General features: G+C 40.9%; 5 protein-coding genes across 10 annotated transcripts; 3 read left to right on the top strand and 2 right to left on the bottom strand.

Moving 5' to 3' along the window:
• The first annotated feature begins 23,689 nt into the window (after nucleotides 1-23,689).
• Nucleotides 23,690-35,962, top strand: f11r.1 (F11 receptor, tandem duplicate 1). Its single transcript, XM_083908886.1, has 10 exons — nucleotides 23,690-23,789; nucleotides 26,500-26,559; nucleotides 27,557-27,673; nucleotides 28,845-28,985; nucleotides 29,102-29,304; nucleotides 29,404-29,506; nucleotides 33,723-33,830; nucleotides 34,154-34,166; nucleotides 34,256-34,316; nucleotides 34,432-35,962. Exons 1-10 carry the CDS (start codon nucleotides 23,735-23,737, stop codon nucleotides 34,465-34,467), a joined length of 897 nt encoding a protein of 298 aa, XP_083765012.1. The 5' UTR covers nucleotides 23,690-23,734; the 3' UTR covers nucleotides 34,468-35,962.
• Nucleotides 35,963-83,889: 47,927 nt separating this feature from the next.
• LOC310943024 (carotenoid-cleaving dioxygenase, mitochondrial-like) lies at nucleotides 83,890-97,885 on the bottom strand. 4 transcript variants are annotated; one of them, XM_083908508.1, is made up of 13 exons: nucleotides 97,773-97,885; nucleotides 96,714-96,918; nucleotides 96,412-96,623; nucleotides 95,845-95,960; nucleotides 94,277-94,379; nucleotides 92,814-92,960; nucleotides 92,564-92,724; nucleotides 92,154-92,321; nucleotides 91,346-91,483; nucleotides 90,216-90,398; nucleotides 89,373-89,447; nucleotides 86,535-86,645; nucleotides 83,890-86,224 (listed from the first exon to the last, which is right to left on the bottom strand). In XM_083908508.1, the coding sequence occupies exons 1-13, from the start codon at nucleotides 97,789-97,791 to the stop codon at nucleotides 86,108-86,110; spliced, it is 1,755 nt and encodes a 584-aa protein (XP_083764634.1). In that variant the 5' UTR covers nucleotides 97,792-97,885; the 3' UTR covers nucleotides 83,890-86,107. The 4 variants fall into 4 exon arrangements, with proteins under 4 accessions (XP_083764634.1, XP_083764635.1, XP_083764636.1 ...); XM_083908509.1 differs by having other exon boundaries at nucleotides 92,814-92,942; XM_083908510.1 differs by lacking the exon at nucleotides 89,373-89,447.
• A 6,914-nt stretch (nucleotides 97,886-104,799) lies between these two features.
• Nucleotides 104,800-114,512, top strand: snx19a (sorting nexin 19a; the record flags this gene model as incomplete). Its single annotated transcript, XM_083908654.1, has 10 exons — nucleotides 104,800-106,275; nucleotides 106,983-107,121; nucleotides 107,196-107,296; nucleotides 107,388-107,507; nucleotides 108,869-108,987; nucleotides 110,737-110,827; nucleotides 110,930-111,074; nucleotides 113,668-113,791; nucleotides 114,126-114,310; nucleotides 114,421-114,512. 10 exons carry the CDS (start codon nucleotides 104,800-104,802, stop codon nucleotides 114,510-114,512), a joined length of 2,592 nt encoding a protein of 863 aa, XP_083764780.1.
• Nucleotides 114,513-119,172: 4,660 nt separating this feature from the next.
• On the top strand, nucleotides 119,173-137,495 carry stk36 (serine/threonine kinase 36 (fused homolog, Drosophila)). Of its 3 annotated transcripts, none has more exons than XM_083908582.1 (19): nucleotides 119,173-119,338; nucleotides 124,838-124,978; nucleotides 128,421-128,498; nucleotides 128,590-128,720; nucleotides 128,809-129,058; nucleotides 129,717-129,810; nucleotides 129,926-130,113; nucleotides 131,170-131,333; nucleotides 131,418-131,526; nucleotides 131,665-131,796; nucleotides 131,880-132,056; nucleotides 132,173-132,264; nucleotides 132,726-132,792; nucleotides 132,893-133,003; nucleotides 133,104-133,178; nucleotides 133,282-133,399; nucleotides 135,526-135,652; nucleotides 135,750-135,930; nucleotides 136,015-137,495. In XM_083908582.1, the coding sequence occupies exons 1-19, from the start codon at nucleotides 119,255-119,257 to the stop codon at nucleotides 136,912-136,914; spliced, it is 3,219 nt and encodes a 1,072-aa protein (XP_083764708.1). In that variant the 5' UTR covers nucleotides 119,173-119,254; the 3' UTR covers nucleotides 136,915-137,495. The 3 variants fall into 3 exon arrangements, with proteins under 3 accessions (XP_083764708.1, XP_083764709.1, XP_083764707.1); XM_083908583.1 differs by having other exon boundaries at nucleotides 131,415-131,526; nucleotides 131,665-131,790; XM_083908581.1 differs by having other exon boundaries at nucleotides 131,415-131,526.
• A 682-nt stretch (nucleotides 137,496-138,177) lies between these two features.
• On the bottom strand, nucleotides 138,178-142,308 carry LOC310943364 (uncharacterized protein). The gene is made up of 4 exons (XM_083908913.1): nucleotides 142,185-142,308; nucleotides 141,262-141,510; nucleotides 139,757-140,948; nucleotides 138,178-139,669 (listed from the first exon to the last, which is right to left on the bottom strand). The coding sequence occupies exons 2-4, from the start codon at nucleotides 141,401-141,403 to the stop codon at nucleotides 139,477-139,479; spliced, it is 1,527 nt and encodes a 508-aa protein (XP_083765039.1). The 5' UTR covers nucleotides 141,404-141,510; nucleotides 142,185-142,308; the 3' UTR covers nucleotides 138,178-139,476.
• Nucleotides 142,309-144,179: the final 1,871 nt, after the last annotated feature.

Here is a 144,179-nt window from a genome sequence, read left to right as displayed (position 1 = left end):
ACCAGAGAGTTGTCCAGTTGTCCAGTCAAACTGGGGGTTATGGAGAGCCAACCACGGAAGACCAAGAACGACAGGCGCTGAAGAGGACGGGATGAGAAACAGTTGAATGAGCTCCAGGTGATTGCTGGAGAGGATGAGGGTGATGGGTTGAATGTGATGAGTCACTGTCGCCAAGCATTTCCAGTCCAGGTCGAGGATCTCCTTGGGCTCCTGAAGTGGGATGGTGGGAATCCCGGCCTGGTCAGCAACTTATAGGTCAATGAAGCAATCATCGGCACCAGAATCGACCAAGCAGGATTGGGAGATTGACTGCTGAGACCACCGGATCTTGCCAGCGAGAGAGACTCGTCGTCGAGTTGGGCAGGAACTTGCTCCGCCCGCCAACACTCCTGCGTGTGTTGACGGACTCACTCCACTCTTCAGTCTCCGTGTCCTCTCGGAGGAAGTGAGCCGAGCCCGACCCAGCTGCATAGGTTCGATTTAATCAGAGAGAGGTGAGGGTTACCCTGGGTTGTATTAATTATTCGAGTGGCTAACTAAAGAGCATTGAAACAAAAATCCAGTGCTAACAACAACCAAAGAAAAAACACTCCCTCACCTCATCGTAGAGATCAAGGTTCGATTTAATGACATTATCCACAGTTATGCCATTATGCTCAGTACTTACAGTACAAATAAACATGACTGTAGTAGAGATGAAACCTACTGAAAATGATTGTATGAATATGCCAAATTTAGGAGTTGCTGTATTCCATTCTATATTGCAATCTAATGTTTACCTATCTATCTCCCCGGTGAATCGTTCCGGAATGGGGATGAACGGTTCCCGTGGCAGAGACGGAGGAGCGACGAAGCTGGAAAACCCCGGATTAGCTTCTCTCCTCGTGCTGGAGGAAGAGGCTGTAGCTGCCGCCGCAGGTTGATTAACAACCGCGGAGACGCTCGCGGAAAGTTCGCGGATGACGTTCATCATCTCTGAAAGCTGAGAGTTGTGACGCCCAATTAAGGTGCCCTGGGTAGCGAGGGCTTGGCGGAGAGAATCTATGTCTGCCGGGTCCATGTTTGGTCAGATCGTTATGTTATGATTTTAGCAAAGGTGGACCCGGAAGCAGACAGGAGACGGTAAGTATGGTTGTAAAAATAATAATATTTAGTTACAAGAAAACTAAACCAAAAGCGACTTCACAGCCCATTTGAAATCCCCGTCTCTCCTGGCCTCCAGACTCCTGAGTCTCCTTTGTCCCCATTTCCACCAGAGGAGCCTGTGAATGAGTATGTGTCAAAGTAGCTTGTTGGGTGTACATTAGACATTTCTGTGGATGTGGATGATGACTATTTGGAGTATCAACAGCTGCTGATAGATGTTATGGCATTCGGTCTTATCCTTCGATCAAAACTAAAATAAAAACAACCGTTACATGAACTATAAATTGAACTCATACCTAATTGAAAATGTGCTGCTCTTAAAATAAGTTAAAACTATAATTTTTTCGCTATTTCCAGAGTTAATCTACAGACCATTTTGGTCAATGGGGTGGACTTCAACTTGTGTCCTACCAGCAACCAAATAAATGTTTGCACAAGCAACATTTTAAAATGCAGCCTGCAAGCATATCAGCGTCGACGCTTCAACCCAGAAGCAAAACTTGACGTAGTCTTTGTTGATGAAGACATGACTGCAGAGGGGTCAGTGGATGAAGGTGGGCCCACGTGAGAGTTCCTGAGATTGCTAATGAAAGCTATCCATGGCTGTTATATCTTTGAGGGCCATTATAATGACCGCCGACTGGTATTGAGCATGGAAGGTTAGAAAATGATTAATTAACAATCAATGATTGTTTGTCTTGTCATTTTGTATGTCAGGTTTTCTACAGATTTTTAGTGGATGTGGAATTAAGTTTAATCTGCATTCCAGCTACAAATATCTTTTTTGGTAAGTTTGTTGAGCTTGAAACTAATAGTTTACTGTGTCTCTTCACTTACTGCAGCCATGGACACAAAGATGTATATGTGGGTGGCCAAAATGATTTCTGTTTGTGTAGTCCACGGAGGAGTGGGCCCACATTTCTTCTCAGACAAGCTATACCAACAGATTTGTGGGCTACCAACAGCCCCTGTCAGAATTGAAGATGTTAGCGATCACACACTTAACATTAATAAAGAATTAATTTTGTTATTCATATTAAAACTTGGTTAAACTTGTATATGTTGAATATATACATTTTTGTAATTCACTCAGATACAAGAAGCAGCAACTGTTGAGGATGCAAATATCGCCATTGGAGAAGCAGCAGATAGCCTGAGCATGATAGGTTCCCTCAGACATGTGACAAAAATGGAAGATAAAGACTCCCTTGTTCGCTCTGCTGTAGAGTTCCTCATGAATGGAAGAATGAGGGACGCTATTGACCAGTAAGCAATTCCTGGCCTTGTATTATTAATGTAAATAAAGCATGCAGCCAGTTAAACTTAACGTTTACCTGCACAATCTAATCTGTAACAGAACTTGAACAAATGTTTTCTTTTCAATTATGTGATGTTCATGTGTTGATAATGTCAGAGGGTCTTATTCAACTCTGTTGTCTTTTGAAGCCATAGTTTCTTTTGATGTTAAGTACATAGGGGTGAATAATATATAATAATGTTACTAATAAGTACCTAAAATGAAATGTGTTCTGCTGAGTGGGGTTATGTAAGTGTTTCTGGTGTACCTGATGGGCCCATATCCATGTGAGCAAACTCTCAATCTAAACCATTACAAAACATTAATATTACTAGGAAATTCACTCACTTTCAGTTTCTAAATTCATTTGTGGCTCCTAATAGGGATATTTATATCTTGCAGGTTTGCGGAAGGGCAGCAATAGAAGATCTCGAGAAAACCAGACAATATGCTTCTGGAGAGACTGTTTGATTGATATTAAAGGTTTGCATTTTTGTCAATAAAAAAAGAGAATCCTTAAGTACTAAGTAATCGAATCGAGTTATTATTCAACATGTCTGATAATAACTCTACCTGGTGTCCAACAGAAGAGGAAGCTGGCCCTATCACACTTGAGACTGTCTTGGAGTTTGCCTCTGGAGCATCAGCAGTGCCTCCACTTGGGTTTCCCAACCAGCCACAAATCCAATTTCTTGACTGGCAGCAAAATCTTCCCAGAAGCAAATACTTGTCTTCTTGTACTCTACCTACCGATGCACTCTTCCTATCAAGCCTTCAAAAATACATGACAGAGGGAATATTGCAAGCTCAAACCTTTGGAATTGCATAATTTGTCATATATGACTTGAACATTAACATTAAATAAATTAAATTAAATTAAATTAAATTAAATTAAATTAAATTAAATTAAATTAAATGTTAGTGGTATTTCTCAGTGTTTAACAGTGTTGGTTCAGAATGAAATTTTATAGTCAACTTATACCTATAGTTAGTCTAGGATGTTATGCAGTAATGTGTTTTTTACCTAGTATGGAAAATTACATCTTGTGTCCTCAATTGGAGATATGCAGTAGTTTGTAGTTCAATTTTCATAATTCAAGGCTGCACCAAGTAAATTCAGTTGACTCAGGGAAGGTCAATGTTGAGTGAGTGACTTACGTTCATTTTTGCTGTTAGAACTCCAGTTAGCTCCTCTTAGAACTGCCACCTTATCGTGGTGGAGGGGTTTGAGTATCCGTATGATCCTAGGAGCTGTGTTGTCTGGGGCTTAATGCCCATGGTAGGGTCTCCCATGGCAAACAGGTCCTAGGTGACGGATCAGACTAAGAGCAGTTCACATACCCCTTATGAAGAGAAAGAAGAAGAAAAAGACGCTTACGTCGCCCGGGTTGGCGTTACCGGGGCCCCACCCTGGAGCCAGGCCCGGGAGTGGGGCTCGCAGGCGAGCGCCTGGTGGCCGGGTCTTTGCTCATGGGACCCGGCCGGGCTCAGCCCGAAGGAGCAACGTGGGCGCCCCTTCAAGTGGGCCCACCACCCACATGAAGGGCCATATGGGGCTGGTGCGATGTGATTTGGGTGGCAGTCGTGGGCGGGGGCCCCGACGGCCCGATCGCGGGACAACAACCCTAGCCATGGGGACATGGAATGTCACCTCGCTGGGGGGGAAAGAGCCTGAACTGGTGCGGGAGGTGGAGCGGTACCGACTAGAAATAGTCGGGCTCAACTCCACGCACAGTCTGGGCTCCGGAACCCAACTTCTTGAGAGAGGCTGGACTCTCTATTACTCTGGAGTTGCCCAAGGTGAGAGGCGGCGAGCTGGAGTGGGCTTGCTCATAGCTCCCCAGCTCAGCCGCCATGTGTTGGAGTTCTCCCCGCAGAACGTAAGGGTCGCGTCCCTCCGCCTTCGGGTGGGAAGTAGGTCTCTCACTGTTGTTTCGGCTTACGGGCCAAACAGCACAGAAGAGTACCCGGCCTTTTTGGAGTCTCTGGAAGGAGTACTGGAGAGTGCTCCAACCGGGGACGCCATGGTTCTGTTGGGAGACTTCAACGCCCACGTGGACAATGACAGTGTGACCTGGAGAGGCGTGATTGGGAGGAATGGCCTCCCCGATCTGAACCCGAGTGGTGTTTTGTTATTGGACTTCTGTGCTAGTCACAGTTTGTCCATAACGAACACCATGTTCAAGCATAAGGGTGTCCATCAGTGCACGTGGCACCAGGACACCCTAGGCCGGAGGTCAATGATCGACTTTGTGGTCGTGTGTCATCTGGCCTCCGACCGTATGTCTTGGACACTCGGGTGAAGAGAGGGGCTGAGCTGTCAACCGATCACCACCTGGTGGTGAGTTGGATCCGCTGGCGGGGGTGGAAGTTGGACAGACTTGGCAGACCCAAGCGTGTTGTGAGGGTCTGCTGGGAACGCCTGGCGGAATCACCTGTCAGGGGGGTCTTCAACTCCCACCTCCGGGAGAGCTTTGACCAGATCCCGAGGGAAGCTGGAGATATTGAGTCAGAGTGGACCATGTTCTCCACTTCCATTGTGAACGCGGTGGTTCGAAGCTGCGGCTGTAAGGTCTCCGGTGCCTGCCGCGGCCGCACTCCCCGAACCCGGTTGTGGACGCCGGAAGTAAGGGATGCTGTCAAGCTGAAGAAGGAGTCCAATCGAGCCTGGTTGGTTCGAGGGACTCCTGAGACAGCTGACAGGTACCGACAGGCCAAGCGGACGGCGGCTCGAGCAGTCGCAGAAGCAAAAACTCTGGTCTGGGAAAAGTTTGGGGAGGCCATGGAGGAGGACTACCGGTCGGCCTCGAAGAAATTCTGGTAAACCGTCCGGCGCCTCAGGAGGGGGAAGCAGTACTCCACCAACACTGTTTACAGTGGAGGTGGGGAGCTGTTGACCTCGACTGGGGATATCGTCGGGCGGTGGAAGGAATACTTCGAGGATCTCCTCAATCCCACTGACACGCCTTCCCTCGAGGAAGCAGAGGCTGGGGACTCAGAGGTCGACTCATTCATTACCCAAACCGAAGTCACTGAGGTAGTTAGGAAGCTGCCCAGTGGCAAGGGACCGGGAGTGGATGAGATTCGGCCTGAGTACCTTAAGTCTCTGGATGCTGTAGAGCTGTCCTGGTTGACACGTCTCTGCAGCATTGCGTGGCAGTTGGGGACAGTGCCCCTGAACTGGCAGACCGGGGTGGTGGTCCCTCTTTTTAAAAAGGTGGACCGGAGGGTGTGTTCCAACTATCGGGGGATCACACTCCTCAGCCTCCCGGGGAAAGTCTATTCCAGGGTACTGGAGAGGAGAGTTCGCCCGATAGTCGATCCTCGGATTCAAGAGGAACAATGCGGTTTTCGAAGAAAATGGATGGATGGATGGATGGATGGAACTCCAGTTAGGTAAATCAACAGCAAATAAGATACAGCATAACAGGGAAAATGCTTTCTTGTTATATTCATGCATATCTTGAGTTCATGGGGTTTTATCAGCCTTGCAGACTATTCATTCATGTATTCAAAGCCGGCAAGAAACTGAGAACAAGAAATAAAAAAACAACTAGCCTACGCTGTCGGGGGCCGACAGCAAGGGGTATATCCGCGAACTTGTCCAATCCTCAACTTTCCAATATACCCAAAGTATACGCACTTGCACCTGCCACTAACTGTTTTAATTAATGATTAATAAATTCAACAAAATAACTGTTAAATATTATGATATAATGCTGACTACACTTTATACATGTTCAAAGTATCCATATAAACCGAAAGTTACGTATGTAACTACGGTTCTATGAATCCTGGATGACCGCCAGAGGCTGTGCTTTCGCACTGAATATCTCCTTCTTGCGCATGCGCAGGTCGAGTGTTTATACCAACAAAGTCACCCTTGACCCCTGATGATACCGGCCAGTCTATATCTTCCGGTGACATCAGAGGATCTGTTCCTGCAGAATCTTCTCGCGAAACCACGAGGATTCTGAGTGACAGAGCGCTCTGGCGGTCATCCAGGATTCATAGAACCGTAGTTACATACGTGACTTTCGTTCTATTTCATCCTTACTGACCGCCAGAGGCGTTGCTTTAGCACTGGATGACCCATAACAACAAAGTCACGAGGAATGCCAGTACGTACCTCAGTGAGAGTAAAGGGTAGAGGCGCCAACAGGGCCACACCCTGTGGGTGGGGGTGGCCACATTCACCCTATAGAATCTGGAGAGGGTAGCTGGTGATGCCCACCAGGGGCACGCCGTGCAGAGCCACCCATGATGTAGCGACAGCCCTAGTAGAGGCAGGGGATAACCACCGTGTTTGTACATCTGAGTGATGACGTCCATAATTTTGTGTGAGAGTCGCTGTTTGGAGGGAGCACAGCCTTTATTAGGATGCCGTAGTAGAGAAACAGCTGTTCTGACCGTTTCAAGCTCACAGTCGAAGTTATATAGACTCTTGAGGCCTGGACAGGACGCGGCAGTCCTGACCTTTCCTCCCCTGCTGGGAGGATAAACTGTGCCAGGATTAAGGTTTGACGATGACAACCCTAACCCTCTGTGGGGCCAGAGCAGGCCGAGGTGGCAGGAGGCCAAGGAGGCAGCGTTGTGATGCCTTAAGCTTCCTGTGCTGGTGCCACTTGGCATACAAGTGGAAAACTGTTCGGCCACCTCTGAAGGGGCGTAGTGACAGCGGACTTGGAGTGGCAGCAGCTGTTAGCTTGCCTAAGAGGCGCATATACTGGGCGTAGCGCAAGCAGCGGCCCTTCTGAAGAGGAGAAGGAGGCTGAGGATGTCGTCCACACGTCGAGGTGATGGACAAGCCCTCATGGCAACGGCATCCAGAGTCACCCCCCTAGAAAAGTGTACGCTGAGAGGGAACCAGGCAGCTCATTGTGAAATCACTCTGGGAATCTTCATGCCCCGCAACTGCAGAGGTGAGAGGGCTGCTGCCACACACCTGGTAAACACCAGTGGTGAAGGGAGAGGCCGAACGGGAGCAGTGAGCACCCCGGACTGATAATGGCGGCCCTGAGAGCAAGCTGCAGAAAATGCCTGGTGCTATTGGGACGTGAGAGTACGCGTCCTTCAGGTCTATTGAGGTAAACCATTCCCCTGTAAAAAAACAGTACGCAGAACCACTGCAGTACTGAGCACCACCATGTGGAACTTCGTGACCTTCAGGAACCTGTTGAGTCCCCTCAAGTTGAGTGATAGGGCATCGTCTTTCTTTGCCACGAAAAGGTAAGTTGAGTAGAACCCCCTGGTGACAGGGGTTTTTTCTGCCGGGTCGCGTATAATGGTCATCTTGACCAGGCTGTAGGTTGGGGGCGTCGGAACTGAAATTTGTACCAATGGGGTTAAGGTGGAATCACCTAAGGGCCTGTGGTGAAAGCAGCCCAGTAGCTGAGCTGCTGCTGGAAAAAAGAAGCCGATAATCAGCCCCGGACTCTCACCTGATCTAGCCACTGGCGGCGAGTCTAAACAGTGGGGGAGCTGGGCTAGTTCAAGCCTAAGAGGCACTGGTGGGAGCCGGCTGAGCCTGCGGGGCCATGCGAATGGTGGCACCCATGGAGTTATACCCGCCACTGCTGGCTGAGGAGCGGGAGCTCACCCCAGAGGTGTGCAAGGCAGCATCTTGGGGAACCACATTGGCCCCATAGTTGGTGAACTCGGTGGCTGAAGTCGCCACGGAGAGCACATCTTCCTCCGGTTCGAACGTGGTAGTGGGGAAGCGGAAACACCCGCGTCCACTGCACCGGTCCCACAACTGGACGGCTATGAAGAGGGTCTTCATCTAGTTTAACTCCTCAGTCAGCTGGTCCACCCTGGAGGCCAGTTTAGACTCTTCGACCCTCTTTCCGGAGGGGGCGCCCACAGCCTCTGCAGCCCGACGCTTAGGTTGGTTAGGCTGTGCTGGAGGCAGTCGCTGGCCTGGGGTCAGCTGGTCCGTTCCGGAACATGACCCAGCAGGTGTTCAACCTCAGCCAGTCCGGCAACCCGTACTGCCCGGGGCATGAAGTTGCAGTTCATGCACGGAAACCTCCGAAAACCCCTCCCTCAGGTGTTCGAGGCCAAGGCACGGAGGACACCTATCATGACGATCCTCCGGCTGCAGAGAGGCCATACAGGTCGCGCAGGAGTGGTCACCAAGCATGGTGACAGTCGGCGCCTGTAGAGTGGAAAAACAACAGATGCTGGGAGAGGGAGCGAGAGCACTGCCTTCACCAACAGGTTTCGCACAGCCGAATACCGTTAGGATTAGTGGTTCTTCACACTAACTATGAGGGCAACAGCATCCGCCTATGCTGGGAGCAGGAGCGAGAGCACTGCCTTCACCGGCAAAGGTCAGCTTGCTGCGCCAAATACAGACTGTCACCACCGAGCAGACGCAGCTCGAGATGTGGCTGTTACTAGAGGTAGTAGTATACCCCTGCAATGGGAGAGGGAGCGAACACACTGCCTTCACAAACAGGTATCTAATACAGTTAGCCTTAGCTCTTGGAACGCGTCTGCTAACTACAGGGGACTAGAATGAAGAGTACAGCAAACGGTGTACTGATTTGGGTAGTAACAAACAAGTATCGAGAGCAGTAGCACATACACTACCATCATCAACACAGTAAAACCCAAAGCAAAAGCAGTACTCACTGTACAGTTACTCACAGATAACTGTAGTACAGATGTCAGGAGAGGGAGCGAGTACGCTGGCTTCACCGACATATGAAACTACAAGTGAAGGTGGGTACAAATGGCGGTGTAGCGATTACGCAGCCACTAGGTCAAGCAAGCAATGTTGACTGCCAGCGCAACAACACAAATGTCGGGAGAGAGAGCGCACACGCTGTCTTCACCAACACATGAAAAAAACAAAGCGTGAAACGGTACTCACTGTACAGTTACTCACAGATAACAGTAGTACAGATGTCAGGAGAAGGAGCGAGTACACTGGCTTCACCGACATATGTATAATGTACATACTGTATTACGCAGACGCTAGGTTAAGCAGCAGTGCTGACACTAGTGCCTGTAACTAATAACACAAATGTCGAAAGAGAGAGAGCACACGCTGTCTGCACCAACACATGATAGTAAAAACGAGAGGCAGTACACGTTGTACAGTTACTCATAGATACAGCAGAAGTACGGATGTCGGGAAAGGGAGCGAGTACACTGGCTTCACCAACATACAACTACAACGAAAGGCGGGTACAACCAATTGTGTAGCGATTACACAGACTCTGTGTCAAGCCTCTACAGATATAGCAGAAGTACAGATGTCGGGAGATGGAGCGAGTACACTGGCTTCACCGACATATGAAACTACAACTGATGGTGGGTACAACTGGCGGTGTAGCGATTAAGGCAATGCTGACCGCTAGCTAGAGAAGCAAATGTCGAGAGAGAGCGCACACGCTGTCTTCATAACATGGGAAAGCTACAGATAAAAAATTTTACACGTACAATTACTCACAGATATAGCAGAAGTACAGATGTGTGGAGAGGGAGCGAGTACACTTTCTTCACCGACATAAGATTACAACTGTAGGTGGGTACAACCGGCAAGTGTAGCGATTACACAGACGCTTGGTCAAGCAGGCAACGCTGACCACTAACGCCCTTAACAAGAAACGCAAATGTCGAGAGAGCGCACACGCTGTCTTCATAACATGGGAAAGTACAGATAAAAAGCGGTACAAGTTGTACAATTACTTACAGATATAGCAGAAGTACAGATGTGGGGAGAGTGAGCGAGTACACTTTCTTCACCAACATATGACCGCACAAAAGCGGGTACGATCAGCTCTGTACCGATTACACAGACGCTTGGTCGAGCAGGCAATGCTAACCAATAGCGCCTGTAACTAAGTACAGAAAAGTCGGGAGAGAGAGCGAGTACAACGCCTTCACCGACCTAGTTTAACACAAGACATACTCTCAAAAGAGGCGAAAGACGCCTGGTATACTCAGCTAGTTATAGCGTTGGCTGGTCCAACTTCTATTTCGGAGTGTCCACGGCGAACCGCAACGAACCTCCAGTCTCCACTCGTCGCAGCCCTTGGAGGGCGAGCAGCTCGCAGCTCCGACAGATTGTCAAAAGGCTACCAGCGACGGAGCGGCAATGAACGCTTTTAGTTCAGCTAGAATTTCGCTGACGTGCGTCTACCTGCGAAAGCGAGAAGAAAAAGGGACAGATCCCCTGATGTCACCGGAAGATATAGACTGGCCGGTATCATCAGGGGTCAAGGGTGACTTTGTTGGTATAAACAATCGACCTGTGCATGCGCGAGGGTTATAGGGATAGCGAGGGATGGAGATATTCAGTGCTAAAGCACCGCCTCTGGCGGTCAGTAAGGATGAAATAGAATCGATATTGAACACAGAATACCTGAACTCATAAATTTCTCTCTAGTTTTTAATAAAACTAGTTAACCTATTATACCTTGTTAAATATTATGAATATTAAAATGCTAACCACACCTGCCATATCTTCAAAGTGTCCAAATGTCATGAAAAAGCATACACTATGTTTATTAAATTTCATGAAAAAGCATACAATATGTTCAAACTTTCCATTCAATGCATTAATAAAGAAATGGAGGCTTAAATATTTTTATATGATAATTAATAAATGTATATTATAATGTAATAAATATTATGAATAAGTGCTAAATAAACCCATAAATGAGCTCAATAATAAAGAAAAAATGCCTTAACTATTTTTTATGTGTTCACTAAAAAGTTAACCAGTTAACTTATAATGTAACTAGTACCAATCATAGCCAAAGTAATAATGATTGTACTTGTAGATAGTTGTTACATGAATCATTGTACAGCATTTGAAGGCAATATCTCCATCAGTCTGGAAGATAATTAATAATAAAGCTACAAAAATAGGGATAATTCTCAGGTGGTATGTGATGCCCATGCAAAATTTGAAGCCAATACCTGCAATACTTTGGAAGATACAGGCGAAAATATGGTTTTTATATCATTAATTAATTAATTAACTAATTAATAATAATGGTAGACAGCTCAAAATCAATAGGGATCATCTACAGGGGGTATGTGTCCCATAAAAAAAATAAGAAAATTTAATCTCAAACGTCTTTCCAGTTATCGCGTTAACGGCTAAAATCTGCGGACGCGCGAGACTGATTCCATAATTATGCAGTACTTTGTGTCTTTTAATTTCTTCCAGCATGTCATTGTTAATGTATGGAACATTCAAAGTGCCAAATAAAAGAATAAATAAATGTGGAAATAAGACACATTTAATAAAAATAAAAATACAAGCATTTATATTGACCGTTACAGTTATTTGTAATGATATCTTGCTCAAGAAGAAGAATGTCTTGTTTTCATTCATGTAGAATCAAGTCCAGCGCAAAGTAATAATCCAACATTATACCAAATGATAAACATAAACTATAACAGTCACATTGAGCTGGTTTTAGGAGAAAAAATAGAGGCATTTCAAATTATTTCAAATGACAATGCAAGCAACTCACATATATACATATAGCCTCAAAATGTCTAATTATTATTACAGACTTAATGCAGTGACATTTAATGAAGGATTTGAGGTGTCTTTGTCTGTCATGGATAACATACAGTGGATCAGATTTAGTCCCTTGACTTTGAATTGGACTAGCTCATACCAGAGTTTGTAAAACACTGACAATTGCAGTACAGCAAGCCTGATATTTTATCTTTAGATCGAAAATGTGTTGGATTGCATTTTGCACAGATGCCTGTTGTTGCTGAGTGAGGATGAGTTGAGGTGGTTCTACAATTACAGCCAGGAACTCTTCGTCGTCAAGTGTGGGCAGTGCCTGAATTCCATGCTGAGCGAGGATGACATCAATATTTTGGCCGCTGTAGGGATTTTCCCCAAAGACATTGTTGACAGCTGTGTTGTCTGCTGAAATGTTTGTGAGCATGCCCTCTGTCCAGAGTTGAGTTGTTGTGCGATTATTTTCTGTTCGCAGCGCATGGTGGTTTCAGGCCTGTCTAAAGTGCTCCAGCCTGGTTTGAATCTCAGGAAGATAAACAATATGCAGCACAAGTCTGTGGACATCATTATCTGGGTTTAGAACCTCTGAATCCTCTAATGAGTAGAACATAAGATAAAAGTACTTCAACACATGCAAAAATACATCACGCCAAAGGCGTTCAATTCGCTGATTGTGTACTGATTCTCCTGTTATGAAGCTTCTGTGTTCAATTCCTTGAACTAGATGCATGAACAAAGCCACAAGGAGGTTTTCACCACCATGGTCAGATCTGACCCTCGAGGGTAGTCCATAGAGGCACGTTGCTTTCAGAAAGCACTGTTATGGCACGGGCACTTTTCTTCAAATAGTGAATTCATTCTCCTTAATCATGTTTTTGGCTTAAGTTGTGCTATAAGTTGTGCTACGTGGTGTTGTCCACAGTGTCCAGAAACATGAACGTTTGATTAGATTGCGGCGAATTTAGCTAACATTCACATTGATCTTATTGTGATCAAGGTAAAGAGGTATCTATTAATGGGCATTACAGTGATATCTATCTATCTATCTATCTATCTATCTATCTATCTATCTATCTATCTATCTATCTATCTATCTATCTATCTATCTCGGGTGTGTCCGATAAAGTGACTATGACACAATATGGTCTCCAGAAAAAGTTAATTCAATCCAGTTGTGGTTGCCATCTATTTGATTTTTGTTGATCAAGATAAGGGTCAGCAAAATTTGTTTCAAGTTTGCTTTTGAACACTACAGAACAGTACCTTGACCGGTGGTCGACTGGGGGATGCAGCCTTTTACCAGTATCTACTGATTGTGATAGTCCTTTTCAAAAATCAGCTGCACTCCATTTGTGAAAGCATAACTTTGTTGATTTCTCTCCAGACTGTCGATGTCTGATTTCCGTTGATACCACATGTCTGGCTGACAAAGAGCTTCTGAAGGCTCTCTTCTTGGTCGTATTCCCCATCTGAATCAAACTCAAGAGAGGAGGTCTTCAGTTATGTCTTTCAACAGCAGCTGAAATACTCTGAAATACGCTCCCATTGGGATCAGTTGACATACACACATTTAATGAATCCCGAAAGCTGTGGAAGCAAACTTGTTTCCACAGCTTTTGGGATTCCAACATTGCCATCATTCCAATGGCTGCCGTTTGCACGCCCCTTTGAGTCTGCCAAAGATTCTGATAGCATTTGATCTTGGATGGGTCTAGTACAATTTGACACGTTTTTCATCTTCCTAGGATAAACACACTCAGACCAGCAAGCTCAGTTACGAAACTTGCAAAATGCCAAGAAATACGCCAAATCCAAGATGCCGGACTTCTGGTTGAGTTGAGGTCATGGTGTCAAGAGGATTTTTTGTTCGTATCAGGCCGGACAATATACCGCAACTAAATTTTGTCCAGCTCCATAGGCACTTGACCTGTGGGGGCGCTAACGAGCCATTTTAGGTTTATCGCAAGTCCATTGTTTTATCAAATTTTTTCGGCAGTTCTGATGTGCGTGGAAATTTTCACGCACATTTAGGGGGTCAAATTCAAGTTTCACCAGGGCTAAAAATAATAATAATTCCTTGAAGAACAATAGTGTTTTCGTTAGGGTTAGGGTTAAGTAGGATTCAGATATCCACAAAGACCAAGCCAGGATGATCAGACACGGATTCATCAAGCCAGGTGAAACCAATCCTGGATAAGTGCGTGTGCACAGCTTCCTCAAATAGACCTCGCTGTCGATCGCAGATTCTCCATGACAACTGTGGCATTCTTTTCATCCTCGGAGGCTGAAATCCTCATGGAGGCGTTTGAGGAAGCGAAACACCAAATCAAAAAGAAATGAAACCACGATAATAAACCAATGAAAAAAAAGCGATTGCCTGAATGCGTAAGTAGTGCGGAAATACACGTTAATTCCCGAAACCATCACATTTACAATGTCACTTCCTTTAGATTGTAAAATACACTTTGTGTGTGTGTGTGTGAGCGTGAGTGTGCGAACGTGCGTGCGTGTGTGTGCGAACGTGCGTGCGTGTGTGCGAGCGAACGTGCGAGCGTGCGCGTGTGTGTGCTTTCGTGCGTGCATGTGTGCGAGCAAGTGTGTGTGTGGTGTGCGCATGTAGATTAAAGATGACTGGGCCAAAGCAGACATGGTAGTATAAGTCAAAATTAAATACAAGCCCGGCTTAATCGATTATCCTACTTTTGTGAAATGGGCCCCAGGTCAAAGTCCTAAAAGGGACTGTGGCGGGAGTGGTGACAAAGCTATTTTTAAACATTGTTAAACAATGTTTTGATAATAGGTAGCAGTGCATCCACCGTTCCAGAGGGGGGAGCTGCACCTCTGAGAGCTGGTGTGCTAATTATGTCGCTTCTAAATATCCTTGACTGACATATCACTGTTTCAACAAATCATCAACTCTGGTTTGAACAAATAAACACTTCCATCCATCCATTTCCTACCCCTTCCACAGGAGGGTAGCAGGGGGCACTGCGCCAATCTCAGCTGACACCCTGGCCAGTTCGCCAGTCCATCGCAGGACCACCTATAGGCCCCGTTTACACAAGGATGCTTGTGGGTAAAAATGAAAAGTATTTTATCGGAAGTGACGCCGTTTTTGGGGCTTAAACACGCACAAATCTGAAACACTTGAATACGCTCCGCCGTAGCGTTTCTGTCTCCACTGCCAAGACGCAAAACTCTGTTCAGATCTGCTGACGGAGCGTACGTGTTTACCTCACATACATGCACCAGTACTAGGTCTGTCCCAAATGATTATTTTTCAAACGATTAATCTAGCAATTATTTTTTCGATGTGTGACTCTCTATTGAACGGAATCAATAACTAGAAAACAACTGTCTAACGGAGCGTTTATCTTTGGTTTACTGCTGCGACTGCTTGATAAACAAACATTTCAGGGCGGGGAATGGGGAAAATCAACAGCGCATACAGAGTTTTGCTGCCATCCTGGAACAGCACTCCAGGGTTTTTTCATTTCAAATGCTCGTGCATTGCTGTTGTACTGCTGTGGTCGGCCAAATTTGCATAGTCTGCAAACAACAGCATTGTTAGAGGAGTTAAGGGTAAAAGAAATCCCATACTTTTGAAGACCGTAGACGTGTATTTTTGATGTTTATTCCTCGGTGCTCCCGCTACAGCTTGCCGCTGCCAGCTCTAATTAACTGTGTAACCTGAAGCAATAATTCCACTTCTTCGTCTGACCAGACAAGATTCTTCTTATTACCGGCGGTAGTCACAGTGCAGATAATTAACACAGAAGTAACTAACATAGAAGATTCAATGAATGCGCTCAGACATGGCAGTATTGCGTAATAGTGTATCACAGCACCACAACCTGGCATGCATACCCAATCAAATTCCACACACTTCTGCCTCTTCTGGTTAGATCGTCATCATGTAAACGTAGCCATAGAGACAAACAAACATTCACATTCATACCTTTGGTCAATTTAGAGTGGCCAATTTACCTAATCCCCATCTTGCATGTGTGTCATGGTTGTTTTTTGAATCAAAATTATGGAATTTATTTATTGTCCATAAATGTTCCTTTCACATTACTCAGGGGTTTTATATATTATTGTCCAAGCAAACGATAACAAGAAAGTACTTTTATGATAATTTTACAAAAACAATTCCAGAGCATACTAATCATGAAGTTTACAAACAAAGCTAGCTATTATTTTATTATTATTATTATTATCTTTTTTATCATTGTTATTATCATAATTCTTACATTGATATTATATTAGTATTAATAATTTATTATTATTATTAATAGTAATAATAATAATAATAATAATAATAATAATAATAATACAGTTTTTCTCAATTGTTTACACACAAATTCTGGTACTTGAGACACAATGACCGCATCAGGTAACTCATGCACCAACCCCCTGAACCAACTCTGCTAAACTACAAGCACAATTCCTGCTTTACACTCAAATTGCAGTTGTAAAACACACTTTTTTCAAAACACTACACACAATTCTCTGCATTTGGCACACTTTTCATGAAGAAAATCTCTGATTTTTCACAAAGAACACACTGTCATTCAAAACTCTAAAGTTAATTTCCCTACTATGCAAACTGACTCATCACATGGGAAAACACCTGTCACACAGTTTTACAATTTGTAATCAGAGTGTTAGAATAAAAGGGTTCTGTTTTGTATGTAGACCACTGTATGTGCAACTTTGTGTTGGTTGGGATGTTCAGTGTACATTGTTTTTGTGGGAAATATATAGGAATACAATATATTTGTTACTGTGTATTTGTGTGTTTTGAGTATAAAAATAATCCATCCATTATCTACCACTTCATCCTCCAGCGGAGGGTCGCGGGGTCACATAGGGTGATCGGCTGGGTCACACTCTGGACAGTTAGCCAGTCCATCACAGTGTCTATTAAAACAATATTCTAAAATATTTTACACACTTATGTATGTACTGTATAGTAAGTTTAACACTAAACACTAAAAAAGGCCTAAGTCATTATGATTGATGAAGAAGAAGTGTTTTCCATTCATCATAGTGTTTTACATTGATCACATCAGTGTTCAACTGGTTCTTATAAATGTCTATTGATATGATGGTTTGTGTGTGTCATTTGAAAACAAAATACCATTTTGAGAAGAAATAACATTGTTTTGAATGTAAAGTTTCATTTTGCAGGAGAATTGAGGGGTTTTGCCCATTGTGTGTGTGTTTTTGAATTTTGTGTGTGGAGTTCTGAGAGCATGAGGCAGGCTTTCAGAAAATGTGTGTGAACAATCGAGAAAAACTGTAATAAAATTTAGTTGCAGAAGAGTGGCCACTGAAAAAAAGAGGGGGCGGTGCTCTATCCATTCCTATAATACATCCCAGGGGTAAGCACATGCAAAGTGATATTTTAAGGTGAATCTTTTTTCCACAATAGCCACTAGGAGGCAGCAAAGCTTGGTGAAAAAAAAGCTGGAGTTACAGTTTTCACTGCTGAAGGCATGCACTTATTCTGCTGTCAGATTCTGTCATACATGTTTCCCTCATTCCTTTATGGGCCCTAAGCTGAATTTTATTTGAGGGGCCCCCTCCCACCACCAATAAACTGCATTAATTATAGTGAACCACTAAGTGAAGTGGTAATGTGCTTCAATTAAACAATGTTAAGAGAAAATGTTGCCAATGAACAGGGGTCCGTTTCACAAAGCAGGTTCAACAAACTCTCAGTCTCACCCTGAACTCTGAGTTGATCTACTCTGAGATAGGAAACTCTGGGTTTTCGGTTTCAGAACAGCCGATTTGAGTTAGTTTGATCAAATCCGAGTTCCCCTCGAATTAAGCGCGTGGGCGTCGTTCTTCACCCACTGGAGTTGGAAATATTAATGCGCTCATACGGTGAGTTTGAGCATCTCATTGAGCTTTATTGCTGCTCGGGTCAATGCGTAAGTTTAAATGTCGTCCTTTGCACAATCACAATAATATTACAGGGGAAAACTGCTTGAGTAGTAGCCTATTCATTTATTTCATTTAGGTCCAATCCCTCGGGGGAGAAGCGCACTTGGCAGAAGTTTAATATGAAACATAAAAACATTGTTCAAACAGGTAAGACCTCGGCATAATCTCATGGGGGTACGTCATTTTGATCATTGTGATTACATTGTGTTAATAAGTAAATATGAAGTGGCTGTTTGACTGTACAGTTGTTTTATCACCAACATAATGATGTTTTCACACACATAAATAACTTCCCATCTATATCATGTTCATGTTCAAGTGCTCTTTATCTCCGACGGTTGGTAATGTTGGTAATGTAAGGATGGATTAGGTTGTGTATGTAAATGATGGACTGTGACGTGAAAACCGCTCAAAAAGATAAGTGTCTGGAAATCTATGTGCGGTCTGATAATCGTCTCCCGAGGAATATTTAATTCACTGCACAGTAATGCTGCACCTTCATCCACGGGATCACTTTTAAAATGACATGGTAGTGAAAATAATCGCCTCTTAATATAACTTCTAATGTAGACGGCAGAACTATACTACGCCAAAACTCGCCTGCTGGCTGAATGAATGAGGAAATCAAATACCGTGTGTGGCAAACCTTGAGAAACAAGGAAAACAACAACTTTTTGGGCATATGCGCTGGGTGAGCAGCTTCATAGGAATGAACGGAAGCGAAGGGGCGATGCTCTATCCAGTTCATATAATACATCCATGGTCGGGACACAGAGAGAGTGAGACATACACGGATGGAGACACTCACAGGGAGTGGCACGAAGAGAGAGAGGGCGGAGAGAGCGCAGCAGACACAGCAGTCTTCATTTGTTTGCCTTATTGATGACAATAAACAAACAATTTACTCAAACAACACCGGGGGCCTGCTTTAGAAAGCAGGTTCAACAAACTTTGAGTTAAAACCTTAACTCTAGGTTGACCAACTCTGAGCTGTGAAACTCTGATTTTTAGGTTTCAGAACAGGTGATAACACTTAGTTCAATCAACTCTGAGTCAAAGTAACCCTGACTGAAGCCTGTGGATGAGGATATGAAAAGCCCCCATCGATGTAACACAGATAACATGATTCACGTTTGCAAAATGTATGAAATATAAAAATGTAGTTAGGCATAATTAGGTAAGGCATAATTTAATACTTTTTTGGACTAAATTGGAACATTTTTAGTTTAGTCAAGTTTATACTTAATACTACTAAGTTTACATTAATAGGTCATAGTATACAAAAGTATACACGTACAATCATCTATTTATCTAGCCATGTAAAATTGTAAAGGAAAAGTGCGGATTTGCTTGTAAAAATGTAAGCAAAATAATCTCCCACTGAGAACTAAAGTGTAAGTAAAGTAATGGGCCCATTTAGAGCTCACAGCAGGAATAAAATCACAAGCGTTAAGTTAATAAACGTATTATTATGAGTGAATTGTTTCTCTATAGCCCCTATTCCACTTATGGTCCCAGCTTGACTTGCCTCGACTCCCATTGCCTCAGCACGGTTAAGGTTGTATTTCCATTAAAATATAGTACCTCCTCAACATGGACGGAGTCATCACTGCACGGCAGCATAAAACACAACGACAGGGTTTGTGATGTGGCTTGCCGTCCAATGAGTGGCCAGCAATCTGGCGTTACGCATCGTATCGCCTCAGCTTGCTTGGAGCCACAGCAGGTACTAAAAACAGTACCAAGCACAGGCGTCAGATAGCCGGGGATGTACCCAGGACAATTTATGGTCAACAATTTTGTTCATAATTAATTAGCATATAATTTCAATAATCAAAGTACAAAGTGAAAATAAATAGATATATAATCTGAATACATGTGATAGTAAATATGAGGAAGCAAAATGTGTATTCTAACAAGTGAGAAAATGTGTTAATTGACGAACAGAAATTTAATCCCCTCTTGAAATTACAGATAAAATAACCTATTTTTTTCATTAATTGTTTCTTTAACCTTAAAACTGTTTAATTCATGCATAAACATATGTCTATCAAAGCATTTCACTGCTTTCTCTTCCCCATCTCTTGTCGCTCGTGCACCATGACGTGTTGGGCTTTTGCGCTCCTGTGGTCAGAACACAGTTCAGTAATGAGGCGCATGATGAAGTTTCTCCGTGTCATCAACATATTTTTATAAAAAACTGAGGCATTTATTGCAGCCCGGTCGAGCATTATTATAAAACACTGCCACTGGTCATTTGCACGTGGGTGGGAAAGGCATCATTGAAATCAGTTTCAATTGTAAAGTGTGTCTGGTTTAGCCTTTTCTCCACTCGTGATGGTCACAGCTATGTAGAGTGATACAAAATGCAGACAATTCTTTGTTTTGTTTAGATAATGAGTGATGCGCTATCACTTTTCAACACCTGTGTGTTGAACAGCGGCATTTGCGTTTTTATGCAAGGGGAAGCTCTCTTCTGATTTTATTGACTGTGCGAACCAGGCTCAAGTAAAGTAAAGATTCCGAGCCTCTGAACTGCCCAGGTATGGCTCACCATCATCATATTTAGTATCCACATCAGCAGTAAGCCAGAACTTGATGCCAAATTGATCTGGTTTGTTGACCATGTTTTGGATGAAGCTGCATCTTGTCTTTGTTGGAAAGAGCTGTTCATCCACAGTAATGTTGACACGATAATGACACAGTAATATTGTAATCAAATGTCAAACAGATGAATATTTGTACCCAGCAATTTTCAAACCACACTCATCCATTGCTAATGGAAACACCAAATAATGAAGTGGTCTGGTGGTGTGAAGTGGAATTTGTTTGTGGAAACAGGAAGTTTCCTTTTAATAACAGCCCATATAGATTGAATACAGGACAAGTCTGCAAATTCGGGCCTTTATTATGAAATGCCACATCAGTATGGCTCGATATTTAGTGGAATTTGTTGGTGGAAACAGGTTGTTTTCGTTTTATAATCTTCTGAATGTAAAATAGGTCAATAGGTCATGGTATTTTTACAATGCTATATATATGTTCATCCATTTCAGCTGGTCAATATGTTTATTTGACTTCATCAAACTTATATGTAATAACAGTTAAAACAGAATATACAGCTAGTATTATTATTATTATTATTACTATTATCTTAATATCATCTTACATTGAGATGATGTTAATATAATGATCAGAAAATATTACAATAAAGTCAGGCCAAAAAAACTGCAGACTCATGATCATATTATTAGGAACAATAACCATGCATTAAAAGTAGTTTTATAACTCCAGATTCTTTAACTCAACATGTTTATCTTCAACTCTAATTCATGTGTTCAACACATTTATGAGCAACTTTATGAAATGGTAGTAATGATAAGACAATCTCCCCAGGAATCACTGGTGAAGTGACCGCAGGTCTCAACGCATCACACTCTCTCTCGAGGTGTCCTGTGAACAGTTTTACAGGCGTCTCTTTTACTATTGTAGACACGGGAAAAAAGCTTTTGGGCCGCATGAGTATTTTTGTTGCAGTACCACAAGTAGCCACTAAAAAAAAATCTTCAAGGCAGAGGGGGCAGTGCTATATTCAGTTCTTATAATACACCGTAATAAAATTCTGGCTATGAAGTGCACCTTCTCAGCTTTCACAAACTGTTGGAATATTCCTGATAGCACCACGTTTTTAATAATTACGGTAATGCAAAGTGCGCTTGCCCAATGCCCAAACATGTCGCCGATGTTAGTGAAAGAACTATTCCAACTAAAAAGATTCTCCATAAACTTGTGAATACCTTTGATTAAATAATTGTTCAAATATTACTGGAGCATTATGGTCACAACCAAATCAATTACTCCGAAATCTGCATACATTTGACGACATTGTGTAATTTCATACTGACTGTAGAGGTAAACAATTAGGAGGGAAAATATGTTGGCATTTTGAGCAGTGAGGTGGAATACTATCAGCTGAGCTGCTGATTCGCGAGGACGTTTATAATGAATAAATTACATTTTTGTTTATAGCTCGCTTCTACTAACCAGGATATTACAAAAGGCTAATCATGTCAAGTGAACTTTTAAAAGTAAATGTATTTACCTCGGCATGACCCACCCTTCTCTGATTAGCTTATTCGTTGTCATGCATAAAGGTAACCAATCTAATCAGTAAAGGCAGCGATTATAGCCAATTAAAGGCAAAGTTGCGTGGGTCATGGCTTCACCATCCTAGGGAAAAAATTTGCAATTTGGCTCGCAGATACTACATTCAGTAGAAAGCATACAGCAGTAGAAAATAAGTTTAGCTTTGGATTTTGGGTGTTTTTTATGTGGTTTCCACTGTTGCTCAGGAGGTAGAGCAACCGTCCAACCGCAAGGTTGGTGGTTCTAATCCCAACTCCTCCAGTCTGTAGTGTCCATAGGCAAGACACTGAACCCATTGCCGACTGTCTCATTGGGGGTATGAATATAGTCTCACTAAAAAGTCATACATCCATCCATCCATCCATTATCTACCGCTTCATCCTCCACCAGAGGGTCGCGGGGTGTGCTGTGCCTATCTCAGCAGACATTGGGCGATAGGCGGGATACACCCTGGACAGTTCGCCAGTAAAAGTCATACAATTTACTGAAACTATACTTTTATGAATTTTCATTAATATAATAAAGGTTTCAATGTTTCACAAATCAGAGACTGCTTTTTTTTATGAATCCTCGGGGTCTGTGGATAATCCAGTCCAAATTTGAGAAGTTTAGGTACAGTGGTTTAGGATCAGAACCTTGTCCAAAGTGGTCTATATTTTGAAAAAATAGTGAAATGTGCCTTTATTGCATTTTCACAAATAGAATAATGGTTTCACAAATCATAGACTGTATTTTTATGAATCTTCAGGGTCTATATGATAATCTAATCCAGATTTGAGAAGTCTATATACAGTGGTTTTGGATCAGGACCTGTTCTAATGAGGTCTATAGGCTGAAAAAATTGTGAAATGTGCCTTTATTGCATTTTCACAAATAGAATAATGGTTTCATAAATCTGAGACTGTGTTTAAGAATCGTCAGGGTCTGTAGGATAATCTAGTCCACAAGTCTAGGTGCAGTGGTTTTAGATCCAGACCTGGTCTAATGAGGTCTACAAAACAAAAACGGTGAACTCCCCCTCTTTAGCATTTTCACAAATAAAATAAGACTTTCACAAATACAACAGTGTTTGTCATGCAAGGTTAATGTCTTACCTAAAATGTCTAAAATATTTTCACATCAAGAAGTGTCACAAAAAAAACGACAAACAGTGTACAAACAGTCGCATTGCGCAATAAGTTAATTTCCCCTTAACTTTTCCCATAAGTGAGCTGGCGATTCAGAGGCTCACTTCAGCGTCGTCGCATACGGATTATACTTTAGTACCCGGACCCTACACCACCTGTTACAGCGCATACATTTGAGGATGAAAAACTAAACCAGATTAATCAATCGAACAAGAAATCACAATGTTTATCCGTCAGCAATAATTCAAATGAAAGACGAATATTTTCCTGTAAAGCGATCATGTTGTTTGAAAGTTCTGTTCCGGTTTGACCAGTTTGCCAACTCTGACGTTACCGGGCAGCTGGCTTAAAGAGAGGATCATATATCCGGAAGTTGAGGAGGGCGGTGTTACTCCGACGGACTCTTGTCGTCTAGGTATTCACAGGTGGCAACATCGATACTGTTGCTCAGAAGTGGGGGGATATACGTTGTTTTTATTCGACGTAAGGAGAAACTGTGTGTGTTTTTCTTCTTGTTACAGGAGTGTTACTTTAAGAGGAGCCACGTCGCGCAACACAAACATGTTGGTGCACAGTGGGTTGGTTTCGGTTACTTTGTTCCTCTGGGCAGCGACAGGTGAGCTAATATTTCAATACGCTTGTATTTCTTTGTAAACAAAAACAAAAAAATTGTGTTATCGTCTACTTTTTAACTCATCTACAGCAACGGTGGTTTAATGTAGTGGTTGTGGAGACTATCTGTGGATACTATCTGTAAATACGAATGTGGAGCCGCTGTAGCCTGGTGATTATTTGGCCTTCTCTTCACGTTCTGCTATATGCGAGTCTGTGTGACTTTGCGAGGTATATAAGTTCATTTTAATATAATTCTATTTTACAGATTAGTTTGTATTTATAAACTACTAGTGTCCGCATATTTTCAGCATTTGCTCAGGTCTTTAAAATCAAGAAATAGACTAATAGTTGGTATGATGTCCTTTTAATAAATACTGAGCACACTGAATATCCAAATAGTTTCTCCATTGCCATTGTTTATACTATGCAAACTGAACACTGTAAAGAAAGACATTTTTGGTGAATGTATTTTAATTTATTTTAAACTATAACTACATTTATATGTTGTAGTAAGTTGGGGTTACACATAGAGTGAATGAATGCACACAGTTGATTGTGGCTCCCACCATTGTTCTTTGTGCGTGAAACCCTCTCTGACTCATCAAGGTATTAGTTGAATCACATAATTTCAAACACTCAATTGTTTAAGTGATTTAATGTAATGTTAATATAGTAAATGCTTTAAGATCAGTAGTAGGGCATGTCAGTTTCAGTCAGCTGTTGGTGGTTTCACTGCATGTTTCCTGTCGTTGTAAACTGGGACAAGCCACATTTTTTTTCTTTCCACGCCCTCAAACTTAATGAGCATGCTCTCAGTCATCCAGAAGTGTTTATCGAGTGTGGAGCAACTTCCGGTTTTCAAAATAAAACCTGGGTAATTGTAAGGCAGTAAAAAACAGTGATATGTCAATATGATCCAAAATGAGATAAATCCAATTTTCCTTGAAATAAAAATATTAACATGGAATAAAATGTACCATAGCCAGCCACTGTATTAATATTATCCTGCCCTGATTTTCAGTCATTAGGTCAGATGACCTAGAAGCTATTGAGCTAAAATACTAACATTTGCATTAAAATATTAATTAAAAATGTCTGGAATATTAAAATGCAATACAAAATGCTGTATCTCAACCAGCTAATTTCTAGATAAGAGAAAAATGAAAAGATGCCACTAGATACATTGATATATTTGCAGGTGTTTCCATTCTTTTTAATTTAAGATATAAAGCCTATATTGATTTGATAATGTTTTTATGTAAATATTAGTATTTTAGCTCAATAGCTTCCAGGTTATGTGATATAGCCTAATGACTGAAAATCACTCCTCATATTTTACATTAATGTTCAATGAAAAAATGTAATTTTAGCTCAAAATCTACCAGGTCATGTGACATAGGCTAATGACTCAAAACCAGTGTTGGATCACACTGACGCGTCTCTTTTTACAACCTTCTTATAACCTGTGTGTTATGTAGAAAACCGGAACTTGGTCCCCTCTGTAGTATCCTTGCGCTAACTGTCTCATTCGTTTCTGTGTATTTACTATTTACCATAAAGTGTGCAAAAGGAAAGGTTCACACATCTAGTTGCTTCATGTCTGGTGCAGCTTCTTGTGTTAAGATGTACACTTATGTCAATATACATTACTAAAATATCACAGTTATTTTTTTTTATTCTGCTCTAAACTGATTTGAGTGAGGGTTAGGATTGAGATAAAATGGCAGATATATTGGAGTCAGCGTACCCGTCTGCTCTTATGAACACTTGACTCTTTACAGAACATAATTCGAAAAAAGAAGCCCCAGAGTCATTTAGTCATTGTACAGTTTGACCAGCTGAGCATGCTCTGTTGGTTGCTGAACGCAGCAGATGGTCTGCACTGTATTTTTTTTGTATACATACATAGTGCTTTTCAAATTCAAGTTACAATGCATTATACAAGAATGAGCAGCAAGGATAAAACAACATTTAAGTACTTAAGTTACAATGAAATAAATATATAAATATTAAAATGAGTATAAAATATAATAATACAGCAATCAATAAAAAACACACAAATTAAAACTTTTAGAAAAAAAACTTTTGTAATTCACTCCCTACCTACTTCCACTACCTCTCTGCTCTGGATATCTTGTAGTGATAGCTGTCAATCAAATACAAGAAGTTTGTTGTGGGTGTGAGCGCAAGTAAATTTCAACTTCGAGAGTAGACTTCACATGCAAGCATGCATGTGACCACAGCACACGTAAAGCACAAGCAGCGAAACAACTGAGCTGTGCGTGCTAAGTGCAGCCACCAACCGTGCACAGCTAAGTTGTTCCTCACTCGCAGCGGTCTGAACTGCGTGCGGTTGTTTAATATGTTCTCAATGACCTATATTGTGTTGGTGTACGTTAATATCTGCACATGTGCAGTAACATTATTTGCTTGTGACTAAAAAAGTGCAGGATCGACTCTAGAACTCAAAAATGTATAAAAGGTTCTATCAACTCAGGGGCCAGGGAGGTGGGAGTATAAGGCAGACATACATTCTGTGAGTGAGTGTTCCCAAATTCTGAAGATGTGGCAGTAATAATTCTGCTGTGGTGGTAATAATTCTGCCGTGGTGAGGAATGCAGAGGAAACCATGAGTATCCTTTGCCTGTCACTTGTGCTTGCAGCATGTGGGTGTCATCCTAATTAGCTGCATGATTCTATTGTCTTTCCAGGTGTTCATGGCTTTACAGTCACGACCAAAGCTGCTGATGTGCGGGTGAAGGAGAATGAAGGTAAGCCATGACACTATAGTTTTGGATGGAGAGGTTAATTCAGGATACAAGTAAACAGTTGAGGCTGTTTTCATTGTAAATCACAATCATTTTATTGAGAATTTAAGAAATTTAGTTTTGCTGTATATATCACTTGTGTGATGGTATGTGGAGGTCCTGCCGTAAGAGACTCATAGCTGTCGCAGGATTTGTCGCAGGATTTGTCGCAGGATTTGTCGCAGGATTTGTGGTAGGATTTCCTCATTAGGTCAAATGTGGTCACATTGCTTTGTTTGACAGAAGTAACTTTAGTGTTTTTTTTTTAATTATTATTATTGCTCATTAAATTTTTATGTTTAACATATTTTATAAAGTTGTATTTATGATATGTAAATTAGTGCTGTGCAATAGGTTAACGCATGACACGTTTCCATGACAACTGACCGGAAAAAGACAAGCATCACGCCATGTTTACGTGCCACGACACCGGAGTCCAGGCACCGTTTACCAGTTAGCTCCGTTAGCTGCATTAGCTCCTTTAGTGTTGTTTTTTACATGACATTCTATCTTTGTTCACCATTTCAAGTTTGTGCGTTTATATTTTTGTTAAGTATAGATTATTCTTAACTTTCAATAAAATTAGCAGTTAACAATCACACGTGCACTTTTCTGAAATATGACTAATTTAAGCACATTGAATAAGTGGAAGGCGACTTGTTAGCCCCCACAAGGAAGTTATGTTAATGTCTCTATGACTAACAGGGCACTTTTTAATACAAGGCAAAAGGACAGGGGCTCAAGCACCTCTTGAGCCTTGTGTGCACGTGCCTGGAGGACAGTGAGAAAGTGGGGAGTTGTGTTGGAGTAATTGATAAGTTTAAAGTGGAGGTGGCTATGTCAAAGTAGTTGTAATAGCAGTTGTTTAAAAAGGGTTGCACCTGCAATTGAGGCAGTATAATGTCATCACAGGAAAGTGGTGTGTTCTTAATTGTGAATTCTGTTATTTCTGATATTTCAGGGACTGACCTGACATGTACTTACTCGGCAGACTTTGGTTCAAGCGCCAGAGTTGAGTGGAAATTTAAAGACCTAGGAGGCTCACAAACATATGTGGTTTTTAATGGTCAACCAACAAGTAAGTAGATAAACATTTCTGTATCATGTATACATTGTTTTTCCTCTCCTTTCTTTGTTTTCACCTTCACCAAGGACGTTTTAGTTTTGATCTTTTTGTCTGTCTATTGATCTTTTAGCTAGTTGTATATCTCAAAAACCACTTAAAAGATTAAAAGAGAAATTTAGATATTTGGGTCAGCTCATCCATTATCTATTAATTAAGGTGTTCCCTTTGCTTAGATGTAGTGTTTGGTATTGATTTAAAATAAATATTCAATACAATATTGATATTGATACGTGGACTTCAATGCTGAATCCTGAACAATGCTTTTTTTTCCGATACAACTTAATCCATTTTCCAAAATTATGTCATAGCACATTATGGTAAAAATGTGTATTATTTTATTATTATTAAAGCTCACATAGTGGTCCTGTTGCACATATATGTTAGTTATGGAGGTCTACTTGCATACATTAACTTGTTTTTATGGTCAAAAACCTCCTAGTTGCTGTAAATGAGCCGATCGAAATCTCTCCTTTCTGACGCTCTCCTCAGCTGGGATGTTTCAGACTGAAATCTTACACCCAGAAGACAGACTGTGTTGTGATTGACCAGCCAGCGTAGAGCCTTCCCATTGGCCAATACCCAGAAGGGACATAATTAGCACACCAGCTCTCAGAAGTGTAGCTCCCCGCTCTGGAACCGTGGATGCACTGCTACTCATTATCAAAACAGCGAATGACAATGTAGCTGTTCTACCAGACGATCTTATGGATTTTGCTAACTATATGTAGGCGCAAGTTGATAAGGTACTGTTGATACCCCAGTTTATCTCGTTGGCACCATAAGATCCCATTCAAACAGCATGCTGCATACGTACTGGCTCACTGACACACAGGACGTTAAGTCGGTACCTCGAAGGCATAGAAGTTTGATACCCAACCCTACTTACGAGTTCTTTGATTACTTTGACAGAACCTCAGTCTCAGCCAAAGAAGTTTGTGTTTATGACCATATATTTTATTAATTAAACCAAATTTATAAATAATTTGTGCCTGTGCCGATGTGTTTTATGATGTAGATGCAATTAAACAGTTCCAAATATTTTGTAATGATGAAGAACATTTTTAGATACAACACAGCTTTGATATAAAATTGTATTTTGTCACACGTTCAACTTTTTCCACAGAAACATATTCCGACCGTGTGACGATTTATGAAAGCAATCTTAGGTTCTCGAAAATGACCCGTAAAGATACCGGAGTGTATGACTGCGAGGTGTCGGGCAATGGCCAGTTTGGGGAAACCAGGGTGAAGCTGACTGTTTTGGGTAAGAGATCACAGCAAACCTAATTTTGTACGTTGTGATGAAAATTTTGTCCTGGATTTATGTGACATTATACACGTGAACAGATCAGCTCAAAACTGTAACAATATTTCCTGCAGTGCCTCCATCTATGCCTGTGTGTAGGGTCCCTCCCTCTGTGACAACAGGGAAGACTGCTCTCTTGTCCTGCCATGACAACGTTGGCTCACCTCCTCCCAAATACAGGTGGTACAAAGATGGGACACTTCTGCCGTCGGATCCGAGCAAGATTTCTGGTTTCAAAAATGCCACCTACCATCTAAACACAGAAAACGGCAACCTGGTCAGCTACGTATCATCACATCGTTGATATTTTGGATTTCAAATATAGTTTTAAAAAAGTCTTAATCAAAGTCAAAATGTGCCCTATTTGTCTGCTCAGGAGTTTCCCAGAGTGACCAAGATGGACTCAGGTCAGTACATCTGTGAGGCGTACAATGATGCTGGTCCTCCGCAGCGCAGTAAAGAACTAAAGATGCAAGTCCGTAAGTGTTTTTCACATTAATTTCAATAGTGTGTCTGAGTTGATGAACGTTTGCTGAACAGAATTAAGTGAAAGAGGAATTATTTAGACCACAAATACTTTTAATTAACTGATTTTAATGATTCAGTATACTGTGTGTATATACATACACGCATATATACACATACACATGTATGTATATATGTATATATATATGTATATATATATATATATATATATACATATACATATACATATATATACATATACATATACATATACATAAATATATAAATATACACACACACATATGTATGTGTACATGGTAGAGGTGGGTTGTTAACGTGAGACTCTTATCGCGCGTTAAATAAAATTATCGCCGTTAATCTATTCTCAAAGTTGGGTTAGGAGCTGGGTCTATGAATACCAAATTGCTTGCACAGAACTTTGATCAGCACTCAACATTTGTATGTTGTTCATTCAAACCATTGTGCGCAGACCGCGTGAAGCCGTGTTTTCGGCACGGAATGGGGCGGGGGAGAGAGAGCGCGAGCGAGTGAGATCTGCGCTCTTGGTCATTAGTTAATTTACTTATTTTTGTGTAGGTAATATGTTGTGAAATATGTCTAAACTTAAATAAACTACATAAGGTAGTTATGTCTTGTGTTATGTATTAGTTTGTTCTGTTATTGACGTCATGCTGTCATCACCTGACAGTCTGGCTGATTGAAAGCCCCCAGATGCAGCAGATGCAACACACCTCAGATGCGAGATGCAAATACTATGAGAATATATTTGAATATGTGTTTTTTAGAGGAATAAGCGAAAATCATTTTTTTGTCATTTTGACAGCCCTAGTAAGCATGTCTTAGAATATCAAGAATGCTTGAAGTTAAGGTCAGCAGCCTCCACATCAACAAGTAACACAGGGAATTTTTATAAAAGATGTTGATTTGCACAGTAAAAGTTCTGTATTTTGACTGCAATTGTCTTTGCATTCTGATTCCTCACTTCGTTAGAATCATGAGTAGCTCATCATTATCTGGGGCTATGTGAACCTGTACTAGTGTGAAGTTATTCTACAGTATTCATGACAGTAAAATAGACCATCCGAAGTTAATCGACTGCAGTAATTCTGTTTTCAACCAGTAGAAAATGCTGTGAACACCTGATTATGCATGAAAAAAAAAATACCGTCATATACCGTGAAACCTAGCCATTTTAATCTAGATTAATCTAGATTAATTTCCAGATTACAGTGATATTAATCTAGATTAAAAAAAATAATCTATGCCCACCACTAGTATATATATCTATATATATAGATATATATATATTAGGGATGCAACAGTACAGTTTCCCCACAGTTCGGTATGTATCGCGATTTTTGGGCCACGGTATCGGTACGGTTTCGATATCTTAATATAAAACTACTCAGACTAGCAAAGACAATATTACATTGTAAAAATAATTCAAAGCACAGATATAATCACTAGATAGTGCACTCATCAGATCAAATGAATCAGCAAACATAAAACCACACAAATTAAAAATAAATAAAGTTTAGTGCTATCCAACAAAAATAAACACAATTTTAACCCACTCACAGAAACTACAATTACACCATGCTGCTCCAAGTCAAAGAGACGTGATGACGCTTGCTCTGGGTGGCGCTGTAGAGCGAGTGTCTGTCCAATATACAACTTCAAACCAACTTCACTGCGCTGCATAACAGATGCTTGCACACAGTGGCTTGTTTGTTGACATTCATTTTCTCATTCTCATAGTAGTCTATGCTGAATCCTAAATGATCTCACACAGCGGATTTATACGAAGCGATGCCGCGTCAAACTTCCTTTTTTCGGAGTCTCGTTCACTCGTGCTGATTGACGCTGAAGGCTGCATGAGCAGAGCAGCGCTGAGTGTGCTCATGTCTCTGCTCCTGAGTGGATCTAATCACGCAGCATTGTGTATTTTAATACATTTTGACGAACTGAAACATACTGAAATACTGTTGTTTGCCGTTGCGTATTGAACCGAACAGGGTGTACAGAACAGTTCGGTAAAATACCGGATACCGTTGCATCCCTTAAATATATATATATATATATATATGCAGTGGCGTGCACAGACATTTTGGGGGGCAGGTGCTCAGTGAAAAATAAGGGCACTTTATGCGGCATGCAGAACTGACGGCTGCCTTATTATAGCAGTGTGAGATTTAAAAAATAAATAAACATTACAGGCACATGTTGAACATAATTACATATTTATTATTATTTATTATATCTTTACTATATTATATATTTATTATATTATATATATTATATCCAGAAAGCCATTGTTTCTGGAATGACCGTACCTCTGCATTTTTTTGCAGCATTGGCCCATGTCTGGCCAATGCTGCAACACATTGAAATGTAGCTGTCATCACACTTAATATTAAATGTTTCAACATGTGAAGTATCTGTTGGATATTGCATAGCTGCTATCATTTTAATTGTGTCATCTCTTTCACATACAGCTACCAAATCATGCCTTTCTTGTTCTCCCTCATTTTGGTCATCAGACAGCACTTCTGATTCTGTAACTGTGCATAGACTTGGTGCTGCTATGGACTCTGCTTCATCTGTAGCTGAATCAGGAGATTCATCTATCTCAACTTCTTTGCTGGTAGATGGCCTACTGCTTCCCTGCTGTAGCTGCCTAGAATAGAATAATAATAGTTTTAGTAATAGCCTATTTTTTAAGGTTGAATATAGCCTATTAAGGCAAATACAAGATTACTGCAAGTCTTGTAACATAGAAATAACTTGTTGGTACAAAATAATATAATAAGCTAAAAAAAATAGCTTAATGCCTAATTTAGTACAACCACTTTTTGTAGTTAAAATAAAATGTGGACAGCTTTTAAGGTCTAAGGACAGAGGATGTTACCAACCCTGTGAAGTCCCGTGAGACAAACTATGTTCTGTAAACTGTGGGCTATATAAATAAAGATTGATTGATTGATTGATTGATTGATTGATTGATTGATTGATTGATTGATTGATTAAGATATTTCAGTAAAATTAGAGGAACAGTTCAACTTTAAAATCTGAGCTTTAAAATGCCCTAAACAGTGAACATGACTCTTGACTCTGATCTTTCATCTTCATCTTCCTCCTTGCTGCTGGTGGATGTTTTTACCCAGGAGAACAGAGAGCTGCTCCCCTGGGCTGCCTGCTGTAACTCCCTTTGTTTTTCCTTTCTTACCCTCTCCTTTCTAGGCATTATGCTGCAATTGAAAATAGACCAACAATATGAATAAGACTCTTTGGTTATATTTCAACAAAGCACAGGGCTACTGTTTCTGTTTGTCATTTAGCAAATACATTTATAATAATAATAATTCTAAGTGTTAATTATGTAGCCTAATGTAAACCTATACAATAGCCTACTAAATATTCATCTTAAGTAAGTATACTGATAGATTCACATGCTGTAGCATACCAATGACAAACTCATATCTATTATTGATTTTGGGTAGCGTCTAGCTTGTTAAGCAGGTGAGCAGTCGACTAATTTATGCCCAGCTGTGTGGCGTTGAGAGAGGCTACTTCACAGCAGAGACAAATAAATGCAAGTTATAGCTTGGGAACTGAGGCTTAGGGGGCAAACAACACACTCGACTCGATTCATTCATGTGTTACCTGGCTGGTGGGCAGGAGAGGAGGTGTGTGCGGGCTGCAGGCTGTGCACTGTCGCCGCCTCCGTTTGTGTCCGCTCTGCGCGTTCACGTTGACAGAAGTGTGTGTGGGTGTGGTGGGGGGTGGAGGGAATATTAATTGGGGCATTATTATCACACGCTTTTAATCGACGAGCACTTATAGATGATCATGTTAGCATGGACCACAAAAAAAAAAAAAAAAAACTTTCAAAAGGGCACTTGCTTGGTCCTGAGGGCAAAGGGCAGGTGCTTTAGCACCACCTAGTGTCTACCTGTGCACGCCACTGTATATATGTATATGTACGTATATGTATGTATGTGTGTATATATACACTAATGCTGTGCAAAAGTTCACATCCTCCCCGATGATCGGGAGGGAGGGAGAGTCGGCACACAATAATCACTCACTCTTTTAGCCGATGTCAGAGCTAAAAGAGTGCTTATTTGAAAGACAGAACCTTGAGAGATTTGAGAAATGGGTTAAAATGGGGGCTCAACAGTAACATTGATTTCATCCTTTGTCTTTAAGGTGATCTAAACACAGGAGGAATTGTTGCCGGCGTTATTGTGGCTTTGCTGCTATTGGCCCTCCTGGGATTTGGACTTTGGTATGCACACAAGAAAGGATACCTGCCCAGTGAGTTTTCAACATCCTATTTAAGTCATAGCATTTATCAAACCTGTGTCAACTTCCGATGTTATATCAGTGTTGTTTGAAAATATTGACACAAATCGAATTCCATAAAACTGTAGTGTAAAGCAGCTTTGAGGGATCGTCCAGGCTAGAAAAACACAATATTTATACAAACCATTTCAATAGAAAATGTAGTCTCATTTGTTCATCTTTGTCCCATTATCATGAAGCATATCTTCCATGTCCTGACTCAAAGAAGTGACAGTATATGTACATGTACTTGATCCGACTGATGTTATTTTCCTTTACCCTTTTTCCTTTTACAGAGAAGGGTGAAAGGTAAGAGAATGTTTCCTCCTATTTATTATTTATAAATTCTTACGCTTTCCCTTATCACTGTCTCAATGTCTATTGTTTTTGTCCTACAGCAAACCAAAACCTAATGTGGTGTACCAGCCTCCATCATTGTATGGCGGTGAAGATGATGATGTAAGGATTAACCTGCCTGTTTGTGATTTTAGTTGTTCTATAAATTTAATATTGTTGTCGAGCTTCATTGTTCTGATTTGCTGATGTTAATTTGATATAATTTGTTTGCTTTCAGGGAGAATTTAAACAGAAGTCGTCATTTGTGGTGTAGTCTACAAGAAGAGGTCAATACAGGAAAACACCTTGGGTTTTAAATGGCTTTGAGCTTGTAATCATCCAGATTTTCGATTTGTGTGGATTTCTTATTTACTCCAGCTAGATAATGAAATAAGATGTTATTAAATGAGCTGTGACTCATTTTAGACTCGGACCCCTCATGGAGGTTTATATAGGTTGTGATTTTGTTCTGTCTCCTAGAGAGCAATGCTGTGTTGAAATTGTGCATCTGGTGTAAATACAGGATGTCAAATCTAGTACACTACCACTACTCATGGGGGGAAAGGGTACTTGGAGGAGTTTTTTTTTCTGTGCGACGGCAGTCAAAGCACAATCGACAGCATTTTCTCAGCCGCTGTTGTCTTGATAGAACTTTTTAGACATTCAAATTTATATTGCATTTATTGACTCATTGTCTTTCTTTTTTCTGTCTATATGTGCATTATGTTTTTATGTTTTTTTTTTTTTTTTACACAAAGCAGGAGTTGTTAAGTAATGCTATGAACTAATTTACATTTGTAATGTAGAATTTACAAACCAGAAGTAGTTTTCACTGAACTTCTCAACATCATCTGTCAAATCTTTATTTGATGTTCTTGTGAATGTTGGAACGGAGCTACATTTAAGATATGGAAATCGTTGTCCACTGGTGTTTAAAAAGGGTACCATAATTGAAATTTAAAAATATTGCTGAGGTTTGTCACCTTTCCAAGAAACATTTTGCCACATTGTACTCATGTTCCTCTCTGCTTCTAGCATCTACATTTTTAACTGTATAGTTAATTTTACATTTATTTATAACTGATTTACTTTTTCTTTTGATTGAGACATTTTATAGGTTCAGCAATACCTTTTAGATTCACTAAGCTCATGCATTTTGATTCCATAGAAAAAAATGCCAGCGAACCCATAGCTGGCCACCCAATGTTAAAATCGGTGTTGAAGCTGTATTGTTGGTAAATTGGCACTGGGTGGTGCATCAGGCCAAAATGCAAACTGGAACATCATTTGTGGGCTGTAAAATATACTGGTTGTAGTAATAATATGTTAAACATTTTAAATGCCCATTTTGTTAATTTCTAGTTGGAACAAATATTGTCTGTTGTCTGCCGTGTGTGTTAAATAAATGTACAAATTTAATCATTAGATTTAGGACATCAGTAAACTTTGACATCATATTATCTCTGGTTACCCATATGTTTGTAAGCATCACATGCAGCCTTCCCTTATGTTGTCACTTTGGTATACATATTGGTTAATAAAAAAAATGTTTTTACTTTGTGTGTCAAAGTTGTTATTGGATATGCTAGTTAAGCCTCCTAAGAATTAGCTTGTTATATACCGTATTTGACATGGTCAGCTGCATGATGGAAAATTAAAGCTGAAGATTGACACTTCGGGAATTTATATGAGGTATATTACTGACTTCAGAAAGTTAAAGTAACTCAGTCCTTCTCAAATGGTGGGGCGGGCCCCCCTCGGGGGGAACATGCTGTTTTTGCCGAACTAGAATAAAGTGTAATTGCACATCCACAAGTTGATGCACTTTCAATCTTTTCTGTTACAGACTAAAAAAACAATGTTAATAAAGTTATTCTTTGTTGTAAGTTGATCTATATTTTGTTTTCTTTAATGTTAATAAGCATACAATGTTATGCAGAGGTGTACACCTTGTAATAATGCACCGAACAGAATAGACCCATTCTTATTCAGTGCAAGGACTGTGGGGCTACTCCAGACACTGGGATTCTTCTATAACTCCCATCATCAGTAAGGTTGCCTCTCTTTTTCAGCATAGATAGCATCCAAATGCTGCCCGCTGGCAGCTGTCTGTTTCCTGTGTGTCATGTAGTAGGCATGTGTCATTTTAGATCATTTTTGATTTATTTTGAACTCAATTTCCCCCCATATGATGGTCGGGGAAACACTGAAAAGGGCACCCGTGTGGTAGTACTAATGGTGATAACAATAGTAAAACATATTAAGTAAATAATTAAGACTATATATACATCTAGACATAGGGTAAGCGGTTGTGCCGCATTCGGTCCGTCCCAGTTTGTGGGGATGCAGGTTGGGAGGGATCCCAGGTAGTCCATGAATTTAGAGACTTCCACTCCACCCATATTATTGGAGTGGAATTATATTATTGGATTATTGTTACTCATTTTTTTAGTAATATTGAATATGGTTGTTATTTTCTATTATTGATATTATTCGTATTATTATAATTGCAAAATTATATTAACAAAAAAAGTTTGCATTGTTGTATTTCCTTTTTGCTCTTTTGCTTCTGCTTTTTTTAATTAATTTATTTATTTTTTGTTTGTTTGCTCACTTCTGTTATTATGATTCCCACTTACCTGTCTGACAATTATAATATTTATTATCATTATTATTAATATTATTAGATGTTTCTTACTCTCATATCACACACACACACTCACACAAAGTCACAAATGCTGTTGTTTGTTGTTTTTGTTGGTCTGTCTGTCTTGTATTGTTATTGTATTGTCGAATTGCAAAATAAGAAGAAAAAAAAAGAAAAGGGCACCCGTGTTGGTCCTTTAGATAAACACACTTTCCTGAGAAAACACAGACACGGTCACACTTGAACTTGTAGACTGCAGCTACATCCTAATGGACAATTCAGGCTAGACTGGGCTGGAGTTCAGACATTCAGCAAGAATCATGCGCAGCACGTAAAACCACGTTGGCCTGTTAAACAATGGAGCCTTTGACAGTCTTACCTCCCCCAGTCCACTGCACAGTTGGAGCACTGTCTCTTAAGGGCTGGAGTGTCACTCCTCATCTCTGTTGTTCTCCCCTAGTGCTGGCCAGCTGGTTTCTAGGCTCAGGGATGTGAAAGCAGCAGCACAGACAGCTAAATTTCAGCCCAGAGTACCCCAGTAGAGAGGTCAGCAGCATCTCAGTCGAGCTAAATCCAAGTTATTCCTGCAATAACCTGATAGGATGGTAAAGTTTGAAAGAGGGCTGGACTGGTCCTTTTTTAGTCTGACCCACCTCGGATAATCTCAGGTAAGCAATAGAAATTGTTGATGGTGCACTGCAGGTACTCTCTGCTATATTGAGTTCGTAATACAGGTGTTTTGTCTGTATCTCTTTGCATGCATAACTGTTATCGGCAATTGTGTAAACAGACAGCACTCAGGAATGCTGGACTCTATGACCTCCCACCCTGAGTGTTGTTTGAGTGTTAGAGTACTGTTAGAGTGCGCAGTTCAACTGAAACAGCCCCATGCTGCGCCTCCCTGAAGCTCTGCCTCGCCCTATCCCGATCTGAGGCCCCTCAGGGTGGAAAACACACCTCTTTCAACCAACACCACAGCTTCTTCACACACTCATGCATTGGAGTGGATTGGAGTGCTGTCAAAGCAGCAAAATCTTGTATTTCAGTTCGTCTTTGTCAATTTATTTTACTTATCCCCTCCTTATTAATTTTATATTTTTAACAAAAAAGAATGATGCACTGTAAATATTCTATTACGTTCCAGCCGATGCCCCTAAACATTACTATAGTAATTCCTATATTAGCCGATATGTAGCCAACATTCTGTATTGTTCAACCTCCCTGCTTGATGATGTTGATTGTGAGTGAACCTTAAACATTCATAGCTTTGAACAGTTTTTCTCTTTTCAAGTGTAAAATGACAGCTTTATGTTTTGTGAAAAATACAGCTCTTACTGCTTAAAATCTGTAGATTGGAAGGCATTGTCAGTGTCAAGCAGACACTGCCCTCTGCTGGAGTCTAAAGAAGATAAAAGGCAGAACAATTAGGAAAGATGCAGTACGATGTCTCAGTTTGATAAGTCATCCAGATCTGCTTTTTTGTATAGAAAGAAAGAAAAACAAGCACCCAATGAAAAAGAGGAGTGATAGAAATTCACTCAGACCATATGAATAAATCATATCACCAATTATGACTCTTAATGTTCTATTTTTCCAATGTGACTGTATAAGTTACTGACACATATTAACAATGACAGCCACCCATATACTGTCAAACTGAAGTTTGCTCTATAATAGGCTGCAATCATATGCCAGAGGATCGGTCAAAAATCCCAACGCCAGAAATCACGCAATACCACAGTCACTTGAAATCCATCGCCCACATCATTCCTTGATTGGACCCTGATGCCCACATACTGATACTTCTTGGACGTGATGTCCTTCAGGTCCACAAAGTAAGTCAGGGAGCAACACAATGGTCCTCACAGCTCCCCCTATGCCCAACAACTGGAGCTTGGATGGGTCATCGTAGGGTATGTGTGCCTTGGGTCAGCCCACAAGCCAGCAACTGTGACTTCCTACCGCACCAGCGTGCTTGAAAATGGAAGACTATCTCTCCGTGTCCCAACCAACTTCCGGTCAGGGAAATGTTCAGCTCCAAAGTTCAGGATGCAACTTCTCTTCACAGTGTCAGACACAACAGCCCTGTCTTCAATGACTGCAACCTGGGCAGCACAATCTTCCAGGACACAAAGGACGACGACCAAGTGGGCTTTCCATCAAGGATCGAATGTTCCTGGAGTTCCTGGACAGAGAGATAGCAATAGATGACACCAATAGCTGGGTGGCACCGCTTCCTTTCAGATCCCCTCATCAACCTGGGCAGCACAACTCCCAGGTTGATGGGAGTTGTGCTGCCATCAACAACTCCCAAACAATCGGGAACAGGTACCCAGACTTCAACAGGGAGATACGTTCCTATGCCTTACATGGATTCTTTGCTCTGAGAGGATCTGCGAAGAAGATTCGCGTGGGACGAAACTTCACAGGCGCCTGCAAGGAACTCCACATGCTGATCACAGATCCCGAAGAGCCCAACGTCAGAAAGTATTTGGGTGAGGAAGGGTGTACATGGATCTTCAACCCTGGGAACGTATGATCAGAGTCTCCAGACAAATTCTTGACTCCATGCTCCAAAATATCAGTCAATCAAGCCTGACGCATGAAGTGTTGTCCACTTTAATGGCTGAAGTAATGGTGATCATTAAAGCCAGACCCATCGCACCTATTTCCTCAGACCCAGAGACTCCATTCATTCTGACCACCGATTCGCTACTGACGCAGAAATTGAGCACCTTCCCTTCAGGAACCTTCGACAGCAAGGATCTCCACAGTGGAGGCAGGTGCAACATCTCGCAAACATCTTCTGGTACAGATGGTGGCGTGAGTACCTTCCAACACTCCAGAGTCGTAGCAAGTGGCAGGACACCAGACCTAACCTCAAGGAAGGTGACTTGGTATTGCTCAAGGACAACCAGGCAAAGAGAAACGAGTGGCCCTTGGCTCTCGTCACAGACCTTTTTGAGGCCTGTCTCCAAGACAGTCTTTCTCATGTCTGCCAAAGATATAGTTTGAGTCACGATATGGTCTGATTTTGGTTCAGTCATTCGCCTGTGTGTTTGGCATAGTGGTATAGTTATTATACCAGGCGGCCAATGGGCGAAAACCACGCGTTTTCACCCATTGGCCGCACTGCAGTTTCTACATCGCTCTTTACTACGGCCAGTCGAGCGTATATCACTTCCATGCTGGAGAGTTATGTGTCATTAAACGTTGTTTACCATTACGTTATGCCTTGGGAAAGCATCATCTCTGAGTCCCATGCCTGTGTGATTATGATAATAGTGTTGTGCAATGTTAGCTTGCGCTCTCTGTTAGCTAACTGGAAGTTAGCTTGTGTCACCGGTGGTCGTTAGCCAGCTCGTTTACAGAGGAATGTGTTTTTGTATATATATATACCGCTTTCCTTCAGTGCTGATATGCTGACCTGGATTGTGTTTGCACTGTGTAATTGTACAGTATTTACATAGGCTCATCTGTTTGTTTATATGCTGTCATGTGGGTTAGCTTTCTGTGTGTATGAAGTGATAGTTTTACAAAGGAAAGAGAAAAGAAAGAAGATTTTAAATGGATTATCTGTGAACATCACTAAAGATTCTGAAAGATAAACACTGGACTCTGTCGTTCTTGGGATTGTTAGCTATCTGTCAGCTTGTCTACGTCACAACACGGACACGTGTGACAGAATAACAGCACTTTGAGGCAGTAATCCATGCATTTATTACGTCTCGCCTGGATTACTGAAAAGTACTTTATTTTGGAGTCAGTCAGACATCCCTGACTGACTCCCGTCGGGAAAAACAAGAAACAATACACAATTCAAAAAAGAATAACAAATAAATACATAACTAAGGATGTATGCAATAACTGAAGATGCAAATTAATAAGTAAGCCAAAGACAGAAAAGAGAATAAAGAAAACATCTGGAAATAATCTTAAAAAAAAGAAAAAAGAAAGAAAGATGGGCAGTAGAGGTCCATCAATCAGGGGGCAGAAACTGAAGGGAGTAAAACAATGTTAAGAAAGGAAGCCAGTTGTTATAAAATCAGACTTAAGCTTAATATCTGATCTGCTCCAGCTTCATTGAGTCACTGAGTGCTAGAGGGAACTTTCGTTGACTTCCAGTGAAGAAGGAGATGGCGTCTTGCCAGTAAAGAAGTAAATGCTAAAATATATAATTGCGCTCTGGTTATTGCAGGAAAAAGCATAACATTTGTCACAATTGTCTGTGATACTGGGATAGATTTGTGACAGTAGAGCTTTGTAAAAATGGACTCTTTAAAGGCGCCATCTGTAACAATACGGCCAAAAACGGTTACTACAATCAAAATCAAAACACTGCGGCGAGTCGTATCCGCCTCCCACTCCACCCCTCCCTTCCAGAGTCAAGGTTGCCAGAGCGGTTGACATATAACTCCATTTTATCATAAATGAGTGGCTCTAAGGCACACAATTCTGTTCTCTCAGTAAAGATCAAGATGTATAATCATTTATGGTAACATTGACTGTTGACTAAGGATGAATATATCAGATGGAATAACTTCATGCATAATTGACAGAGCTGTCCTTCATTTTTGCCTACCCTTTTACAATGTTATATAGCAGGGCTGCCAACTTCTGACAAAACCTTAGAGTGAGACATTGTGGCATGCAGGGCAAATTACCACCACACAGCCAATATATTTATTTATGGTACCGGGGCGGTGGTGGTGGTTCTGCCCGGAGCCACAACCCCTGCCGCACCAAAGCGGGTATGGCAGCTGCCCGCCGGGAGCGGCTGCCATACCCGCTTCGGTGTGTCAGTACGGTAGCCTCCAAAACCGAGGGAACAGTTCAAAACAGAACTCGACAGTCGAGCTATGATGCTAACTTAGTTAGCGAAGCTGAACTTACCTGTCTCAGAGAAGAGTAGCCCATTCTGCATCCATTTTGAAATTCCTCACAACTTTAAACTCTCTCCACCTTTCAAAAGCATGTCCTATAGACCCTCGTTTTGCCGCAAACTTTATCTTGACGTTTTTGGCATTCATACCTAGGTCTTTTCAATCAATCTTTATTTGTATAGCCCACAGTTTACAAAACATAGTTTGTCTCACGGGACTTCACAGGGTTGGTAACATCCTCTGTCCTTAGACCTTCGACCAGGGTAAGGAAAAACTACCAGGGAAAAAAAAAAAAAAAACCCTTGTAAAAGGGAAAAAGGGTAGAAACCTTAGGGAGAACCACAGGTGAGGGATCCACTCCTTGAACGGACAGACGTGCAGTAGATGTTACCCAAAACATACAATACACAATGACAAGAATAAAAAGTGAAAAAGTCTTTAAATGGCAGGATCTGGATCACTGGGTTTATCACAGCCTGTAGTGAAGACTGTTGTGGTCAGAGACTTGAAGATGACGGAGTCTTCTTTCCTGTCCTGACCTCATGTCGTTCACTAGTGTCAGCAGAACTGTAAGAGATTAAAAATCAGTTAGAGATGTGCTATATGTGGATTTATGTGCTACATCTCATGGGGGGACATAGGGTAGGTGGTGAGGGATGAAAAATTGAGGACGGGGTAGAGAAAGTGCGGCTCGTGCAAAGTCTGTGTGCTCATTCTAAGTGCATGATGGGAAATTCCCCCAACAGTCTAAGCCTATGGCAGCATAAGATAGACTATTCCAATCAGGACATACCTGATCTAGCTTCGACTATAGGCTATGTTAAAAAGGTAGGTTTTCAGTCTCACCTTAAAAAGGCAGAGACCGAGTCAGACTGTCTGACTGAAAGCGGAAGTTGGTTCCACAGGAGAGGAGCCTGGTAGATAAATGTTCTACCACCGATTCTACTTCTAGTTATTTTAGGAATAACCAGTAGACCTGAGTTCAGGGAGTGCAGCGGTCTATTCGGTTGATATAAAGTGATTAAGTCACAAATGTAAGAAGGTTCCTGATTATTCAGGGTCTTGTATGTAAGTAGAAGTATTTTAAAATCGATTCTACTTTTCACTGGGAGCCAGTGAAGAGAAGCCAGGACAGGAGTTATATGATCATGTCGTCTGGTTCCAGTCAGTATCCGTGCTGCTGCGTTCTGGACCAGTTGAAGGCTTCTCAGGGACTTACTAGGACATCCAGACAGTAAGGAGTTACAGTAATCCAGCCTAGAGGTTATAAAGGCGTGGATAAGTTTCTCAGTCTTGTCGTGATATAATATTTCTAATTGTCTTGATGTTGCGAAGGTGGAAGAAGGCTGTTCTACATATATGCTTAATGTGTTCATCCAGTGATAAATCCTGGTCAAACAGGACTCCTAGGTTCCTTACTGTAGTGCAAGGGACTGGAGTGTTACTGCCTAGGTTTAGAGCAGAAAGTTACGAGTCATCCACGTCTGTATGTCTATGAGACAATCCTGGAGTTTAATAGATGGGTTTGGGTCGTCCGGCCGTACAGATACATATAGCTGGGTGTCGTCTGCATAACAATGAAAATCTATGTTGTGTTTCCTGATAATGTTGCCTAATGGCAGCATGTACAGGGTAAAAAGAATAGGTCCGAGCACGGAACCCTGAGGAACTCAGTAGTTAACCTTAGTGAATATGGAGGATTCATCGTTTACACTAACAAACTGAAATCTGTCCGATAAATAGGACTTAAACCAGACAACCGCGATCCTTTAATCCCAGCATCTTGTTCTAGTCTATGTAGCAGGATCTCATGATCTATCATATCAAATGCTGCACTGAGATCCAACAGAACCAGTATAGAAGCCAGTCCTTTTTCAGAGGCCATAAGAATATCATCTTTTACTCTAAGTAGTGCAGTCTCTGTACTGTGGTGGGTTCTAAACCCAGACTGGAACTTTTCAAATACATTATTGCTGCACAGGTGATCACACAACTGGGTGGTTACAGCTTTTTCTAAAATCTTTGAAATAAAAGGGAGGTTTGAGATCTGTCTATAGTTACTCAGAATGCTACTGTCGAGAGAAGGCTTTTTAAGTAATGGCTTAATTACTGCCATCTTAAAGGCCTTTGGGACACAGCCGCTCAGTAAAGACATATTTACTTGATCTAGTAAAATATTACCAACTTGTGGTAGAGCCTCTCTAAGGAGTCTAGCTGGTATAGGGTCCAACTGACATGTAGTTAGTTTAGAGGAGGAGACCAGTGAGGTCAGCTCCGGGAGGCTTATAGGAGTAGAATTATTTAGTACGTGTAAAGCTGGAGCCGTGATTAAGTCTAGGCTCGCTGTACTAAACTGGTTGTTAATTCTATCTCTGATCGTTTCTATCTTATCGTTAAAAAATGTTATAAAGTCATTACTACTCAGCGATCGATCGATCGATTCGTTGCATCTTGGCTCTCCGTCAGCCTGACTACAGTGCTGAAGAGGAACCTGGGGTTGCTCTTATTTTTCTCTCTTAACTCTGAGTTATAAGAGGTTCTTGCATGTCTCAGAGCTTTTTTATAGATATCAAAACTGTTCTTCCACAAGACATAGTGACTGTCATTATGTGTGGAACGCCACATTCTTTCTAACTTCCGCATATTGAGCTTTAACGCTCGAGTTTGGGCTGTGTACCACGAGGCAGACTCATCCCGGGTGATAACCTTGCAGGGTTAAATTTGTGTTGTCCACTATTCCATTAAGTTCCGTGGGAGAGATGTTTCTATAGTCTTCCTCTGTGATAAAACATGGCTGGAGGGCAGACGAGAGCTGTTCAGTGAATTTTTCAACTGAACTGCCAGATAAACAGCGACTGTAATAATGCTGCTAAAGTTATGTATGTCAATATCATATGTTAAGATAAGGTCAAGTGTGTGTCGATGACGATGTGTTGGTTTGTTAACCTGCTGCTTGAAGCCAATTGTTTCAAACAGAACTTTAAAAGACGAGCCAAGACTATTATTGGCTACATCTACATGAATATTAAAATCACCTACGATGATTTTATCTGAACAGAGAACTAAATCAGATAAAAAATCTGCAAAATCACTTAAAAAGTCAGAGTAGGAGTTCGGTGGTCGGTATCCAACAATAAACTGGAGTCTGTTATTGCATAATGCACTTTAAACTATATGTGCGAGAAGAGCACAAGCTGAGCTTGTATACATTTTTTTAAGACCAAGTTCAGACCCAGTTGACCCACTGAGGAATCATTTGTTTCAACCTACACAAACACGATTACTGTTTTCAGCAGAAGGTTTAATACAATACACCTTTTAAGTTAATCATTTTAGTAGTAATTCTTATAAAATAAAAAAAAGCAATTGTGTTTAGGGCACCAAAAAGGCTAGCAGCACCTCTGTGTGTGGTGTGTGTGAACGAGCACATAACTGTTTCTTACCTCGCTGCTCAAGCATTCTAGTAGAGAAAGTGGTGTGAAGTGAAACAGTGGCTCTCACAGTGTGGGTATTATAGAATTGGCTGCCATGGGCTGGACCAGGCTCCAGTGTTCATAGATATTCAAGACCCAAACACACGTAGAAAAGGGAGCAATGGAGGTAGAGGACCACAGGAGAGGGAGACAAGATAACAAGGGGAGATAACATGGAGAGCAGATGGGAGGGGTCATTGAAAGGATGACTCGTGAATCTTCGGCAAAAGACGCCAGCCAACGTGCGCCGACTGGGGAGGGAGTGACTCGTGAGAAGAACTGTGTCTGCCGTGCTGCTGTGATTCGTTCACACTGTCAGTCACTGACTCACTCATGATCCAGTTCCATTCCCGGCCACCACGCTCGCTGCTGAGCTCAACTGAACTAAGAAAGGGACGAATCAGTTCATGAAGTGATCCCAGTCAGTTCGTTCATTCAAATGATTCGTACGTTCGAACGAATCACTCCTGACCGACACAACACTATGTTGTACCAGTCAGTAAATTAGCTTCTCCGAACCTCTGGCTGTTGCATTTTACAAACTGGAAACCATAGTCATTTGGCCTGACTCATCCCATCCTTGCTGAAAGAGGCCAGCCGTGTATAGTTGCAACGCATAGACAGCCAATGTAATTGCAGCACCTATTGAGGGGGTGGGGTCCAGCCACTGTCCATGGTTCTGAATGGACCGGTCCTTGTCCAAGGTATTAAACAACTGCAACGCTTTTCAAATTTCTCACAACAGATAGGTTAAAAGCAACATTTCAGTCTAAAATGTGCACCACATTCTTTTTATAGACATTTGTATCAAGGACAGCTTTAAATATATAGTGTATATATATATAGCCCAAACAAATGTGATTTTTGCAGTGTAATGTAGTAATGTATTACACTTCTACATTACAGAATCAGAGCAAAAATGAAAGCATCTCTGAATATTATCAGAACATGTCAGTTTGGTGCTGGTTTGTCTGACGCACTGAGAGACAGTTTAGTGTGTGGCATACACTGTGAAACACAGAGGAAACTCCTGTGTGAAAAAGATCTCACATTAGAGAAGGTGTCAGTCTTCTCTGACAGTTTCTGCTTTTTCTTCGCTGCTTTGTCCCCCACTCTCTGCTTTATGAGCTCCAGTTCCCCACAAAAGAAATCTGTTTGTGCAAATTCTGCAAAGGGCATGGACGGATTAGTCAGGCCCACTGCAGAATATGCTTAGAAGACCTTTGGGGAGCAGTAATGATATCGAATGGGCCCTTGCTGATAAAAGTGCTGGACTGAAGAACCATCACTTATGTAGCAGGACTTGGGTTTACCACATGAGACGCATGTGTTTGTTTGGTTTTTGTTCCTGTTGCTGCTGCACCAATATTTCCTGTGCAGTTTTCTGGAACGTCTGCTGGGGGACAGGACATGTGTCTGGTGGATTTACAATTGCAGGTGGCAGTTGTTCTCTCAGTTAAACTTTGCCACAGCTTTTGTCGTAGTAGTAGTCATGAAAACATCTTACTGTGTGCTGGCTGTGGTGTATGAGGGGCTGGTCTGAGTACTGGTGGGGGAACAACAGCAGAAGAACAAGGATGAAAAATGAGAAGTCCATCAGTGATGAGTCATATTTACAGTTTTTATTTTTCTTATTAAAGACTGTACACAGAACAAGCACATCATTATTTAAGAAAAGAGTTATACCATGCATTTATTCACTTATTTACTATGTTTGTTGCCAGTGCACAGTGTGGACACTGCTTAGGAGAAAAATAAAACTGCATATGTATATCGTGTGACACACCTGGTGCAGACACTGTTGGCTGAGGACCAGTCAGCTTTTTCACCAGAAAGTGTAGCTCAGAAGGAAGAGGTAAAGGTCTCTTCACTGTGGGTGTTGTAGAAACTATAAGGACAGATGACAAGAAAACATACAGTAAATGGTGAATGATATTGCCAGTACATACAACTTATTAACATGTGTGTATTCATGGAGACAAATGATTCATTACCATCTTCTAGTGACTTGTGCTGTTCACTTTGGGTGTCAGCAAGTGGTCTGGACAGGGAAGCAGATGGTCCTGGAATAGACATTATGTCAGTAACACAAACAAAAAAAAAAATGTGGTAAAAGCACATATTGCTAAAATATTACTTCACCTGCTTTGGCTTATACATCCAAATGACTCTGTTGTGAACCTAAACAGATCATTTGGATTTGCTCTTTCCAGCTCCTCATCATCCATCACTGTGACACATACAGAAGGAATTAGAGTACACATTGTCCTATATACTTTATTATTTTGGAATAAAATAAGCATATCTTTCATGATTTTGTTGTATTTGAATGTCAATAAATACAGGCAGAAAAAAGCCCATAATCAGTGCATACTGAAAAAAACTAATGAGCAGCAAGCTGTCCTTGTTGTGGCCCTCAGACATGCAAACTCCTGCAGCCTCTTCTCTCTCTCTGTGCATGATAATGTGGCGGCACGAGGGTGATAAGGTCATTAAAGAATGAAGAATATACTGCTCTATTATTCAATATAAAAATCTGACAACGCCACCCTGGAAATGTTAAACCAGGGAAAATATTTGATTCACAAATTGAGCGAAGATCACAATACCCCAATAAGGGCACACAGGTTCATCATACGAAGGAGCTTGAAACGTGGTTCCATCCAACAATAATCTTTATTATAATTATTTTTAACAAGAGGTTAAAACAGCATATAAAAGCTAAAATGTAGGGCTGAGGCTTACCAGTGGTGAGGAAGGCTAAGGAGGGAGCAGATCTATGGAGTCACCCTGATTCACACAGTGCACACACTCACACAACATGCCAGAAGGAAGATCAAAAGGGTGCTCGGACAACACAGCACACGGAAACACCACCACCCAAAAGCAGCCTCAACCACCTTCGGCTCTCAGCACCTAAGGACACAAGGGAGGATAGGATTTTAGTCACCTGACCAGGAAAATAGACAAAATACCAAAAATAAGATAATCAATAAACAAAATACCAACAAATAAAATAATCAGCAAACAATACAAATTAATATTCAATCAAAAATAATGTCCAACCTAAATTACTTGCCCAAAATAAAATAACTAAACACAATTGTGGTGAATGGAAATTAAAGAAATAATACAATTAACAAAAATACATCATTACTCAAATAATTCAACACAATAAACAAACTAAGGTAAACTAATTTAGGTAAATGGGGCCAAATTCTATCTACTCCGTTAAAAACGGCATAAGACCCAATTAATTAAGTAAAACCGTTGATTTCTATGAGCGATACAGGTTGCCTCCTGTGGACACAGTTTCTACTGCCGGCAAAGCAGTTCCGGCTGCAGGCAAAGCAGCAGCGTTCCTGTACTGTGGAGGACAGTGCAGGGTGAGGAAGAGCGCAGCGCGAGGAAGAGCGCAGCAAATGGAAATGTGCCTTGAGCTGCCAGAGCGCCAAACCAGGCCTGTTGTTCCTAGGTCAACATGAAGGAACCGTGTTAAAGATATAAAATTCAACGGTTAAACAAAATATGAAAAAGGCACAGTCTACATACCAATCTCGGTGCAATTATATTCACCGAAGCGCATGGGGAGTGAACACTCTGTGCGCGCGTAGCCACTATCCGAGGCACCCTATAATTAAACACCCATTCATAAATTGCGCATCATGTGATTACGTTCCAAAAGATGACAAAAGACCTACCAAGCGCGATCTGTAAAAGATCCACGTCTAAAAGTGGGGGACCTGCTTTTAGGCAACCTGAATAAAATAGCGATCGTTATTTACTGCATGGATGAACACGCACCGACACAAACATTTCACACCGCTCATACCTGCGACGCGGAAGCGGGGCGGACAGGAAGCAGGGCGTGCATTCGGTATCAGGGAAAAGCCAAGTGACAGCCACCCATATATAGACTACGATCAGATGTGACTGGTCGACAAGTGAGTGGAGCAATTAAAGGAACACACTGGACATCAATTAGGACATCTTAATTCTGCCACAATCAGGTACAGTGTGTAGCCTAGATCATTCTCCAAAAGCCACCTGAAGGATTTCCCCTTATATTTCCCCCAGCACCTCTGTGACGTCTGAGACATCTCCTCTTCTCTGAAGCAGAATTAACATGAATTACTTATTTACCCTTGCACCACTTTGTTTATTGCAAACTTTACCTACAAAATAACGGAACTGGGCGTAGTATTACTGGATATAACGCCATTTGGGTAACGCATTACGTCCGTAGTGGTTTAGCACTACCATAGAGAATGAATGGGATTTGGTTTAGGGCCGTAGCTAAACAATTCTCGCTCGCTGCACTCTTTCTGTGATGTCCCTCCTGTGGCAACACACGTCAGCTCAGTTTGGGAAAATCTCCAACGATGATTTCCGTACTGCTTTTCCAAGGTTTCCGTAGTGTAGTGGTCATCACGTTCGATTCACACGCGAAAGGTCCTCGGCTCGAAACCGAGCGGAAACAAGTTTGCTTCCACAGCTTTTGGGATTCATTAAATGTGTGTATGTCAACTGATCCCAATGGGAGCGTATTTCAGAGTATTTCAGCTGCTGGTGAAAGACATAACTGAAGACCTCCTCTCTTGAGTTTGATTCAGATGGGGAATACGACCAAGAAGAGAGCCTTCAGAAGCTCTTTGTCAGCCAGACATGTGGTATCAATGGAAATCAGATATCTACAGTGGAGAGAAATCAACAAAGTTGTGCTTTCACAAATGGAGTGCAGCTGATCTTTGAAAAGGACTATCACAATCAGTAGATACTGGTAAAGGCTGCATCCCCCAGTCGACCACTTGTCAAGGTACTGTTCTGTAGTGTTCAAAAGCAAACTTTCAAAGTCTCCATGAAACAAATTTTGCTGACCCTTATCTTGATCAACAAAAATCAAATAGATGGCAACCGCAACTGGATTGAATTAACTTTTTCTGGATTTGTACAACAGAGAACTCAAAGACTGACAAACATTGTACTTAAGTGGCAAACCAATGTAGTTCGAGTCAGTAGATTAGCTTCTGCGATCCTCAGTTGTGCAATTGCTGTTGCACTGTTCAAACTGGAGACCATATTGTGTCATAGTCACTTTATCGGACACACCCCAGATAGACAGATAGATAGATAGATAGATAGATAGATAGATAGATAGATAGATAGATAGATAGATAGATAGATAGATAGATAGATAGATAGATAGATAGATAGATAGATAATTCATGTTTCTGGACACTGTTGACAACACCACGTAGCATAACTTAAGCCAGTTGTTAAGAAAAAAAATACATATGATTAAGGAGAATGAATTCACTATTTGAAGAAAAGTGCCCCCACTTACTTTGAGAAGTTCGACAAGTTTTCCTGACTGCTGTTCCAAGCGGGAAACAGCACCCCCAAAATCTTCCTTGTGGTATCCTCCTATCTTGTAGATAGATAGATAGATAGATAGATAGATAGATAGATAGATAGATAGATAGATAGATAGATAGATAGATAGATAGATAGATAGATAGATCGCACTGAACGTGATTCATGTCCTCCTTCGTGACAGCTCTCTGTCTCAGTTCGTTTGTACGCGCTAATCATGAGTGAGTCAGTGACTGACAGTGTGAACGAATCACAGCAGCATGGCAGTCACTCCCTCCCCGCTCGGCGCACGTTGGCTGGCGTCGTTTGCCGAAGATTCAAGAGTGATTCACAGAACGCGGCAGTTCCACTCCTGGCCGCCACACTCGCTGCTGAGCTCAACTGAACTAAGAAAGGAACGAATCAGTTCATGAAGTGAGAGAGCTGGTGTACTGTGGCTGAGGAACGAACTGACACACAGAGAGCTGGTGAACTGTGGCTGAGGACATGAATCTCGTCCGTGCTGTCACTCAATATGACCCGCGGCACGAACATACTTCACTCAGGGAGGACGTGAGTCACGTAGCAGGGCAATGGGCTCCTGCTAAGCACTGAACGATTCGGTGAACGAATCATTTTAATGAACTGATTCAAGTGATTCAGTACACTCAAATGAACTGCCGATCCCATATATATATATATATATATATACTGAATGAATAACTCTATACTGAATGTGTTTATTGATAAACTCCAGGGTTTAATCATTACTACAGCAGCCATTAAAATATAGACATGTACACAATGTGGGTACATTTTCAGCATTTGTCAAAACAATAATAAATGGGAAGTGTTTAAGAAAGAAAAAAGCCTTTCTGTACATTACCATCATGCTCTGACACATGATATTATATACATATTAAGACTGTTGTACTGAGCTACAACAGAAAGGTGAAAACATGTTTGTGAGAAGAGTGACGATTAAATTAAAATTAAATGAAATACATGTAATCAGTTTTGGGGATTGGCAATAGTGGCAATAATTTGATTGATAACCAAAATACTACTACTAATAATAATAAGAAAAATAATATATTAAATATTTTGAAAAATTAATTAAATATTAATTAACTTTAGATCAGGGCACCAGGGAAAAGACAATGAACCTATGCATTTCAGTCTAAATAATCACTGTAATTGACTATGATTATGTTAGGGAGGTGAATACACTGCTTGGATCCAAATGCATGATACAGGGGCCTGTTTCACAAAGCCAGTTTAGTGAAAACTCTGAGTCTGTTAAAAGGGGTAGAAAATGGATGGTGGATAAAAGCAATAGCAAGTGAAATCTTGTGAAATACCCACAATAATTATGACAGCACACTGTTTTTGTCCACAACCTCTAAAAGTTGGACACATTTGGACATTATTTGTGGAGATTCAATAATTATCTTATGCCTCAATTTAATTTGATAAGTCTGTTAGTATATGTATATACAATATTACAGATTGTTCTACTCAGGCTTTATATTCAACTTTTACAAGAGTGGTTAAATACAGTGCACACCTTGATTTGCTCGAGTTACATGAGAGAGGATTTATTTTATTTATTTTGAGCTCTTATTGTGGGAAGAGTTTCATGTTTCTGAGCTAAGTTTCATTCCTTCCAGTTTGTTGTGAATTATCTTTCACTATAGTCTGTGGTGCACGGAGGAGGTGGTGGCAGTAGTATAGTGAAGCAGTGGACATGGCAGCAGGCCAGAATCAATTGGCAGTGTAATGAGATGGCCCAGAGCCAGGTAACCATGGAGCTACCCTATTTGCCTGTCTCTACATAGTTCAAAATTAAATTAAATTAAATGAATGAGACAGAAAGAAAGAACGAGAAGGAAGGAGAAAGAGGGCAGGAACACAAGAGACTTAAATTGTATGAGTGGAAGGTGAGTGAGAAAAAGAAATGGCAAAGGAGAATGGTGGCTAATGATGTACTTTGGGAAAACTACTGTGGGCTCATTCTAAGGCACTGCTGCACAATTCAACTTGAGTTAAATTAAATGGTGAGTTAACCTCAGCCAGGGCTTTATACTCTAGAATATCTAGAAATATTGTGTTTGTATAGCCACACCATTGTGCAATGTCAAATAAAACTGTTTCAGTTTCTTTATCCCTATTCTTCCTCCTGCCATGGAAGCTGTGCTGTATTGAGTAATTGACTGCACACTTAAAGTGATGATTACAGGACAGTAAAATAAATTAAGTTAAGTTAAAATTAAAAACATTAATTAGATTGTTTTTCCCTTCCAACAATGTAATCCTTGCTACTGTATGTCATTGTACTTCCTCCCCCCTTAGCTCCTCCATCTTTAAAAAGAACTGTGAACTTTGTCCCTGTTTGAAAAATACTATTGGTATACGTTGGTATGTTGTCAAACACTGCAGATCATTCAAACCATGATCAGCACCACATTAGAGAGCCAGTGATAATGATGTTGAAACACAAGATGTAACATTTAACAAATTTGCAAAACTTGGTCATTCTAATTTAACTATTAATAGCGTTAAGAGGAAACTTGAGGTGGACTGAGTGTTGTGGTGAGGGATAAAGGACTGTGATGTTTGTATGATAAAGGGATTTGGGACTTGTCTGTGAATATGTCTGTGGTGTGAGTTAATGTGGAGGACTGAAGAAAGGGTGCTGCAGTTGTGTGTGACCAGAATATCTGATAGGAAAAGCAAGAGGATGGAATTACAGGAGAAGCAACTGCAAGAAATGTTGAGATTAAAAGGGGGAGAAAAGATAAAATGGACTGAAACAACAGGAAGGAAAAATGTATAAGCGTGAATATAAACATAGAGCAGTAAATACTTCTGTCTGGCAGACTACCTGGCAGATTATTTCATCTGTATTCTTGCTTTTGTGTATAGGTTGTGGTAGATACATTTTGACTCTAGTTTGAGTTTGTAATTAAGCAAATCTGACAACTGAGATTTTATTGGCCCATTATGATATGATTCAACATGATTATGTCCATCATACACTACACAAATTATACTAACAAGCAAATATGTTTTACACCTTCTGTCTATACACAGCTTTTTATGAATCCTCATCTTTGCAGTAATCCCCACCCTTTGAGGTCGGATGTCATCAAATTGTGTCACACTCGCAGCACCATAGGCTGTCCCAATTCAAACGGTCTACCTTAACTCCTTTGTATGCAGCTGACGTTAGCTTGTTTGAGAAGGACAGGTGTGGGGTATCCTTCCCAGGCGACCATATCCCACAGTTCTTTGCACGCCAGCAGCAAATCTTTTCCAATCCAACATGGCGGATGTGTTGCGGCCATGGATGTATTATAAAATCTGGATAGAGCACCGCCCCCTGTGCCTTGAAGACAATTTTGTCACGGTGGCCACACTGGGTACTGCAACAAAAAAATCCATTGACCACAATAGTAAAAGGAGACGTCTGTAAAACTGTCCACAGGGCACCTCGAGATATGGCTTGCATAGATCTTTATATTCTATATTAGATCTAGATCTACTAGATCTTTATATTTTTCATATTTGAAAATCATTCCTAAAGGCCATAAAAATCCCAGATAAATCTTATTTCCCAGAGTGACGTCACAGCTGTGTACGAGCACAGCCAAGCGCGGTCATGTGACGTCTCGGGAACGGTGCTGCTGTCACGGAACCGTACGACATGAAACATTTATGAGAAATGAGAATAAATGAAGACAATGAGATATTATAACAATGCAGGTTTTAGTCATTTATTTGTCGCTCATTAGCATTTATTTTCAAACATACTATCCATATATTAACGAGCTGCTGTGTGGATTCATTGAGGAGAGGAGACTGGTTGAGTGAAAGAATCGTCAGGTATAAAACTACTTTTAACATGTTGTTATTGTTCCTTATAATAATTATAAAATTATATAGGGGAAATCAGGCAAAAACAACATAATAAACTACATAAACGAAGGGTCAATTAAGTAAACCATTCAATTGGTAATTTTAATATTTAATGACGTCATTACTTTACTTTACATTATACTATAGTTTTGAAGTTAACGTGACGTAGGTATTCATAAAATCTGCTAGCGCACGCCATTAGCGTACTCCCATTATGCCGTTCGCTGTTCATGGACACGGCTCGTTCACATAGCCGAGAGTCATTATGGGAGTGACACTACTGCGCATACGGTGCTCTATCCAGATTTTATAATACATTCAAACTGTAGTTTCAACTTTCAAACTTTTGTTTTAAGCTAAACTTGACTTAACCATAGCTGCCAACTCTCACGCATTGGCCGTGAGACACGCATTTGATTGACTTCTTACGGTCTCACGCCACACCTCAGATTTCTGATGCTGAAGTACACATCCCGATTAAAAACGGTTCTGAATATTTCTAACAGCTGAGTTTATCTGTGATCTAATCAGTTGAGCATGAGAAAAGCCACTCGTGATCGATAGGTTATGCCTGCAGAGACTGTGAGGAGTACAATATCAAACTGTCTGAGTCCTCTGCTCTACTCTCTCTACACCCATGACTGCAGAGCCACTCACCCCTCCAACATCATCGTGAAATTTGCAGATGACACAGTGGTGGTTGGCCCGATCTCGAACAATAGGGAGACGACCTATCTGGAGGTGGTGGATGCACTGTCGACATGGTGCCAGAAAAACAACCTGGACCTGAACATCTCTAAGACCAAGGAGATAGTTGTGGATTTCAGGAGAGAGAAGCAGAGGAGCCATTACACCCCCTCAGGATCTATGGGACCCCGGTGGAGAGAGTCAGCAGCTATAGCTACCGCGGTGTCCACATCTCCGAGGACCTAACCTGGACCACACACATCTCCACCCTGGTAAAGAGAGCAAGGCAGCGCCTGTACCACCTCAGACGGCTGAGGAAATTCAAGGTCTCCCCAGTGCTACCTTCTATACTGCAGCAGTGGAGTCTGTGCTCACCGGCAGCATCACTGCGTGGTACGGCAGCTGCACTGCCAGAGACAGGTCAGCTCTCCACAGAGTGATCCGCTGCGCTGAACGCTCCACCAGGGCAGCACTGCCCACTCTGCAGGACATTTACACCAGGCGCTGCACCAGCAGAGCCAGGAGGATTATGAAAGACACTCATCACCCATTCAACAGAATGTTCCAGTGGCTGCCGTCTGGCAAACGTCTCCGCTCCTGCATGGCCAAAACAGAGAGGCTGAGGTCGAGCTTCTTACCTTAGGCCATCAGGATGCTGAACTCTCAACCACCCACATGAATACAGCACACACACAACACACACAAATCCACATTGCTGCTATATTGGATATTGAACATATTGAACATTGTGCATTTGATCCATTTGATCCGTATTTTATTGCATCTTACAGCTTTTATTTTTTATTCTTGTGTATTGTAAATATTTTTATATTTATCTGGAAATTATTCTTAATTTAAATTGTATTTTATTTTATTTTTTATTTTTTTTATTTTTATTTTATTTTATTTTATTTTATTTTATTTTATTTTATTTTATTTTATAATATTTTTACTCTACTTTACTTTATCTTATTTGATTTTATTTTATTAGCGCTTCACAGTTGCACAGAGGGGTTTGTTTTGCAATGTCATTTCACTGGGGTGTACTTGTACATCCACGTGACAAATAAAGATCTTGAATCTTGAATCTTGAATCTCTGTTTGAGCCAATACATCCATGGGCTGAGCTCTCGCTGAGCATATGGTGCGAATATCATCCACCCTCTTAAACGTTTGAAACCACTCACACCCACGATACCTAGACAGTTTGGTTACGATCAGTTGCATCATGCTGGACTGAGCGGCAAGAGAGGTGTCTGAGTGTCAATGGTTCCAGGAATTCAACCAAGCACGTGCGCATATCTAGTTATTTAAAACAATATACATAATCTACATCAGTATATTAACAGCATGTTCATCTTACAGTCATGTACAGTATACTATTTCACTGTCTCAGTTCTATCAGGATAATGCTTCTGTAAATAGAGCAAAACACAACACCATAATAACATGGACTTAAAGTTAATCCTCTCATACGCACAGGTGGATATATGATGATGTACAAATAGACTAAACACTGGTTCATGTACAATAGAGTGTTCAGGCAGAATCATGATGTCATGTTTTCTTTTCATGTTGTCTACCTGGCAAATACAGCACCTGACCTGGGCCGATAACAAAAAAAAAAAATAGCTCAATTTATTTATTTATAATTCTTCACAGATTTCCCCATATAGTAAGTCATTTATAGTGGTAAGCTGCTCAAAATCAATCCATTATCATAGGATACATACACATTGCCAGAATTATTCCACAGCATGTGTGATCCCACCCAATCTAGTAGTGTTTGGCTGTATTACTTAACTTTCAAAAAAATAAAAGAAATAATAATAATAATATCCCTTCTTTTTATCTCTTGATTAATAAAGCCATTGGGTCAAACCAACGAACAATACTACTTCTTAAGAATAGAATATTGCCATTACATTGATTTGTCATTTGATGGAGTAGCAATAAATCGACATTCCCATCTGCTTATTTTAATGTCAGGCATAAATTATTTACATTTCAGTTACCACAACAGCAGTTTATTCCATGATCTAGTTTGAAATAAGAGTACAAGGTAGTAGAGTTACAGTTGATCCACACCCACATCTGTTGTGTCCTCCTGTGTTCAGCAGGTTGAGGTAGTAGGTTGTATAGTTCAGAGTGACACCACAGGAGAAAACTGTACAGCCTCCTAGCTTTCCCTGAGGAAACACAACTCTGGACAATGAGACACCATACACTAACCTTTGGGCCTTGTGCTCTATTCATAACAGGACGTTTAAGCACGCTGTAGTGCAACCACTGATTGAAAACCTGGTCTTGATCCATCTGTCTTTGCCAATCTCCAAACTTCCATTCATTTCTAAAATCCTGGAGAAAGTTGTTTGTACCCAGGTGTCTTTTTTAGACAGAAATAGTAATAGTAGAAATAGTCCAGGTTTAAAACCCTTTACAGAGCAGGTTTTTTAATGAAATTCTTAGCCACTGACACTGGTAACTGGGTTATCCGTGTGCTGCATTTTTTAAAGGAGCACTGGACTGGTTTTCTACCTAGCAGAGAGAAGTTTCTGTGTTAGCCTTCATTATTCTGTGCCCTCTAGAGCACCCCACTGCGCGGTACCGCAAAGTTAAATTCTTGGACTTCTCTTTTCATTGTACTTGCTTCCTTTAGCTTCTATTTTGAGGAAATATATTAATTTCTTTCTACGGCTATGAAGATGACTGTCAAATTTACCTACCACTGACAAGAAATTACTCCCACACTGTCCACTCACTGTTAAAATATGTTAACGACATTAATGCATGGATGGTGTCAATGATAAAACAGTTGAAGTTATAGCCCCTTTTCCACCTATGGTCCCAGCTCGCCTCGACTCAGCACGGCACAGTTGGTTTGGTTTTCCACTAGAAAATGGTACCTACTCAATGTGGGCCAGTCGTCACTGCACGGCTGCATGAAACTGCTGTGACTTTGTGTAAAGCAGTTATTTTCAGTGTACTGAATCATTAGAAGCATCCAACCATCCATCCATTATCTACCACTTTATCCTCCACCGAAGGGTCGCAGGGGGTGCTGTGCCTATCTCAGCTGACATAGGGCGATAGGCAGGGTTCACCCTGGACAGTTCGTCATTAGAATCAATTAATAAAAAAATATTTGTTCAGTACTTTCCATGCAATGTTAATCTGGCATGGAGTCTGAACTATACATACAAATAAATTGAGTCCTGCCTGTATTGCAAAGTAATATGATGATGAAAGAAGAGGTGGAGTAGGAGATGTGTGGGCCAGAATAAATTTGAGGCCCTTGGCACATGACAGCTTCATAAAAAATGAGCAGTCATTTACAGTAGATGCGTGAATCTGCTGTCAATCTTTTTTCTCAGAACACAATAGCCTTGTTTAGTTTGGTTCTTGTTCAAATATGTGATGTATGTGTTTAATGTTTGTTTGTGTATGTGTGTGTTTGTTTGTTACAGTATGCAGCATAAAGAGCTCTCACATGACCACCCCATCCTCCTCGTGGAATTCAAGTTTAGATGTTTATGTTATAATATCTATTCTGCATATAGCTATAGTGCAAAGTGTAAAACTGACATTACTGACACTTCAGTGCAATGAAATGCATGTTATGTGTTGAGGCACCACAGCATGTGATTTACTTTATGCAAAGGTGCTGGTTTACTTACATTTGATTAACTTAAATTTAAACCATGAAAGAAAAGAGGGATCACACAGGCAATTTTCTGCTGTCACTGATCACAACCAATTGTGCGTTGACTGCTACAGGAACCTCATTCGTGTAATTCCCCTTTTCTCTCCATTTTTTTCTCCCTCTCATCTTGTCTTACCCTAATGCTGATAAAATGTAACACTTTACCAGGCCTCTAGTTACATTTCCTTCACCACTCCCTGAACTAGCATGTTTCCCTTTTCCCTTTGCTCCCTCCTTTTTTTCCAATCCCACCCTCCTTTTCTCCATGTATTGCACGTTGTAATACCCAGTCACTCTCACAGACACAGAAGCAGAGAGAGACGGGAACTGAATACTGGACATGCCGTCAGGGGAAGGATTTGATTTAAAGGGAGCTTGAAAACGAGACACTGTAAGATGAAAATGTGATTCATTATCGTTCTTTCTTTTTTGTGTATTCTCTTGCTCTCTGTTCCATTATTATCCTCCCGCTTCACCTTTCACAATCTCCTTTTTCTCTGTATATTGTAGGCCTGTAGAGACCTAAGAATTTTTAAGCGGTGGAAAGAATTTAATTATTTCTCTTTGCCCGCTCTGCTTTCACTATTTTGATACTGTACTTAAGGCAGAAAGAGGCAGTAAGGCAGAAAGAGGCGAGCAGAGGCTCTGCAGTTCCTCTGCCCTGGGGACTTCAGCCTGCAATCCATGCAGCATGCAAGAAAGAGTAGGGGGAGAAAATACAGAGCCACAGACTCAGACAGAAAGGTGTTATACAGCAAGACTAAGTACTTAGCAGGAACAGAAAGAAAATATGAGACAGACAGACAGATAGACAGACAGGGGAAGAAAAAGATGTGTAGTAGTATCAGTGTTACATAGAGAAAGAGATGTGAATGGCAGCAGACAGAGGGTCTACAGCAACAGGCGTTGCACGTTTCTTCCTTTTATTCACACTTGTGGCTGGTTTGGTGCTGTTTAGTGCCCATGGTCTGAGCCTGATTCTGGAGCTTTCAATCATGACTGCAAAAATCTGCTGGTAATTACATTTTCTATTTGATGATTTTAGGGTCTGATGTTAAGCAGTGATTTACATAAACACAACACAATGTTGAAACTGTGGGTACATATCTGCATTATTTGATTCTAAGTAGCATGTGTGTCTAAGCATAGTCAAAGCATCGGCTGTCACAGCATCGGAAGTGATAACGCATCCTCTTTTGTCAATGTGCCAGCATCCACTGAATTTACCTAAGTTATTAGATACATGTATCTTACCTTTTTTTCTTTATTTTTTTCTTCACTCTCTGTTATGTGTCTCTGTTCAGCTGAGCATGTCCATAGTAGTTCAGGCCCAATGACGCAAAAATGCATCTTGTTTCGTTCTCATTTTGTAAAAATATTTTTATTCACTTATTCTCAGTGGCTCCTGAAGAAATTTTGTGGAGGGACAATTGTTTCTGATGACCCATTCAATAGGTACATAAAGCAAGACAGTACCAATTTGTTGTTTGGTGATTAACAGAGTTCTTATTGTGTCCACTAGATGGCAACTTCATAAACAAACATTATTTACATGAATCTAATGTTGTATGATGTAAAATAACAGGACACAAGATGTGTCCAGCAACCACATAAAGACAGGGGCAGTATATTAAGTCAAGTATTTATTAACTAACCAAGGATCAAGAGGATCAAGAGCTTTCACAACTTTTACCAGACGCATACAACAAACATATGACAAGATAGTGCAGTCAAATTATAAGTGTAAAGGAAAGTGCAGAACTGGATCTTTGGATGTTTTAGCTGAATGCATTGTACCTGCAGTTCAAGCCTGAGTGATACAATCATCAACAATGTTAGCAAACAAGCGTGAACTCCGTGTCACTGGTGAAACTATGTGTAATTATCATTTAGTGCTGGGACCGGTTAAATGAGCACAATCCTCCATGTTTTTTGAAAACAGTGAGCTTCGCTTCAGGCGCTATGAGCAGAGAGACAACTTTTCGTGACATGACTCCTCCTCTCTTTATTCAGTTTACATATGCTACAGGTATGTTTGGGCTAGCCCCAAGATCCTCATTGAAAATGCATAGGAGAGTAATTTTTCCCGAAAAAAAAAAGTTTTAACATCAATGGGAGAATGCCGGGTCGATTCTGCACGTCAATCAAATCGCCCCAATAGAGGCGGGACCATTTAAAACATGACTTGAATCTGATGATTCTGATTGGACAATGACAGATAATATGTCTAGAACACTGATAATAACCACTTTTGCTGACAGAGACGACTGAAAGGAATATTAGTGCAAAGGATCTTTGGAATTGGTTAGGAAAAAAAAATATTTTCCTTCTAGTTGGTAGGGCATCGCCCAAATCGCCCATATACACTGTCCGTCCATGCTTATTCTTACTGCTCATGTGTTGTGTTGTACTATTGGTCAGTATACTTTTCTATTTAAAACCACATCTACTATTTTACTTGTTCACTTTCTTTAAACCCACAATCTTGCACACAACCCCCCCCCCCTTCTCTCTCTCTCTCTCTCTCTTACACACACTCTCTCTCTATAGTCTTGCATGTCTGAGCAGCAGGTGGCCAGACAGGCACAATCTGTACTACACCATGTTCGGCTGGGTAAGTTTGTCTTCGTTCCTTCTGCCCTTAACCTACTTTGTATTCCTCCTCGTCTTTCATCTCAGGTCAGCTCTTTTTCAGTCCACCTGACAAATCCCTCCATTAGGTCAAAGCCAGCATGATTGATGTGTGGCCTCAGGGGTCTGGCGAGTATGAAGTGTGGAGATGGGATATCTAATGGGAAGAATGTAAGCATTTAGAAGCTTGGGCTTTTATGCTTCTAAATGCTTCCATGAGTGAGACACTGACAGGATTGGATTGAACAGTCCATTTTCAGTCTCTGCTGCTGTCCCTGTTGTCTGAGTTGTGGCTGTCGTGCATGTGGACAGTGCAGAATGATGCCATTTTTCAGCCAATTTCATACCACCATTTAGCTGAGCTAATCTGTGACAACAAAGGGAAGGCCAAAATAAACTGAAGCAGGAACATCTAAACATCGTGTGTGTGTGTGGCAATTCAGTAGTGCCTACAGTACAAGTGTGTACTATGTGTTCGTTCAATCACTTGATATGTGATAGTTTTTGTATCGGTGCCTTTATTTGTGGCATGCTGTGCCTGGGATTTGCAGCATGTATCCCTTTTTGAGTCATGCACAGAATGGCATGATTGTACGATGATACACTATAAAAGTTTTATGGCTGAACTAGTGCATATGATGTACAGTTGTGCTTACCCTCACTGACTGAGACTGAGTTTGCACAAAGCAAGGAAGAGAGGAAATTGTCCACTCGGGCATGGTGTCCAAGCAGCTGATGTACGACTGTTTGTCACATAAGAAAAGCAGACTAAAAGCAGTCTGTACCTCTCTCATTCCCTGAGACCCTAACTTGTGATGTTTCGCTGTCATGTGCACGGGTTGGGTTCTTGGGAGCTGTGAGGGGCACTCACACATCTCTGTGACCTAAAACCAAAAACTGAAATAAAATTAAATAAAAAGGATAAGCATAACATGGCAGAAAGACAGAAAGCACAGCAAAGAAAGAACAACTTATCTTTTTTAGCAAGGCAGCGGAGACGGGGAATGTTCATTTGATCCACCCACTCAGCAAATGTGGAAGTAAACCCAATCATTCTCCTCTTTTCATTTTGGATATGGAGGGGTTTGAATCCAGAAGCAGACACATCATGTGGGGTGTGAGATGGGGCTGAGCGAAAGATGAACAGAGTGATATGGGCAAGTGACTATATAAAGGAAGGACGTCCAGATAGACAGGACTCTTTTTTTGTGGGGGTGCGGATGACACGTGTGTGACATGTTACACCCACAATAACTAATGTCACATGAACATAGCCAGTATCTCATACTGCCAAATGAACATTTCTGTGTGGTCAGTTGCTCTTCAGTATCAGTAAATATTGATAAAATAATTTATTTGTGTAGGGCTGTACTATAGATCATGTTTCCCTCCATAATTATGTCCACAAAGCAGTCAACTGGATCTTTGTATACTAACTTGAGGGCAGCACAAAGTACTAGTGAGAGCATGATAATAAAAGCTCAGTACAGTTGTGTCGGACCTCATGAAAATCATCATCGTGTTTGGATTATTTATTTTTTCACATGTGAACAGCGGGAAACAAACAGGGAATTGCCATTGTAATTGAAAGAGCATTGAAGGGTCCAACCTTGTAATGGATAAGATGTCAGTGGATTTAAACAGATCTCATAGATGAGTATGACTGAGGCTGTAACTAACTGAGCTGCTGACAGTACCATGAGGTACCACTGTCAGATTGCTTGCATTCCTCCTAAAACTGGACCGTCTGGACTGTTTATTATTGGTTGGTGATTTCTAACAGTTTGATTTCAAATTTACCCCTCTCTTTGTCCAGACCAATCATTGTAAACCTTTAGTGTTCTAGATTAAAAAAAAGTGCTAATAAATTTATTATAATATATATATATTATATATAATAAAAGAGACATAAAACATAGACACAAAAACACAGATTCAAAGCCATAAAAACCCTTGTCTAAACGAAAGGGTTATTATATGTATATTATAAAAAGGTTATTATATATTTTATATATATATATATATATCATAACACAAACTTCATAAGAGGCCAAATATTAATGCATATTAACTGAAATAATTAAACACATATTGGTCCCTGAAAAGCCAACCACTGCGGTCATCAGGGAAGATGGCAGCATTGTCCCATGTGTGATGGCACTCTGGGAACCCTCTCCTTCCTCAGGCAGGCCACATTGTGAAGGACAGCACAGATAATGTGTTCTTAGGCATCCTGTAGGTCAAAAGTATGTGTAGTAGCATTTTCCATTTTTCTTCTTCTTTTCTGGCTACTACTTGTGGCTGAGTGGATTTTAGTTTTGACTCATGTGAAATGATGAGGAGTAGTGGTAATTCCAGGTCGGTCCCTTCTGACCGTTTTATTGTTTCACAGATGTTTAGTTGTCACAAAATAAACTTGTAAAGCAAAATAAAAGTACAAAATAAAACATTAAGCACTTTCTATTAAAGTCTTATGCACGGCTGTATGGCCCATCGTCACTGCAACATGGTCAAAAAACTGAATGCTCTCCCAGCCACGCCCAGCTGCTCTGGCCTCCACCTCTCAAGGTCTTCCACCTGGCTCCACCTCCAGCAGCCTCCTCTGTCATCCTGTAGGTGGGGACAGATAGACCTGTGCCCATATTTCCACACGTGCATACACTTACTCAGACTAATGACAAAAAAAAGAAATATAAGAGTCAACATAAACTTAATTTGGCTCCTACATACCGGCCCCTAATTGTATTTGTAGAAGCAAAGACAATTAATCCAATAAATTATAAAAGGAGCCATTTCTATTGCACAAACTGCTTTTCAATATTTATAACTTAAATCTCTAAAATAATAATAAGTTCACTTATCTTTAATCCTTTTTGCTATGTTCTGGACTTCTAATCACAGGCGTGTCATCACCCTCCAGCAGCAAGCACACTTTAGACACTGGCCTCTCCAGCACACTGGTCTTTGTTTGCAGTTTCACAACTCTGACATGGCCTCTGGTGTCAGGTTTGGCTTCCACAACTCTTCCAAGTAGCCATGAATTGCGAGGAGCAGTGTTGTCTGTGACTAGGACAATGTCTCCAAGGATGAAATTTCTTCTGACTTTTGACCACTTTTGCCTTTCTTGGAGGAGAAGCAGGTATTCCAGCAGCCATCTTTTCCAGAAGAGCTCTGTCATATATTGGACTTGTCTCCAGCGTCTCCTGTGGTAAAGGTCAGACCTTGAAAACAGCCCAGGGGGCAGAAGTGGATTAGTTCTTAGCAACAGAATGTGATTAGGAGTCAGAGCTTCCAAGTCTTGTGGGTCATCAGACACTTTGGTAATAGGCCGGCTGTTAAGTATTGCCTCAACTTCACAGAAAATGGTGGTTAGGCCTTCATCGTCTATTGTTTGTTGCTTCAAAACTGAAAGTAAGACATGCCTTACCATTCTGATGAGGCGTTCCCAGAATCCACCATGATGAGAAGCAGTGGGGGGATTGAAGCTCCACTGAACTCCCTCCTTCATCAAAGCCTGGTGGATTTTCCTTTGGTCTAATGTTCGGAGTGCTTCTCTTAGTTCTCTTTCGGCACCCACAAGGTTAGTGCCATTATCAGATCTTATGTGTTGTGCTTGGCCTCTTCGGCAAAGAAACCGCCTGATGGCGTTGATGCATGAGTCTGTAGTTAAAGAACAGGCCACCTCCAGATGTACTGCTCTGCTGGTCATGCAGGTAAAGATGACGCCATACCTTTTCACTGTGCTTCTTCCCTTTCTCACCTCTAAAGGGCCAAAGTAGTCCATACCAATGTTGGAGAATGGTGGTAAGTCCATGACAAGCCTTTGACTTGGCAGATCAGCCATTTTTTGTTCACCAGGTTTTCCTCTGTTCTTTCTGCAGGTTACACAGTGAGAGATAATATTTCTGGCAGCAGAATTAGCACTTGTAATCCAGTATGTTTTTCGTACCTGGGATAACATGTGGTTCCTTCCTCCATGTCCAGTTTGAGCATGGACGTGACGTAGGATCAGAGTGGACACGTGGTGGTTTTTGGCCAGAATGGCAGGGTGTTTTCTTTCCTCCGGCATTGCTGTTCTTCTGAGGCGACCACCCACTCTGAGGATTCCATTGTCCAGCATCGGATCCAGTCTGTATATGCTACTGCCCCTTTTCACGTTGAAAGCACCTTCTTGTAGCATGTTGATTTCCTCAGGGAAACATTGTCTCTGTACATAGGAGAGAATAGCATGTTCTGCCAATATCAGATCATCAACTGTTATTGATTCCTTCATGCTGTCCTTGACATACCCCTTGGTCGTTCTGGTTGCCATTCGAGTCTGTTTACAGTCTTCCTTCAAGTCCCTCTTTTTTTGCACAAGGTGTTTTAATGCATATTTGACCTTTAATATCCATGCAACTGCTTCTCTCAACTTCAGCCAGTCTGAAAAGTGATTGAGCAACTTGTCTGTGGGCCTTTCCTCACATGCTTGCATGATTGCATTAACTGTTGCAGATTTCCTCACCTCTGGATCATCTTTGCTAAGTTCCTTGTCCACCTGTTCGTTAGGCCAGTCCTCTTCTGATGACCAAAGGAACTCTGGTCCAGAGATCCATCTTGGGTTCTTCATGAATCTCTCTGCGCTCACACCTCTAGAGCAGTCATCAGCAGGGTTAGTCTTTGTACGAATATATCTCCACTGAAAGACTTGTGTGGCCTCTCTTATCCTAGACGTCCTATTCGCCACATAAGTATGAAACCGAGTGTGGTCATTTGAAATGTATTTTAAGACAGACGTGCTGTCACACCAAAACACTGACCTATCTGTAGGTGGCAGCAGTTCTTCTTTTAACATATTATCCACTTTAACTGACAAAGCTGCAGCTGCCAACTCCAGCCTTGGGATGGTCTGTCGTTTCAATGGAGCTACTCTTGCTTTGCCAATCAAGAACGCCACACAGACTTTTCCTTCAGCATTTGTCATCCTGAGATAGCTGACTGTTCCATAGCCTAGCTCGCTAGCATCAGAGAAGTGGTGAATCTGGCTATGCACTGACTCACCGAAATCCTTTGCTTTAAAGCAGCATGGAACTTCAAAGTCTGCGAGTTGTGAGAGACTGCCGGTCCATTTGGTCCACTGCTCAGACAGTGTGTTGGGAATGGTCATGTCCCATCCAAGGTCCTGTCGACATAGTTCCTGCAACAACAGTTTGGCTGGCAAGGTAAGTGTACACAGGAAGCCTAACGGATCATATATTGAACTCACCATTGATAGGATGCCCCTTCTGGTAAGTGCACGCTCACTGATGGTGATGTTGAACTTGAAGGAGTCACTTTGGACACACCATTGAAGTCCTAAGGCTCTTCCATGGGCAACTGATCTTTGCTCAAGTCCAACTCTTTTATCTCTTTGGCTCTGTCTTCTTGTGGAACAGCACAAAGGCAAGCTCTACTGTTGCTTATCCACTTTGACAGATGGAAGCCTCCTCTATGACAGGCTTCAGTGAGGTTTGTGATGAGTTCCATTGCTTCTAGCTCTGTGGGCATCGACTTCAAACAATCATCTACATAAAAGTTCTCCATGATTGTGTTTGTTACCTCCAGAGGGAAGTTGCTTTCATTGTCCTGTGCAGTCTTTCTAAGTGCAAAGTTGGCTATGCTTGGTGAAGAGACTGCACCAAACAAATGAACAGTCATGCGATATTCCACTGGAGCATCATTCACATTTCCTTGTGGCCACCATAAGAAGCGCAGGAAATCTGTGTCACATTCGGTCACCTTGACTTGGTGGAACATGGCCTGTATGTCCGCCATCAGCGCCACTGGCTCTTCTCGGAAACGTGTCAGCACTCCAATCAGCGTGTTTGTTAAATTCGGGCCTTGGAGTAGTTCAGAGTTAAGAGATGTCCCCTGAAAGGTTGCACCACAATCAAACACTACACGAATCGTCTTCTTTTTTGGGTGATATACCCCGTGATGAGGAATATACCACAGTTTTCCATCACTCTTCTTCAGTTGTGTAGAGGGAACCATTTCAGCATAGCCCTTGTTAATGACATCACTAAGGAACTCTGTATACTCCCTTTGATAGTTCAGATCTCTTTGGAATTTTCTTTTCAAATTCAATAGACGCTGTTCTGCAACAATGCGGTTATTGGGCATTGTGATGGTATCTGCTTTGAAAGGTAAGTTAATGCAGTAGTGACCCTCTTTCACTTTTACCGATTCATTGGCAATATTCAGGAATTTCTTGTCATTTACAGACATTTCACTTTTTTCTTCATAGGCTTTCTCATTGAAATCTATGTTGTATTGACTCACCAGAAGTTCTTGTAGGTCGACTAAGGAGATCCTATTGACAGTCTCTGTGGGCATTTCCACACCTTTGCTGCACCCTCCCAATGGACCATTTATCACCCAGCCTAACAAGGTTCTCACAGCATAGGGCCCATGTTCTTGTGAGTTGATCACCTGCCAGGGCTCCATCACATTTGCTGCATTCATGCCGATGAGCAAGTCAACATCAGAGTCTATCTGAGGCAATTGGATTTCACTGAGATAAGTCCATTCTGTTACATCCCCCTGTGTTGGGATGTTGTCTTTTGTCACTGGCATGGACTTTTGAGTGTACACTTCGGGTATAGGCATGAAGTTGCTGCTTTTCAGCTCACTCACTTCTAGTCCTGACAGCAATACACTCTTGACAGGTCTTTCATATGACAACGTTCTCAATAACACAGTGGTTGGTTTTCCCTCCAGACTCAACTTCTGCGCCAGTTTTTCAGTGCAGAACATGGTTGAACTTCCAGGATCGAGAAAAGCATACGTTTGAATGATTTTGTTTCCTTTGACAGACTTCACTTGAACAGGTAAGATGGAAAGTGCATGTTTATAGTTCCCGGCCCCTTTATGGCTACATCCGTTTGATGACACAGTTGGAATGCACTGTGGTTGTTCCACTGACCTGGAAGTCTCACCTTTGACTTGAAAGTTGATGTGAAGCACACTGGGATGCTTTCTGTTGCAGGTGTTGCATGACAGACGGTCCTTGCAGTCCTTGCTCAGGTGCCCTTTGCACAAACATCCGAAGCAGAGTCCTTTTTCCTTTAAAAAGTTCAACTTCTCCCTGTGCGTTTTCTTCTTTAGGTCAGAGCAATGCTCCACTTTGTGACCACCTTCACAGCAGAGGCATTTGGGCTTTGACTTGTCACTGTTCAAGCTTTGAGCCACTGGATCACTCATTGTTACCACATTAGCTGTATAAGAAGACTTGGGCCTAGTGATGGACTTACTGATATTGATACTTTTTCTGCTTGAAATTGCATCCTGTATATCTCCAAATATTGGATTGGAACATATCTTTGCCTGTTTCTCAATGAACTCAACAAGATCTTTGAATATAATTGTGCTGCTGTTCTCCAACTTTTCTTGAGCTTTAGTCCGCCATTTATCCCGCAGCTTGTAAGGCAATTTCATGACAATGGCTTTCAAAGTGGAGGCTACATTCAGCTCATTCAGGTAATCGAGACTTTCCATGGTATTACAGCATCCTTTCAGATATAATACATAGTCATTCAAGGCTTTTGGGTCTTCAGGCTTTATGGTAGGCCAATTAAGTGCTTTTTTAATGTAAGCCATGGAAATTTTGTATTCATTGCCAAATTGCTCATGCAACAGACGTTTGGCTCTGAGATAGCCTTGGTTTCTATCCATATGCTGGCAACTTCTTACCAGCTCTCTAGCGTCACCCTTTGTATATTGCTCAAGGTAAAACAATCTGTCTTGCACATCATCTGTTTTTAGTTCAATGTTGTGCTCAAAAGATGACATAAATGACCTAAACTGCAAGATGTCCCCTTCAAAGACATTAACACTTTTGGGTGGTAATAAAGACAATTGTTGTTGCTTGAGTAGCATAGAGGTGATTTCATTTTGTCTATTCAAGACAGCTATTAGATCACTGGAGGCTGCACTGCCTTGTACTGGACTGTGCTGGTCTTGTCCTTGCTGTGTTATCACAGGACCTGCTGTGTTTCCGTGTGGTTTTAAAGTAACATCATCAGCCAGCTGTCTGTATTCTGTACTGATCTCAATTCTGTCTGAGTTATCATAAGATTTTTCAACAATAGGTTGCAGAACAACATTACCTCTATGTTTTGACTGCATTGGCTGTGGCCGTTGCACTGCCCCTATAGCCTCTTGGCTGTCCTGGAGTGTCCAATGTCCATGTTCCTGGGAACCTGCTTGTCTACTTCGTGGTTGGAATAAGGGTAAATGTTGCACTCCATGCCTGGGCCGAACAGTCCTTCCATCCAGCATAATCATGGGTTGACCTCCCGCTTGCAAGGTTTCCATATTGGTAAATTCCAAGTTCCTCTCCTTTAGATACTTGTTCATTCCATTCACTGGAGTGGAAGCCACTTGCTCTTCAGCTCCAGCAAACACAGCAAGCCTTGCATTAGCCGCAGAAAGCTCAGCTTCAAAGTCCAGTCTCTCCCTTTGCCTCCTTAACTCCTCTCTTTGTTTTGCTAAATGCTCTTGCTCTTCTTCTAAAGCATGCCTTTCTTTCAGAGCAGCAGCCTGGGCTAAAAGAGCGGCCTTCTCTGCCTTTGCCATCAACTGAGCTGATGCTGTGCTTACATGTGTCCCTTTGCTTGATGTCTGAGTTACCACAGAGATGCTGTCCTGAGGACCAACTTCATCTTCATCCTCTTTCTCAGGTGCTGGTACAACTGGACAGGATTCAATCCACTCATCAGTCTTGATCTTAAACTTTTCTATGCTAAGCATTTTTGGTTCATACCATTGTTTTGTATCTTTAACACGCTCATTCTTTGATAAGTGCGTTTGATAATCTCTGTGAACTTTATCCAAAGTGTCCAAGGCTTCTATGTATTTTAATAGATGATCCTTAACTTTCTCCACATTTGCTTGATCTTTCATAAGTTTAATGATCGTATTCATTCTGCGAGTCAATGCACCACTTTTATTCTTTCTAACAATTCTTGCATCTTCACAGAGCTGTGACTCAGAATTATCCACCTGCTTTTCTGTTTCAACAGGTGAAGAAGCTGTGGCACTGTCCTCCATCTTGATAACTGATGTTCTTTGTTTTAACTTGACAAACTTAAAGGTCTCTTTTTTTTTTTTTTTTTTTAAATATAACTGAATATTCCGCTCAATGTATTACTCTTCATAAACTAAATCAGATTCTTTTCAAACTTTCTTCATTAACGTACCGATTGATCTGGATTCAATTGGATTCAGTTTGGGCCTTCAATCCAGCTTGGCAATCACTTCCTTTGTTCCAGTTGCTGGCATCCAATTCCATGTGTATCCAATGTCATCCAATGTTCCTTTGTTCCACGAATCCATCCAGAGAAGTTTTTTGACTAAAATGTAGAAGCATTTTCCATTTTTCTTCTTCTTTTCTGGCTACTACTTGTGGCTGAGTGGATTTTAGTTTTGACTCGTGAAATGATGAGGAGTAGTGGTAATTCCAGGTCGGTCCCTTCTGACCGTTTTATTGTTTCACAGATGTTTAGTTGTCACAAAATAAACTTGTAAAGCAAAATAAAAGTACAAAATAAAACATTAAGCACTTTCTATTAAAGTCTTATGCACGGCTGTATGGCCCATCGTCACTGCAACATGGTCAAAAAACTGAATGCTCTCCCAGCCACGCCCAGCTGCTCTGGCCTCCACCTCTCAAGGTCTTCCACCTGGCTCCACCTCCAGCAGCCTCCTCTGTCATCCTGTAGGTGGGGACAGATAGACCTGTGCCCATATTTCCACACGTGCATACACTTACTCAGACTAATGACAAAAAAAAGAAATATAAGAGTCAACATAAACTTAATTTGGCTCCTACAGTATGCTTGGGTGCTAACAGCCTAGCTTAGCACATTTACTAGCAATGGCTTCTTTCTCTCTCTCCCACTCTCCTGCTCCCTCTTGCTCCCCTGCTCTGTCGTGTGCTCAGTGCTCGATGTTTAGTTACTCCTCTGCCTCATTTAGCGGTAATGGTATGTGTATTAAATGTAGTATGTTTCTGGACATGGAGGCGAGGATAAGCCAGCTAGAAGCGCGGCTCCGCACTGTAGAAGCTAGTCCTTTAGTCGCTAGCATTAGCTATCCTTCGCCTAGGAGTGCGAGCCCGGTAGCAACCACAGCAGCAACTGCAGCCACCGCTACATCACAGTTAGCTACAGCCGCCTCAGTAGTTCCCGAGCAGCCGGGAAATCAGGGAGAGTGGGTGACTGTCCGCGGTGGGAAGCGTAGCTCTAAACCGAAGCCCCCGGCTAGCCACCGGCCGACCCACGTTTCGAACACATTTTCCCCACTCAGCGACACACCCGCTGAGGAAACGACTCTAGTTATCGGTGACTCTATTTTACGGAACGTGAAGTTTATGACTCCAGCGACCACAGTCTGTTGCATTCCTGGGGCCAGAGCGGGCGACATCGAATCTCATTTAAAACTGCTGGCTAAAGCTAATCGTAGGTTCAATAAAATCGTTATTCACGTCGTCAAATTAATGTGGAGTCGGTGTGTACATATGCCAAGACGATGTCGGACACCGTATGTTTCTCTGGACCTCTGCCAAATAGAACGAGTGATGACATGTATAGTCGCATGTTATCATTCAACAGCTGGCTGTCAAGGTGGTGCCCTAACAATAACGTGGGCTTCACACAGAACTGGCAAAGTTTTTGGGGAAAACCTGGTCTTATTAGACGGGATGGTGTTCATCCCACTCTGGATGGAGCTTCCCTCCTTTCCAGAAATATGACAACGTTTATTAGAACCAAAACGTGACAACAAGCAGTCGGGACCAGGAAACAGAGTTGCAGTTTAACACGCTTCTCTGTGCTCCCACTCGTTCAGTCGCCCCCTATAGATAATGACTATGCTATATATAAAGATAAAGCTATATATGAACATAGATTTAGGATTAACACAGTGTCTGCCTCTAGGGCTCCATACATTAGACAGTCACGGAGAAACAGGAGAGGAGTCATTCATAGTAACCTCGTTAGAATAAACACGAGGACATTCTCCGAGCCGAGAACGAACAGTTTTAAGTGTGGTTTGTTAAATATTCGTTCTCTCCGCTCAAAAGCGTTGCTTGTGAATGAACTGATACACGAACAGGATTTTGACTTGCTCTGCTTAACAGAAACATGGCTTCAAGTGAATGATTATGTATCTATAAACAAAGCAACGCCTCCTTCCCACACCAATGTTCATACCCCTAGAGGAAATGGCAGAGGTGGAGGGGTCGCAGCTATATCTGACTGTATACTTTCGCTCACCTCTCGACCCACGTGTACTTATGAATCATTTGAGCACCTTACTCTAAGTCTGTTAGACTCAAGTATTAAACAGAATAACAGACTCCAGCTTATCGTTGTATACCGACCACCGAACTCCTACTCCGACTTTTTAAGTGATTTTGCAGATTTTTTATCTGATTTAGTTCTCTGTTCAGATAAAATCATCATAGTAGGTGATTTTAATATTCATGTGGACGTAGCCAATAATAGTCTTGGCTCGTCTTTTAAAGCTTTGCTTGAATCAATTGGCTTCAAGCAGCAGGTTAACAAACCAACACATCGTTATGGACACACACTTGACCTTATCTTGACGTATGGTATTGACATACGTAACTTGGTAGTATTTGATGAGAATCCTTTGATATCAGACCATTGTCTGATCTCATTCGAGGTTGTACTTACTAATGTTACTGATCCTAAACAGCAGCATTATTACAGTCGCTGTTTATCCGACAGTTCAGTTGAAAAATTCACTGAACAGCTCTCGTCTGCCCTCCAGCCATGTTTTATCACAGAGGATGACTATAGAAACATCACTCCCACGGAACTTAATGGAATAGTGGATAACACAAATTTAACCTTGCAAACAGTTCTAAACACTGTTGCTCCTCTTAAGAGAAAGATTATCACCCGGGACAAGTCTGCCCCATGGTACACAGCCCAAACTCGAGCGTTAAAGCTCAGTACACGGAAGTTAGAAAGAACGTGGCGTTCCACACATAATGACAGTTACTATGTCTTGTGGAAGAACAGTTTTGATATATATAAAAAAGCTCTTAGACATGCAAGAACTTCTTATTACTCAGAGTTAATAGAGAAAAATAAGAGCAACCCCAGGTTCCTTTTCAGCACTGTAGCCAGGCTGACGGAGAGCCATGATACAACGAATCCATCGATCCCTCGATCGCTGAGTAGTAATGACTTTATAACATTTTTTAACGATAAGATAGAAACGATCAGAGATAGAATTACCAACCAGTTTAGTACAGCGAGCCTAGACTTAACTGCGGCTCCAGCTTTACATGTATTGAATCATTTTATTCCTATAAGCCTCCGGGAGCTGACCTCACTGGTCTCCTCCTCTAAACTAACTACATGTCAGTTGGACCCTATACCAGCTAGACTCCTTAGAGAGGCTCTACCACAAGTTGGTAATATTTTACTAGATCAAATAAATGTCTTTACTGAGCGGCTGTGTCCCAAAGGCCTTTAAGATGGCAGTAATTAAGCCATTACTTAAAAAGCCTTCTCTCGACAGTAGCATTCTGAGTAACTATAGACCGATCTCAAACCTTCCTTTTATTTCAAAGATTTTAGAAAAAGCTGCAGCCACACAGTTGTGTAATCACCTGTGTAGCAATAATGTATTTGAAAAGTTCCAGTCTGGGTCTAGAACCCACCACAGTACAGAGACTGCACTACTTAGAGTAAAAGATGATATTCTTATGGCCTCTGAAAAAGGACTGGCTTCTATACTGGTTCTGTTGGATCTCAGTGCAGCATTTGATACTATAGATCATGAGATCCTGCTACATAGACTAGAACAAGACGTTGGGATTAGAGGATCGGCACTTGTCTGGTTCAAGTCCTATTTATCGGACAGATTTCAGTTTGTTAGTGTAAACGATGAATCCTCCATACTCACTAAGGTTAACTACGGAGTTCCTCAGGGTTCTGTGCTTGGACCTATTCTTTTTACCCTGTACATGCTGCCATTAGGCAACATTATCAGGAAACACAACATAGATTTTCATTGTTATGCAGATGACACTCAGCTATATGTATCTGCACGACCGGACGACCCAAACCCATCTATTAAACTCCAGGATTGTCTCATAGACATACAGACGTGGATGACTCGTAATTTTCTGATGCTTAACACAGAAAAAACTGAGGTCATGGTCCTTGGGCCAAAAGATATAAGAGCAGCACTTGGAGCTCTAAACCTAGGCAGTAACACTCCAGTCCCTTGCACTACAGTAAGGAACCTAGGAGTCCTGTTTGACCAGGATTTATCGCTGGATGAACACATTAAGCATATATGTAGAACAGCCTTCTTCCACCTTCGCAACATCAAGACAATTAGAAATATTATATCAAGACAAGACTCTGAGAAACTTATCCACGCCTTTATAACCTCTAGGCTGGATTACTGTAACTCCTTACTGTCTGGATGTCCTAGTAAGTCCCTGAGAAGCCTTCAACTTGTCCAGAACGCAGCAGCACGGATACTGACTCGAACCAGACGACGTGACCATATAACTCCTGTCCTGGCTTCTCTTCACTGGCTCCCAGTGAAAAGTAGAATAGATTTTAAAATACTTCTACTTACATACAAGGCCCTGAACAATCAGGCACCTTCTTACATTTGTGACTTAATCACTTTATATCAGCCGAATAGACCGCTGTGCTCCTTGAACTCAGGTCTACTGGTTATTCCTAAAATAACTAGAAGTAGAATCGGTGGTAGAACATTTATCTACCAGGCTCCTCTCCTGTGGAACCAACTTCCGCTTTCAGTCAGACAGTCTGACTCGGTCTCTGCCTTTAAGGTGAGACTGAAAACCTACCTTTTAAACATAGCCTATAGTCGAAGCTAGATCAGGTATGTCCTGATTAGAATAGTCTATCTTATGCTGCCATAGGCTTAGACTGCTGGGGGAATTTCCCATCATGCACTTAGAATGAGCACACAGACTTTGCACGAGCCGCACTTTCTCTACCCCGTCCTCGATTTTTCATCCCTCACCACTTACCCGATGTACCCCCATGAGATGTAGCACATAAATCTACATATAGCACATCTCTAACTGATTTTAATCTCTTACAGTTCTGCTGACACCAGTGAACGACATGAGGTCAGGACAGCAAAGAAGACTCCGTTATCCTCAAGTCTCTGACCACAACAGTCTTCACTACAGGCTGTGATAAACCCAGTGATCCAGATGATCCTGGCATTTAAAGACTTTTTTTTTTCACTTTTTATTCTTGTCATTGTGTATTGTATGTTTTGGGTAACATCTACTGCACGTCTGTCCGTCCAGGGAGTGGATCCCTCACCTGTGGTTCTCCCTAAGGTTTCTACCCTTTTTCCCTTTTACAAGGGTTTTTTTTTTTTTTTTCCCTGGTAGTTTTTCCTTACCCTGGTCGAAGGTCTAAGGACAGAGGATGTTACCAACCCTGTGAAGTCCCGTGAGACAAACTATGTTTTGTAAACTGTGGGCTATATAAATAAAGATTGATTGATTGATTGATTGATTGTGCATTGTTAAGTTGAGTTAACACTCAAATGATGCACCTGCTTTGTCCAATGTTGTGATGTCCACATCAAGTACAATAAAAAAAAGAGAAAAAAATCACCATTCTCCAGATGTTCTTGTATTTAAGTTTGACTTACTGCCATGTCTACTTTGGCCCAGTCATGTTTAATTTACCTTAATTGAGCCTGGGAGCCCTTGTTTTGTATTTGTTGGACCAAGCTCAGTAATTTATCCAGGATATCTGAATCCTACTTTTGTGCAACGGGCCCCAGGTTTCAAAATGTATTTGCGTCAATCAGTATTTCAAAATAGTATACAAAAAATAATAACAAAACTCAGGGAGGGTGCAAAACCGGGCTCAAATACTTCACTACAAAAACAGAAAACAAACAACAGCCTTGCTGTGCGAAGCTCATAAAAGAGAGAAAACGAGATACAAACAAACTAGGAGCAAAACACAGAAAACAACAATTTTGCTGTTTGAATCTCCTAAATGAGAAGTACAAAACTAGGAGCATGGATTTGACTTCTCTGAGTAAACACGAGCAATGCACCGACAACAGACAAGAGACGAGGGGAACACTTTAAAGGGCCAGTGGTAATGAACACTCGGTGCAAGGGATAACGAATCAACAGAGTCGCAGTGAAGACAGAAACAGCAGAAACCCATCACCAAAATAAAACAGGAAGTAATGTAACAAAACCTAAAATCTAATAACTAAAAAAAAAAACAACTTAAAGCTATACTTACCTTTCTTGCATTTTTACACTTTTCTTTTGTGATCTTAAATTGCTCCTAATAAGCATATGGCACTCTAAAATGTAAGATAAACCCACTAGGTTTTGAAACTCATCATTAATTAGTTCTCATATTATTATGATAAAATTATGACCAATTGAATTATTCGGACCAAATGAAATACATGGCCGAGCTACCTGTCTGTCATCTGTCACGAGCCTCGCCAACGGCTGTTACAGCTTGTGAGTCGCGCGTATCTCTGACAGAGCAGTGTCTGCCGACTATTGTGGTGTTTGGAGACTCTCATGTGAAAGCACGTATCACTCTGCAGTTACTGTGCTCAACAAGCAGCGTGTGTTGCCGGGATCCCCTCCCAAAGCACAGTAACCTCTGCAGTCCCAGCCTACAGTCAGAGCAGGGACAACCTCTGCACTCCGCCTCCAGGCTGCTGATGAATCGAGCATGCGCATGGCCGCCACTTAAAACTGTTTTTCTTTCTTTTTTCTTCATCCTCTTTTTTTTTCTTCCTCTTCTCACTACCTGATTGATAACTCCTCTTCATTTTCCTTCAGCTTCATTTCCAACTTGCAGAATAATAACTTCACACAGGTTAACGTGAAGTGGGGCCCCTTTTGGGAGGTTTCCGAATGAGATGTCATTGCAAATTGGCCGTTGTTTACGGGGACCGGGATGCAGCTGGTAACTGCACATTTGGATACATCTCAGTAAAAACAGCCCTCAGGCTCTGAGTGTCAGGGGCCCCAATCAGTTGCCTGCCTTGCCTGTAGTGCAATGAAAGTGAGAAAATGCGTAATTCTGACAGCCCTAATCTATGTATATATATTTACGTGTGGCTGCTGAAGGGAAAACAGCTTGAATTTTAAACCATGTCTAGTTTAGCCTTTTCCCCACTCGTGATGGTCACAGCTGTGTGGACAGTGATCAAAATGCATGTTTTTGTTTTGGCCTGATTGAAAGTGAGTGATGCGTTGTCACTTTTCAGCACCTGTGTGGTGAACAGCGGCATTTGCGTCTTTACGCGCGGGAGAAGCTCTCTTCTTATTTCCAACCAGGCTTGTTTTCTTGGCTTGTGATGTTTTTGCCAACTCAAGTGAAGTAAAAAAGTTATGTCCCTGCCCTTTCCTGTGTAAGTCTCCACCATGCAATACCAACACCACACTGTCTTTAAGCCTCTGAAGTTATGCGTAACTATGTCTTCAGGCGGAGCAGAGTGGAAAATGTTCTCTGATGATTACAGGGAGTGAGTTGCTGAAGACGTCTCCGCGACAATTTATAATTATTAGTTTCCAGTTAACTTTTAGCATTTTCTTTTTTACCACTTTATTGTTTTCACTTTATTTCATGTATTTGTTTGGGGGTAAATACATTTTGGGGTCATCAGCAGGGGGTGCTGCAGAACCGATGGGGTCCAGTAGAGAGAGGAGGAGCTTCACGTCTTCTTTCCTGATAGAAATGCCATGTTATTTACACTGTATACATCCACCGGTAACCGTGATCCTTTCCAGTTGGTCAACAATGAAATCAATCCCAGTGTCTAAGTCAATATCTGCTACCTATCATGACATACAACGACTATAGCTATAGCTGCAAAATAACACCAAACTGTAACAAATGAAAGGAGGGGTGGTTAGGAGCTAACATGTTAGCTGCTACTAGCTGCCAAAACTTTAGCTGCTCGAGTACAGGAGTATTAGGAGTCAGTAAACTCCGGTACACAACCAAACACAGACCCACCAGGACAACACGAGTGGGTCGAAAAACAATATAACACATGTTCAAAATCATTAATGTTATTATGTCAGAGTTTTGACGAGTCCACGATGTTTTCATTCAAACATAGCTGAAGTGGCTCCCGTTATGTGCATTAGTAACTATAGCCATGAAATACAAACACTGCTCTGTTCTAGTTACAGATATAAAACTGCACATAACATATAGATAAGTATGTGAAATGAACTTTTCAGCAGAAAAGACGCGACGTCGGCGTAAAGACTGTTTGCCTATAAGTCTTATTGGCAAATGCAATCTAGTTAATTACTACTTGGTTGTGGATTTAACATTTTCCCAAGTTAAAAATACATAATAAATGTAATTAAATATTTCCTCTTATAGGGCAACATGACCTTTACTGATGGAGCAGGCCCTGAGCTGAGGCAATGTACAAAGGGGAGCTAACTAAAGCTTGTGGCTCATCTGCAGGGTCACCGACAGTCAATTGTAGAGTGTGGTGGTAAGTCCATCTACATTATCACATTTATTTTCATTTCAATGTTGAAAGGCCTTCAATTCCCCATGAGCCTTAGTATCAGACACTCACAAGCATTGGAACCATTTCATCTATGGTGAGTGCTGTACTTGGATAGACTCTTTAGTCCATGTGTATTTTATTTTAACTCTTATTGAGAATTTAGATTTTCAGAAAAGTTTCAAGATTCCTATATTTTCATAGATGCCCCTGATAATAATAATACGATTGTTCTTTGAACCGCTTCATCAGGTAGATAAAATAAGATAGTCAGCGGGTTTGTGAAAAAGAGGGTTCAGCTAGGAGGTGAGCTGGGAACTGAAGGGAGGAGGCTGGAGGAGGTTGGGCAGTGTACTGGAGATGCAGATGAAAGGGGTTGCAGCAGGGTTGTCTGGGTCACTGGAGGGGTGGAAGGCTGATCAATTCCATTGTTCTCCTACAGCCTGGGAGTCCAAGAACTCAAACTCAGACAGAGTTTAAAAAATATATTGTTTTGTTTGTTACTTCAAACTTCTGAATCACTTTTCCGAACTGTATTTTAGGATATAGTGTCTACAAATGCCAACTCGGCTGTATGCAAAGCAGCCATTATCCTTTCTCACAATTATTATTGTGAGAAAGGAATCATTTGTCCGGCACTTAAAAAAACTGTTCCAGCAGCCATGGTGACTCCAGCATCCACAGTGACTGTGCCATTCGTGGTTAACATGGCAGTCCCAGCAGCAGACTGCGATCTGTGTATCCATTCAGGGCAGTGATGTTACTGTGGCCAAAGTTGCCAGCCAGGTTGACACGTCACAAAGAGTCTTGTGGTATGTAAAGAAGTGCAAATGATCAGGGAAAGAAATTGTCTTATTCAAAGTACTTAATCGCATATATACAGTGCTGCATATTTATGCATTGTATAATTTCATTTTAGGAAAGGGCCCAACAAGCCAAACAGGAACGACGCGAGTCCAGCTGCCTGTTAATTCACGTCATTTCTAAGGATCAAGGCATGCTGCAAACGCCTTCAAGTGAGTCTGTGAAAGACATTTGTAAAATTTTTATATGTGAATACCCAAATTAAAAACCTATAATATATTTATAGAAAATCATCAGAGGCAACATTGTGTCTCCCTGGGCCAAGCAGGAGGACAGGGTCTTCATTCTTTTTGAAGATGAAGAGCCACAGAGATTTATAAATTGGAACTCAGTTCTGGAAAGCTTTGTGGGGCAATTCCTGAAAGCCATAGAGAGTAAGGAATTTCTTAGGCACCTGTAATCCATGCCACACTGTTTTGAAAATTGTAAAAAGTTAATTGTCTGATCATACCAATAAAAATAATATATCATTCATTTCTTGTATTCGTTACATGGATTTGAAAGTGATACTGTCACGTTTCCCTTTAAAGGGAAACTAAGATGTTGGGACAACTAAGATGACAGGACAACGGTAGGTAAGAAAAATAGTGATTTTATTAGCTACCAGTTTGACAAGTGCTAACAGGTGAATGTACGACACGAAAGTACACAGGAACGGAATGCAGCTGGGCCAGCTCTCCCCAGTGTTCGTTCGTTTGTTCCAGAGGAACGGACTCACTCGCAGGTGTAGCAGAGATAAGTACTGATGTCCACGGGGATCGCGGAGAGAAGCGGCTGCTTCGTTGGCGTGGAGGAGAAGACGGATCTGGTGAGTCACAGGAGGCAGCGATCCCGGAGGAGTTGGGAATCCGCCGCGACTCCGTGTCTCTCCCAGGAGCAGGAGACGTAGTGACCTGAGCACGGAAGCTAAGGTAAGTAGCAGTCTTTAAAAGTCAATGTTTCTAGGAGCGAAGTAACGTAAGTCTTTACCAGCTGAACCAAAACAAAGAACTGACGCCAGAGAATCGCCAAGCCCCGCCTTATAAGCCCACATGATCGCTGATCAGGAACAGCTGGGCAGGAGCTCCGCAGGTGGTGCATGGATGTATAATATAAACTGGATAGAGCTCCGCCCCTTCGCTTCCGTTCATTCCTATGAAGCTGCTCACCCAGCGCATATGCCAAAAAAGTTTTTGACTTCCGCGTTTATTTCCGGGTTATGGGGCCCATAGAGCATGCGCAGTAGTGTCACTAACATCATTCCTCTCGACTATGTGAACGAGCCGTCCTCATTATCGACTTGCTCGGCGCGTACATGAACAGCGAAAGGCATGATGGGAGTACGCTAATGACGTAAGCTAGCGGATTTCATGAATACCGCCGTCACGTTAACCGGCTTTAAACCATGGATTTGTAAATAAATGCAAAACCAACGATATTGAAGTGAATATAGTGAAGCTGAAAAGTACAATGACGGAGTTAAAGATTAAAACGATCAATAAAAATGGTTTATTTGGGTTAGGACCAGACCCGGCTGCAGAAAAACATTTAAGGGGGGGCATAAAAAATTTTCAGGGGGGCAAACTTTTTCAACCTATTTTTTATAGGTTTTATAGGTTTTTTATAGCCTATTTTATTTATTTATTTGCTTCAGGGTGAACAATATGGCTCTGTGACCACTCCTACAGTGTGGAGAAATAATTTTGCTCTTACTAAAAAGGGGCAGTTCATCACAAAATCTACAAAAAAAAGTGTGTCGTGCTGTGTACATTTATCAAATAAAGCATGTATTCAAGAAGATAGCACCATACAGCAGCTTCACTACTGGAAAAAGAAGCACGGATGTCAACCTGAACACTGAAGTAAACATTCATACTGGAAGAAGTAGCTACAGCAGCTGGGGAGCACAAGGAGCAGCACAAAGCAGTGTTACCCTTCTGCCTACACTTAACCTAAAGTTTGTGAGTAGGCTTACCTGGAACCTAGTTTTAAGGATTTTTTTGTCAAATGGAGCAAAGAAACCAGACAATATTCACATTTAAGAAGCTAACAAATCACAAAGTTTGTATTAATTGTTAAAAAAAAATATTTTGGGGCGCTGGGCACTATACGGCGCATGACACGTTTCCATGGCAACTGACCGGAAAAAGATGCGTGTGACGTCATGTTTAAGTGCTCCCGATTGTTAAAATGAGTCTCTAAAGTAACGCTAAACTTTAAAAACAGAGGCACGCATACGCAGTTACACAGGTACGCTGGTTATTTGTAGCGCTGCTCTTTTCCTTTAATAAACAGACCGCTTCACTTCCACTGTAGGCGCGCTAAGCGACACAAGGAGCTAACGGAGCTAACGTGAACAGTGCATGGACTTCGGTGCCACGGCACGAAAAACTAATTTTAACAATCGGGAGGCACGTAAACGGGCATTGCCCTGTAGCTAAAATAACGGACAATGCTGCGAGCGAAACGAAGACTTGTGGCACCCCCTGATGAATGTTTACGCCAGTGTTACTCTTTACTTCAGTGCTTCGGCTTCCAGTAGAAGTGAATGGCGCTGCTAGTAACTAGCGACCATAAACGTCAAGTGCTAACAGCGTACCATCTCATCTGTGACCCGCCCCCACCACCTGTGATTGGCCAGCATGTTGCTTTCGTTCGTTTGTTGGATTGGTTGAGTTGTATGATCGATAAACCAAGATAGAAATAATAGAGAGCTGGCCACTCCGATGTAAAAAACAAAACCCAAATAAAATAAACAGCTCCCAGCCATAGACTGTATAAAAAGCCCAGGGGGGGGGCACGGCTGACTCTGTGGGCGGGCACGGCCCCCCAATGCCCGCCCATGCCGCCGGGACGGGTTAGGACCATGACTATTACTTTATATGTGTTACAGGAATCATGTTGTTTTTGTCTGATTTCCCTATTATAATTGTATAATTATTATTACGAACAATAACAACGTGTTAAAGTAGTTTTATAACTCCCGATTATTTCACTCAACACGTTTATATTCAACTATAATTCACGTGTTCATCACACTTAACAGTAACTTCATGAACCGAAAGTGACGATAAGACAAACATCCTCCCCGGGAATCAGTGGTGAAGTGACCGCAGGTCTCAGTGCATCACACGGTCACAGCTCCACAGTCCACACCGTCATCAGTGTCACGATGTCCGGGACTGAACACAGTGATAAAGTGCAGCATGTCAGTCTCGTCTCCTCAATGAATCCACACAACAGCTCGTTAATACATCGATAATACGTTTGAAAATAAATGTTAATGAGCGACGAATAAACAACTAAAACCTGCTTTGTCATAATATTTTAAAAATGTAAACGAAACCCCCTCATTGTCTTCATTTATTCACATTTCTCATCAAGTTTTCATATGGTACGGTTCACTGACAGCAGCGCTGTTCCCGAGACGCCACATGACCGCGCTTGGCTGTGCTCGTACACAGCTGTGACGTCACTCTGAGAAATAAGATTTGTCTGGACTTTTTATGACCTTTAGGAATGTTTTTCTAACATGAAACTCCATTAACTAAAAATATATAATATAAAGATTTATAAAAGCCCGTGTCCATGTCTCGAGGTGTCCTGTGGACACTTTTACACGTGTCTCTTTTACTATTGCGGTCAATGGGAAAATTGCTTTTTGGGCTCCATGGGATTTTTTGTTGCAGTACCCACAGTGGCCACCATGCAAAAATTGTCTTCAAGGCAGAGGGGGCGGAGCTCTATCCAGTTCATATTATACATCCATGAGGTGGTGGTGATCGCTGGCGTCATTCTCCTGAATGTAGGTCAACCACGCCCCCTGCAGGGACAGAGAGAGAGAGAACACGGAGCAGCAACACAACAATAATACAAACAGAGAGTGACATGAAATGTGGATCGTGACAGATACAACTTTCTGTACAGAATCAAGGGTTTCAGAGCTTTTGTATGACTTTATTCATCAAAATATCCACTGATGTCCAACAGGGTTTGATTCAGATGTTTCACATAATCTTCCTGAAAAAAGGTAACATCTCCTTAATGACATAATCAGCAATAGTTTAGTTTATCGTTGATTTTGTAGAAAGCTTTGTTGTCAAACAGACTAATAAGACATTCAAAAATTGCAGGCCTATATTAAACACACATTTTTGTAACCTACAGGATGCCCTGATCTTGGGAGTTTGCTAAAACATAGTAAATCACTCACAAACGTTACATTGTACAGAAGCTATTGCTGTCACAGTGAAAATGTATCACGTTATAATGTGATACTATCAAACCGACTTGGAAACTTGTCTCGGCTCTCAACGGACTTCAACTTTCCGCTCTATTTATGCCTCAGACTCCCTGTTCAATCAGTGGAGGGGGAACTTCCGCTACAAGTAAAGCAACGCTTGTTTTGTATTGTCCGGTTTGTCCATGTGAGGCTCCTGTAGAAAGATGGCGTCTCAGTGCTAACGGTGGCTATATGTTAGCGGCCCGTGACCATGTTATTAAATGGCTTATTCTAGCGGGTGGCCATTATATGAATACTAAATTCGATTTTTTTATAATATAGCCCCAGAAATAGTACAAATACCCCTCTGTTTTGTATAATATAATTTTCAGCCTACTTTTTAATTATACTTTTAATTGCAGTTTTGAGAAGTCGGGCTATGATTGAAACAGAGAGAGAGAGAGAGAGGTTGGTTGTGTCTCAGGGAAATGATGTGCCAATGTATTCCTTCTCTCTCCTGAGAAAGGCCCTACCCTACCTACCAAGTTCAGACCATTATGCACAATGGTCATGGACAGAAAAAAAACAGAACTAGAGTTTTTCCTTTAAGATGGTAAGACAGGAGCTGCCTGAGCTGCACTCAAAGACAGAGCTGCAGCCAAGACCGTTTAGAGAAAATATTTTGTTGCTAGGAGAGGAGAGACAAAGCCTTTTCTTATTGGCCACTCAAAGGTGGTCCGATGAGAGCCCTCCCCCAGACATCATGCAACTGAAGAGCTCCCCACATACAGACCTGATTAATATGACATTTATATCACATATGGGTTATATGGGTGAATCAAGCCAGGTTGCAAAGACAGCAGGGAGTTGACAATCTGTTTTTAATAAGCCTGTACAGTATATGTGCTAAATAATTTTTAGGTCAAAAATTGTCAAAAATTGTTTTCAATTCTAAAAAAAAAAATGCAAATGAAAAACTGACTCCACTTTTAAGACAAATGACATCTAATAAAAGGCTTGTGTGCTGTAGTGTATTGTTGTATATACTGTATACACTGGTGTTAATGTGCTATTTGTTCATCTTTTACCACTTTATCCTCCACATAACGTAAGATAAGATAGTTTGGGGAAATTTGCAGTGTCACAGAAGCAGAGATGGTAAAGATAAAGATAATAAATAATAAACCTGCATTTCCAAGAAAGTACAACAAGATATTAACAATACAGTGATCGATAAGTTATGCCTGCTATAGAACCGTCTGTGGTTGAGCCAATGCTCGCGCTACGTATGTGTGCAAAGATCATCCATCCTCTGAAACATCTGAAACCACTCGCGCCCATGATACCTAGACAGTTCAGTTACGATTAGTTCCATCATACTGGACTAAGCGGCAGGAGAGGTGTCCGAGCGTCAAGGGTTCTAGGAATTCAGCCAAGCACATGCGCAGAACAGACACACGGGGGACGCCCTATTTTCTGGCTTTTTTCCCTCAACATGTTGTCTTTTTTAAATGTTTCCTACTATTTAAGTGTGTGTTAATTAATATTTAACTACAGGCACCGTGGGGCACCATTTACACTGTGCTTGTTGTGGCCCTGTTTATGTGTTTTTTACACTTTATACACCACTACATTGTACTTTCTTTGAAATGTATTATTATTTATTATCTTTATCTTTATTCTCTTTGCTGCTGTGACAATGTAAATTCCCTAATAAAGGCTAATAAAGGACTATCTTATCTTATGTGGCCCTAATGCTCTTTCTTAACAAACTGTTGGGAATTGACACTATATAAATACAGACCATTTACCATTACTTAAGCATTCAAAGGCAAAAATGTTATATCGGTGTACATAGATGTGATTCAAGCTAAAAATATATTGTTCATTAATAGAAAATCAATTCATTTGACACATGGTATAAAAGTTGAACCTCTTTCTATGGTGTTATACATCACTTTGAATGAAACATAATTCACACAGATGCATTAAAGGTACCATGGAAGCCATAAGGTATATTAACGGGAACATTGGCTCGTCCCAGCTCTTCAAATGTCTTGGCATCCAAAACAAGCAAAAATGTTCCCTTGTCCTGGAGAGAAAAACATTGGTGGGATTATTCTTTACAAACCACATAAATTATCTTCTCATCATGTCATTTTTGCAAAACTGCTTCTGATGAATGTTTAATACAATGGTAAGCAATAGTAAGTAAGTAATACATATTTTGTAAGTGGCTGCTCTGTATCAGTAGGTAGAGTTTGGGTAATATTTTAGATTGGGGAACACATACACCATTGTTTTTACTTGTGTCCTTGCTGGCTGCCAAGTTTTCACTGACAGCAAACCTGCATATCTCAAGCTGGTTATTGGCAGCACAATGGCAGCAGTAATAGTGTTACCTGTGAGGGAGTTAGAACAATAGAGAGGATGACACCATCATCTTCCTCCACAGCATCATGTGATGGCACGAACACTGGCTCTGATGGGTAGAGACCCTTCCGGTACCACACCTGAAGCAAATCAGATTTAACCAGAGCAGCTTAGTATTTCAGAGACAATCTATTTTAATTTAGTCATGTAGTAAGATACCTTTCAATAGAAATGGTATCTTTTGTTATTATTAGTTTTTTGTTGTTAACATACTATAAAAATGCCATTACACAGAACAATGGAAAGATATAAGATCCAAAAGAGTCATCTCATCAAGCATCACATTTGCTGTAACAAACCTGTTCCATCTTGGCATTAGGGGCATTTTATTGAGTCACCTATTGGAACATGGGGATGATAGAGACTTCCAGTTTAGTAATATAATTTTTAAGCAGTAATAAATGTATGCATTGACAGCCTGTTCAGATTGTAAGGGCCTTAATCTTGTCAGAGCAAACAAATATAGTTGTGCTGTGCCTTTCTTTAATTTAGCCTGTTTCTAGAATTGGAATTGACAGAACTCTGTTTACTGGCCGTGCCTTATTTCCAAAGCTCCTCTTACATTAGAAAATCTAACTCTCCAGCCCAAGTCTTTCTGACATAACTGGCTACTTAAACTGGTACTGCAAATGCAGTGATATAGAGGGAGCCCGGATGTCTGGAGTTAGTTTGTAAGAAAAATAAGTTGTAAACAAAGCAGCTGTTTGGTTTACTTGCAAATTATGGAATGGCCTCCTGTAAAAATTGATAATTTGAAGGAAGCAAATGGATAAGGTCGAAGATCATTTGACTTTTGGGCTGCAGGAATGGGACAAATCTAAATCGAGATTACATCCAAATCAGGTGAACGGTGTAGGAATTACAATACTTTCTATATATTCCTTCTACTTTTAGGGGACCAAAAGTAATGGGACAATTGACTGAAAAGCTACTTCATGGACAGGTGTAGGCTATCTTCTCATTATGTCATCTTCAATTAAGCAGTTCTGAAGTTGATTCCAGGAGTGACATTTGCGTTTGGAATCTGTTGCTGTTAACTCGCAATATGAGATCCAAGGAGCTGTCACTGTCAGTGAAGCAAGCCACCAGTCAATAATCAAGAGAAGACTTCACCAGAGTGAACTAGCCTAAAAAGAATAGAATTGTGTTTATGTCCCAATATTTATGGACCTGACTGTATACAGTTAGGCCCATAAATATTTGGACATCTTTATTTTGGCTCTATGCACCACTACAATGGATTTGAAATGAAACGAACAAGATGTGCTTTAACTGCACACTTTCAGCTTTAATCTGAGGGCATTTACATCCAAATCAAGTGAACGGTGTAGGAATGACAACACTTTCTATATGTGCCTCCCACTTTTTAGGGGACCAAAAGTAATTGGACAAACTAAACAATCATAAATCAAACTTTCATTGTTTAATACTTGGTTACAAATCATTTGCAGTCAATTAAAACCTGAAGTCTGGAAGGCATAGACATCACCAGACACTGGGTTTCATCCCTGGTGATGCTCTGTCAGGCCTCTACTAACACGGTCTTCAGTTCCTGCTTGTTCTTTGGGCATTTTCCCTTCAGTTTGGTCTTCAACAAGTGAAATGCATGCTCAATTAGATTCAGGTCAGGTGATTGACTGATAACATTCCATATTTGCCTTAAAAAACTATTTGGTTGCTTTTGCAGTTTGCTTTGGATCATTGTCCATCTGCACTGTGAAGCTCCGTCCAATGAGTTCTGAAGCATATGGCTGAATATGAGCAGATAATATTGCTAGAAACACTTCAGAATTCATCCTGCTGCTTTTGTCAGCAGTTACATCATCAATAAACACAAGGGAACCAGTTCCATTGACAGACATACATGTCCACACCATGACACTACCACCACCATGCTTCACTGATGAGGTGGTATGTTGTGGATCATGAGCAGTTCCTTTCCTTCTCCACACTCTTCTCTTCCCATCACTGTGGTACAAGTTGATCTTGGTCTCATCTGTCCAGAGGATGTTGTTCCAGAATTATAACGGCTTTTTTAGGTGTTGTTTGGCAAATTCTAATCTTGTTTTCCTGTTTTTGAGGTTCACCAATGGTTTCCATCTTGTGGTGAACCCTCTGTATTCACTCTGGTGAAGTCTTCTTTTGATTTTTGACTTTGAAACACATACACCTACCTCCTGTAGAGTGTTTTTGATCTGGACAACTGTTGTGAAGGGCTTTTTCTTCACCAGGGAAATAATTCTTCTGTCGTCCACCACAGTGGTTTTCTGTGGTCTTCCAGGTCCTTTGGTGTTGCTGAGCTCACTGGTGCATTCTTTCTTTTTAAGAATGTTCCAAACAGTTGATTTGGCCACACCTAATGTTTTTGCTATTTCTCTGATGGGTTTGTTTTGATTTTTCAGCCTAATGATGGCTTGCTTCACTGACAGTGACAGCTCCTTGGATCTCATATAGAAAGTTAACATCAACAGATTCCAAATGCAAATGTCACTCCTGGAATCAACTCCAGAACTTTTACCTGTGTCATTGAAGATGAAATAATGAGGGAATAGCCCACAATTGTCCATGAAATAGCTTTTCAGTCAATTGTCCAATTACTTTTGGTCCCCTAAAAAGTGGGAGGCACATATAGAAAGTGTTCTAATTCCTACACCGTTCACTTGATTTCAAATCCATTGCAGTGGTGTATAGAGCCAAAATAAAGAGAACTGTGTCGATGTCCAAATATTTATGGACCTAACTGTATGTGAGTTATGGAGGTCTTCTTAAACCTCCTAGTTGCCACGCTGTTCAGACAGATATCTCACCCCAGAAGACAGAACTGTGTTGTGATTGGCCAGCCAATGAGAGCTTTCCCAACTGTCTTGTGATTGGCCAGGTACCTGGAAGTGACGTAGTTAGCACATCAGCTCTCAGAAGCACAGCTCCTCCTCTGGAACGATGGATGCACTGCTACTCATTATCAAAACATTGTTTTAACAATGTTTAAAAAATGGCTTTGTCATGACTCCCCGTCGCAGTCCGTTTTACGCCTTTGACCCAGAGTCAGAAGACACTGTCACAAGTGAAACACCTCCATAACGGACGTTCTTCTTCTTCTGCGGTTCAATGTACGCAACGGGATGTGCCCGGTTCAGGAGAAGTGATCCTTACATCACGATTCCAGGCCTTTTCAGACCACTTGCAGAGCCCGAGAATGCAATAAAACCCAGCGTTCTCAGCAGTGGCTGAACTGTTTGTTTCGAAAGTTTAGGGATTCATAAATGAGATAATGGTGCAGATACACACCAAAAAAACATCGTTAATTGGAACTTACAGGCTATGGGAGCTTCAAGGGATTTCTCAGAATAAAGTTATGAGCAAGTAATTAATTGGAAGACTGTGTTCCAGAAAAGAGTAAGAGTGTTACGGAACAGATGTAGAGGATGGGAAGATACTTGAATCCAGTTGTTTAATAAATAGACAGTAGTAAAACATACGCCTTTGAAAAAGATATAAAAACCTTGGTAGTAGAACTATTTTTAAAGTGTTGATACAGCCATCATTGAAATGTACCTCTATTTTGTACTGTGCACACTGCATAATAGTGATAGGTTGCTCATTTCATACTGAATGTGAAAATTGTGTACTTAACAGGGGAACACACACACCTTAAGAGTATTATCCTTAAGGTCCATCTTAAGCAGAGAGTCTCCCACCAGGTGGCTGAAGCCACAGCCATAGAAATAACGATATGGCCGTGCGTTATATCTGCCATAGTTGATCTGAGGAAACTCTAGGCCAGCATACTCATGGAGGTCGTCACCATGGAGATTCTCATGCTGGCAGAACACCTGTTGACAAATTGAGGATCAAACAGCTATTGTTACTGTCATGTGATTAATTCACTAGAAAAAATTCAATTAAAGTTTCAATTAGATTGGCTAAAATTAGGAATGCACCGATCCACTTTTGATCACTTGCGATCCGATTCCGATATCTGAACTTGGATATCTGCCAATACCGATACTATTCCGATATGGATGCTCTGTTTGCTTTAATATTATCATCATTATTGTTGATTGCATATGTCAATTTTATTTGCCGGGCAAATTCATGTGACATTGGCCAAAGGCCGGCATATGCCGGTTAACGTAAACCCTGGCTTGGAGGAGTGTGATTTTCATTGTTTTTATGCCGCTGTCAGTGCTGTTCTCCTAAGCGAGCAGGTGTTTTAAAACGGTGACGGCTGGAATTACGACGGCTGCAGAGGAGGTTGCGGAGCTGATTTTCCTGGTTAACTCCTGGTCAATAATGCTCGCCTGCTAACTGCCTGTAAACCGTGGAACAAATTTCCTGAACGGAGGTGTGCATCATTTCTCTGCACCTCCGTTCAGGGAATCCATTCCCCTTTTTTAGAGCCAGTGCAGTCAGGGAATCAAATGTCAAGACATTTCAGCAGACAACATTAAAGCACATGGATGGATCGGATTGGAAATCTCGACAGTTGGATCGGAAATTTCCTATCCATGATCACCCCCCATCCCTAGCTAAAACACTACTTACTTCGTACTCTCTGAAGTGTGCTTGTTCATTTTAGCTTATTATAGCTTACAAATGTTTGCCATTCTATCTCACCATTGGATAGCCTTCTCTAACCCTATTTGTTGTTATTTTGCAAACTGCACACTCCCCCTATCAATAAGTAAAAATGTCTTATTTCGATGACTTCAATGTTTAGTCCTTCATCGAGATATACCTGAAACTTACCAAACTAGGCAGCAGAGGACGGGCACCTCACCTTATCATTACTGATTTTGACACATGTTGCTTTACTGGAGGGTCGTGTGTTCAGGTTTTGGCCTGTCAGTGTTTCACTGGTCACATTCAGGGGCAAAACAAAACGGCGGGGGTAGACTCTGCACATGTTATTGTACACCTGTAAGAAACAATGCAGAATAAGTTGATTAAAAATGTTTAAACACATACACCATGTATTTTTGTGTATTGATGCTTTTTATAAGTAAGCATGTTTTTTCTTAGTTGTCTGTTTTATTGTCATGCTTACATTTCAGTCCCTTAACAATGCCATCCCTAAACCCCTAAGCCCCAAGTTTTTCTGTCTTCTTTTAATTTTTATCTACCCCTGGAAATTTGGGATTCTGAATTTCATGTTTACAGTACACTTTGTATTCTTCCATACATCTGAAAATCACTGTGAATAAAATTAACATAAATGTAATTTAATTGCTGAATTGGTGGTTCAATCTTGTCACAATATACTCAGTACACTCAATTAAGTGCAAATATATTTTTATGTAGTGCTCTCTGTTGTTAATATTGTGTAGTTCAGTGTGCTGTGTTTGCTTCCTGACTGAGTTGCCAGTGTGGATGACATCAATTTAATTCAGTATTATTTGTATAGTACCAACATAAGGCACTACATAGTAAGGTCAATATTTTACAATGATTATAGAGAGACCCAACAGGAACACAATGAGCAATGATGTTTTCTGATTGTATGTACAGTATGTATATGTATTTTAGAGGTTGATTTATTTCACTTTAATGGAGTTAATCAACATGTGCATGAGTAATTAAACGCTGACCTCATCCAGTGCATCTCCTGACTTGCGTAAGTTCTGGATGAGGTAGTTGTTGATGGCTTGGCCGTCGTCTGAGCAACACATGTCAACCATTAAGAATCCATCCTCCTCAAAGGCATTGATCTGATGGAAAGTGGATAAGGCTTTGGTATGGTACTTCACTGAGCTGACCTGCAGACAGAAACAACATCAGACCACACAATATAGTTAGGGATAGTTACGCATTCTTGGAAAATCTGTGAACACATTTCTGACTCTAGTAACACCTCCCAATTTATCCACGGCCAAATCCTCAGGGAATCACCTGGAGAGCCAATCAAGGATTTGGCATCACGCATGACTGTGGTTTCTATTATGATGTGAGTCCATGTACCTGACCACTCATAGTCTGAGATCACCATCTTACATCTTACCTTGCCTGTATTCTTGTCAACAAGGTGGAAGATGGTTTCCTGATGGGGATCCCAGTAGATGGCCTCACTCAAAGGTTTCCCCCTCATCTTTCCTGTCACTATCTTTAGCAGATCCATCTTAATTGGCTGTTCGATGAACACCACAAAGTTTTCAGACATGGCTAGAAACAAGAGAATTGTTCCATTGTGTATAGTAGCTTAGATTCAGACAGCAATCATGATGAACCATATCCAGGAGGGTTAGACTTACCAAAGCTGTGATAGTAGGAGGGATGGGACTTGTTTACAGGTACAATTGAACACAGTACTTTAGCCCCTTGTAGTGAGTCACTGGCATGTGTCTTCTCAGGAGGAACTCTGATGAAGTTGTACAGGGCTCCTGAAATATCCAGGATCACTATTAATTAAATGTATTAAGTTAAAAAACTGGGCCCACGGTTGGTGTAGTGGTTAGCACTCTTGCCTTTGCAGCAAGAAGACCCGGGTTCCTGGGTTCGAGCCCCGTTTGGAACAACTTCGGAACAAGGGCCTTTCTGCAAGGAGTTTGCATGTTCTCCCCGTGTGTGCGTGGGTTTTTTCCGGGTTCTCCGGCTTCCTCCCACAGTCCAAAAACATGCGATATGGGGATTAGGTGAATTGGTCACTCTAAATTGGCGGTAGATAATGGATGGATGGATGGATGGATGGATGGAAGTTAAAAAACTGACCTCATCTTCTTTTGAACTTGAAACAAGTGATTGAGATCATTTACTCCTCAGGATTATTATAAATCAACTTATAAATCAACAACTGATTTTTTTTTTTTCACTCCTTAGTTTGTCCTCCACCGGCAAAGAGAAGACTTCTTTCAATGTTTATATACTATCTATGGGTGTGCACAAGAGAAGGCAGATGATTTACATTTATCAAAAGGTTGTGATATTTTAGGTTTTTTCCCACATTATATTTTCTGTTTTCTTTACTGTTCGCTAAAAGCAAACAATTACAATTCCTTTCAACTTGGCCATGGGACTTGGACATGGTGGACTGCCGACCAACCCAAGTACACAAGGGAGAACATGCAAACTCCATCTTCGAACAATGAGGGTTGTGAACCTGGGTCTTTTTGCATGCATAAAAGTACTATTAGCTCTAGATTGGTTGCCAACCACCAGCTGATAAAACTAAACAAGTCTTCAGTTGTATTTCCATAGCATCATAAACTGTTTCTGCCCTATTAACTTGAAACACCTTTATGCTGTGTTCACATCGAATGCGATTTGTCGCATCACTCCGCAGGATCATTTTGTACATTTTGTGACGCGATGGACGCGATGGCCTCAAGTCACATCCAGTTTCTCTTCACCATCAACCAAAGCATCGACCCATGTCTATTGTGGAAACGAGAAGAAACCGTCGTCTTGTGTGGTTTCACAACACCATGGGGAGCTGGACACAACGTGGCGAGTTTCACCGTTAACTTCTCACAAAAATAATATGTTTCCCCCGAGCTGAGTCTGGCCACTGGCAAAAGTTGAAAAATTTCAACTAGCTAGTACTCTATAGAGAGTCAGACGTGATTTGTGCGATAGATGCGATGGGCACGATTTTGTCGCTCAGCCCAGCTGACAACTTTGTAAGTAAAGTTGTCACACAACAAATTTGCATCACATCCGGCGGGAACACAACATTAGGCTGCAGCTACCTCTGCATCTCCTGGTCAGTGGGACTAACCTTTGCTGCCATAAGAATTGCCCATATTATAGGTGGTACCATCAGGGTCATAGTGTGGGTGGGCAGTAGCTCCATTTACAGCAATAAACTTACTCCAGTCCACCTTCAAAGCATAGCAGTGAAAGAGCAGAATCAGTGTGTTAACGTTGCAGTGTAAACATGATGATGACAGTTAATTCTGGACTAATAGCAAGAAGAGAGAATATATTGCATAATAATTCACCTTATTCCTATGGCCCATGATACCTTGCATGAACTAGCCTACGCTGTCGGGGGCCGACAGCAATCGGTATATCCGCGAACTTGTCCAATCCTCAACTTTCCAATATACCCAAAGTATACGAACTCGCACCTGCCACTAACTGTTTTAATTAATTATTAATAAATTCAACAAAATAACTGTTAAATATTATGATATAATGCTGACTACACTTTATACATGTTCAAGTATCCATATAAACTCGATATTGAACACAGAATACCTGAAATCAATTTCTCTCTAGTTTTTAATAAAACTAGTTAACCTATTATACCTTGTTAAATATTATGAATATTAAAATGCTAACCACACCTGCCATATCTTCAAAGTGTCCAAATGTCATGAAAAAGCATACACTGTTTATTAAATTTCATGAAAAAGCATACAATATGTTCAAACTTTCCATTCAATGCATTAATAAAGAAATGGAGGCTTAACTATTTTTTATATGATAATTAATAAATGTATATTATAATGTAATAAATATTATGAATAAGTGCTAAATAAACCCATGATATCCTCAATGTGTCCAAATGAGCTCAATAATAAAGAAAAAATGCCTTAACTATTTTTTCTGTGTTCACTAATAAGTTTACCAGTTAACTTATAATGTAACTATTACCAATCATAGCCAAAGTAATAATGATTGTACTTGTAGATAGTTGTTACATGAATCATTGTACAACATTTGAAGGCAATATCTCCATCAGTCTGGAAGATAAAGCCGAAAATGTGTTTTTAGCATAATAAATTAATTAATTTGCTAATTAATAATAAAGCTACAAAGATAGGGATAATTCTCAGGTGGTATGTGATGCCCATGCAAAATTTGAAGCCAATACCTGCAATACTTTGGAAGATACAGGCGAAAATATGTTTTTTATATCATTAATTAATTAATTGACTAATTAATAATAATGGTAGACAGCTCAAAATCAATAGGGATCATCTACAGGGGGTATGTGACCCATAAAAAAAAAAGAAAATTTAATCTCAAACGCCTTTCCAGTTATCGCGTTAACAGCTAAAATCTGAGGACGCGCGAGACCGATTCCATAATATCCGCATTTCTTTCGGATATAATAAGATGTGTAGTGTTTTTCTAAAAGAAAAAGGTGGGACAATCTTAATTCTTTAAAGACAGATCCTGCAATGATCATGTAACTGCCACAGCTGCCTGCCATCCATGTTTTGCTATTGGAAATGACTAGTTCACTGCTGCTTCTATTCCTGGTCCACAAGTTTCACTTATAGCACCTGCAGGAATAAGGTGAATTTCTATTTTTGTGAGTGATGATGATGTCTGTACCTTTTCCAATGTTAGGAGATTCTCTGGGTTCACTTTGTGCATGAAGTTTGTCTCTGTGCTGACATAGTAATCACTTTTGTACTTCACAAAACTAACATTTGCATTATCCGTGGGCTCTGAAACAATGTAAACAGATGGGTGGATTACAAATGGCTTTGCCACTATTTGCAGTTAACTGGGAAACCCATGCCAAATCTAAAGAACGCCACTTGACTGTTAAAGAAGCCACTGATCTTACTTTACATAACAAATTGAAGTTGTTTCTTAAGAATATCAGTTGAACATGACTTGTGTATGACTGGAAACTGCCAAATTGTATTGCTAAAATTAACCAGTCATTCAGCAGTTTGATAAATGCTTCTAATCACTTACTGTCCCTATGATGCCATGCAGCACTACACATAATGTTACATCATTTCTGCTTGTGATGTCCAGAGGAAGAATAATAACAATTATTAGCAAAAATTATGCTTCACATTTAAAATGTACCAAACCAACCACAGACAACTTCCATGATCCTGCCGCTCTGTCAAAGATTATGCATTTATTGTTGATTTCTCTACTCACCCATAGGCTCAAATCGGGAAAGAAAGCGTTGAAAGAGGCTTTTGCAAGGATCAGGCAAAGCAAGGGTACCAAACTCTGACATCATAATGCGGTCCCGTTCACTGTTCTTTTTGTAAGCATCACTTTGCAGGAAGCGACTCCTGTAGGTCACCTGACCTTTGTCAATCCTGAACTGGTGCAGCATAGCCATCCCATCGAACCAGTGGTTGTAGCTGTGATGAAGTACACCAGTCACTGTCTTACCACATGTGTATTTGTTGAGTTTGTTTTGTGCACAGTATGCTGAGGTGTTTTCAACTCACTATGTGTTTCCAAACTCAAACTTTCCCGGCCCATTTCGGAGTAGGCTGCCACTGATCCAGGAGGGAATGGTGCCTTGTACTTTGGTGGAGATTGGCTCAGGGGTCTCCTTCACAGAGCAGACCAAAGGAGCAATGGTCTCCAGTCCCTTCAGTGGCATTTTGATGCAATTCTGCACCTCATGATCGTCAACAGGTTTGTTGTTGTCTGTAGAAAAAAGGTATATACACAGTATGATAACCAAATTGCTGGATCAATGCTTATTAAGAGGTATGACCTTTAAGTTATATGACAATAACTATGACTGAATAATAAATAGAACATGTGAATGTAAAGTATGTACAGATGTATAAAGTGATTTAAAACAGACACTGTTTAAAAGGTATTTTTTATATTAAAAAAAACTAAACTAACAAACTAAAAATGAGAGTATCCTGTGGACATAAATAACGAAAAGTATTGCAATCATGTTAATTTGGCACAAAAACAGCAAAAAACAACTGGTCACAGTACTATATTTGGGATACGTACCTCAGAAGAAATGCATTCAGCTGGTTTACAATGACTCTGCTGCTTGATTTTGATGTCACTGCAGTGTTTCACTGACTCAAGCAACAACAACAGAACAGGAGGATCCTCCCAAATTATAAACATCTGACTTAAATTATTGTCAAAAGTCAATCATCTGATGGATTCTGACTGGTTAGTCCATAATATGGCCAAAACACGCATATTAAGGAACTAGCACACGGTAGTCTACAGTTTTATAATGCAAAACACATTTGAATTAATATCTCTCTTTTTACTCACACTTTGCCTGCAGTCAAACCATGCTAACTGAGGGTGGGAGAAGTGGAGAACAGACGAGAAAATACAACAAACTTGACATTAAGCCATTTTCTTAAAGCAAGCATTACAATTTAAACTTTAGTTTAAAGAGATACATCTCTCCCTCCGTCCACCCCCCCGTCCCCCCCCCCTCCCTCTCTCTCTCTCTCTCCCTCCCTGTATGTCTGTGGATGCAAAACAGGTAAAACATGCATAGGACAAATTAGGCTTACCCAAGGGCACAGGAGACATAGCATTGGTCAGTGTGGTGGATCCAGAGCATGCTTCACTCTGTCTCCCGCTAGAAAACACTGTGCTCGCTCATGGGCACCAACCTTCCAATGGAGCAGCACTATTATATAACCAGCTTATCCTGTTGTGTAACAGTATGGTGTATGGCGTTATAATTGGGCCACTATTCTGAGCACGGAAATATATATTTTGCGAGCACAGAAATTAAATTTAGAAAAGAAATTATACTCAAGCAAAATATGATTCCGTTTGAGCGAGCAAAAATATTTTCTCTCAGTCACTCAGTTTTACTCTGCTCTCTCTCTCTCTCTCTCTATCCCTTTCACTCCAATGTGTGCATGCAGTATGGAGGACTGAAAGTGCCAACATTAAATAAATACACCATTTAAAAAATATTTAATTGTCCTTAATTAATTAAAATACTGATTAATTTTATGTAAAAAATATACAGATAATTATTTCTTATTATTAGTATTTAATTAATTATTTCATAGTCCTGTGTTGCAGTGCATCATTCATTTATTATTTATTTATTTTATTTGCCTTGACATCAAGTCAAGGCAAATCCATGCCAGATAATGGATTGATCCAGAGCTAGTGAACACATTCCTATACACTGGGTGGCACTATTCACCTCTACTTTGGTTTAGATTTTCAAACAAAACTTTATTTTCAACCACTAAAAATCGAAGGCCCTTTCTCAATTCCCAAGTTTGCAAGTACGTACTTGTACGTAGTACGCACTCAAGAAGTACGACTGGAGACTTAACCGCTTTATCCTCCACAGGAGGGTCATGGGGTGCTGTTCCAATATCAGCTGACATTCAAAGTTAAAAAGAAAAAGAAAACTCTTAATAATATACAAACTTTCTAACTGTCAGGTCAAAACATTTACATTAAAAACAAAATAACGTTTCAACAACAAATCTATCGATCACACCAAGTGTCTAATGACAGCGGATCATTTCATCAGGACATGCCGAGGTAACGCTGCTCTGTGCAGGCACTTTGCGAGAGTACGCAGAGATGGAGCTGATCACCTCCGACAACGTCGCTGCCAAGCAATAAATACATCACATCTTAATACACCTGTCACACCTTCAATAATATTTGACAGAGAGCACCTGTCAAATATTATTGAATCAAACTCTCACAACCCACGTGTGTTATTTAAAACCATAGAGTCTGTTCTTGGCTCACCTCAGCCTGTGTGCACAGAGGAATCCCCTGAAATGTGCAATAGCTTCCTGCAGTTCTTCATTGATAAGGTTGCTACCACAAGGGCTCTAATCACCACACCTGTGTCTGACCCCTCTGACAGTGTGCTTTTCTCAGCTGTGCTTGATTCGTTTGAGCCCGTGTCTCTGATTGCCTTAGAAAAAGTGGTTGCCCAGATGAAGCCATCAGGCTCTCCCTGTGACACTGTCCCGCCTCACTTTTTTAAAGAGGTATTTCCTTGTATAGGGCAGTCAGTCCTGGCCATTATTAACAGCAGTCTGTCTTCTGGTGTTGTCCCCCAATGTTTTAAACATGCTGTTGTACAACCCCTGCTTAAGAAACCTGGCCTTGATCGTGTTATGCTAGCCAATTACAGACCTATCTCCAAGCTGCCTTTTATTTCAAAGATCCTGGAAAAAGTTGTCCACGCCCAGTTGCAGTCGTTCCTGGACGAGCATGATATTCTGGAGATTTTCCAGTCTGGCTTTAAAACAAGGCATAGTACAGAGTCAGCTTTATTAAGAGTGTTCAATGACATCCTCCTGACGGTTGATTCTGGAGACTCTGTGATCCTTGTCCTGCTGGACCTAACTGCAGCGTTTGACACTGTGGACCACAATATTTTAGTGGCACGCTTGCAGCACCTAGTGGGCATTAGTGGTAGCGCCCTTAATTGGTTTAGATCGTATCTTGAGGGAAGATCTATGTGTGTACGCCTCGGTGGCTCTGAGTCCCGCTCTGCTCCACTGTCATATGGGGTTCCACAGGGCTCAATTTTAGGGCCCCTGCTCTTCTCCCTGTATCTGCTTCCCCTGGGTTCCATCTTGAGAAAACATGGCATCTCATTTCATTTTTATGCAGACGACAGTCAGATTTATGTCCCACTGAGTAAGAAAAATGCCTGTCTGCAACCACTTCTATTATGTCTTGATGACATAAAAGCATGGATGTCACTGAACTTTTTAAAATTTAATGAAAAGAAGACGGAAGTCATAATGTTTGGTCCTAGCGGCTCTAGTGAACCCCCCCCTGCTGATTTGGGCCCTTTGGCATCGTATGTGAAGCCTTTAGTGACAAACTTAGGTTGTATTATGGACAGTGATTTTAAATTGGACCGGCAAATTGGGGCAACAGTAAAGTCCAGCTTTTTTCACCTCAGGCAGCTGGCAAAGGTGAGGCCTTTTCTCTCACAAAAGCACTTTGAAACAGTAATCCATGCCTTTGTTACATCTCGGCTGGATTACTGTAACGCTCTTTATCTTGGAGTCAGCCAGTCGTCCCTCTCACGTCTCCAGTTGGTCCAGAACGCTGCTGCTCCCCTCTTAACTGGAGCACGTAAGAGGGAGCACATTACTCCCATTTTGGCCTCCCTTCACTGGCTGCCTGTGCATTTTAGAGTCCATTTTAAGATTCTTTTATTTGTTTTTAAATCTTTAAATGGTCTTGCCCCGCCTTACCTCTCTGAGCTTCTCCATCCTTACACTCCTGCTCGGTGCCTCAGGTCAGCTGACCAGCTGCTCCTGGAGGTACCGAGGTCTAAACGGAAGCTCAGAGGGGAAAGAGCTTTCTCCATTGCCGGTCCCAAACTTTGGAACGCCCTCCCGCTTCATATTAGACAGGCCCCCTCACTGTCCATTTTTAAAACTCATCTTAAAACACATTTTTATTCTTCTGCGTTCAACTCAGCATGAGACTCTGCTCTTGTTTTAGTGTTTTATTGTTTAAACATTTTTATTGTTTTATAGTTTTATTGTTTTTTTGTTTTTTTTTATTATTTAAACATTGTTACTGTTTTATAGTTTTATTGTTTTTATTTTGTCTCCTATGTTTTATGTGCCATGTTTTATTTATTGTACTGTTAAGCACTTTGTACCAGCTTTAGCTGCCTAAAGCGCTCTATAAATAAAGTTGAGTTGAGTTGAGTTACACAAACCACATTTTTGAATTCTAAATGACAAATTTCTCGCCGAATGATCTGCATTCCGAGACACAGACAAATGTTTATTTCAGGTTTATATTTGTTTTCTCTGCCTCTATGTTCCGGCGAAATTCATTCTGGGATGCATGGGACTGGGATACGGAGCGAGAACACTTCAGGGTATGAGAACTTTACTCGCTGTTCGCATACTTGAACTTGAACTTAGACTGAGACTGATGACGTTTCACAAGTACGGGAGTATGCAAGTGCGGACAAGTACGGATATTGAAAAATTGCCAATGCTAGCTCCAATGTTCAAGAAGAATCATCTTTCCAGGCATTCTACTTCAGACCAAAGCAATGGATCAGACTAGATCAGCGTAATCCCTGCCCACTGACTATGATGGGCGAGTTTGATAGATAAAATAAATTCATGATGCACTGCAACACAGGACCATGAAATAATTAATTAAATAGTGACATAATTATATATGTTTTGTTTTTTTTACATACAATTAATTAGTATTTTAATGAATAAAATAAATGACACATTATTAAATGTGTCATTTATTGCATTTTTACATAAAATATTTACAAAATTGGAATTAAATACATTTAATTCCAATTTTAATTAATTAATGACACATTTAAGTAATTAATGACACATTTAAGTTATTATTTAATGGTGTTTAATTTCGGCACTTTCAGTCCTCCATAGCGGGAGAACCATGGATGTATTTTGATACTAGATAGAGCTCCGTGATCCAAGCGAGATTTCATTGGCATGTGTGTGGCAGTGGGGCGTGGTTAAGGCAGCGGCTGCTGGAGGAGAGGGATCTATGAGACGGAGGAGGGACTCAGGGGAGTGGCACACACACACACACACACACACACACACACACACACACACACACACACACACAGAGAGAGAGAGAAAGAAGCGCAGCGCTGAAGCCAGGAGGAACAGGTTCAACAACACAAAGCAAACAAAGCAATAGTTCCACCGTCACTCTGACGACTGAGGGCGAACTTCCGCTGGTCCTCCTGTTGGATGCTGACTCGGCCGCGGCGCGTTCCGCGGTCGAGTCAGCATGTGAAGCGGCTTCGGGAGCTGAATCAGAACAGGCTGCCGGAGCCGGTCAGAGTAATTCAGTTACTGAATGACAGTGTCTCATGTGAGCAGGGAGGACAGTAGACGAGACATAAACAGATAGACAAAAAAAAAGAATGGGGGGAGGAAGAAGGAGAGGAGGTGATAATGGAGGAGGAGTGTGTTCATGAGAACAAAGATGTGCCTCAGAAAGGAAATCAGAGAAAAAATAAAGAACTCAGTGGAAGTCAACCTAATTAAATAGCTAAAATGAGGATGTTGAGGAAAATGATGATGATGGTGATGATGATGATGGTGATGATGATGGTGATGGTGATGATGATGGTGATGGTGATGATGATGTTGAGTGGCCAGTGTCACAGGAGAACAAACTTACAGCTTATTCTGAGGGTAGAATAAATAAGTTCCATTACATACATACATACACATGTTGTATGCAGTGTGGGAAGTGGGAAAATGTGCCAATACTCCCCCTATCCATATGCGGCATGTACTGTATGTCTGACAGTATTACTAAATCATCAAACCCTAAATTGTGACAATATCAGTAAATACAAGATAACAAAATATATTAGTCTATTTATCATAAATATATATAAAATATATATTAAAACTTGAGACACTAGAAACTAGACATGTGGGTGAACGTCACATAGTGTGAGAAGTGGTACTCAAAATAGAGAATTAAGAAATAACAGCAGCGCTGGTGGTGCCCTGAGACTTTTGCAGTATTGTACTGTGTATTTAGAGAACGCAGCAGAATACAATATTTATTTATATAAGAGAATAAAAGAGCAAACTTTAGCTCCTACCACCACCAGTGATGAAACAAATTTCAACTGCCTAAGGTATTTGCTTTGTATGAATGAGGCCAAACTGTCTAATCTCACCTTGCTGTTTGTGGAGCAGGACATTGACAATTGACACACCTGGACACTTTGCCTGTCACTGTTCATCACTGGTGGTGGTCCTGGAAGACAGCTGTTTCTCTGCCTGTGGATTTGAAATGTACATATCAGGGGGCCTCTCATAAATTCCCCTCCTCCTCTGTGGTGAGAGTCAAGATACACATTTGTGTATATGTCAATGACACAGGTGACCACCTGGCTACTTTGCCTCATTGCGTGTGTGTTTTCCAGGTATTATGTTGTGGGAACCTAAAGTGTGTATGTGCGCGTGCTTGTATTTGTTATTGTATTTGTTTGTTCTTTTTCGCTACCTCTGTTACCTCTGACCTTTTCTGGCATATACACAGACCTTTCTGTGACCAGTAGTCATTATGATGACCAAAACCTGTTTGGGGTTAACGCTAGGGTTAACACTTTGTATAGGCTGTTCAAATGAATGGAAATCAATGCAGTTTCCTAAGAAGTGTGTGTGTGTGCATGCACGTGTGTTTGGCTTGAGTGGCAGACTAATCCAGATAATCTTTGTTGGAGGATTTAAGCAGTGTCTCAGAATGAGAGGAAGTCTTCTATCAGCATCAACGTGTGTTCCTGCTATAAAGCTGCAATAACACCTTTAATGGTAATGTATGCTTTACTGTCTCCTTATGTGTTACATGTGTGAGGAACCGTACAGTCCCATGTCAGAAGATTACATGCTGTAGCTGTCTACATGCTACATTAGCACCAACTGTGACCTCAGCTGAGAGCTAGCTGCGGCTTCATTCTTTAACAGGTTAAAAGAGAAGCAAGGGAGTTACAAACTAGGTTGGTTTCAGTGCCATGGTTTAGATTGACTGTGGAGTTTGAAAATTACCATGGCAACAGGTGTTGACAATTGGTTGTGGTTATTTGCACAATATAAAGAATAGGAATAAAGACTTGGGTTATATTGCATATAGACCTACATATAGACTTACAATACATGAAGATAATTTAACTACTTCTTGTAAATAAAGTCTACCAGAAGTCATGATTGTATGCTTCTTAATAGTGCTGTCAAACGTTAAAGCGTTAACAGCGCTTAACGGCGTCAACGTTAACGCATGACGCGTTTCCATGACGACTAACCGGAAAAAGATGAGTGTGACGTCATGTTTACGTGACTCCGGATTGTTAAAATGAGTCTGTAAAGTAATGCTAAACCTTAAAAACAGAGGCACAAATACACAGTACACAGGGACGCTGGTTATCTGTAGCGTTGCTCTTTACGTTTAATAAACAGACCGCTCCAGTTCGACTGTAGGCACGCTAATGGTGCTAAAAGGAGCTAATGCAGCTAGCGGAGCTAACTGGTAAACGGTGCCTGGACTCCGGTGTCACGGCACGTAAACATCACACGCGTCTTTTTCCGGTCAGTCGTCATGGAACCGTGTCATGCGTTAACGTGTGTTAATGTGCGTTAACCTATTGCACAGCACTACTTGTTAATAATATATACTCATAAAGTGTTTGGAAATGTTTTAGTTGCACAAATATCATTGTTTGAAATGTACACTTGCAATTATGTGGGGAATAAGTTAGTTGGTTTTCTCAGTTCAAACAATGGTTTTGGAAGTGAAACATTCCACAGACCCAAATATTGATGTTTGTGCTGGCATTATATGGCAACTTAAATCGTAATATATGTTTTTACATGGTTGGTTTGACAAAAAAGGTAAAAACAAATACTCACATTTGTTGACACCGAAAATATTTGATGTGGTAGGCCTTCTGAAAAAGTCACATCAAAGCACAGGAATCCTGTACAACTGGCCTTGCAGCTAATGTTGTAGCTCAGAACCTCTTTCTCATTCTTGTTGCTTGTTCTATCACAGATGCCTTCCTTGAAGAGCTCCAATGATTGGACTTTATCAGAGCTACTTGGGCAGAGGAGGTTGTTAGGACTTGGAGCTGTGATGATTTGGCTTGTCCTCTTCCATCTCCTTGTGAATGTTTGGCTTCTCTGCATCTTCACCAGTTTCTTAGTGGTCCTCGGGGGTTGGTTTGGGTCTCGGGCTGTACTGAATGCAAACAGTCTTTTCCACCTGGAACATTTTTTGCCTCTTGGAACAATAAATCCACCACTGTTTTTACCTGAACATGAGTGGAGGTTGAACCATGAGATCCACAGCTGTGTCCACAAAGCAGTGCGGGACTTTGTTTCTTCATGGTATCGTACTCTGCTGCCAGAGGTGGAAGGGGAGTTTGAATGTGCGGTACGTAATACGATGTTAGACTCAGTGATGGAGCTGAAGGTGCGTGCACGGTGTGTGGACAGAAAAGCTCTGGTACAACAACTGCTTGAACTCTATGGCTCTCACCTCCAGAGCTACATGACTGCAAGACAGGTGCAGTCATCACAGAGGGAGGCCATTAGCCTCTGGCAGATCTACAGTGAAGTAGATGCTCCTCACCCAGCTATGATCAGTGAAGCTGCTGAGCTCAGCTACTCAAGAGCCCTTGTTAACCTTGTCTTACACGTGCTTGTCCCATACCCTCAGATGGAAACCAGGACTGGAGGTTATATGGTAACAGAACTCATCACCTGTAATGTGTTGTTACCACTCATCAAAAGGGTGTCTGATCCTGACTGGTTGAACAAAACCATTGTAGACATATTCACGAAGTCCAAAGAGCCACAGGAAATGGATGAACTCCCAACAGCTAAACTGTACAGATGTCAGGACCAGCAGGAATCCTGGACCACCTGCATGTCTCCGTCTTCTTCTGAGCAAGTAGGCCTCACCACCAAAAGCTTGTCTGACCTTGATGACCAGCAGAGACATAGCACAATCTGGGACAGGGGCTCCTTGCAGTGCAGCTCAGCTGGCCTAACATCTATGGAAAGTTGCCATGCAGGTGTACTCACACCAGGCAAAATGAATTGTGGTTCACTAACATCTGGTCATCACACTCAGTTATCTGAGTCCAAAAAGAGTTCATTGGAGTCATTGTTTCAGTCTGACTCAGAAGATGACCTGACTGCAGGATTTTGTGACTGTGGTCATCCAAAAAACTTCTGTCACTTGGACAAATTAAATGAGGTTGAAGCCCTCTGCTGCTCGAGTCCTCTGAAAAATCTTGGGCTGAAGGTGTTCATATCTGAAGAATCCCAGTGGCCTGCAGGTATGGCCCAAGATAAATCCCCATCGTGTTCTCCAGGAAGAGTTTGTCCAACCTCGTACAACTCATACACTCCCAACATCCAAACTTCACCTGTGCATATCCAGAATGTACATATTTCAGGTTCTGTCACTGCAAAGGAGCAACGTGGCAGTGGCACATATCCTTATACTCTCTACACTGTCAAGGTAACACCACCACACACTGGCTTAATGGGACAGTTAAATAAAACAATGATAGTTCAGGTTTTTTTTGTTGTTTTTTTTAATTGCATGATCTACAAACACATAGTGCTGACACCTTCTGCACCATTTTGACCAACGTGAGACATGGACACATCCTGAGTGAATTCATAGTTGCCAACAGGGACCCTGGAAAACCAGATTTTAGCCACTTAACAAAAGGATCATCTCAAATAAGATCATCTTAACTCTATATTCCCTGCTTTATGTCACTGTTAGACATTATTTATTAGACATCTACTGCTGCCTCCATCATTAGATTTAGAAATGTGACACAAACTTTCCAAATAAGGCAGCTGTAGACCAGCAGATCCTGTGTCCCATCTAGCTAAAAACACCAATGTTTTTTTTTTGGTGGTTTACAGTATTGAGTTTCCTGTTGTAAAGGCTAACGGCAAGTGAGGGACAAAGATGAGCCATTTCTTCACAAATTTACTTTACACGCTGATGCAAATACAATAAAACATAACAAAGAGACTGTGCAGTAATATGATCAAAAAAGCAGCTGTATGTATGATGTATGTATCATGTGTAGTTGCTATGTATCAGCACCTTATACAGCCAAAAACCTGAACAATCACTAAAATATATGCCAGATATTTGATAATGATTTGTTGATAATCACACATCCCCCTCCATTCTTTCTTATACAGTTTGAGACAGTGTCTGAAGCAGAATATTGCACAACTCTGAAGCCTGCAGCCTGTCACTCTGTCAGCCGCAGATACAACGAGTTCCTCAACTTACAAACACGTTTAGAGGAGAGGCATGAATTAAAAAAATGTATCAAAAGTAAGAACTAATCCTTTCATCATTTAATTTTATCTTGTCATGGAAGATATGTAATTCTATGATTTCCACTTTAGATATCAAAGGCCCCAAAAAATATTTTCCTGAGCTTCCCTTCGGAAATGCAGATAGTGAGAGGGTTGAGGCTCGTAAAAGCCAGCTGGATATGTACCTTAAGGTAGGTACCAAGATCACACACGTTGCATTATTAATAATGATGTAAAGAATAGTACATAATGTACAATAAAGTAATTTTAGTGATTTTCTAGCAATTAAGCAGGATTCCTGAGATAGCCAACAGTGAGGACATGCAGGATTTTCTGGCTGTAAAGAAAGATGTTTCCACCTATTTTGGAAGAAAACCTTTTACCAAGTCAAGAATTGATAAGGTAAGACAACATCTACACAATGAAGCTCTTATGAAGGACATGCAGTGCATTGTGATCATTGTTAGGAGTAACACGTTACAAAAGTAATGTAATTACTGTCATGCATTACCTTTTGCTGTAACAGGGTAATGTAAGGCTTAATGTAAGGCATTTACAAAAATGGTTATATTTTACTCATCATTTTACTAAGATAGTAACCAAAAGAAAGCAAACTGAGGATGAGAATGGAGAAATAAACAAGTAGCAAAAACTTGATAGCCTATCATTGCCTCAACAGATTAGTGCTACTGGGCTACTGATATTATTAACGTCAATCTATCACATCAGTCTGTATCCAGATAAAACATACAAAAACAATATACAATATACAGTGGTCGGCTCTAGCTTTATTGATTTCAAAATGAATACACCTAAAGTTACAGTACCTCGATCACAATATGCAGGGCTGCCAACTTGTGAGAAGTTTGGAGTGAGATATATATGGCTGGCCCAGTCGAGGTTACCACCACAAACCTAACATATTTATCTATAGTATTATTTTATGCATCGCGTATTAATGCTTTATACAATATGCTTTATGTATTGTTAATGCTTAATACTCATAATGCTTTATACAATAAAAATGTATATATATAAAGTAATAACATAGACACCCTGGGAGCAGGTGGATTCAATCCAACGACCTTCCTGACACAAGTCAGCTTACTGAACCACCGGGCTACCACTGTTATTCCCTTGAAAGAGGTGTCAGAAGAAGATTTAACGGTTAAATTAGAAAGAGAATAAAAGACGCAAAAAAAGATGGTGGTGCGTGTCATTACCCGACCTGTACCGGAAACACGATCACTCATTTTGCCATACCACATCACCTCCTACTGGATGTGTAATGAGCTACATTGAGCGCAATAAGATCTGATGAGAATGCCAAATCCATATTTCCAGTTATTTTGGGGAAAATAATGTGAACAAAAGTAGTATAATGCCTTACAATTCAAAGACAGTAATATTATAATGTAACAAATTATTCTGAAATGACTGTAACAAGTAATAAATAATGCATTACTTTTTTGAAGTAACTTGCCCAACACTAATTGTGATATTTGAAATTTAACACAATCAAAATGAAACTAATGAGGTGTATATAGAACTAACAGCCTGTTACCTTAACTTACCTTAATTAATAACAGTGAAAACTCATATAAGAATTAGTTTGTTCAAAGGAAACAGAATATGCCTACGTGCGTATATAAACCTCACTGTTTAACAGCTTTGAAAATGTCATATATATTATTTCTGGTATTTGTTATAAATGAGAGATATTACATTTTCTCTTGTCCTCTCCAAATTGATTTACATTAAAGATGATGGAAAATGCTTTAGACACACTGAAGACAGCTTTCCCCTATGCTGAGCCCCTTAGTCCAACAGAGGATCTTGAAGGAGATGCAGATGGGAGATCAATGGAAAACAGAAAGTACAGGTGAGTGTCTCACATCCGTCCAAATATCCCTCTTACCCCTTAAATAAAAGGTCTAAGATAAAATCAATTTGCCTATGAAATAGCCTGATTTACACAGAATTATCCCTTACGTTTATAAACTGACATCAAAGAAATATGTCTTCATCTGTACCCATTATTATATTTAACAGTTCAGGTTAAAGTCTAAGTTCTAAATTGGTTTTACAATTCACTCTGTTTTAAGTCTGAAAGAGAAAGATAGGCAGTAACAAGATTGCCTTTTTGAGCGTGAGAAGAGGAAGAGAACCTTTGACTTTTTAGCTCGTCGTCTACTTAAATATTTGTCCAGAGTGCATGAGCTACACTACAGGCAGCCACCAGGGGGAAAGCCAAATGTATCAGCTTTACTTTAGGGAGTGTGATGTCCCCTTACATTTTTTAATTTGTTTTTGACAATATTTTGGTTGATTATTGCATAATATTAATATGAATGTAAAGCTTGCTTGCTGAGAAAATTATACAGATTCACACATTTCATCGTGTTACTTTTCACACTCATTGAGTGGATGTAGCATTAGAGATAACATGGTATTACAATAATATTACTACCTCCTATACTACAAAGTTTAATAGTGACATCATTGGGTTTTTTTCGACCAGGAAAAGAAGATTTGTTTTCACATCCCAGCTACTCAAAATTAAAGGCGATACATTTGGTTAGCCCCCTGGTCACTGACTGAACAATAGCTTATAAGCTCTGAACATCATTTCAACATCTTTTTCCCTTTCTTAAGTATGTAAGTAAGTAAGTTAAGTATGAAACCAATTTAGATTTGCTTTTAATTAAGCAAATCCATTACATTTTTATGTAATGGGCACAGATGAATACATACAAAACACGCGAGAGTGCTGGTATCCGAAAACGGGAAGTCCAAGAAGTCCGGGAAAAGTTCTATTCTTGGCTCCACAGTGCAGCACAGAGTCCTACACAAACTTCTAACCTCAGATGATTTATCTGTCCAGTGGATACATGTTATATATGACAGCAATGTGCCTGCTAGATTCTGCAAATGATCACTTTTCCAAATGCTAACTGCTGTTAGCTCCCAGTAGCCTCTGTGGCTGAATTTCCTGTCCTTTATTTAGTTTGACTTTTTTTTAAGTTGGACCCAAAGAGATACTACTAAACCAAGCTTTCTGAAAAGGGCTGTTTTGGTTGGGTGACTGAACTGCTCTGGTGCTGAACTGCTCATCCTTATGGTATTTTGACCATGCAAGCATGTCACAGACATGTTCATTAGGACACCAGGGAACTAGGTTAATTTGGAGAAATAGGGTATAACATGTCTCTTTTAATGTTTCTATTCAAACCTTTATGTCCATAGAATATACAGTAGTTTTCTGTAAACATAAACAAATCTTCCTCTGAAACCCTCCCTGATCTGGTGGTTAATTATGTTGGTTTAGCTTCAGGTGTAATGACAGTTTCTTAAGATGTTTCTTCAGGGATGTTAAACTCATGTCTGAGGTTTTTGACATTCCTATATAACAAAAATATAAAGAAACAAGAAAACAGCCATGTAAGAGGAAGAGGGAGATAAATAATGGCTGTTCATACTTGTGTTATCCCTTAAATATTCTCATGACATACCACTGATTATGCTTCTATTATAAGATTATTGTGTCATCACTTCAATATAATACTGTTTATCGCTGGTTGTCCTGGTACTTTATGATTATAATGGAGGGACCTTGTGTTTCTTGTATCAGGAGACTTGTATTCCCAGGCAAAATTCCCCCATCTCTCAACATACTTGACCTGCATCCTAAAGTCACCTATTGCTTTAGTGAAGGCAGCACTGTAAGTTACTGTATTCTATCAATAACCTTTGATTAATAAATGTGTGTTGAAAGTGGACACTGAACACAGCTAACATTTGTTTTGCTCACTGTGGCTCTTCAGGTCCTCAATGGCATGACACTCTCGGGCCTGGAGACCTTCATCAGAGAGCAGGAAAATCTTTTATCTTGTCAGAAAGAGAACAAGACAACCAAGCAATCTGAACAATCTGACAAGGACAAGACTTTAGGGAAAACTCATGTGGCAGGTTGGTATTTACCAGTGATGGCAGTAAAGGCGTTCAATCATTATAACGCCGTTAATGTTACTGCCAAAAAATGTGGCGCGTTACTTTAACTATTAACTCACTGAAGCTGTTTTCATCAGAACAACTAGAGTTCTAAACCAAGAGACAAAGTTTTTTTTACTGTTCTTTTGCATTAGACAAGCGCATTAAGTGATGATGATTGGCTGAGGTAGAGAACAATTTTATTATTCTTTTAGCATTTAAAATGTACTTGAAAGTAACGCAAATGTATGTTACTTTCCCTAGTAGCTAGTTACTTTTATAATTTTTAATAATTACTGAAATAATTAGTACCTAACTAATTCAGGTACTTTTTGGGAGAAGTAACTAGTTACTGTAACTAATTACTTTTTACATTTCCAACACTAGTATTTACACATCGGTCAATGTTAGTTTTAACTTTTAGTTAGTTTTAACCGCAGCTCTCTTGATGTGGAGAGCTGCGGCGTCGCCCGGTCTGAGCGTACTGGCCTCTGCTGGGCTGGGGGGCTGGGTGGGCGGGGATACACGGTCTGCTAGTCAGGAAGCTAGCAGCCGGCCCGGGTGGCCAACCTTGCCTGCCCTCCGTACTCCCCCACCAGATCTGGTATATCACTCTCACACACACAACTAGGGTATTGGGGGAGATACAGGAAGACCATTGGGGGGGTTGGGGGGCGGGCCCACCAAGTAGTGGGCCTATCCCCCATCTTCCCCTCCAGGGGTCTCCGCTCTCCCCCAATATTTTATGGCATATTAGACACTAGGGCCTGGGGGTGGGGTGGGGCATATCGACTACCCCGCTGTCAGCAAGCAGCGGGGTGTTGTCACCTCATCCTCCCCCCCACATTTTTAATGCATACTAGATACCAACATCCGCCATACACACATCCCACAGCACACATACATACACACCACACCACATCCTGGTGGGGGGGGGTGGGGGATGGGTGGGGGGGGCCTCCCGGGTACCTGTGTCCCGCCCGCCTCCCGGCTGGGCTGGGGTCGGTGGTTTGGGCTGGGGGGCGGTTGTGGGGCTCCGGGGCGCTGGCGGCTGCGGCGGGTAGTTGGGTCGGCTGTCGGTCTGTCGGGGGGAGCCCCGGGGGACCTGGCCGTGGCTCTCCATGACTCCTGGGAAGGGTGATGGTGGGCGGCGGGCTGGTCGCTCGGCGGGGGCTGACTTTGGGCGCCCTGCCCTGGGTGGACGGTGGGTCCCTGTGCCGGGTGGGCGTGGGGTCCGCTGTGACAGGTCTTACGGCCTCTGACCCATACCTGCGTGAGGGGGCTTGCCCGGGGCGGATCTGGGACCCTGCTGCCTCCTGTTCCTTGGGGGCCCCCGGCTGGGATCCCTACATGAGCCTCTGCCAGCTCCCCTCTGGGGGGGAAGTCATGTGGTTGGCTCCGGGGTAGGCGTCGGGGATAGCTGTGGCGGGCTCCGGCCTGCCTCCTGGGGGGGCGTTCTGGGGGAGGCTCTACTGTCCCTGGTGATGGGCTGGGCTGCCCTGGGGGCCTGGGTGGGTCCCGGGTGTGGGGACCTGGGGCCTCAGGACCTGCCTCGGCGTGTGGTGGGCTGGTCTGTGCTTGTGGTGCCGTCGTCTCCTGCCCCCTCGGGGCGTGCTCTGCGCGTGGGGGGCGCCGGATCTGCGGCGCCCTGCCCTGGTCCTGTGCGGGGTGGACTCGCGGCTGGCCCTGGGTCGGGCGGTGGCGGGTATCTCCGGGCCCGGGGGGCTGGTGGACGCCCCGTGTGCCTGGGTTACCGCCGGTCTCCTTCCGGGGGGCCGGGGGGCGGCGACACGGTTTCACCACCGATTCCCGACCACACCAAGTGACAACCTCCGCACATACATATATATGGATGCGCGAATACACAGACATACAGATACACACACAGACAAACTCTGGTTCATGATAAAACCAATATAAACTGATACAACCGTTATAGACAAGATCACCTTATCTATATGTGGTTGTTAACAAATTCTAATGGTACTGTAATACAAATGCATATCAGTGTTATTAATGTTGTAATGTTGTCATTACTGCCTTAGTGTGTTATGCTACTAATTTCTATCTAGTGTCTCTCTTTCCCTCCCTCTCTCCCTCCCTCCCTCCCTCCCTCCCTCCCCCTCTCTTATCTCTCCCTCTTTCTCCCCATCTCTCTCACACCTCCCTTGTCTGTCTACCCACCCTCACCCCCACCCCCCCTGTCTGGCCCGGTCCTCCCACACAACCTAATAAATAAAAACATAAATAGCAGGACGGGCATTACAGCGCTGTAATCACTCGCCCTGCAAACAGCAAAATCTGTTCAACACCAACAGACATGCAGTCAACCATAGTGCATGCCCAAGGTACTGGACAGGACAGGTAAAAAAAAAAAAAAAAAAAAAAAAAAGTTTTAACTTTTGATGCAGATGCAACATCCAGTAGCACAGCATCACCACATGGGTGCAGCAACAGTTCACTGCTAAAGAACAACCTTAGCACTTGTAGTCCTCTCCACTTTTGATGTGATTTTGCTTGTACCTCATGTCATTAAGGTTTCTGTGTTCCCATCATTGTGATTTATACACAGACACAGCTGTTGCAGATGTTGCTTTAAAGATCGTGTGTGTGCTGATGAAGGACCAGTGGAGTTGGCTGTGCACTGAAAATATTCAGAAGACTATCAGGCTGCTTTTTGGTACCTTCATTGAGAGGTGACTAAAGGGTTGTACAGTAGAAGTCAATGTGCCTAAATCTTTTTAAATGTGAAGTTTAAGGCTTTCTGGGTTTGCTGCTGTAAACATTCTCTGGAATCACCTCTTTGTTTAACTTTGACACAAATGCCTCTGGGAGTCATATAACAGTATAAATGCTGTGCATGCCCCTGCAATCATTTATGATTTATATGATGTGTTTTTTTTCTTAAACGTGTCCTTATAGGATATTTGCTCGTTTATGCATTTGTTCCAGTTTGTTTCCTCTGTAAAATGATTGATAGCAAGTAAAACAGAAGATCTGTTTTGCTAAACTAATGACCTTTTATCTCAGATGGTTGGATGAAGGAGTTGCCCACCTCACTAGTGCCCCCTGCTGGGTTATTTATCTGCAAGTATTGCAGGAAGCTGTGTGGCCAGGAGGCAAGCTACCTGCTCAACCACAGCCTGAGCGAAGTGCTGCAGAAAGAGCAGAAACTAAATGGAAATGTCTTGATTGTCTAATACAGCTGCTCCCAGGTATGAACTAGCTGATAAATCAAAACTGAAGCTGTTTACTTATTTTCTGATTTGCAAGGCTCCTAAAATGATTATCAGTTTGGTTTGTTTCATGATTTGAACTTGAACAGATCTCATTACTGACATGCTGGGAAATGAGAGGTACAGATGGAGCTTGGAGACTATGCTGGAATCGTTACAGGACCATCATATAAACAAGTGAGTCAACCTGAAGTATCTGTTTTAAAGATATATCTTGTGAATCTGTAATTAACCCTGTTTGTGTGATTATGTGCAGGCATCTGATCTATTGCATCTGTGACCTTCTGCTAGAGTTTCTGATCCCAGAGTCATGTGACAAGGGCTTTCAGACATGTCTGCTACAGAGCCTGACTAAAGAAACGGAGAAGGACAACCCTCACTCATAATCAGCATGTGTTAATAGCCTGATGAATGGAAGCATTTGGATGATGAACAATACATATGTATGTGGGTTATGATTCATTTGTAATGGTCTAAAATTGCTAGATTCAGAATAGCAGCAGTCATTACTTGATTGGTTGGCCCTAAATTTCAACATTTGACATATGTCAGTCAAGCTGCTTCACCTTCCAACAGGAATTTACAACAAACCTCCATATCTGGTGAATAACTGAGACATAGAGATGACATACATTTCTGAACACATAAGTAGGAAAATGGGGTGAATGACACATTGGCTCACAGTTATTACATTAATACAAGGACACAAGTCACCATTCACATAGTAACATATCAAATGCTGTTGGGATGTTCAGTTGGCAGTTGTACTGCATATATTGTGAGATTTGGTTCCTGCTTAAGTTTTTACTCCAGTCAGCTGATGTTTCTGAGGTATAAATGTATTTACTTTTTAATTTGAGCAATACTTTTCACAATAAAACTGAATTCTTTGGTTTATAAAACTGTAGCACTCTAAAGCTGACGATATGTTGTCTTGCTTTTAACTCACTGTGGCAACTAATGTAGATGAATAAATTGCAGCCATTAGACCATTACAGTAACCTCTCGAGTGTGCGAGTGTGATAGATGTATGTTCAAGGTATGACAGATGTGAGATAGGAAAACTGCTGCATATGCAAATATTGTTAAAAACATGTATTTGATGCATCTGTATATCATCTGCCTTATCTTCCATGTTCACTTCAAATTTACTTCACAAAATCTCAGAACAGGCTGATAATGCTGAGCACCTGCTTGCTCTCTCATTGTGATTCATGCATTTTCAAATGTAAAAACAGAAAAATAGTAAAGCACATAATATTTTCTTGATTATTTAGATGTGAAAATATATATAATTATTTACTTACATTTTTGAACAGGTTGAATGTTATGTTATGTACTTTCTGACTTTTCAGAGAAGCCCAGGGAGTCGGCTCAAATCTGGGGATAAAAAGTTTGATTCAGTTATTATTTGCCAAATAAATAACAAGAACATTTTTGGTTTTTAACAGGTTGTGCACCGTGTATATATAATACTGTAACATTTGTTTATAATATTTTGATAGATAGATAGACAGATAGCTAGATAACACTGTAACACCTCCATCTATCCATTTTCATATTTAGATACTAGAAAAACCTATTTATAATATTTAATTGTCAGTTTGAAACAATTAAAAGGTTCAAGATTGTGGTCACTGTCAATAATATCACCTAACAAACCTGGAACCAGTTGATATAAAACAAAAATATATTACATCCGTAGTTGTAAGGACTACCGTAGAGAATGCATTGGAAAAGTTAAGGACATAGATACCTAAATAGATAAATATTTGTGTTGTCATCGTCATCTTGTGTGGATTCTGTCTCTCAGAACCCTTTTGCTGAATCAAAGGTTCCTTACTTCTGTAGTCATGTTATCTCTCTAAATAACCCTCTTTGTGTCTAGTACTGCTAGCAGCTAGCGAGGTAATAGTAGACTTACACCACCAACGGGGTAAATGTAAATATTTATTAAATACTTTACGCAATTGCTAGTAAATGTGACGTAACCCATTTCAATTTAGGAATTACTAAAACCTGATTTAGTAAACACACTATTACTAAGATTAGTAAACAATTAGTGAGGTGCAACCAGCCCCCGGAGCATTCACACATGAAAAAGAACATTGATGAATTCATTACATTTATTTGCATAGTGACAATACATAACATCCATTATCACATAGTTCCTCATGTGACCTGCAGGAAAGAACAAGCCATAGATGAAAGATGGATGAGAGTAATATTAGCAGTAATTAGTTGGTATATAATATAAAGTAATGTGGCCAACTGCTAAACAACCTGTGATACGGATAAGAAGACACATTCAGGATGCATTGGGTGCGTGCACCAGTGGCATCTGTTGATAAAAAAAAGTGTTGGGGTGGTGTTTTTTATATAAAAAAAGAAAGAGAGAGAGAGATAGAGCGAGAGACTGAGCGTTGCCTCTTACTATGCGAGATGTCATCATTCTTCATAAATTATTATTATTATTATTTAATAAGGGAGCGAGTATCAGTATCAGGTGAGGATCAGTATTGTTTCAAACCAGATTGATGTGCACAAATGTACTGTAAAGAAGTTTGTGTACTTCAATGTCGATAAAGACATGATCCAATAAATATTTTCATAGATTCTTAATTGATTTATTCTTTCAAGCATGATATTAATCTATATATCTATATATAACATTCTATAATTGCAATGCCTTGACTTTAGTGAGGTAAGTACACACAGTCCAAACAAAATTAGGTGAAAAAAACAATGGTGCAGAATTGGCATAATCATTTCTTTCAGTGTTTTTCAGTTTCGGCCAACAATTTATTTTATTTCGGTGCATCCCTTAAAAAGAGACATCTATTAGGTACTGTGTATTAAAATATCAAAGAAGAGGTACAAGTCAGCAACAGCACCTGCTGTGAGTGAAGGATGGCTCTACCAATGATATTGGACATTATGGTTGAGACATCTTTCCAAAATGTATTATTATTAATAATAATAATAATAATAATAATAATAATAATAATAATAATAATAATAATGCATTATATTTGGAAGCGCCTTTCAAGACACTCAAGGTCGCCGAAAATTGGATAGCCTCTTTTCACTGCCAAATCGTATGAAAAAAATGTAACAAAGGTTGCTGTATGAATTAGTTCTCATTCTCATTTCTTGTAATCTTCTGGGTGTCAGATATTACCTGAGCGTAAATGTGTAGCGAATAATTGGGTCATTTGGAATTCATGACAAAGCAACATTTGAACAAATTCTATGCAAATCCAGATCTGTGGACCGATTGTTGTCTATCTACCAAAGATCATCAAGTGGTTTGTATAAGGTCTTATAAAATAAAAAATAAAGTATTACAAGGCAACAATTTAGATTTTGAGAAATTAACTCGTAAATACCACTCAGACACTGTGACACGCCTCATCCCCTACTTTTCAGATCAGCACAACTTTACAGAAAACAACAATGTCATTCGACACGGCACAGTTTAACTGTTTTAACTCACTCAGTTGTAGTCATTTTGTCACAAACTAACAAATCAGGTTTATGCTTTTGCTTCACCTCTTCACAGTAGCTACAGGGAGTTGCATAGTAGCCAAACATCAGCTGCTATACCTTCCCACTCGTGTGTAATTCAACCCAGACCTTGCGGTAGGCTTGTTAGCTGAGAGACTGTTTTTCAGCTTCTCAATTTAACACCTCTTTGCCACTTTGATCACTTAGGATGATGAGCGTAATCCAGAGGGAGAGATTCTACAACAATGCAGGTCGTTCAAGTGCACTCAGAGCGAACCCACGACCCAATCCCATCCTCCACGTGTGTGCTGAGTCTGCTGACTGCTGTCTTTTCTGTGGGCTTGCTGCATCTTCGTCATGTGAAAATATGGCAACAGTGGGGGAAGTCTTTCTCTCATTAACACAGCTTTGTACACTGAGTTACTGAGTTACTACTACTGTTACTGATGCATCACTAGAACTTCCATTTTTGATACCTCGAGGTTTCCTTTCTCTTCAATCTGTGTTTTAGTCAATGTTACTTAGATTATGACGCCACCCCTGGTAAGAAAGGGCTATCACAGCTCCTGTTGGAGCAATGATCTTTTAAATCCAGAGTAATGGACATACACTGCCTGAACAAGGACATTATTTAAAATTAGGGATGGAACAATGTTGTTTTTAAATCAGCTTTATATATCATTTGGATTGGATTGGATATCACTTGTCTATGTCTCACATCACAAACGTACAGAGCCCCTCAAGGGACAAGGGGGACAAAAAAGAAGAAAAGTTTATTTTTTTGTGTGTGTTGTGTAACAAGTGTGTTGTGTAACAAGTGCGATTCATTTGGAATGTTTTTTGTGTAACATATGTAAACATACACAACATGTTTATATGTGAAGTTTACATATGTGAAGACTAAATACAAACATGTTTGTATTTAGTCTTCATACATAAAAAGCATACACAAATTATTTTGATGACAAATTTGACTCAAAAAAACAACAACAAAACAAAAAAAACACAAGCACCACCTCAGCCTGTTTTGTTTTCAGTTACTAGGAACGAGAAAGTGGTTGTTAGGATAAGGACCCCTAAGTATGTGCTGTCCACAAAAAAGCCTTTGACTTTTGCTTTTCACCTCTAAAAAATAAATAAATGTACTATGTCTTGTGAAGAAAAAAAACCGTACAGGTCACGCATACAACACCAATAATAAAGCTCCGGCAAGTCAAACTCTAAGCTTCGTCTTTAGTCATTTTTTTGAAGCGGCAGGTACACTGACTGCTTACCGTGTTGTCGCAGTGTAACCATGAGTGTAACGCAGTTTTGACCTAAACATGCACTGACAGTAGAGGCTACACGTAACTTTAAATCAAGCTGTGTCGCTGGCTTAATGCATTGTTTTGCGACAGTTAGCTTCCTCCCGTCAACATGGACCGGTATCATGTTCTGGAGCTGGTAGGAGAGGGTTCATTCGGTCGAGTTTACAAGGGGAGGAGAAGCTTCGGTGGTCAGGTGAGTACCACGGGGGCCGTAATAGATACCTGCCGCAGGGTCCCGTTTCAGAAAGTAGGTTGAGTGAAAACTCTGAGTCAGTCAGTCAACCCTGAGATGAGGGAAACTCTGGTTTTTCGGTTTCAAAAAGCCAGTTTAGCTTAACTCTGAGTCAGTTACGCTGACGACATACTGAAGCTAACCTGCTCGCTGGCAGGTTTTCTTCAACTAACCCTGAGTTTCTCCTGCTGTTGAAGCCTGCAGATTGAAGGCATTAGCATATTAGATTTGTGTCCAGTTGATGTCGAGGCATAGATACTCACTTAGCAAAAAGTAGTTTATTCAAGTGTACAACGAGTTATACTTATTTTATACTAAAACTGAGGCAGTATACTTGAAGTTTACTTTTATATACTATATTTTATATACTTAAGAATAGTGTAGTGAATTATATTTGATCTATACTGAAGAGTATGAACACATTTTTTTAAGACTAAGTACATTAATACTAAGACTTACATTTATACATATAATACTAAAGCTTATACTTGTACTTTAGTATACTTTTTACTTGTTTCTGCCACAAAAAGTAATACTCAGTATATCTTGGTCCAAGTACAGAATAAGGTCAAGACACTGACTCGTGCTTACATTTAATTTAGCAGAATACAAATGTTTTTCACTACACACATTTGCTTTGAGGTATTACCCCCGTTATTATGGAGTTCAATTTGTTCCACTAATATTTGTATGTGCAGATTGTGATCCACACGTATTTCTTGATTTGAATATGTGTTTTGAGATCAGTAAGCCTCCCATCATCAGCAGGTGGCAGTGTTTTAAAGTAGAATCTTGCTTGTGATGTGGTCATGTGATTCAGGTTTCCGGTCAGGATTGCCTTGTCGTTAATTAAGATAAGACCCATTATTTTTCATATCTTCCGACGGCATTCAGGGTGAGAGAGACATTTTTTAAAAAACTTTTTATTGAAGTGAGAAAGAAGACTTATTCATGTCCATCAGATGTTTAATGTAAAAAATAATGTTGAGGCGAAAGAACAGCTCATAGTGTTAATTAGGGATGTAACGATACACTCAACTCACGACTTGATACAGTTCACGGTACGATTTTCTCACAATTTTTTTTTATCAAAATGAGTTACAGACAAATTATGACCAAATTAAATGATCTTTTATTCATAGGAAAAACATCTTAGAGGTGCTTTCTTTACAGAAACTCTGTAAAACAGTTTGTGTCCTCTTATAAAAAGTGCAACTGACATGGTCATCTTAATCAACAAATACATGAAAAATATCTCCTTTCTTTAGAAACACTCTCACAAGTAAAGGCCACATTGTACTTCTCCGACTGCGTAAACACGGAGACCCCTCGAGGCTTCATACTTCTCCGTCGTGGTGATGGATACTAGTGATGGGATCGGCAGTTCATTTGAGTGTACTGAATCACTAAAATCATCATTAAAATTAATTGTTCACCTAATCGTTCAGTGCTTAGCAGGAGTCCAGTGCCCTTCTACGTGACTCGCGTCCTCCCTGAGTGCAGTACGTGATTGTCTTCAGCCACATTTCTCCCGTTCTCTGTGTCAGTTCGTTCGTCAGCCACAGTTCACCAGTTCTCTGTGTGTCAGTTTGTTCACAACGCGAACGAGATTCACATCCACAGCCACAGATCTCAAAGTTGTTGCCTACCATCGCCATGTCTTCCCTCGTTCTGTGACCCGTACCTACGTAGTAACGTAAGTCACCAACCAGTGAATTTTTTTCAAGATAACGTAACCTATTTCTAAAAAAAAGAAAATATCCTACTTCTCTCGCATTCGCGATTCATTTTTTCTGTCAACAGGTGCGAATCGTCACGCATTTCTACCGATTTTTAATTGTGTCACGATTCATCGTTACATCCCTAGTTAATTATAATTATTGTTATTTAATTTTTTGTTTGCACTTTGCTAATGAAATATTTTAAGTTTGTGTGAATGTAAAAATGTTCAAAGCTGAATATAATTCATGTTTTTGTTTATTATTGATACATTTTAATAAAAAGGTGCACTTTCCCTTTAACACACCAAGACACCTTTTTGTGTTTTTGACTTTTTCTTTTTAGCATATCCTTTTCATTTTTTCATGCATATTGTTCAAAATTTGCCAGGTTGTGTATTTTTGGGAATGTTCATGTGATTTTTTTTTTTAGTCCATTCTAAACAACTGTGACAAAAATACTCACGTTAACACACCTTTGCACCAAAATGTGCTCATTGAAACCCATTCAAATCACTCACTATTTTTGATCCTGGTCAAATATAAAGTAAAAAACAGGAATCATCTAATTTTTTCACATCATTTGAAGCAAAAAGCTTTAAATGTGTGCTCTGACACATTTCCATGAAGATTACGTTTTCTTTCTTTTTTTCGCACATGGAGAAAAAAACTGCTTTTTCTGATCGAGGGCACTCCCACTAAACCCCGCCCCCCCTCTCTCCACGTAAGGTCTGAAGCAGAAATTTTGTGGGTGTGTGAGTACATATGTGTGGGCACATGCCTTTAACGTGCACAGTGCATTTACAGTGTGACAGAATGCGTGGCACCTTTTTCCATGCTAATCTTTCACATATACTAGGCTGCAATAATCCCAAAGAACTGTACTCTATGAGCACCATTTGGTGCTCTGGGTGTGTTAACGTGATTTTATGAGACCTGAAAGAAGATCTGAAATAACTAAAAATAATAATATAAAAATAATAATGAAAAAAAAAATGTTTCTGCTAATCTTTCACATATACCAGGCTGCAATTATCCAAACAAAAAAATCCAGTTTGCATGAATTATATTGAAAATATTAAATTTTTTGTGTTTTTAGATCATAAAATGAGGTGCATCATGACTAAACCTGGCAATTACAGGGGTTTAAAAAATAAATAAAAATTAATATTTGATATGTATGGAAAGAACAGATGTTGGTCTAAAACCTAAAAAAAAAAAATATAAAATATAAATGTTTACTATTTTTATAGCTGTGTACTTTCATGCGCATTTGGTGCTCTGGGTGTGTTAACGTAACTTTTTTAAAGGCGCATCTGAGGGTTAAAGACCATTTACGTGGATGTTGTTTTGCATGACGTAGAGATATGGACGCAAACGGTTTTCTTACCTTATTCTCTGTGATCAGTAACTAGTTACAACAAGTTTTTACCAGCCACGTTCATTTGTAAGTCAGTGGATCATAACTTTGAAACTGAGTGAAACTGTTATTTACAAATGCACATCTTTATTTGTAAAAATCCATATAGAAGTTACAAATTTCATTTCTTTATTTGTGGATCTCAAAACACACATTCAAATCAAGAAATATGTGTGGCTCACAGTCTGCACATATACAAATATCAGTGGGACAAATTTAACTCCATATGTTATAAACTTACATGTTCAAGATCATATACAGTATAAACACAGTGCCATCATAAGGCGATAAGGCATACGACTCGATTTTTTTCACCGAACAATGTCAGTCAACTTTCCCGCAAGGCTCAAGTATATAACTGATCACAAATAGCTACGTCAGTGAGTGCAGCTTGTGTGGCTTACGTCATCGCGCGTCATCACGAGGGTTCTGTGTTTTGCAGGTTGCCGATTTGAAAAAAGAAAGAAGTTGTAGACTATGACTTGTTGATTTGTATGCAGATGCGAAAACCTTATTCTAGTTAGAAAGTTATTATTCCAATTCTGTACCATTGTTTTTTTTTTATTATTATTATTTATATCTGTATCTTACTATTATGTGTTATTGTGAGACATTTATTAACAATAGTTTTACACCCACTATAGAGTCTTACAAAAAGACACACTCTTGAAATTAAATACTATCAAATGTTTTCACTTAATTTAAATACTAATTAAGTAATTGGCTAGTGAATCTTAAAACAAGCCATGCAATGGTCACATTTAAAAGTAGAATAAATCAACATAAATTAAAAATTGGTAATGCCCCTTCATCTGCCTCATCTGGTGCAGACAAACGATCCTTTTATTTCTGTGCACTGCTCCTGCGCTGTTCTCTTCTCCCTCTCCTACACCGTTTGTCGCTCCTGCTCTGCACTTCTGCGTCTCCAAGCGGTCTCTTCGTATCCAAAAAAGACTGGATCATTTCTCTATGTGTTTTATCCCCGCATAAAAATAATGATCTTCATGACGAGGATGTAGTACAGTCGCGAAGAAGGGCAGGTGATCCGAGTAGATCTGAGTAAAATGCGGTGGCAGACTCTGAAGAGCAAAGCGCACTTTTTCACTCCATGGTCTCAAATCTTTGTAGAAGACGCTTTAACACTGCAATTAAGGGAATAACAGATGCATCAGATGAGCTGATCTCTTTAGTTAACTGCTCAAAGAGAGAGAATGTTCTCTGGTGTGAAGTGAATGTCGCAGGGAAGTTCATAATCTGCGCCGTATGCAGTCAAGTTTCGCTTTTGCACAAAGAGACTTTCCAGCATTTAGTAGGCGCTGTTTCACCGTGTACTCGCATCTTGTTGGAACCGTTTTATTGGTGTTCCAAACTGATCTTAGACAGACTCTAAGCGGGAATATACAAGCATGTGCTGGCCGCATTTGCATAAGTCATCACAACATTGTTACGGTTGGCTTTTTTGCCGATATCGGCCGATAATTTTCGGTGGCCGATTTTTCGGTTTATCACTAGTTGAAATCCGTACTCGCACGGGGGCTCCTTTTTTAATTTTTCTACTCGCACAATCTATTTCTAGGCGCACATGCGAGTGAAATGCTCACACTGTACAGCCCGGATTATGTATTTAATTCCAACTTTAATTTATTAATGACACATTTAGTAATTATTGACCTCCGCCAGGAGGTATATGTTTTAGCCGGAGTTTGTTTGTTTGTTTGATGGTCTGTCTGTCTGTTAGCAACATAACTCGAAAAGTCATGGACGGATTTGGATGAAATTTTAAGGTAATGTCCGCAATGGGACCAGGAACAAGCGATTAAATTGGTCAGCTCTACATCAAGCTCTGCAGAAGCCTGATCATGAGCTGTTCATCTGAATCAGGTGTGTTGGAGCAGGGCAACATCTACTGTAAAACATGCAGGGCAGTGTTCCCTGACGACCAGGGATGGGAAACACTTAAAATTAAATTTTGTCACATGATGTGACGCACCGGGGGACACGGCCCTCCCACCAAGCCAGGTGGGAGGAAACACTCCATATTCCACCACCAAAGTATCATATCATGTGACACTCTGAAGAAGACTGCAGCTTCAGCAGTCGAAACTGTCAGGTGATGAGATTAACCTCATCACTAGTAGGAAGACCAAGAACCTGATCAATAGACCACACAGATCACTACAGATTTAGACCACTCAGTAAGTGATCAGGACCAGCAGCTTCACTGCCACCTTTTGTCAGTGGACAGACCACAACCGCCTTTCACTGACTGTTTGAGTGTTTTGTGTAGTCACATTGGTTCACTGTGGGTCTGTTGTACTTTAGGTGGTGGCTCTGAAGTTCATGCCAAAGATGGGTCGTTCTGAGAAGGAATTACGAAACCTCAAGAGGGAGATTGAAATTATGAGAGGTCTGGAACATCCAAACATCGTCCAACTCTATGACAGCTTTGAGACTGGAACTGAGGTCTGTATTTACACTAGAGGGATGCATCAATAACATTTATATCCTGACTGAGTAAGTAATAAGATGGCGGCACCCTGTTCGGCAGCGGCTGCTTCGGCTCCCGGTAACTCAGCCAAAACATTGCTTAATTCGCCATCTAAATCATTGTTTACTACAGAAACTGCTCCGCGTAACAGCGCAAACACTGTATATGACCGTCAGGTTATGCTTAGTTTTAGTAAGTTTAGTCTTCTCTACACCGTAAATTCAGAGACGCGGATCACTCTACAGAGCCTCGGTCTGCTACGGCAGTCGGACCCAGCGGCCCACAAAGCAGCGGAGTCTCCCACCAGCACATACCGCCCATGGAGACACCGGAGGCGGTGCAGGAGGAAACAGAAGCGCGGTTGTCGCGGTGGACTTACAAAGCTAACCCGTTCCGTTCGCTGCTCCCCTCCATCCTGCTCGCCAACGTACGCTCCCTGGAAAGCCAACTGGACTTTCTGAAGCTGGATTTAACCACAAAAAAAGGAAATAAGAGACTGTTGCATCCTCATCTTCACTGAGATGTGGCTAAACACATCGGTCCCTGATGCAGCCATCAGCCTGGATGGGCTAACAACATTCAGAGCCGACAGGAACCACGCTGTCACAGGTAAAACCCTAGGGGGTGGTGTTTGCATCTACACTAATAACAGCTGGTGTAACAACGCTACCCTGGTCTCCAGCCATTGCTCTGTGGACATAGAGTTCATGATTGTTAGATGCAGACCCTTCTACCTGCCCCGGGAATTCACCACTGTCACCATTGTTGCTGTGTACATCCCACCCAGCGCAAACACCAAGCAAGCGCTCAGTACCCTCTACAGTGTCATCAGTGACATGCAAAGCATACACCCGGAGGGCGTTTTCATTGTTGCTGGGGATTTTAACCAGGCCAATATGAAGACTGTTCTCCCTAAATTCCATCAACATGTGAATTTTGCTACCAGAGGAAAAAACACACTGGACCTTGTCTACACCAACATCAAGAAGGCATTCAGAGCAGCCCCACGCCCACACCTTGGCTCCTCAGACTATCTCTCTGTTATGCTAATTCCAGCATACCAGCCCCTGCTCACCAGAGAAAAGCCTGCTGTGAAGAAGGTGAGAGTGTGGCCTGAAGGAGCTATGTCTGCACTGCAGGACTGTTTTGAGCGCACTAAGTGGGACATGTTCAGAGTAGCTGCAACAGACAATCAACACACAGATGTGGGGGAGTATGCTGCAACTGTGACCAGCTACATTGCATGGAGGAGGTCACAGTAACAAAGACAATAGTCACACGGGCCAACCAGAAACCTTGGATGACGAAAGAGGTGCGTACAAGACTGAGGGAGCGTAATGCTGCCTTCAAATCTGGTGATGCAGTGGCTCTCAGAACAGCGAGGGCCCACCTTAACCGAGCCATCAGGGCAGCCAAACGTGCCCACAGTCAGAAGAGCCAAGGTTTCTTCCATGACCCCAGCAACACCAGACAACTGTGGCAGGGCATCAAGACTGTGACAGACCATAAAGACACACCCCCTCCCTGCCGAGATGACATCAACTTCCTCAATGAGCTCAACAACTTCTTTGGGAGATTCGAAGCTCTGAACAACAACCCTGCGAGGAAAGTCACCCTCCACCCTGATGAACAGACACTCAGGCTCTAAACCACTGCTGTACGGAGAGCTCTGAGGAAAGTAAATGCACGTAAAGCCTCGGGCCCCGACAACATCCCAGGACGGCTGATCAGGGAGTGCGCTGACCAGCTGGCACACGTGCTCACAGACATTTTCAACGCGTCACTGAACCAGGCCGTCGTCCCCCCGTGCTTCAAGTCCGCCACGATCGTCCCAGTGCCCAAGAAACCAATCATCACATGCCTTAATGACTTTCGCCCCATTGCACTAACAACTTCCATCATGAAGTGCTTAAGGACCACATCACCTTCATACTGCCCCCATCATTCGACCCGTTCCAGTTTGCGTACCAGCCAAACCGCTCCACTGAGGATGCCAGCTCCACGGCTCTCCACCGGAGCCTGGAGCACCTGGAGGGCAAGAACACCCACGTGCGGATGCTGTTCCTGGACTTCAGCTCAGCATTCAACACGATCATCCCCCAGGAACTGATACACAAACTGGGCCCTCTGGGCTTCAACACCCCCCTGTGCAACTGGCTGCTAGACTTCCTCACAGACAGAACCCAGTCTGTCCGTGTGGGTAACAACACCTCAAGCGTCAGCTCCCTGAGCACTGGTTCCCCACAGGGCTGCGTCCTGAGCCCCCTGCTTTTCACCCTGATGACCCACGACTGTCGTCCCAGGTACAACACCAACCACATCCTGAAATATGCAGACGACACAACGGTTGTGGGCCTCACTCAGGGCAACAACGAACTGGCCTACAGAGAGGAAGTGCGACATCTGGTGGACTGGTGTAGGTTAAACAACCTGCTCCTGAATGTCGACAAGACAAAAGAGATCATCGTCGACTTCAGAAGAGCCCGACCCAGTCACACACCACTCCTCATCAATGACACAGCGGTGGAGGTCGTCAGCAGCACCAAGTTCCTGGGGGTGCACATTACAGACAACCTCAGCTGGACACTTCACACCACCTCCCTGGTGAAGAAAGCCCAGCAGCGCCTGCACTTCCTGCGTCGGATGAGAAGAGTGTCTCTCCCCCCTCCCATACTCTCCACCTTCTACAGAGTAACCATCGAGAGCCTGCTGACCAGCGGCATCTCCATCTGGTCTGGGAGCTGCAAGGCCTCAGACTGGAAGTCTCTGCAGCGTGTGGTGAGGACAGCGGAGAAGATCATTGGGACCCCACCCCCACCCATCCAGGACATTGCTCACACGCGCTGCCTAACCAGAGCTCACCAGATCCTCTCCGACCACAGCCACCCCCACAACGGACTGTTCTCCCTCCTGGCATCTGGCAGGAGGTTCCGCAGCATCCGCTGCAAAACAGAAAGCCTAAAAAATAGCTACTTCCCACTGGCTATCAGACTGCTAAACTCCAAATAACCCCCCCCCCCCACACACACACACACTCTGTGCAATATTTTAACTGTTTTCCTCCATTTTCATATTGTTTAAATTTGTTTTTCATTTTCATACCTTAAACCAATGTTTCTTATCTTTTCTACTCCTGACAGTCTAGCAGAGCACAGGTTGTGGTCTTCTCTACTTTATATGTAAAAAAAAAATGTAAAGTGGTATCGGGTGCTGCAGTTTTAACATTTTATATTAAATGTTTTATATTAATAATATTTTTTAATATCATTTTAAAAATATGAGTGAACAAGGGCAGCATCGGACCCAATAACTTATACTGTCATTGGCATTGGTGCATCCCTACTAGATTCACCAATCTGTCGAACTTACTTCCCCACATCTGAGTTGATAATCCACACCTGTCTGTATTTTTAACAGGTTGTGGTTGTAACTGAGTATGCAGAGGGTCAGTTGTTCCAGATTCTTGAGGATGATGGGAAGTTACCAGAAAGCCAGGTATTCAGTGTCAGTGACATTCAACAATTAATAAAAAAATCAAAGTTTCACATGTTATGCATGCGTTTATTCTGTATTTCCTTCATCTAAGGTCAGAGAGATTGCGTGCCAGCTGGTCTCAGCCCTGTATTATTTACACTCCCATCGCATTCTTCATCGTGACATGAAACCACAAAATATACTCCTGGGGAAAAGTGGGGTGGTTAAACTGTGTGACTTTGGGTATGTTCTTTATGTCAATTTGAAGCAGAGGTAGTTTTGTTCATCATTTTCACAAGGGAAAACTAAATGTGTTGCAATTCTTCTGTAGGTTTGCCAGGGCCATGAGTGTCTCCACATTAGTGCTGACGTCTATCAAAGGAACACCACTGTACATGTCTCCTGAGCTGGTGGGGGAAAAGCCATATGACCACACAGCTGATCTGTGGTCTTTAGGCTGCATCCTGTATGAGCTCCACACAGGAATGCCTCCTTTCTACACCAACTCCATCTTCCAACTTGTTCAACTCATTGTAGGAGAATCAGTAAAATGGCCGGACATGATGAGTGACACCTGCATGGTACAGTACAGAACAATTGCAGTTTATGATGATTTTTGAATACCAATGATATAAGTGGTCACACAATGGAATAGTGGTTAGCACTGTTGGCTTATAGCAAAAAGACCTGGGTTCAAGGGAGGATAACGTGAGAGACAATGAATGAATGAATGAATTGTATAAGTTCCTGACTCATAGTCAGTACTGACTGCTCTCACTGAAAATACAGATTTTATCTAGGTCTTGGTCTGAAATAAAAAAAATGTGTCTATATATGCTTTATATACTGCATGCTACCCACACACAGTTCCAAAAACTTATACATGCATAATATAATAATGAAATATGTGTACACAGTAAATAGCATGTATTTTCTTTGAATATCTTGAATATGGTAGCCACAGAATCTCCTGACATTGTACTCTTTGTCCCCGCTACCCTCAGTGACCACAACCAGAGTCACAACCATAATGTGAAAAATGACTTCTTGAGCATTTCATAGTGTTTTTACCAAGTAAGGGCTTCAGTTAGAGTGAGTGTTTGTCTCAGGGCACAGGCTAGGTGCATGCATTATGCTGTCAGTACTACAGAGTATCAGTACTTCATCTCACACATTCACACTTCAAAAACCTTGAACTATACCTTTATCTACAGTGGTTATCTGATGTTTCCCTTGCAGAGTTTCCTGAAAGGTTTGCTAACGAAAGACCCTCAGAAACGGTTGTCGTGGCCCGACCTCTTGCACCATCCCTTTGTTGCTGATGGTGTTCTAGGTGATGTGTCATGAACTCTTCATTTAATCAGAAAAGGACTGAATAATAGTGGCGCTGGTTTATTTTAAAATCACTTGGATGTCTGTCTTATTTCCATTTTGATGTGTTGGCACAGTTTTTTCAGACCCAGGTGTTTTCAGCCCTCTGACAGTCACACCCAGCCCAGACATGATGACACAGAAACTTCAGCAAGTGGCAGAGAAGACAGTAACGGCTTCTGGAGGGAGTCAATTACTGCGAAAGGCCAGGGAACTGAGGATCAACAGCAGCAGAGGAAAACCAGCAGATCATGCCAGCGCAACAGTTAGTTTGCAGTTTATTTTTCTATCTTGAGTTAGACCAGTGATAGTTCAAGTTTTATTTTAGTGAGGTTGTATGGCATCCTTATTTCATAATTATGTTATGTTATGTATGTTCCTGAGGTCAATATGAACAAAGGACTCCCAACACTTAAGTCACACATCTGAAATGACTGATGGAGGTAGTGGCCGATCGAGAACTTCTATGTGCTGTGATGTAAAACTGCTGATTTCCTCTGACTGGGGAGCATGCAGTATACAAAGCAACATTAATGACAATATCAACTTGGAGACAAAATGCAGAATAAAATCTTAACATATAGACCTAGACTTAAAGGAATACTTCACATATTTTCATGTGGCCCTCAGTTTTCCCTTCATTTCTAAAAAATAAATCAGCCACCAATGACGTACAGTACCTCATCAAGGTTTTCTATTGGTGTTCCTGAGTTTTACAGTGGATTCCTGCTCTCTCCCTGATCCCAATCAGCCACAGACCTTTATCTACTTGGTAACAGGTCACACATGACCATGAAACAGCTTTTGCGTCAGACAGGGGGCGTTTATCTGGCAACAAGAGTGAGCATTCAAATTTGAAGGTGGTTCACAGTGCATGGGCCACACAGACAGTACGGCATCAAAATTATATTATTATAATAAAAAAAAAAAAACTATACACTCAAAATTTGTTTTAATTCATTTTCAAGTGGTTTTGATATTATTTTATTCGTTTTTATGCTTACTTTTAAGTATTTTGAGTTTTGAGTATTTGCCAGGTGCAAGATTTAAAAAAAGTCATAATAAGTATTGGCATAATAAGTAGTGTCATAAAAACCCAGCAATAGATGATGAAAAAAATGTATTGGGACAGATGAACAACCATCCCTGAATTAAATATAACAGTCCACAAGAAACTAGCCTGAAGAACAAAATTTGAATAATACTGCTAAGGTTGGATGCATTTAGCCCGGCAGGTAAAACTCAATTAGCCAACAGACTAAAGACACACATGAACTTAACAACATACAAAAATAATAACAGATAACAATATCTTTAACAGATTACAAAGGATCGAAGGGGAAATCAAAGGGTCTTCACTGCGACTGCAGCAACAGAGCCCAGAACCAAGCCCCATCACAGTGATGGCTCAGATCAGTCGGTCACGGCAGTGGCTGATCAAGTCCTTAGCTCCAAGATTCAACCGGGCATGACATCAAAACATAGGTGATTATTGAAGTTAATAGTAAACAAAAAAAACAAAACACTGACGAATATATACATTCACTGTTATGGTCGATTCCTCAGCAGGGGTCAGATCAGCATAGACTACGAAAAGCAGTTCCCTTCTGTTGAAGCTGGCCCACGACTGCTAAGGCAGTCCACTGACAAACGCCAACAAACCACAATGCTCCAGCAGGTGAGTGAGGATTTATTCTAGTCATGTGAAAACAATGTAAATGTAGTCATTGTATTTTGTTTTATTATATTCTCAACATAAGTAATGAAGGATGTGTTACATTATATGAAATTATTGCCTCATGTCTTCCTCTTTCAGAATGTTGACTGTGTGGAGTATTGGGAAGAACTGGTCCAGGAAACTGATCCGTTCAAAGAGAAGAAAGAGCAGTTCAATTACACTGCTATTTTACCTTTACTTAAAGTCAAGCTACTGGCTTTTAAAGTTCAGGTTATTCCATGAAACTATGCATTTACCAAACTTCCTCTTAAAGCATCATATTCATTTTAGTTTTTGTTTTTTTGTTTCGTCAGCTAACAGGGGGCGCTGTTGAAGAATCATGGCACATTCACCAACCACTCAAAATCTTACGGAACCTACTTCTGAACTCTGACCATGAGAAGTCAAACCACATTGGTTGTGAACTCTGTTTACACCATGTCCTCTTGGATCAAGTCCATGATAATGTGGAAAACTCCAACTACATCAAGGTTATAATTTTTATAATGTATGGTTATGTTTATTAATTGTCAGTAAGTGATCAAACAATCAACAATTAAAATCAAACAATTATATTGTGTATTTTTCATATTTCCTTCCTGCTCAGCAACCCTGGATTGTGTCAGCACTGGGTGAAATGATTATAGTGCTCATGATCTACTGGGATAAGCATCCTGAATGTTTGAAAGAAGAACAAAGGTTGGCCTTTTTTTTGCATTCTTTTTTATTTGTCTTGTGGTGACTATCATACTTTTTTTTTTTTTTTATCAAATGCAGCTCATATTGGTTATTCAATAGAGTTTCACTTGGAAGCCTCAAGGTTGGTTTAAGTGTTGAATCTCATGTCTTTGTAATATTTTGAGAGTATTGGTTGTTTCTCGGCATCATATTGTCATTTGAACAGGTATCCAAAAGAGTTAGTCACCGAAAATTACCGAAAGTTACAGATGCTGCACAGTGCTTGTGAGTCTGTGTTGAAACCAACACTCTGTGAACAAGCTTTGCACGTTCCTGTGCTCTGGACACATAGCTTCAGAGGGAAATCTGAAGAAAGTGGCTTTTTTTGAATTTCCAAATGTAGCCAGCTCAAACAGTTTGTCCAGGATCTCCAAACTTACCTTTAAATGTTAATCTAATGTACATGTACAATGTCACTGTAGACTGAGAGAAGACTTCACCAAACCCTTTGTCTCCATTCTTTGTGAACCAGACCTCATTCCTTTGGCAGTGAGTTCCCACTCAACATAGTGAATGTATATTTTGACACATTTATATACAGTGCTCTGGGCAATTTGATATCACATAACTTTCTGCTATTCTTCTTTAGCCGTTAGCCGCCTCTGTTTTGTCTCTGTGTACACAACATAATGTGGATGTCAAAGCAGATATGATCAGTGTCACATCATTGATGAAAAACCTTCTGTTGGACTCGTTTAAGGTACTGAAACCATCACAAACGAATCATTTATCGTGCTGTTTTTTCATGGTTATTTATGTAAGCACTGATTGAAGTGTGACCTTCTTTGTCTGCCTTGTAGACCCAGCTTTCTCTTCCCTATGGGTGGGGCCTCTTTGATGGCCTCCTATCTTTGCTCCTAAACCTGCTCACTAAGGTCAGTCTACCAGTGATATTATTCAAGTGTTTAAATTGGAAAACTGCCTGAGGTAGATATTCTATCTTCTTCTGTACTGAACCTCCTGTCCTTTTTTTAACAGCATGATGGTGGGTTTGAAGGTTCCAGTTTAGATCCTGATGTGTTTTTGAATTTGTGGATGAAAATTGGGACTTTACTAGCAAAGACAACAACAGACACAGACTTCTGTTCGGCAAAAGGTAAATACTGTATATACATCCTAAGAATCACAGTGATTTGAACATGCCTTAAAGCTGGTGTCCGTAACTTTTGGTGGCATGTTGTTGATGTAATTCCGCCTATGTTTGTTCTTCAGAAACAATGAAACAATTTGTATGCTGCATCCTTCATGTCTGCCTCTCACAAAACTACTAGATGTAATGTATTTAACCCATCAATCAAACTGCTGAATGATCAGGTTTTACTATAAGAGAAGGCAATTTCTTGTGGTTTCAGTCATATTCCAACATGGTTGCACCATCTTACTTTACTAGCACCATTGCCAAATAAGTTCACACAATTCAGATTTAAAGATTTTTATTGTCATTTCACTACATGTACAGGACAGACAGAGGAATCAAAATTCTTCGCCATTCTTCTCACACCTAGTACTTCAGTGCCATGCAATTACAAAAGTTAAAATTAAATTAGAATAAATAATAAATCAATAAAAAATAAAACTAAACAGTAACCTGAAACCTAATAGACTGCACATTTCTTTGGAGAGCGCTGAAGATGAGTCCCCGTGAACCTCATGTGGAGGATAAAGCAGTAGAAGATGGATAGATGGACATATACATTTTCTGGCTATACGAGTTGTTTCTTTTTAAGGCAGTGCAGCCTGTTAGGCATCCTGTCTCAGGGAGACAATGATCATCATACAGTTTGTATTTCAGATAAATCAAGTAATATAAAAATCAATGGAAAATGCATAGACAAAAATCATCACACAAGCACATTACTGCAAAATCTCTTTCACCTTATTGCATTTAATTCAACTCCTGCACTGTACGTGCAATAGAGAATCACCACCAATAGAGAGGTTACTAGCACATATAATGCATGACAGCATAGGTCACCAATGTCACCATATTTTTTTTTTTACATTTTGTTGTTTTTATTATCTTTTTTAATTCCCCCTATGTATAATGGGAGGAAGGTGATAACATAAATTGAACTATTTTCTACATGGAGTTTGCATGTTCTCTCCTGTGTGTGCATGGGTTTTTTTCTGGGTTCTCTGGCTTCCTCCCATAGTCCAAAAACATGCAGATTTGAGGTTGAGATAAAATGGTCACTCTAAATTGGCCATAGGTGTGAATGTGAGAGTGAATAGTTTGTCTCTATATGGCCCTGCGATGGACTGGCGAATTGTCCAGCTGTCGGTTGAGATTGGCACAGCACCCCTGCGACCCGGAAGGTGGCGGATAAAGCGGAAGATAATGGATGGATGGATCAAAGCAGCTTTGTATTGGTCTGATCATCATTGTGCTGACAATTGAAAGCACAATATGAAAGCATAATATATAATGTTCAAGAGCTATGGATAATTAAAAATAAATATGATAGTGATGTAATGAAAGCGCATTGTTAATTGTCTAGGAATGTAATTCATATTTCTTAATCATTTATTAAAATTTTCTCCATTTTATATGCTGAAATATGAATATGAATTTGTCATTCAAAATGTATCTTTTTTACCTGCACACAGGAAGAGGCCTGCACAACGCTGCTTGCAGCTTTAATTATTATTATTATTATTATTATAATTATTATTATTTCCTTCTCTTATTTATACTTTGAATACAGGTAGAGAGGCTTATGTTCACAACTCTAAATAATATTTCTAACATTCTTAGAGGTACATTATCTTGAAACTTAAAAGAGAGACATTATGAAAAACATATTTGTAGGTTTTAAGGTAACAAGTCATATTGATAATTCTAGCAGCTCTTATTGTATCTATCTGTTTTGTAGGTATTTCCCCAGAGCTCAACACAATACGACCTGTATGACAGTACAAGTGAACAATTCAATACATGCACACACAGACACTAACAACCATTCACATTCACACCTACAGGCAACCAACTTGGTACCAACTTGCACATGACGAGAACAAGTGACCTTCTTGCTATGAGGCAACAATGCTATCATTAATATCAATGTGCCACAGCATTGCTGCTTGCTGAAAGAAATTCTATGGGAAACACTAATGTCTGAAGCTGGTTCATGGTGCAGGGGGCACACAGTCAACTTTAATTGTTTAAAACTTTATTATATTATTATGAATAAATTAAATGTATTTAATTTTCTTTTCCATCAGGTCTGTTTTCCTTTCTGTCCATTGCACTGTTGGTCTTCACCAAGGATCCATACGCATGCATTCCGCTGTTTTCTGTGAGTGAATCGAAATGTGTCTACACTCTTGGCCGGCTGCTGGACACTGACTGGTTCGTGTAAAATCGTTTTTTATCAATCTACTATTTTATTGTGTAGCACAAATGTTACAGCAGCACAGCTAATAGCAGGCCCTTTTATACTCCACAGTCTTCATCCATTCACTGAAGGTAGTCCACTGTGGTTGGAGGTGGATCTGAATCACCAGAGACTCTCTATGATGAGCTGCCAATTACTGTGCTTTCCGTTTGCTCTGGACCTGCCTCTGCATGCTATGTCCACCATTGTCCAGTTGTATGATAGTTGTGGAATTGTGGAAAGCCTTGTGCAGGTGAGGGCTCCACCATGACACATTTTTCTCTCCCCCAAGTTTGTGATGTTGGTCTCTTGAATTTAGTTTTTCCTGTTTTGGCAGGTAATTCAGACCATTCCTGTGCTACAGCTGGATCTGCCACTTTCCCTGCTGAGCCACTTGCTCCTGTGTGAATCTGAGCCCTCTGTTTGCAGCCTCAGAAAAGCTGCTTGTGTTTTTTTCACACCACCCAGAGACAGCCTCATCAGTGCTTCCAAACACCAGACTCCAGGAACCAGAACTGCAAACTCTCTGCTCTTCGACTTGCTGCAACTTGATGTGCTGTGGGATTCTGCTGCCGAGCTTTTAACTCTGTGGTCCCATGTTGTCCGTCGTTCTGCTCAGCCTGTCTGTCCTCAGTTTCACTTGGAAGCCTCAATGCTACACCAGGCACTGGCTCACTCTCATGACCAGATCAGGGCTGGCACATGCAGGCTTCTGGGAAATCTGGATCCATTCAGGCCTTCTGCACTGCCACTGCAACCTGATATTTTTAAAAGCATAACAGTCTGTCTTCATGATTCCTGCCTGTCAGTGCGGCGGATGGCCTGCAGGGCAGTTGGGAACTGGTTGGGATATATTGCAGTATGGGCTGGGTTTAAAATGGGCTGGTCCAATACAAGGTGGAGTAAAAAACTTGAGGGTTCACACAGTGAGGCATCTGCAGCAGAACAGGGAGTAGATAATGAGGAAAGGAGCAGATGGATAGATGAAGCCAGTAGGACAGCGGCCACGCTGTTGTCTCTGGTGACTGACCCTGATGACATAACACGCAGTCACTGTTGTGCAGCCCTGGGAAACTTGATGTGTGTCGATGGTGCCGTGTCCTTGTTGGTGGAGGAGGAGGTTTTCACCTTACTTCTGAGAGTTGCATGCACAGATTCCCATAATTCAGTGAGAAAAGCTGCCATAGCAAACCTGTCCATCTGCAGCAAGCATACAATACGTCAGGTCATGAAATGAACAGGTTACAGGAAGAAAGACAACATCAATGTTACAATGGATCAATTTATGTCATGGGGATTTATTCAGAAGGATTCTATAATAAGAGGTAGATATTTCCGTGGAGGATATATCACCTTGCTTTGAACGTCTCCACAAATGTATCCCTGATCTGTCTAATGAGCTCCTTGGTCTTCATGATGCTGCTTGTTTGGTAATGTTCTCTACTGAACCTCCGAGGCCTTTACAGAGCAGGTGTATGTATTCTGAGATTAAATTGGACTCAGGTGGACTCCATTTACTAGTTAGTAAAGGGGGCTGAATACTTAAGCATAACACTTTTCAGATTTATATTTGTAAATCATTTTGAAAACCATGTAATGTTTCCTTGCCACTGGAAAAGTTATAGGGGGGTGAATACAAGGCAAGGCACTGTATTTCTGTCTCAACTGTGCATGGTAGCACTTTGGACACTGAATGTATAATTGAAGATTTGCAATTATTTGAACATCCTGATGTCCATTAATGCCACTGAGAAACCTGAAGGCCTCACAACCAACATGTTCCTCCACAATTTGACACTAAGCAGCTCTTTGGCAACTGTGAGGAATGACAGCAGATTTTTAAAACAAAATAAATAAAAATTAATTTTCTACAGTCAACATAACATTTCTCTTTTTTTCTTATATGTTTTTTTTTTAATTTAAAACATAAAAAAGTTACCTCATTACTAATATATAGTTATTCCTCTGTGGAAATTATTGTATATCAAAGGAAAATACACAGAAACAAGTGTAGATGTATTTTTCTGTATTTTCTATAAATGTTCTAGCCACAAGATGTTCTGACTACCATTCTCACCACCGACTTAAAAGGTACATTTTTAGCGGTAACCCTATTCTAAAATAGCATATATATAATGTCTAAAATCAATTCCCGTAATATATTTGAATGCAGTCATGTGCCTTTTATTATTGTGGCAACCCAATAAAAACAGCTCTAGTCTGTTGGAGATTTCACAACATGATATATCAAATAGAAAGCTATTATTAATGATCAAATAAATGTTTTCTTTTCTCTTACTGGACGTATGATTCAAGGCCAGACATTTGGATGGACTTTTTCTTGTCAGGAACTCCACACTTCATCGTGATCAACAATAATAATAATGATAAATTGACAAAATTTAGAAATCTAATCTTGTCTTGTTGTAGCAGGTCGGTGCGGCTTCATCATCACGTCTGGTGTGAGGAGAGAAAAGCTTAGAATAAACACATCGGACTATGAGATTTTATTTTCACACTAGGAAAAGCTGAAACACAAATAAACATAAATGACAAAATTGACTTGACATTATAAATGCGTATATGTGCTGTTAGATATGCTGTCATTAGGCTACACATTTTTTGGTTTTTAACAAATGATAGTACATTGCAGAGGAAATTATTTGACACAAGATTCTGATGGAATCAATAAATCACACATGTTCATAAGTGTCTTAAATATGCATAGCTATCTTAAGTAATAGGGACAGCAAAAACAGCAAAGAAATTAATGATTATTTAGAATCATATCGTTTTCCACCAAAACTAATGTCTAATCCCTTTATAGTCTAATCACATTTTTTACGTTTACGTTTCAAACTCTCCACTCCCTGAATTTACAAAAGTTGATACAAATTAGTGCAGATCGGCCAGAGGCCGATAAACATATTTCCTTCATTCAGGCAGTTTAAAGAAGAAGAATTAATGAAATATGTAATTTTCTATTCCAGAGAGACAGAGTGAGAGATAAAGAGACAGAAAAACACTAAAACAATTTATAAACTGGCACAGAAACAAAAAACTCTTAATTTCCACCTTACAAACTTGTTGTTTGGTCAAATAATCTATATTTTTCAAAAAATATTTGCAGCCACTGTTGGAAGGTGATTGTAGTTGATTTGCAAAAATCAGAAAACAAATGTTAAAAAATGTAGTAGTTAAATGTTTCAAATTAATCAGGGATGTTTGACTGTTACTTAAAAAGAAAAATGGAAGAAAAAAAAAAAGAATATTTGTGTCTGTATTAAAATATTGTTGAATTAAATGTCTATGATATTAAAAAAATAATTTTGCTAAGGCAGAAAAATGTATGTCAACAATTGCATTTATATTTTTCAATATTCATAGCAACTGAAAGCGAGCAAAGACATTATGAAAGTGATACAGTAACTGCAAATTAAAGAATATGTTCTATTGCCGACATCAACTCCAATTTAAGGCTATATTAAAAAATATTTTACTGTTGTATTATAAATATTTAACCCGCGTAACATTACCTATAGAATAGCATTGTAGATTCCCTCATTGTGAGACCTACTGCATTAAAGATGATTGTCATTTTATGCATTGAAATGCCACAGTTCAGGCTCAAGTGATTAGTGCAAAAGCAGTGGAAGAATTGGACAGTGTTGATTTTAAGTGAGAAAAATAATCAATGTTAGCAAAGCATGCATTCTCACCTCTTCTAATGAAAACAAAAACATTTAAAAAATACTCCACATTTTCCTGCTACACCATCTTTACATGTACTTGCTGGAGCCTAATGTTGCGATGTTACGTCCCGTTTGAGCCTTTGGCTCCGGGCCTTGTAAACCTCGATCAGCAGGTCTTTAACGTACTGGATTTCACGTTCGACGGACTCTGCCTTGTCTCGGAGCTCCCGGTTCCTCCCTTCAAGGCAATGCATTTGTTCCTCCAAAGAATCTAGCTCTGCCCTTTTTCGCTGGCGATACCTGCGTTATTCAGCACAGAGAAAATTAATGTGTGTGTGAAATATTTAATCAGAATTTGCTTTTCATCAAATAGGAACTTCAACTCGCCTGTGAGCGGCAGTTTTGTTCTGATCCCTTTTCTTCTGTTTGCGTTCCCCGCCTTCACCTGGAATGATGTCCACTTCATATTCTGAGTCACAGTGGTCATCCTTCAGCCTGCAAGTCTCTCTGTGCCCTGACGACTCCAGGCTCACACTCTCCCTCGCCATCAACAGATACTCTGGACCCTTATCCTCCAGGAAATTACAGTGTAAGTCGTGTTGTCCTATCTGCAGACTCTCTGCTTTGACCTGTTCATTGGCACTTTCTAAGAAGCTGTGATAGACATCAGACTGTGGAATCGTTGGAAGAAAACAACCTTCACTGCTCTCACTTTTCCAACACATGCTGGCTTTTGTCACATCCACACTTGCTTTGATATTGTTCAGCACCTCATTGTTACAGTAGGTAATTCCACTGACCTCCCTCATGCTATACATTAACAAATCCTCTTTTTTGTGTGAAACATCAACTGATCCACCAAAACTAAACCCTCCACCAACACCCTTCACACCACCTATCACGTCTTGACTGTAACAGCAATTTTTCTCTTCTTTGGGTAGAACGCCACATCTTCTAACCTCAACTGCCCCACCCAGACAATAATTTTCACCGACCAGATGCTCATCTTCTACACAGTTATAATTTGCTGTCAGGTTCACTGCCGCGTTACCTGAGGTGTTTCCTTTAGAACTTAACAAACTGTTATCATAGCCTTCACTGAACCTCACTCCATCAGGGACTCTTTTCCTACCACACCCACCAGGGCGACTGCAGCTGTATGGGGTGTGTCTTGAAATTTTGGATCGCCCAATAGGCCCCCCACAGATACTGAGCAGGTCCAGTTCTCCCGTTGCCAGGGTAACAAGAAGTGGACTGGATTCTGATTGGCCGGATGTAGAGTATGATACATATGGCAGCTGACTGAACGGCTGAGGACCTGCCGGCACTGGACCCCTGTCACATTTTCCTAGCCTCTGTCCTTTTTCTGGCACTGGCTCAGACAGGAAGTAGTCTTCTAGTTGGGAAAGTTCCTCCTGCAGCAGGGAGGTCATGACCTCCAAGTCAGAGGGCACCTGGATATCATTCTGAAGGGGTGAGGGGGGGAGGGAAGCATTGGTGGAGGAGGGAGGGGAAGGAGGATTTTGGAGGTACGAGGAGAAATCCACTTCTTCCGTCATCCAGTCAGTGAGACCATCACCTATTGAGGAGGGGGAAAAATTGTAGTCGTTGCAGGATATCTGGTGGAGGAAAATATTATTCGCTAAAATACAGCATTTGTGCAAATATTAAGTAAAATATCAGCCATTCAAGCACACGGCAGCTATCTAAGCTGACGATCTAAGATGACGATCGTTACTGCAAAGCAACATATTTTTTCTAAATAAAGTAGTATCGTATACAAGCGAACGCTAGTTTTTACTTACTGCTCAAGAAGGACAAATGTGCTGCAGTGCCGAGCCCACCTGAAATGGGGAAATATATAAAAAAAAAGCAAACTCACTGCAACTCACCAATTAAGTGCTGATGCTCCTCTGATACCTCCCCCCTGCATCCCTGTGATTGGCTGTGGTTAGCCTGTGGGTGAGAGAGAGCGAGGGGGTCTGCCGGGCAGACATGAAGACTCTTCCAAACAGCAGCTGATGTTGCTATCATTTTGACTGTTGGTGCTTAGATTCAGTCCAAGTCCAAGCATGTGCTGGGAGCAGGCAGGGTCTGACAGCTGGGCCACAGAGAGCAGGGCTGGGTGAGCATAATGAAACCTGGAGGATAAGCAGAGGCAAACTTCACATCAAAGTTTAGTCTACTCATGAAATCAAGAGTATTCTGCTTGTGTCGGGCTGTTTTGATGGAAATGCTCTACTGAGGAATGAAATAATCACCTGAGGCTAAGTAACTGTAATGTAAAATTTGTATTTCAACACCAAAATATTACTGAGAATTAAAAAAAAAAAAGAAAAACAGTCAAAACAGTCAGTTTGTGGTATGGAGGTGAGATGTGTGTCCTCTGGGCTTTAACCTGCATCAAAGGAAAATGCACCTGACAACCTGAAAACATGTGGGACCTGGAGATGCTATCAGGAGAACACACACACACACACACACACACACACACACACACACGCAATTGCATGTACCTATTTTAATTCATTACATCTATTTGATCACTTAAGCTGTTAAGCTGCTTAATTGTGCGATTTCTGTATTAAGACAGGAAACTGACAGTGACAGAAATGTACCTACCACTTAACACATTTACACGAAGTCACTAAGCTCTTAGGTTAACACGAGCAAATGAGCATTAAATGTCAAAACAAATAGTCTATTTGAAGAAATTAAATGGAAACATAACTTCTAAAACATTCAAAGAACAGACCACAGCACAAGTTGAGAAAACAAACAGACACCATATGTGACAAGCGCAGCAATGACTTACTCCATTCTTGCGGGAAACGTGTAGAGCACTTCAGGTGCGTTGCTTCAGCAAAGCACGACTTGTTTTCGGGTCCAACAGCTAAACAAATTCAAAAAGGCATATTTAAGCTCGGGATATCCTGAACAGCGCGAGAGAAGCAGGTGTTTCTTGTTGTGGTCAGACTGTAAACTGAGGTGCAGCTTAGTTTATGACAAAGCATCAGCTCGCTCACACCTAGCAACCAACTGCGTCACCCCGACGAACCTCACTGCTGTTCCGTATAGATCCCTCCGCCCCCACCATCCGCTTCTCAATGAAGGACGTCCCACTACCAGCACCTGCTCACTGCTGCTCACCTCCGACAGAGAAGTTAATCCGTCACCACCATGAGTGTTTTCAAAGTAATAGATCACTATTACTGCTGTAATTATAATAATAATAATAATAATACAGAGTAATAATATGACAGTCATGGGCTGTCACTTTTGTCCATTTTTTTCATTAGAAATGTAGCATGATACGTTATGATATGTCATGTGTTAATTAAATAACATATATACTGACTAAAGTACAACTTGCAAAATAAAATAAATTAAACTAAAATGAATGTGTTCTATATATGTATATATATATATATATATATATATATAGTTTAAATAAGAAGAGCATGGAGTACATTATAACACATAATCCAGACTTGGATTTCAAGGAGAATGATGCGCATTTATTATGAAGAGAACACACGCGGACGCATTTCACAGAGCGCCTTCATGCTTTTGTTTTGAAAGAGACTAGATTCACAGCGCACTTTGTTGTTGTTCAGCAGAAACTCGTTGCATCCGCGTTGCATCAGTGGTTTCTGTGCTCACAGCAATTGGCTGCGCGAGCTTAATAAACTGTCGTCCTGTGATTGGTTGGATTCGGGTCCATGTGCATTATGATTGGTCGGCAGTAGACAGGGGAAATCATGATTGTCTTATCATGTTTCCCTCTCTCTCTCTCTCTCCCTCTCTCCCTCTCTCTCTCTTCCACACACTCTCACAGTGCCGATTGTGCACATATCTAACGTAAACAAATGGAGCACAATGTGTATTTTGCAGTGACATTTCTGACTTCAAGTCTTGACATTTTGAGTTACAGTTTATATGGTCTAACATGTATATTCAATTCAATTCAAATTTTATTGCAGACTCACCAGAGGTCCATAGAATACAATGAAATTGTATAACATTTAAAACACAGGTAAAAAAATACATTTAAAAAAAAAACATACAAAATTACAGCCGCAGAAACCAATGTATCAACATTTGTACATAGGCTATGGTGCCAATGCTTTCTGAGCCTGGATGCACATAGAAAGCAGCTCTTCCTTGAGCTGGTTAAAGCCTCTATGATGCTGTTTTTTGACTCATCCAAGCAACAAGTACATTGTACAAATGTCATTTAACTGCTTCACCAGAGGACACAAAGAGTTATACCCAACAGCTCAACATTATCATTATTATTAGTATTAGTATAATTGTTGTTATTATCATCGCATACGTTAATATAATCTTTTATTAATCCCACAATGGATACATTTACATTGTCACAGCAGCAAAGGTAATAGATAATTAATATTAAAATTATTATTATCATTATATATTCCATTATTAATGTTGTTGTTGTGATTATCATTGATGGATGGACAGAGGATAAGACATTACCATAGGAACATCTCAAGTTGAATGGTTTGGGGATAAAGTACAAGAGTCAAGATTATTACTATTATTCAGTCTGTAGTATAATGTCAAATCAAGTATTTGTTACTACAAAGTTGTAGTTTTCATAGTGAGAGAACTGGTAGAAGCATGTTCATTTACTGTTAATATCTGTCAGTAACAGTTAGGTGAGGACTAAGGCTTTGTTTTTCTGCCATGTGAAAGTGCTGTTTCCCTGTTGCTATAGTAATAGCGGACACTGCCCCCTATTTTAGACTTGTTTTCTGGTTGCTGTTGCCATGGGATTTGCATCTCT

The sequence above is a fragment of the Microchirus variegatus genome (assembly GCF_963457635.1).
Source record: "Microchirus variegatus genome assembly, chromosome: 22".
Classification (NCBI taxonomy): domain Eukaryota; kingdom Metazoa; phylum Chordata; class Actinopteri; order Pleuronectiformes; family Soleidae; genus Microchirus; species Microchirus variegatus.
Note: the sequence above shows the minus strand (reverse complement) of the source record. Positions and strands in the feature narration are given on the sequence as shown.

Bases quoted from the DNA above. Each gene is read 5' to 3' on its own strand.
- f11r.1 (XM_083908886.1), top strand. From the start codon at position 23,735: ATGTTGGTGCACAGTGGGTTGGTTTCGGTTACTTTGTTCCTCTGGGCA. The intron at 26,560-27,556 runs GTAAGCCATGAC...CTGATATTTCAG, and splicing joins GCGGGTGAAGGAGAATGAAG to GGACTGACCTGACATGTACT. The intron at 34,317-34,431 runs GTAAGGATTAAC...GTTTGCTTTCAG, and splicing joins ATGGCGGTGAAGATGATGAT to GGAGAATTTAAACAGAAGTC.
- LOC310943024 (XM_083908508.1), bottom strand. The intron at 92,322-92,563 runs GTAAGATGTAAG...TTCTGTCTGCAG, and splicing joins TTGACAAGAATACAGGCAAG to GTCAGCTCAGTGAAGTACCA. The intron at 86,646-89,372 runs GTGAGATATCTG...GATTTGCTTCAG, and splicing joins ACACAGTTCTGTCTTCTGGG to GTGTGGTACCGGAAGGGTCT.
- stk36 (XM_083908581.1), top strand. From the start codon at position 119,255: ATGGACCGGTATCATGTTCTGGAGCTGGTAGGAGAGGGTTCATTCGGT. The intron at 130,114-131,169 runs GTTAGTTTGCAG...TATCTTTAACAG, and splicing joins CAGATCATGCCAGCGCAACA to ATTACAAAGGATCGAAGGGG. The intron at 133,004-133,103 runs GTACTGAAACCA...TCTGCCTTGTAG, and splicing joins TTCTGTTGGACTCGTTTAAG to ACCCAGCTTTCTCTTCCCTA.
- LOC310943364 (XM_083908913.1), bottom strand. From the start codon at position 141,403: ATGATAGCAACATCAGCTGCTGTTTGGAAGAGTCTTCATGTCTGCCCG. The intron at 140,949-141,261 runs GTGAGTTGCAGT...CCTCCTCAATAG, and splicing joins GGAGCATCAGCACTTAATTG to GTGATGGTCTCACTGACTGG. The intron at 139,670-139,756 runs GCGAGTTGAAGT...TGAATAACGCAG, and splicing joins AACAAAACTGCCGCTCACAG to GTATCGCCAGCGAAAAAGGG.